Source organism: Dendrobates tinctorius, unplaced genomic scaffold, assembly GCF_039654945.1.
Source record: "Dendrobates tinctorius isolate UK_male_01 unplaced genomic scaffold, ASM3965494v1 ptg000073l, whole genome shotgun sequence".
Classification (NCBI taxonomy): domain Eukaryota; kingdom Metazoa; phylum Chordata; class Amphibia; order Anura; family Dendrobatidae; genus Dendrobates; species Dendrobates tinctorius.
In genome coordinates, this window is record NW_027361741.1 from 4,606,755 (window position 1) to 4,750,933 (window position 144,179).

The 144,179-nt window shown below is 46.9% G+C and overlaps 1 protein-coding gene across 2 annotated transcripts; it reads right to left on the reverse strand.

Moving 5' to 3' along the window:
* Nucleotides 1-4,288: 4,288 nt before the first annotated feature.
* SART3 (spliceosome associated factor 3, U4/U6 recycling protein) lies at nt 4,289-74,730 on the reverse strand. 2 transcript variants are annotated; one of them, XM_073582580.1, is made up of 19 exons: nt 74,283-74,730; nt 54,724-54,850; nt 43,466-43,570; nt 43,109-43,293; nt 42,874-42,979; nt 38,565-38,689; nt 37,674-37,829; nt 37,404-37,542; nt 31,332-31,439; nt 30,532-30,609; nt 22,133-22,191; nt 17,000-17,109; nt 15,826-15,938; nt 15,658-15,734; nt 15,383-15,551; nt 13,978-14,420; nt 13,115-13,267; nt 6,643-6,827; nt 4,289-4,934 (listed from the first exon to the last, which is right to left on the reverse strand). In XM_073582580.1, exons 1-19 carry the CDS (start codon nt 74,472-74,474, stop codon nt 4,754-4,756), a joined length of 2,811 nt encoding a protein of 936 aa, XP_073438681.1. In that variant the 5' UTR covers nt 74,475-74,730; the 3' UTR covers nt 4,289-4,753. The 2 variants fall into 2 exon arrangements, with proteins under 2 accessions (XP_073438681.1, XP_073438680.1); XM_073582579.1 differs by having other exon boundaries at nt 13,978-14,423; nt 74,283-74,726.
* Between the last annotated feature and the right edge of the window lie 69,449 nt (nt 74,731-144,179).

Here is a 144,179-nt window from a genome sequence, read left to right on the forward strand (position 1 = left end):
GGCACAGAGAGCAGTGAATATTCGCTTTCTTTTAAATGGACGTGGAGAGCAGTGAATATTCATGCTCTTTAACAGCGGGCACACGCGGCTAACATTGTGCCCGCTATTAAAGAAAATGGAGGAAAAAAATGCATCTTATAGTCTGAAAAATAAGGTAATTACCATGAAGACGCACTTTTTCCCCAAAAAAATTGTGAGGAAAATGGGGGGGGGTGCGTCTTATAGTGCAAACGCAGGCTTACCGGGGGGGTTGCAGCAGTGGTGTGCGGTGGCAGGTGTGGCGATGCTGAGGCGCAGTGGGCGGTACGGCGTGCACCTGAGCAGGGTCCCTTCCTCAGGTGTGGTAACGCCGCGGCCTGGTCTCCACGGAGAACAGAGTCGGGTGAATCATGGGTTTTTCGGTGGTGGCGGAAATCTTCCTGAGGCCGCGTGTGCGCAGATTGAGTTCTCTGTTTCCCGGGGCTTCAGGAAAATGGCCGCAGGAGGCTGCGCATGCGCAGATTGAGATCGCAGCGGCCATTTTCCTGAAGCTGAGTTCGCAGATTGAGATCTCGGCTTCAGGAAACTGGCCGCAGCGATCTCCATCTGCGCACGCCCTGCCATTTTCCACATCTCCCCAGTCCCGGGACCACCTTTTCCTGATGACCTGACCCCCGACGTTCCACTTTGGACTACTCTTTATGGTGACCATTTCTTTACTTTCTACTATATGCTGTGGCATTTATCTCCAATTTTTTTTTCTTTCCTTGCCCTCAAGTCTATTTGGGTCTAGATCTCCTAACCATCCACATATTGGATGGTTCCCTGCTCCCTCCTATATCAGAGCTATTTACAGGACTCCTCAGATCTTATGGGGTCTTCCGGAGTGAGTGTCGGTATGATATCCCCTCTATTCTTATAATGGATGGTCACCTTGGATATAGTACCTTTTGGTCTATCTATAAATATACCGTATATACTTGAGGATAAGCCAACCCCCCTAATTTTGCCACAAAAAACTGGGACAACTTATTGACTCAAGTATAAGCCTAGGGTGGAAACTGCAGCAGCTACTGGTGAATTTAAAAAATAAAAATAGATACCAATAAAAGTAAAATGAATGGAGACATCAGTAGATTAAATGTTTTTGAATATCCATATTGAATCAGGAGCCCCACAATGTTCATACAGTTCATGATAGCCCTATAAGATGCTCCATACAAAATACACCCCATATAATGCTGCACAAAGGTTAATAATGGCCCTATAAACTGGGAAAACTTATTGACTCGAGTATAAGCCTAGGGTGGGAAATGCTCCATAGATTATTCCCCCATATGGTGTCCCCAGAAGAAGCTCCATAGAATATTTCCCCATATGCTGCCCCCATAAGATGCTCCATAGATTATGGCCCCATATGCTGCCACTGCTGCATTAAAAAAAAAAAAAAAAAAGGACATACTCACCTCTCCGTCGCTGGGGGCCAGGTGCCGGAGTCACTGCTGGCACCTGAGATACTCACCTGTCCTGCGTCCATGGCTGCTTGCTGCTGTCTGGCACGTTATCTGTCAGTGACGTTCAGACTGCAGGGGGCGCGGCGCGCACTAGCCACGTCACCGCGCCCTCTGCTGTCTGAACGTCGCTATACTTACCAGTCCTGGCGCTGTCTCTTCAGCCCCCAGCGTCTCCACGATCTCCCTTCCTGTCTTCAGCGGTCACGTGGTACCGCTCATTAAAACTAATGAATATGCGCATATTCATGAGTTTAATGAGCGGTACCATGTGACCGCTGAAGGAAGGAAGGGAGATAGCGGAGAAGCTGGGGGCTGAAGAGACAGCACCAGGACGGGTAAGTATGACCTGACACCCCCGCCCCCCTGTGACCCCCTGGTGTATATGACTCGAATATAAGCCAAGAGGGGGACTTTCAGCCCAAAAAAATGGGTTGAAAATCTCGGCTTATATTCGAGTATATACAGTAAATATTTTGAGTAAATAGCTACATTTCTCTGGGGACGCCCAGATTCGAGGTTGTTGGGTCATGCTCTATGTATTATGTATTTTGGTGAATTTGGTGTAATTTTCCATAAGTGGTCTTTGCCTATCAGCATTTATTAGAGCTGTTTGGGACATTTGGGGGTGTGCCTTCCTTTTTAAATGCTTTTATTCTGTATACCTGTTTGTCTCTCAATAAAATTTATATGTATTGGTCACATACTCTATTGCCTTGGGTGTGTGCTTTATATGCTGGGCCCTTTTTTCTTCTTTTGTTGGGTTCCAAAACGTCACTCCTTCCTTTCGGAGCCCTGCCGTGTGCCCAAACAGTAGCTTTCCCCTACATATGGGGTATCTGAGTATTTTCACAACAAATTGTACTGTGCATTTTGTCCTGATAGCTTTGTGAAAATGCAAAATTTAGGGCTAAAAACATTTATTGTGAGAAAAATGTGATTTTTTTAAATAAAATTCTGTGAAGCACTCGGGGGTTCAAGGTGCTCACCACACATATAGATACATTTCTTGAGGGGTCTACTTTCCAAAATGGCATAACTTGTGGGATGTTTCCACTGTTTAGGCACTTCAAGGGCTCTCCAAATGCGACATGGTATCAGCTAATGATTCCAGCCAATTTTGCATTCACAAAGTCAAACTGTGCTCCTTCCATGCGCCCAAACAGTAGTTTTCCCCCACATATGTGGTATCGGCGTGCTCAGGAAAAATTGCACCACAAATTTTGGTGTCCATTTGCTCATGTTACCCTTGTGAAAATAAAATATTTGGAGCTAAAAAAAACATTTTTTTGTGGAAAAAATATGATTTTTTTTATTTCCACAGCTCAACATTATACATTTCTGCATGGACCTGGGGGTCCAAGGTGCTCATCAAACATCTAGATTAAGTTCCTTGAGGGATCTACTTTCCAAAATGGGGTCACCAAAGTAACAACACATTTTAGGTCTAAATTAAAATGTTTGTGAAAAAAAGTTATATGTTCATTTTTTCCTTCTATAATCCATTAATTCCTATGAAACACCTGAAGGATTAAAAAAAAATCAACGTTATAAAGTTCTGTGAAGAACATGGGGGTTCAATGTGCTCAACATACATCTAGATAAGTTCCATAAGATGTCTAGTTTATAAAATGGTGTCACTTGTGCGGGATTTTTAAACGTTTAGGCACATCAGCGGCTTTCCAAATGCGACATGGCATCCGCTAATTGCTACAGCAAATTTTGCATTCAAAATGTCAAATGGCGCGCCTTCCCTTCAGAGTTCTTTTTTCCCCACATGAGGGGTGTATCAGCATGCTCAGGAGAAATTGCACAACAAATTTTGGGGTCCATTTTTTCCCCTCTTACCCTTGTGAAAATAAAAAAAAAAAAAAAATGGCTCTAAAGTAAATTTTTTGTGAAAAAATTTGAATGTTCATTCCCCCCCCCTCACATTCCAAAAATTTGTGAAGCACCTAAAGGGTTAATAAACTTCTTCAATGTGGTTTTGAGCACCTTGAGGGGTGAAAATGTTGTCACTTTTGGGTATTTTCTATCATATAGACCCCTCTCAAAGTCACTTCAAATGTGATGTGGTCCCTAAAAAAAAAATGGTTTTGTAAATTTTGTTGCAAAAATTAGAAATCTCTGGTCAACTTTTAACCCTCATAACTTCCAAACAAAAACTAAAATGTCATAAATTGTGCTGATGTAAAGTAGACATGTGGGAAATGTGATTAACCATTTTGTTTGACATATCTCTGATTTAAGGGCACAAGAATTAAGAGTTTGAAAACTGCAAAAAAAAATTCCACAAATAAACGCAAGTCATATTGAAGAAATGTCACCAATATCATGAAGTACAATATGTCACGAAAAAAATCTCAAAATCAGTGGGATCCATTGAAGCCTTCCAGAGTTATTACCTTATAAAGTGACAGTGATCAAAATTGGCCTGGTCATTAATGTGCAAACCACCTTGAGGGGGTGGGGAAGGGCTTAAAATTTTACAATTTTTGCCAAACTTCCAATATTTTTTCAAAAAAAACAAGCCATATCAAACAAATTTTACCATCACCATGGAGTAAAATATGTCACGAAAAAACTAAATCTCAGAACCAGTGGGATCCGTTGAAGCGTTCCAGAGTTATTACCATATAAAGTGACAAGTCAGAATTTGGACTGGTCATGAAGGTGAGAACAGGTTTGCAGGGTAAAAGGGTTAAACGTATCTCATTACCCGCTGTGTACCTTGAGCAGTGTATGCAAGTGTCACAAAAGCAAAAGTGATTACAAAAATATGCTAACTGCCCATGGGGTAGATTGAGTACAGCAAATGCTTTAATCCAGTTTTAACCAACATAAAAACTGTAAATTCCACAGGGAAAAACAATGCATGAAATGAGGGAAATACATATAAAACGCCCATATCTGGGCTCAATTCTATAACTTTTGCAACGGAGTGCGATCAATAGACATTCTGCAACAAGTGTAAAAACATACACCAACAGACCATTATATGCTACCCCTTCTTTGCCTTGCCTGCCTCAATATGAGGGAAATAAGGAAGCCGAAAGTCTGCACTATTAGAACATAAAAGGTAATCAGTAAAGGACCTAGAAAAACGAACAACCTGTAAAACAAACTGTACGTATATAGCCTGACTGGGCAGAGTCTGCAGTCCGAGTGTTTAGTGGAGCCGTAAGCAGCTGCAATAATGTATAAGGTCACAAAAGGCAGTCATTTTATTCACATTTTTTCCCACTGCACAGGTCCCAGTTTCATTACTTCTGGAGCAACATCCGGGCAAAGTCGGCATTAGACATCTTCCGGGGCTCCCCTCCTGCACCTGATGAAGCCTCTGGTGTCTGCTGGGTACCATTTTCTGTTTTTGTGCTGCTTGGTATATTCTGGCGGTGCAGAGATCGGGGTAGGAGAGCCACCTGGGTTCTTCCTTTACCTCTCCTGTTAATAAAAATAATTCTGTTTATTTTTTATGTTTAACATGGATCTCCAAGATTCCCTGTATGTGAGCAGCAAAAGATAGAGATGCATCAAGATAGAGCAGAACACGGCAGAGATGTATGCTGAGCTTGCATTTTGCTGCCTCTATAGTGCAGCAAAGGCAAGTATTAACGAATAATGTAGTAGCTCGTGTATACCTTGTACTTCAGTTTATGTGCTATTTATGAGCTGTCTGCAGTGCCATTTTGAGTCAGCCTCTTGCTTGTGATAGTTTTCTCCCTGTCAGCTATTACCAGTAGCAAACGCAGAGCAGTAAACTGAAGATGCATCTCATATAATACATGAGATTCTGCTCATCATTCAAAGATTGTACAGATAGTGAGAGATCATTTACAATATTACTGCATGCTTATACAAAGCAGACATGACATTTAGCTGCATGATGGACATGCATAGGGTGAAAGAGTTGCTAGAAGGCACAGAAAGTCAGACTGACTACCGGTCTTCTCAGGAGGGCATAGATTGGAAGTCAGATTGGTAATCAACACTGCTGCCTACAATGAAGGTTTACTCCTTTAAGGTCTAGCATATGCGTTTTGAAGGTGGTCATTAATGGGCCTTATTCCAGACAGCAATGCTTTTAAGGTGCTCAAGAGGAACACTGCAGGGTATTGTGCATTCATTGGTCACTTGCCAAACACCCACAAGACAGGGCAGAAACAGTATTGTACCATTTCTGCCTTCCCTATAAGCAAACACGGAAGGGGAAAAAAAAACTACTTTCAAAAACTTTTTTGGGGGGTGGAGGGGGTTATCACCTCATAAAAAATAAAAATGGGAAAAAAAAAGATGCAATATAAAAAAAAATCATAATAAAAACACCATTTACAAAACCCTGCCCCTATAAAAAAAAAAAAAAAAAAAAGACAAAAATCACTTTATTAGGCCTGTTTCACATTAGCGCTTTTTAAGCGCACGCACGGCCGGGGGTAGCTCCGCCCCCGAGCCGGCTCTCTGCCCGGCGTGCCCGCCCCTTGCTTGTAGCGCCGCCTCCTAGCGGACAGCGGCGCCTGCGATCGGCGCACCCTATCTTTAGCATAGGGTGCGCAGATCGTGCGCAGGCCGTGCGCTAGTTGCGCTTTGACCTGCGCTGCGCACTTTTGACGGTGCGCGCCAAAATCCGAAAAGTTCGATTTTGGCGCGCACGGCGCACCGTCAAAAGTGCGCAGCGCAGGTCAAAGCGCAACTAGCGCACGGCCTGCGCACGATCTGCGCACCCTATGCTAAAGATAGGGTGCGCCGATCGCAGGCGCCGCTGTCCGCTAGTAGGCGGCGATACAAGCAAGGGGCGGGCACGCCGGGCAGAGAGCCGGCTCGGGGGCGGAGCTACCCCCGGCCGTGCGTGCGCTTAAAAAGCGCTAATGTGAAACCGGCCTAAATCTAGAAAGAAACCGAATAGTTTGACCGGAACAATTAAAAATAAAAAAAAAAAGAATCAATGGACTGGTCATCTGAGATGCAACTGAGCCGATATAAAACGGTATAAAAAAAATTACACAGCTGCATCTGGAAAATTGCTGGTGAGCATTATATGTGAAAAATGTAATTTATACAGAAACTTCCCATTGAGCATTTTTCATCATAGTAATACAGATATAAGATGGCGGGTCCTTGCTTCATTACCACAACTGTTTAGTTCTATACGTACGCTCCGTAGGCTTGTCGAGGAACCATAGATGTTGACCGAGCAGCTTCTTGACTTTCTTGCGGTTTCCTCGTAGGAGGATTACTAATCGCCACGTTAATAGTATGGTCCTTCATTTTTGTGCCATCCAATTTCACTACAGCCTGTGAAGCCTGGGTCTCATTTTCATATTCAACATATGCAAGTCCCTAAAAAGTGTAAAGGATTGTGAAGTTCTTATAAACTGTAAACATCGTTAACTTAAGAAATCAAAAATTTCGACCATTTTTCTTCCGTAGCTTGAATGTATTACAATAAAGGCCACTTTCACAATTTGGTCAGTATTTTACCTCAGTATCTGTAAGCCATAACCAGGAGAGGAACAATCAGAGGAAAAGTATGATAGAAACACAACACCACTTCTGGATTTATCACCCACTCCTGGTTTTGGCTTACAGACAGATACTGAGGTAAAAAACTGACCAAATACTGAACGTGGCCTAAAATAAAAGCTGCTTGATGCTTTTCTGTGCTCACGCCAACAGATGGCTCTCCAGTGGCTAAGGCTTAGTTCACATGTCCAGTAATCATCTGTTTGAAACAGATCTAGTAAGCAAGAAAAGCAGATCAGTTTAAATTAAGACGGATCCAGTTACAGAGGCTTGAAAAAAATATTCACCTACCACCCACCCACCCCCTTGGAGTTTTTCATGTTTACTTCACAACCTGGAGTTTTCTTGAGGGTTTGCATTATGTAAAAAATGTGAACATTTCGATTTCTTTTTATTGGGAAGCAAACAAATAGGACAAAATAACTTTAGTGTGCATAAACATTCCCTCCCCTAAAGTCAGTACTTTCTAGAGCCTCCTTTTGCAGCAATCATCTTAAACAAATTGCAGCTGTCTCTATGAGCTTTCCACTGGCATTTTTGCTCATTCCTCATGTAAAAGCTGCTCCAGTTACTTCAAGTTAGATGTTTTCCTCTGATGAACAGTAATCTTCAAGTCTTTCTACAGATTCACAATTGGATTAAGGTCTGGGCTTTGACTAGACCACTCCAAAACATTTAGACGTTTCCTCTTAAACCACTCGAATGTTGCTTTAGCAGTACTCTTTGGGTCACTGTCTTTGTGGGAAGGTGATCCTCGGTCCCAGTCTGAAATCACTGACAAACAGGTTTTGCTCAGGAATATCCCTGTATTTCACACCATCCATCTTCTTTGTCCCTGCTGCCGAAAAACATCCCCACAGCATGATGCTTCCGCCACCATGCTTAACTGTGGGGATGGTGTTCTTGGTGTGATGAACGGTGTTGGTTTGGACAGACATGCCATTTACCTTGGTGGGCAAAAAGTAAAATTTTTGTTTCATCTGACCACTGCACCTTCCTCCAGACATTTAGGGAGTCTCCCACATGTCTTTTGGCAAACTCAAAACGAGTCTCACAATTTGCTTGTGCAAGTAAAGGCTTTTTCCTGCCCTCTCTTCCATAAAGGCCACCTCTATGGAGTATGTGGCTTATTGTGGTCATATGGACAGAAACTCCAGTCTTTGCTTGGGGACTCTGCAGTTCCTTCAGGGTTACCTTTAGTCTGTGTGCTGCCTTTCTGATATATGTCCTCCTTGCTCAGGCTGAGAGTTTTGGTTGGCGGCCTTCTCTTGGCAAGTTTGCTGTGGTACCAAGTTCTTTCCATTTGATGACAATGGATTTGATAGTGCTCCGGGGATCATCAGAGATTGGTATTTTTTTGTAACCCAACCCTGACTTGTACTTTTCAACAACTTTGTCCCTGACTTGTTTCGAGATCTCCTTGGTCTTCATGGTATTTTGTTAGTGATGCCTTTTGCTTAATGGTGTTGCAGCCTCTGTGACCTATCAGAAAAGGTGTGTATATACTGACAGACCACGTGACACTTAGTGAAAGGAAGTCCACCTGTGTACAATCTAAGCATGAGACATGAAGGTAATTACTTGCATAAGAAATGTTTAGGGCCTTCATCGCAAAAGTGGCGAAAATATATTATATATACATACACACACACACACACACACACACACACACACACACACACACATATACATACACACACAATATATGCCGTATATACTCGAGTATAAGCCGACTCGAGTATAAGCCGACCCCCCTAATTTTGCCACAAAAAACTGGGAAAACTTATTGACTCGAGTATAAGCCTAGGGTGGGAAATGCTCCATAGATTATTCCCCCATATGCTGACCCCATAAGAAGCTCCTTAGATTATTCCCCCATATGCTGACCCCATAAGAAGCTCCTTAGATTATTTCCCTATGTGCTGCCGCTGCTGCTGCATGTAAAAATTGAAAAAAATGACATACTCACCTCTCCGTCGCTGGGTGTCAGATACTCACCTGTCCTGCGTCCATGGCTGCTCACCGCTATCTGCCAAATCATCGGTCAGTGACGTTCAGACTGCAGGGGGCGCGGCGCGCACTAATCACATCACCGCGCCCTCTGCTGTCTGAAGTCACTGACCGATGACAGACAGCAGCAGGCAGCCATGGACGCAGGACAGGTGAGTATCGCTATACTTACCCGTCCTGACGCTGTCTCTTGAGCCCCCAGCTTCTCCGCGCTCTCTCTCCCTGCGTTCAGCGGTCCTGTGATACCGCTCATTAAAACTCATGAATATGCGCATATTCATGAGTTTTAATGAGCGGTACCACGTGACCGCTGAAGGCAGGAAGAGAGAGCGCGGAGAAGCTGGGGTCTCAAGAGACAGCGTCAGGACGGGTAAGTATGATCTGACACCCCCGCCCCCCCCCTCCCCCTCCAACCCCCCGGTGTATATGACTCGAATATAAGCCGAGAGGGGGACTTTCAGCCCAAAAAAATGGGCTGAAAATCTCGGCATATATTATATATATATATTTATATATATACACACACATATACACACGCACACACGCCATTTTTTAGTTATTTGATCCCATAAATTTAACTTATGCCTATACTTTTCTCACTTCACCATTTTGAGACTATTTGGTGCTAATGCATCATATATGAATCTGATTGACTATTTTTGTAATCACAGGTTGTAATGTAACAAAATAGGTGAAACGATAAAGTGGTGAATACCATCGCAAGCCACTGTACAAATGATTTTTTTTTTAGCCATACACAAACATTTGAAAGGACCATGGAAAGAAAAGGAAGGCACAGCCTGAATATTTTAGCGTGCAAAACAGGAGAAACAGATACACTAATGATTTGCACACCTCAATATAACCAACAATGAATAAAAATAGAAAATTTTAAAATGTTGTTATTAAAACAACAATCACAAAACTTATAAAAAACCAAGTATATAACCTGACCCTATATAAATGGCAACAATTCTGGTTTACAGCCTAGCCTAGTGGGGCATATATAAGGTTTTCCCAGATACTAGTGAATAAAGTGCATAGTATCAATTAGTGTAGGGAAATCAGTCCTCACTATGTAGTATAGTATCTGACAACCACACAGCCAAGGAAAGGGATTACACTCCCTGGCAATAATGTGTGGGAATGACAATGATATAAGTAGTGAAAAACACCAACATAATAATTGTAGTATCACTAAATATTAGCAGTAATATTGTGCAAAGCAGTTGATATAGACTGTACAATATGGCTGTCAATAGTAGAAATATTGACAAATATGCAGTTTAGTCAGTAACCCAGCTAAGGCATAGATCTGAATGGCAATGCATTAGTAGCAAAGAGCAAAACAGGCTGGATAAACTCATAAGCATTTGGCCTATGTACAGGGCAAAGTCACCCAAGAATGGCCTTGGTACAGGTTACCCCAGACACCCTTTGTGTATCTTTTTACATATGTTGTTGGTTATATAGAGGGGTGCACTTAATTCGTGCATCTTTCTCCTCCTTCGCCAGAAAACTTGTTTCTGCATAACTTTATTTTTTTTTATCTGAGTTAACCGATTGCTGCATGTGTGAACTCAGGTCACACCCAAGCTGAATTCACATGTCTAGTAAAAGAAAAAAAAAAAAATTGGACGAGTTCCACATTGATGAAAAACTGATCCGTTCACAATGACTTCATTATAACAATTGGATACAAGCGATCAGTTTGTTAGCTGGACGAAAAAGTTGAAAAAAAAGAGGACTTAGTTGATTGTTGATTTAGCTTAGATTGGTGTATAGAAGAGGAGAGAAGGGCTGCAGAAGCACAGAAACCCACTGAACAACTTCATTTCTATTGTAAGACATCCAAGCTCCAGAAGCTACATAGTAAAAACCTTTAATCAATTGAAAATCTGTATTATTTAAAAGGGCTGTGGCTTCTTTTGCCTATAAGCTCATTTACAGGTAAATTCAAGCTGAACTTTACTTACCCTCCTTCCCCAAGTCCAGCACTGCGACTCCACCGCTGCCCAGGTCTCTGGCTGCAAAAGTAGCATCACATCAACAGCGCTGCAGTCAATCACTGAGCCCACCAACTTTATTCATCTACATCTGTTGAGCTCAGAGAGTTGCTGCAGAGCTGTCAACGTGACGTCACCTCTGGAGCCAAACATCAAAGATGGGAGCAACGGTGGAGAAACAGCGCTGCACCTGTGGAAAGCTCAGTTTGTTTTCTCTTTTTTTTCATGTGCTTGAGCCTATAGGTAGAAGCTTACTGAAAGGGGGACCACCTTATAAAGTACATGCAGTACAATATACAGTCATATGTAAAAGTTTGGGCACCCCTATTAATGTTAACCTTTTTTCTTAATAGCAATTTTGGTTTTTGCAACAGCTATTTCAGTTTTATATATCTAATAACTGATGGACTCAGTTATATTTCTGGATTCAAATGAGGTTTATTGTACTAACAGAAAATGTGCAATCTGCATTTAAACAAAATTTGACCGGTGCAAAAGTATGGGCACCCTTATCATTTTCTTGATTTGAACACTCCTAACTACTTTTTACTGACTTCCTGAAGCACTAAATTGGTTTTGTAACCTCATTGAGCTTTGAACTTCATAGCCAGGTGTATCAAATCATGAGAAAAGGTATTTAAAGTGGCCACTTGCAAGTAGTTCTCCTATTTGATTCTCCTATGAAGAGTGGCATCATGGGCTCCTCAAAACAACTCTCAAATGATCTGAAAACAAAGATTATTCAACATAGCTTTTCAGGGGAAGGATACAAAAAGTTGTCTCAGAGATTTAACCTGTCAGTTTCCACTGTGAGGAACATAGTAAGGAAATGGAAGAACACAGGTACAGTTCTTGTTAAGCCCAGAAGTGGCAGGCCAAGAAAAATATCAGAAAGGCAGAGAAGAAGAATGGTGAGAACAGTCAAGGACAATCCACAGACCACCTCCAAAGACCTGCAGCATCATCTTGCTGCAGATGGTGTCACTGTGCATCGGTCAACAATACAGCGCACTTTGCACAAGGAGAAGCTGTATGGGAGAGTGATGCGAAAGAAGCCGTTTCTGCAAGCACGCCACAAACAGAGTCGCCTGAGGTATGCAAAAGCACATTTGGACAAGCCAGTTACATTTTGGAAGAAGTTCCTGTGGACTGATGAAACAAAGATTGAGTTGTTTGGTCATACAAAAAGGCGTTATGCATGCGCTGTATTGTTGACCGATGCACAGTGACACCATCTGCAGCAAGATGATGCTGCAGGTCTTTGGAGGTGGTCTGTGGATTGTCCTTGACTGTTCTCACCATTCTTCTTCTCTGCCTTTCTGATATTTTTCTTGGCCTGCCACTTCTGGGCTTAACAAGAACTGTACCTGTGTTCTTCCATTTCCTTACTATGTTCCTCACAGTGGAAACTGACAGGTTAAATCTCTGAGACAACTTTTTGTATCCTTCCCCTGAAAAGCTATGTTGAATAATCTTTGTTTTCAGATCATTTGAGAGTTGTTTTGAGGAGCCCATGATGCCACTCTTCATAGGAGAATCAAATAGGAGAACTACTTGCAAGTGGCCACTTTAAATACCTTTTCTCATGATTTGATACACCTGGCTATGAAGTTCAAAGCTCAATGAGGTTACAAAACCAATTTAGTGCTTCAGGAAGTCAGTAAAAAGTAGTTAGGAGTGTTCAAATCAAGAAAATGATAAGGATGCCCATACTTTTGCACCGGTCAAATTTTGTTTAAATGCAGATTGCACATTTTCTGTTAGTACAAGAAACCTCATTTGAATCCAGAAATATAACGGAGTCCATCAGTTATTAGATATATGAAACTGAAATAGCTGTTGCAAAAACCAAAATTGTTATAAAGAAAAAAGGTTAACATTAATAGGGGTGCCCAAACTTTTACATATGACTGTATATAGGTGGAGCCCATAGGATTTAAAACCATGTTCCAGGCAAAAAGGAGCTGAACAGACACAATACGTCATGTCCTTTTTCTGAATGCTTGGCCATGCTGGCAAAAGTGGCCACATAGAGCTGTGTTATAACAAGATCATTTCCAGTTTTTCTAGTTTACCACTCATGCTTACCTTGGGTTTCCCAGACCGATTGGTTACCAAACGGATCTCCTTAATAGTGCCATGCTCTTTAAAGATTTCTTCCAACTCCGCTTTGGTACAAGAAAATGGTAACCCAGAAACAAAGAGCTTATGTTTCTCCAGAGCTGTTTTGTACTTGAATACCTAAAAAAGTATTAAGTATGAGTTTTTAGAAATGGCACAAACCCACTATGCTGCAGTTTTCACTTTCTTTCGGTAGTCCTTCCGATCTTAGCTATTACATCTACATGTGATGGGTCACACAGTGAAACATTATAGCCCTGATTCATTAATGTCTTTACACCAGGATTCTAAAAACATCACAAGACTTTTGCAAAGTTTGGGTTTTTACTGCCCCTCTCCAGGCGGGCTTTTCCTTGCGCCACTCTTAAGTGATTAGGGAGAGACCCATCAATCACCTGCTGCGGCGATGGGAGAAGCAGACCGAGGGTGGCGACGGACTAGTCTCGTATTTGGCTATGGTCCCTGGCCGAATCTTTAAATCAGGGTTCCCCAACTCCAGTCCTCAAGGCCCACCAACAGGTCATGTTTTCAGGCTTTCCTTTGTATTGCACAGGTGAAGCAATTATCACCTGAGCAATACTAAGGAAATCCTGAAAACAAGATCTGTTGGTAGGCCTTGAGAACTGAGTTGGGGAACCCTGCTTTAAATGAGATTCTCTCTGAAATGGTGGAACATTTCAAAGTAAAATATTCCTGGGTGCGATAGTGCAGTCAGGTTCTGATTCGTGCTGCCAGCGGTTTGGGCACCGTGAATCAGGTGATAGGTTCCTTTTAAAACATTTTTCAGCTCTCCTTATCATGTATCTTAATACATTTCAACACAAACAGACCTTAAACTCTGGGTTCTTGTTTTTGTCCACACATGGAGAAACGAACATGGGCCTCCCTTTCACTTCATGTCGGTCCATTTTCAGTGCATCCAGAGCACTTTTCTCTTTAGTAAACTCAACATAGCAGTATCCACGGAAGATCCCTTTGTTGGTGTAGACCACTCGAACTTGAGAGATCTCCCCACAGCCAGAGAAAATTTTTCTAAGATGTTGCTCTGGATCAGACAAATTGTAGGACAAGTTGCTCACAAAAACAGTTATGTTATCCTTGTGAGGATTATGAAAGATTCTAGGCTGTTCCTTGGCAGCAGGCGGTTTCTGCTTGGATTCAGAACGGCTTGTGGAGGAGCTGCTCCTACCAAAAAGCCCCATTTCAGTCTCCATCTCCTCAGCCTCATTGTCCTCAGGCTGCTCCTCTCCTTTGTGCTTCTTACTTGGTTGTTCTGCTGCGGGCACAAACAATAACACTTATCTAAAGAACCCAACGTACACAGAAATATACATACTGCTTAAAAAAAGGGATTATATAAATAGAATTCTGTTTTATATACAGTCATGAAAAAATAAAACATTATTTAATGTTACAATATTACTTTCTGCATTAGGCCTCTTTCACACTTCCGTTTTTGACCATCAGTCAAAATCCGCCAGTTTTTGAAAAAACGTATCCGCCATCCGTTTTTTTCCCCATTGAGTTGCATTACCGACGGATCTTGACGCCATCCGTTGGATCCGTTTTTTTGCGGATCCGCCAAATTTTTGGCGTCCGCCGGCATGCCTGGACGGACCCTGCAATCTCTCTCTCTTTGGCCAGCGGTTCCTTTAAAATTCTGCATTCGGTGGATCCGTCAAAAAACGGATCCTGTGGCATCCGGTCACATCAGTTAGGAACGGATCCGCTATTCCGCCTTTTTGGCGGATTTTAACTCACACAAAAAACTGAAGTGTGAAAGAGGCCTTAGTTCGCCTGTTTCCAAGCCCTCTGCATGTGGCCTATTTACAATGCCTTCTGTAAGATAAATCATATCGTGTCTTCTAGAAGAATCTGGGATTAAGGAAACTGTTCACAGCCATTTCTTCATTCAGCGTCTGCCTCATACAGGCAGGGTGGGGGCCAGTATCCCTCCATCTGTTCCCCACCTAAATGCCGCACCTAATGGCCACCTAAGAGGGTAGGACAGGTCTTGTGGCACGAGAGTTCAGATCCCACCTCCAGACATTTCTGGCACGTTCTGCCAATATGCAATATATTTTCATAACAAAAATATCCCTGGCTTTTGCAAAAAACCCTAAAAAATTACACGTGTGAATCCAGCCTCAAAGAATATAACACTGATGTAAGCTGAGGTTTTCTGTACAACACACAAGTTTTCCTTCTGGAAAATGCAAATGAGGAAAAACTCACCAGCCTCATCGCCCCATTCTTCATCATCGTCTTCCTCATCCTCTGCTTTACGTTTATCCCCAGGTTTGGCTTTCTTGGGTTTCTTAGCCTTCTTCTCAGCTCGAGATTTTTTCCTGTGTTCGGCCTTTTCCTCCTCTTGCCTGGCAATTATCGCTTGCTTCTCGGCAGCCTTTGAAAACGGGCATGGGATAGCATAAGATTTTGATCCCTTAACACCACACATGTTATAGAGCGCCAGAATTATTATTGACAAAAATGTATGTTATCCCAGTTACCTTTGCACGCTGTTGATTAACTTTTGATAGTTTTGATTCAGTTTTTAGAACAGCTACATCCCAGTCTTCCAAGCTCCCTAATAGGAAGAAGAGATTTGCAAACTTATTCAAGCTTATAAACAAAAAAAAATGACATTTCTACTGTAACATTTGACAGAAGCTACCTACCTTCTAATCTCTCCAGGGTGAGCAATACATCGCACACATGCTCAGGATAATCCACTGTGCATTGCACGGCACGGTGTAAGGCCTTCCTACAGTGCTGAGTGTCACCATGGGCTCTGTGACAACACACAAATACAATGCAGATAATACAATTTTCCATAGAGTATAACCTTTATGATACAGAACATGTACAAATTGGGAAGCAGCCAAAGACAAAAAAAATGACTTTCTATTCTGCAAAGAATTGTTTGACATTTGTTTTAAATTTAAGGAAAGATAAAAAAAAACAAACAAACATTCTAAAACAGGTTGCATTGGAGGCCATAACATATGAGGATAAATGCCAGAAAAGCATCAAAATGATACTATGCTAAACTTAAAGAACAGACGTCACCATGGAAGAGATGGTCAAAGTGCTGGAGTTAAGCTGGCCAGAGATGTCGGATGAACATTTTTATGTATGGTTTAATGTAAATTAAAGGCACTTTGTCAGCACAGAATGACTGTTCAAAACCAAGTACAGGCACTCGGTGCACCCTTGGTGTAGTCAAACCTTTAAAGGTGTTGTACCATGACACACTTTGCTCAACCCCTTGTCGATACACCTTTTAACGGCGGCAGTTAAGGGTACCTATTCCTCAGCGCCGCTTTTTAATGGCACTGAGAAATAAGGTTATAGCGCCCCCCAGGTAACCGAGACCCAAGAGAACATGATTTGGGTTGGTTTTTACCGTCCCCAGTGTTGCGATCGCCGTTACTCGGTAAAAAAAAAAAAAGTCAGATTTCCTATTTATTTCTCTCTCCTATGATATGTTCTAGCACATCAGAGGAGAAAGATATAGAGTTCCCCTGAGTTTATTCATTTGATATCGATGACCCATCTAAGGGAAACAAGACTGGTGGCAGTCCAACACACAGCACCTCATCGATCAACTGTTGTCTCCGGATGTAGGGTAGTGGGTATTGCAGATAACAATTAATCAGTAGAGTGATGGGTGTTAAACCTCATGATCTCATATTGATTGACCGATAGATGACCCAAGTCCTGGTCATCAATAGATCACCAAACAACCTATCCAAGCTAGGAGTTCCCAAGTACAATGCCAGCCAGTAATGTTAAATGCCCGTATACGCTGAAGAAAAAAAGTCACCGAATAGTTCAGACAGCCAATCTTACCTTTCTAGGTTGTAATACTCCAGCCACATATTGGCAAACTTGGAATTGCCTCTGGTCATGATGCTATCCCAGAGCTCCCTAGCTTTCTGCATGTTATTGCAGTGTCGAGCCTGAGGAGAGAGTTGGAGAGGAAAAGTATATTTTTGTAATTATGGAATTGAAATCAGATTTATCCAGAATTAGCCGACCATTCTACAATGGAATTCAATACTGTGGAGTGTGTTATCAATGGGCCAAAAACACCATCAGAAAAATTGACAAAGCTTTGTCAGAAGCACCAAATATGATGCTATTATACAAAGGGTTCTGAGAATGAACTAGGCTCGGAGAGTAAAACTTGCCCTGCACCATCTGCATCTCTCCATTGTGTTCGACTTTATGATCTCAAAGGCATCGTTTCCCGTCTGAATGGAAGGCTTTACAGAAACGACCAATAAATAATGACTATATGTTTCTCATTGGCGTGTGCTTGACAGTGTGAACAGCATAGCAGCCACAGTCTTATTATAAGGTATTAATAGAATTATAAGGTCTTATTATTAAAAGGGTTCCTTCCTACTGTCCACTCTGTGCAGCAAGGAGTGCCACTCTGGGTGACAGGATAGAAGGAATATAGGAGTAAAGAGCAGCAGATGCACTCAATTAATGTCACTTCCTTGCATAGTCATTCAGTATTATACAAAATACACATTAGATCACGTATAATTATTTGGTCTCCGTAAATCTATCAAACATGTGAAAAATATATGTACAGTGGCTTGCAAAAGTATTCGAAGAAAACAAATAGGACAAAATAGCGGAAAACTTCAGTGTGCATAACTATTCACCCCTAAAGTCAGGACCATATTTTTCCCATTATAAGATGCACTTTTTTCCCTCCAAATTTGGGAGGAAAATGGGGGTGCTTCTTATAACCCAAAGTGAGCTTACCGGCGGGCCATCGGCAGTGGAGTGGGTTCACAGGAGGCAGGGTCGCTGCTTCATGAGGCAGGGTCGCCGCTTCACGAGGCCGGAAGCAGGATCGGAGCGATGCTGCAGTGCCTAGGATCTCAGAAGGTACTGGCACCGGTGAGCGGAGTCATTTTCCATATATCCCTGATGTGGGGCCTCGGGAAAATAGCCACTGCATGCAGATTGAGATTTTGAACCAGCTATTCTGCCTCCTGTGACCCTGTTCCACGCCCCCCCCCCACACAGATTTTCCAGTCTCTGCTTGGCAAATTTTGCAGCTCCTTCAGAGTTACCTTTGATCTCTGTGCTGCCTCTTTGATTAATGTCCTCCTCGCCCGGGCTGAGAGTTTTAGTAGGCGGCTCTCTCTTGGCAGGTTTGCTGTGGTACCAAGTTCTTTCCATTTAATGATAATAAATTTGATGGTGCTTTGAAGGCTCATTGGAGACTATTTTGTTTTAATTTATTTTTTTCTATAACCCAACCCCTGACTTGTATTTCTCAACAACTTTGTCCCTGACTTTTTAGGAGATCTTGGTCTTTATGATGTTTGGTTAGAGGTGCCTCTTGCTTTAACCCCTTTACTACATTAGACGTACTATTCCGTCCATGTGACCTGGGACTTAAGTCCCAAGGACGGAATAGTACGTCCAGAGCGATCAGCGGCGCTCACGGGGGGAGCGCTGCTGATCGTGGCCGGGTGTCAGCTGATTATCACAGCTGACACCTGGCACCGAGTGCCAGGGGCAGTCACGGACCACACCCGGCACATTAACCCCTGGAACACTGCGATCAAACATGATCGCAGTGTACCGCGGGCATAGGAGAGAAGCGCGCAGGGAGGGGGCTCCCTCCATGCTTCCCTGCGACCCCTGGAGCGACGCGATGTGCTGCGTCGCTCCGAGAGTCTCCTCCCAGCAGGCCCCCGGATCCAATATGGACGCGGGGGCCTTCGGGGTCCTGTAGGGAGGCGGCTTTCTCACTGCCTGCTAAAAGCAGGCATGAGGAAGCCTGCAGCAGCACCTGTCAGATCGCTGATCTGACACAGCGCTGTTCTAAGTGTCAGATCAGCGATCTGAGACAAGACAGTGACGTCCCCCCCGGGACAATATAATAAAGAGAAAAAAAAAAAAAACTTGTAAAAATAATTTTTAAAAAATCCCCAAATGAAAAAAAAAAAAATTATTCCCTAATAAATTCTTTTATTATCTAAATAAAAAAAAAAACAAAAAACAAAAAACAATAAAAGTACACATTTAGTATCGCCGCATCCGTAACGACCCACCCTATAAAACTGTCCCACTAGTTAACCCATTTAGTGAACCCCTTAAAAAAATAAAAACACAAAAAACAATGCTTTATCATACCGCTGAACAAAAAGACGTATATAAGTAACCATGGTACAACTGAAAACGTCATCTTGTCCCGCAAAAAACGAGCCACCACACAGCGTCATCAGCCAAAAAATAAAAAGTTATAGCTCGCAGAATAAAGCGATGCAAAAATAATTAATTTTTTATATAAAATTGTTTTTATTGCATAAAAGCGCCAAAACATAAAAAAAAAAATACATAAATGAGGCATTACTGTAATCGTACTGACCCGAAGAATAAAACCGCTTTATCAATTTTACCACACACGGAACGGTGTAAACGCACCCCCCAAAAGAAATTCATGAAATGCTGGTTTTTGTTCATTCTGCGTCCCAAAAATCGGAATAAAAAGCGATCAAAAAATGTCATGTGCCCGAAAATGGTATCAATAAAAACGTCAACTCGTCCCGCAAAAAATAAGCCCTCACATGACTCTGTGGGTCAAAATACGGAAAAATTATAGCGCTCAAAATGTGGTGATGCAAAAACGATTTTTACAATAAATAGCGTCTTAACGTGCGACAGCTGCCAAGCATAAAAACTTGATATCAATTGTAAATCAAACCCCCCTTTATCACCCCCTCAGGGAAAAATAATAAAATTAAAAAAAATGTATTTATTTCCATTTTCCCATTAGGGTTAGGGCTGAGATTAGGGTTAGGTGTGTGTTGGGGTTAGGATTGGAGTTAGAATTGGGGGGTTTCCACTGTTTGGGCACATCAGGGGCTCTCCAAACGCGACATGGCGTCTGATCTCAACTCCAGCCAAAAAAGTCAAATGGCGCCGCTTCCCTTCCGAGCTCTGCCATGCGCCCAAATAGTGGTTTACCCCCACATATGGGGTAACAGCGTACTAAGGACAAATTGCACAATAACTTTTGGTGTCCTGTTTCCCTTGTGAAAATAAAAATTGGGGGTGAAAAGATCATTTTTGTGGATAAAATATGATTTTTTAATTGTACGGCTGTACGTTATAAACTTCTGTGAAGCCCTTGGGGGTTCAAAGTTCTCACCACACATCTAGATAAGTTCCTTAGGGGGTCAGTTCCTTAGGGGGTCTAGTTTCCAAAATGGGGTCACTTGTGGGGAGTTTCCACTGTTTAGGCACATCAGCGGCTCTCCAAACGTGACATGGCGTCCGATCTCAAACGGCGCTCCTTCCCTTCCGAGCTCTGCCATGCGCCGTAACAGTGGTCCACCCCCACATATCAGGTATCAGCGTACTCAGGACAAATTGCACAATAACTTTTGCAGTCCAATTTCTCCTGTTACCCTTTGTAAAATAAAAAAAATTGGACCTGAAGTAAATTTTTTTGGGGGAAAAAAAGTTAAATGTTCATTTTTTAAAACATTCCAAAAATTCCTGTGAAGCACCTGAAGGGTTAATAAACTTCTTGAATGTGGTTTTGAGCACCTTGAGGGGTGCAGTTTTTAGAATGGTGTCACTTTTGGGTATGTTCTATCATATAGACCCCTCAAAGTGACTTCAAATGTGATGTGGTAACTAAAAATAAAATGTTGTTGTAAAAATGAGAAATCGCTGGTCAACTTTTAGGCTGTGCGCACACGCTGCGGATTAGGTGCGGATTCATCCGCGCGGATTTTGTAAAATCCGCAGGTGAAACTGCAGGTCAAAAGACCTGCGGTTTTACCTGCGGATTGCTCTGCGGTTTTTCATCTCCTCAATGGAGGAGATGGCAAACCGCAGCAGAATCCGCAGAAAGAATTAAAAACCGCAGATAATCCGCACGGAAAATTCCGCACCGTCTGCATTGTGGTTTTTGATTCCCATAGGGAATCATGGTACTGTACACCGCAGCAAAATCCGCAGCGTGTGCACACAGCCTTAACCCTTATAACTTCCTAACAAAAAAAAATTTTGGTTCCAAAATTGTGCTGATGTAAAAGTAAACATGTGGGAAAAAGTTTTTTGTGTGCCATATCTCTGTGATTTAACGGCATAAAAATTCAAAGTTGTAAAATTGTGAATTTTTCAAAATTTTCACCAAATTTCCGTTTTTTTAACAAATAAACGCAAGTTATATGAATGAAATTTTACCACTAACATGAAGTACAATATGTAATGAGAAAACAATGACAGAACCACCGGGATCCATGGAAGAGTTTCAGAGTTATTACCTCATAAAGGGACAGTGGTCAGAATTGTAAAAATTGGCCCGGTCATGAACGTGCATACCACCCTTGAGGGTAAAGGGGTTAATGGTGTTGCAGCCTCTGTGGCCTTTCAGAAAAGGTAAAGTTATATACTAACAGACCATGTGACACTTAGATTGCACACAGGTGGACTTCTTTTCACTAGTAATGTGAATTATGAAGGTAATTTTTAGGGGCTTCATAGCAAAAGGGGTGAATACATATGCATATGCCAAGTTTTACTTATATGTTCCTATAAATGTAATTTATGAAATTAGAAAAATAATTAAACAAAGGTTGCAATGTAACAAAAAAAGGAAAAAGCCAAGGTGGTGAATACTTTTGCAAGCTACCTACTGTATAACAGGTCATTTCTACCCATAGCTCCTGAGCGGACATGAAATGGGCGAATGTTAGCAAAGGACAAACTGTAGCTGGCGCACTGTCTTTTACAATAATCCATATTGAACAAGAAGTACTGCATATCATTCATCCATATCTCTGGCTGAGACGGCAACTGCACAAGCACTTCCAATATCATCCTGCATCTAGCAGACACAGCTAGGGGTGGAATCACAGCCAGAGACGTTGGATAGACTGCAATTAGCTCTCTAATGTGCATTTACCATAAATGTATCACAATTATTAGAGATCTTACCTCTATTCTAGCCCAGTTCTGCATTATGCTGCAGGAGGGATCTCCACTTTCACTAAACCCTGTGAAGATTGCAGAAACATTCGATATAACAGATACTTTACAATCACGCACACTATATATAGACATGCATAAGCATAAAGTACATAAACTACCATCTAGAAAGAGGAGTATTGTTGGTTAGTGCACCATATCACACCATAGCGAACCATCAGATAATGGGCCGAAACCAAGACTGCAGCAAGGAGGAATTGAACAAAGCCGCTGGTTCCACATGTGTCTGCTGCTCCATTCAAAGACTATGGCACTGAAGAAGATAACTGAGCGCAGTACCACAGGGTCGTGTCGCCAGGGAACATCAGGAGAGAACAGGATACACAAATGAATGCTGAGGATTCCAGCATCACACCATTCTGACACTTATGAATATCTAGTGGAATGGTGATAATTTACGCAGACAAATTTCCCTTTAAAGATGTTCCCAGGTGAATAGAAAAAAAATAAAGAAAATGTCAATTAATAAATTCCTTTTATTAAGTAAATCTTTTTTGTCTAGAAAGGTAAATTGCTATATAACATTAAACCAACAGTCATCTTGTTACATTGACAGAAATCTCTCCTATAATATTAATAAACAAGCTGCCTGTGGTAAGCTTGTGCAGTAAGATGCTCAGCTGATGTAATCAAGAGGTAACTTGAATGTACATGGTACAGTTTGTCTTCAGGTAACAAAAATTATTGAGTGTTACACCAGATAAACAGGGAAAACATCAGTGTGAGAAGCCTCTTCTTACCTTAACACCCCTGGTATCTCCAATAGTAGATCAGAAAGACAGGGTGGACAGCAGTGTGAGCAGCCTCTTCTTACCTTAACACCCCTGGTATCTCCAATAGTAGATCAAATACACAGGCTGGACAGCAGTGTGAGCAGCCTCTTCTTACCTTAACACCCTGGTATCTCCAATAGTAGATCAGAAAGACAGGGTGGACAGCAGTGTGAGCAGCCTCTTCTTACCTTAACACCCCTGGTATCTCCAATAGTAGATCAAATACACAGGCTGGACAGCAGTGTGAGCAGCCTCTTCTTACCTTAACACCCCTGGTATCTCCAATAGTAGATCAGAAAGACAGGGTGGACAGCAGTGTGAGCCACCTCTTCTTACCTTAACACCCCTGGTATCTCCAATAGTAGATCAAATACACAGGCTGGACAGCAGTGTGAGCAGCTTCTGCTTTCCTCAGCACCCCTGGCATCTCCATTATTAGATCAAAAGTACATGGTGGACAGCAGTGTGAGTGCCTGCTTCTTACTTCAGCATCACTGATATCTCCAGTATTAGATTAGAAAGATAGGGTGGACAACAGTATAAGCAACATCATACCTCAGCACCCCTGGTTTATCCAGTATTAGATCAGAAAGACAGGGTGGACAGCAGTGCGAGAATCTTCTCATCTCAACACCTCTGGTATCACCAATAGTGGAGTACATCTCAATACATATGAAAGAAAGCGACAAAGCTTCAGGCAGCTGTCCTATTAACATTCTAGGATTCGTTTCTGTCAGTGTAACAGGACGGAGACATTTTAATTCTATAGTGATTTCTTCCATAGACAAAACAAGCTTGATTTGCCAATTAAACTTTTTTAGGAATGAATTTCTAATGACGTTTTCTTTATTTGTTCTATTCCTGGAGAATTTTGCAATCCAGAATAAAAGAATTACAAAATCTGTATTGTGCACGTGGCATCAAATATTTTGGAATACTTGAATGATACATAATACACATTTGCATTTTCTGGTGACTACGAATTAAGGTTTTGCCCACTAGTTTTATTGAGGAGAAAACCATGTCGCTGTTATGGACCCATGGTATGATGAATCCAAGTGTCTAATTTTCTTAATCATGTTTCTACAACGTAGCACAGTATACAAGGCTGCATCTTCTCAAACGTGCCAAAAAACACCCATAAAACAGGATTTTTGGGTTGCTTACCGTAAAATCTGTTTCTCGGAGCCTTCATTGGGGGACACAGAAACCTTGGGTGTATGCTGCTGCCACTAGGAGGCTGACACTATGCACAAAAAAAGATAGCTCCTCCTCCGCAGTGTACACCCCACCGACCGGCAGAGAATTCCTCAGTTAGTGAGAAAGCAGTAGGAGAAGTAACAGAATAGGTTGACAACATAAACAACTCAACTGTAACCATTCAACCAAAGTAAGAACAGGAGCTGTAAAACATGGGAGGGTGCTGTGTCCCCCAATGAAGGCTCCGAGAAACAGATTTTACGGTAAGCAACCCAAAAATCCTGTTTTCTCGTTCGCCTTATTGGGGGACACAGAGACCTTGGGACGTCCCAAAGCAGTCCCTGGGGTGGGAAACAAACTTCCATCAGGCCAGCGGACTCACCACCGCGGCCTGCAGAATCCGTCTACCTAGGCTGGCGTCCGCCGAAGCGTAGGTGTGGACTCTGTAGAATTTCACAAACGTGTGAACCGATGACCATGTTGCAGCTTTGCAAAGCTGCAGTGCGGAAGCTCTGTGGCGCACCGCCCAGGAGGCACCCACTGCTCGAGTAGAGTGGGCCCTGATACCCGGAGGGGCTCCGCGACGCTTAACACGGTAGGCTTCCAGGATAGCCGATCTGATCCAGCGAGCAATGGTGGCTTTTGACGCCGGGTGACCTTTCCGCGCTCCATCAGGGATAATGAAAAGAGACTCTGTCTTTCGCAAGGAAGTCGTCCTAGACAGATAGACTCTTACCGCCCTAACCAGGTCCAGCTTGTTCAAGGACCGCTCTCGGGGATGAGTTGGATTCGGACAAAAGGACGGGAGCACGATATCCTCGTTGAGGTGAAACGAGGACACCACCTTCAGAAGGAACGAGGGCGGAGGCCGCAGAACTACCTTATCCTGGTGGAGAACCAGAAAGGGAGAGCGGCATGAAAGAGCTGCCAATTCCGACACGCGCCGGACGGAGGTGATGGCCACCAGAAAGGCTACCTTCCAAGAAAGGAGAGAAAGGGAAATATCCCTGAGGGGTTCAAAGGGCGGACCTTGCAGAACCTCAAGAACCAGATTAAGATCCATGGATCCACGGGTGCCCGGTACGGCGGGACCGTGTGAGCCACGCCCTGAAGAAAGGTCTTAACCTGAGGACGGGAAGCCAACGTTTTCTGAAACAGAATGGACAGCGCCGAAACTTGACCCTTCAGTGAACTGAGGGCAAGCCCCGCATCCAATCCTGCCTGAAGAAACGCTAGGACTGAAGGGAGCGAAAAGGACATGGGCGCGACGTTATTGGTCTCACACCAAGTGAAATAGGCCTTCCAAGTACGGTAGTAAATCTTGGAAGATGATGGCTTTCTGGCTCGGATCATGGTCTGAATTACGTGGTCGGAAAATCCTGCTCGTTTCAGAACCTCGGTCTCAACAGCCACGCCGTTAAATTGAGCGGCCGAGAATTGGGGTGGCAAATCGGACCCCGAGACAGCAGATCTGTTCTGTCTGGAAGCTTCCAGGGGGCGTCCGCGAGAAGGTTGACAATGTCCGCGAACCAAGACCTTCTGGGCCAATTCGGGGCGATGAGAATGACCGGAAGTCCTTCTGCCTTGATCTTCTTCAACAGCTTGGGAAGAAGAGGCAGAGGAGGGAACAGGTAGGGAAGTTCGAACTGGGACCAAGGAACGGCCAGGGCGTCGGCGCCCACTGCCAGAGGGTCCCGAGACCTGGACACGAATTGTGGGACTTTCCTGTTGAGGCGAGACGCCATGAGGTCTACATCCGGGGTTCCCCACCGAAGGCAGAGCAGATGAAACACTTCCGGATGTAGGGACCATTCTCCCGCCGCGAGACCCTCGCGGCTGAGAAAATCGGCGGCCCTGTTGTCTACGCCGGGAATGTGAACCGCGGAAATTGTCGGGACGAAAATCTCCGCCCAACGAAGAATCTTGGACACCTCCGCCAGGGCTAAAACACTCCGTGTTCCCCCTTGGCGGTTGACATATGCCACCGCTGTGGCGTTGTCTGTCTGAATCCGTACCGGCAGTCCTTTGAGGAGCCTTTCCCAGTGGACCAGAGCAAGATGGATCGCTCGAATCTCCAGAACGTTGATCGGTAGCGCTGATTCCGGATCCGACCATCGACCCTGAACAGTGTGGTTGCGGAATACAGCACCCCAACCGAGGAGACTGGCATCTGTGGTTACTATCTGCCAGTGAATGGGAAGGAAGGATCGACCCGATAGAATGAGAGGTGACGACAACCACCAGTTGAGAGACCGCTTGATCCGGTAAGAAAGATGGACAGGGCGATCCAGGGACCGAGGCGACCTGTTCCATTTCGACAGAATGGCCTGCTGGAGAGGCCTGGCGTGAAATTGGGCAAAGGGAACTGCCTCTATCGCCGCGACCATCTTTCCCAGGACCCTCATGGCTGTACGGAGGGATGGGAATCGCGAGGTCTGCAGCGATCGTACTTCCTGCTGCAGAGAGAGAATCTTTTCTTGTGGGAGAAAGACCCTTGACCGACGAGTGTCGAACAGAAGACCTAGAAAGACCAGGCGTTGTGTAGGAACCAGACAGGACTTTTTCCTGTTGACGATCCACCCGAAATTGGAAAGAGTGTCCAGGACGATTGACAAACTTTGGTGAGCCTGTTGGAATGAGGGAGCTTTGATCAGAATATCGTCTAGGTACGGGAAAAGAACGAGGCCTCTGACTCTCAACAAAGCCATCAACGCAGCCATGATCTTCGTGAAGACTCTGGGAGCGGTGGCAAGCTTGAGATCCAAGATGGGTCGAACCGCGCCGTCTTTTTTCGGTACTACAAACAGGTTCGAGTAGAACCCCGTGAAGCGCTCCGATTCGGGAACGGGCACAATCACCCCGGAACTGAGGAGAGCGGCGATAGCTGTAGAGAACCCCGGGATCAAGGCTGGATCCTTTGGAGGCCGGGATTCGAAGAAACGATCCCGTGGGAGAGAGACGAACTCTATCTTGTATCCTGAGGATACGACCTCCCTGACCCAGGCGTCCTCCACGGCGGCCAGCCAAACGTCCCTGAAGGAAAGAAGTCGACCTCCCAATTGGAAAGACCCTTCGCGTGCCCGATGATAGTCATGTTGAAGTAGACCATCCAGATCTAGATCTGGACGGTCTGCCCTGGGAGGAGTGGGGTCGCCAGGAAGGAGTGGGTCTGAAGGAAACTTTCCTTCTCTCCTGGCGAGCCTGCGGCCTCTGTTGGCTGGAGGAGTTGTCCGCCGTATTGAAACGGCGGAAAGTCCGAAAGGGTCGAAACTGACGCCTTAGTGGGGGTCTGCGAGGCTTGGACTGAGGGAGGAGAGAACTCGTGCCTCCGGTGGCGTCCTTAATAATCTGGTCCAATTGGGACCCAAAGAGGCGCACCCCCTGAAAAGGCAGGTTAGTGAGGGACTTTTTAGAAGACAAGTCCGCTTGCCATGCCTTTAGCCAAAGTGTGCGTCGAATTGCAATAACGTTGCTTGACGCCTGAACTGCACAGGATGCAGCATCCAAGGAAGCGGAGAGAAGATAGTCCCCAGCATGGGAGATCTGATTGGCGAGATTGGCCAAATGCTCCGGTTGCGCCTTATCTAAGATGCCCTGCCGAAGGTCGTCTGCCCACGTGGCTATGGTCTTTGCTGTCCAGGATGAAGCAAAAATTGGACACACCGCCGCTGAAGCCGCTTCAAAGGCAGACTTCGCCAGGGATTCTATAATCCTGTCATTAGAATCCTTTAGGGACGCCACGCCTGAAAGCGGGAGAACCGTGTTATTGGATAGCCTGGACACGGGCGGATCGACCGAGGGAGAGGCCGACCAGTTGTCCGTGAGCTCCTTAGCAAATGGGTAGAGTACGCCGAGACGTTTTCCTCTTTGAAAGCGTCTGGTCGGATCCCCTCTTTCCTTGGTAAAAATTTTCCCAAACTGGGAATGGAAAGGAAAAACCCTGGAGGGAGTTTCTGCCCGTCTGAACGAAACCTCCTGATCTGAGGATTTCGCAGGGGAGTCAGCAATATCGAAGGTATGATGGATCGCAGCAATGAGGTCCTGCACTGTGACCTTCATGCTTGCATCCTGGTCTGAATCCAGCTCTAAAATCCCCTCAGATGACCTGTCCGAAAGCGCTTCCCCTGACTCGGGAGAGGAGGCCCGAGAGGGAGACTGGTGAGAAGGGCTATGCGGTGAGATGGGACTAGGAGAGGATTCCGGCTGGGAATCTTGCCTGGGTCTTTTGCGACTACCGCTGGCTGATTCAGATGGAACAATTTGGGACCTGCTTGGCCCTGCTGAAGAGTCCAGGGGCAACTTATCAAGAACGGCCACCAGGGACTGAGACACCCTGGTGAGGTCTGCCACTGATTGAGATAGCGAGGAGGCCCAGCCAGGCATGGGGGGCTCACTCTCACCTGGGGCCGCAGATGGCTCCTGGACGGCGTCAGGCTGAATTGGATTGCTACAATCCAGGCAGAGGGGAGTGGACTGGCCTGAGGGAAGTTTGCGATTGCACGAAGAACATGCAAAGTACTTGACTAAAGTGGAGGGGGGAGCGGTAGAGCGGGTACGATCAGACTTAGACATAGTGAAAAGCTGAGGTAATGCCGGAAGGTTGGGGGACAGAGGGCGGAGAAGGGTCAGTCTGCAGTGCAGAGCTACTCACGGTCCGGTGTCCCCAAAAGCAATGCTCTGCGACCTGTCAGTGGATGCAGGTCAGAGTGAAATCCGGCCGATAGACCTCCTGAACGAAAAAACCAGCTGGAAAAGATGCTGTCCAGTGAGGAGCTGGTGCCCGGCTAACAGGCTGGGAAAATGGCGCCGTCCTGAGAAAAAGCGCGCCTTAGGAGAGGAGGGAGGGCGGAGCACCTCGTAGGGTTAAAATTCACCGCCCTCTAGCCAATAGCAGGCTGGGCAGGTGAAGGACAGGCGGTGGGAGGGCCTGGGAAGAGCGGGAGAGAAGCCCGCTTAGAAGAAAGGGGCGGGGGGCGTGGCCGCGACGCAGCGGTAGGCCCGAACTGAAGCCGGGGCCTAAATTAGTTGCGGCGGCCGCCTGTCAGCAGGGGGTCGGCGCGGAGGTCGGAAAAAGGACGCCGCCGCCGCCGCCGCCGGAAGCCGCGTCCAAGGGAAGAAGGAAGAGGCCCTGTACTCCCTGTCCCCAGAAAGGGGGGAGGGAAGGGGGGGAACGTGGGGGCCAGCAATATGGAGCATGGTGTGCCTATGGGCGTAGGGCGACTGCGAGCGACCGCAGCGCCCGCTCAATGTGCCACTGAAGAGGCGCACCCCCTGTCCATCGGGAATGGGCAGCCAGGAAAATAAAAATAAAAAATCCATACTCACCCATCCCCGATCCGTTACCTGGGACTGAAGAACTCCTGCGTCTCATCCAACCGACAGGCTCTGGTAGGCGAGTGGGAGGGAGACTGGCGACAAGGACCCCTGGAGTCGCTGGCACGTCTTGGTGTCGGCGTCCGTCTGGCTGGTCCTGCCGCGGAGAACTGCAAGGATACGGGGTGGCAGTACACGCCGTACTTGCAGACTCCATGTGGGAGTACAGATGTGACTTTTCACTCTGTATCCCTCCGTAGAACCTGAAAAGGAACGACGCACAACGAGGTAGATATGGGTCTAATAAAAGACCCGTGTCCACCTCCTACTGACACTAAGCTAAACTGAGGAATTCTCTGCCGGTCGGTGGGGTGTACACTGCGGAGGAGGAGCTATCTTTTTTTGTGCATAGTGTCAGCCTCCTAGTGGCAGCAGCATACACCCAAGGTCTCTGTGTCCCCCAATAAGGCGAACGAGAAAAGGCTTTTATCTGCAATATAAAAAGACTAAATATACAAAGTTATCGGGGCAGTCTGCTACGCTGACAAATCTTTCTTAAATACTACATTCATCAGTGTAAAATAAAAATATTGGCTGCTCACATACACACTGGTGGCGTTCCAGTGATCTGGGACATTTGCTGCAATGCTTGCATGGCATAACAGTTAGTAGCCGCTAAAGGACTGAAATTCTCACACATCCTCCTAATATTTGCATGTAGGAAGTTTGAACAAAGCAACCCATTAGTGGCCATTGATTAGCTTCAGTGCTCATGTGGCATAACAATGTTATGGGAGACGTGGCGCAGATATTAATGGAACAGCGCCGATGTGGCAGGGCAGCACCTTAGCTTGATTTTACACTGTGGAGTATTAAAAAAAAAAAAAAAAAAAAAAAAAAAAAAAAAGAGGCTGCCAAGTAGTGGACAATCCCTTTACGCATCCCAAGAGACAGCAGTATTGCCCAGAAATTGATTATATCTATTCTTATCTTCAGTGAGTTCTTAAGCAATGTAAAAAAAGATCATGAACATAATCAGAACCAAGATCTACAAATACGTACTTTCTTCCACTTCTTGCTTAAGGTAGTCTAGGGCACGGACAAATGCAGCTCTAAGCTCCTCAAGTTCTTTACTGGAATCTGAAATGTAAAAGAATCAGATTAGGAACACTGTGTACACATATATTACACACCGTACTATTCAGTTTGTGCCATGTTGCAGAGAGTGTACAGTATCTTCCCATCTTAATGCTAATCTACAGGCAGAAAGCACATATATGGCTCTATAAAGCTGGCCATACACAAGATTACTGTATGCTGAATATCCGTTTGGCAGACCACTCTCTCGACAGACTTCCCCCATACTCTGAACTCACCACTCGATCGAGCACTCATATTTTCTAACGGGAAAGAGAAGAAAGCTGCTGCCATGAAAAAAAATAATAAAAGGATCAGGTGTTGAAATTCAAGCTGCCTGATCCTTGTCTCTTTGATCTGTCAGTGAGGAGTCAGGAGGCCCCCCAAACACATCAGAAAGTCATATGGTTCTGCCAAAATTAGCAGATTTGGCTGACTTATCTATTGTGTATGGGGACCTTTACTCAGTACCCTTTCTCCGGAAATTCAATAAGTGATTTTGTCACCTTGAACCTCCAGGCCTACTGGACAATTCTAGAATAACCATAAGGAAAACAAAAAGGGGTGATAACGGAGAGCGAAACATTTCCCGTCAAAATTTGCTGTTGGGACATCACTATGCACTTCAGTCACTAAGTCCTTTTGAAAATGGCTGATTTGGCCAACTTTGATCTGTGCGGTAATAAAGATGTAAGAATTTTCCAACAGGCTGAATATTTAGCTACCTTTTGCGAAGTCCACCCTTCGTCTGAGATAGTCCAAATATGACTGCCAAATGTCTACATAGTCTGTAGCTTGAATGAATCCGGCATTTAGAGCCTTCTCAAAAGTTTCTATATGGGTAAACACAGAAAACATTGATAAAGAAAAAGAATACATCAATATTAGAAATACAATGCCAAATATTTTATAACATAAGACCTAAATACCCATGACGTTAAATGAGAAGTTCCTACTAATTATGGTTGTAAACTGTACTCCCTGCACAGATCGGAAATTTACTATAAACTAACCAGTCTGGAAGATACGGTATGAATGACAAATGCCAAGTTCTGGTCTTAAAGGCTTATTGCCATCTTGTAACATTATAGCATGACACTGGGAAATGGGTTATTTATTTTACTCACTCATATTAATCCACAGTGCTTTACATACAGTATATTATCAGCGCTGTCCCCATTGGGGCTCACAATCCAGATTCCCTATCAGTATGTCTTTGGAGCATGGTAGGAAACCGGAGTACCAGGAGGAAACCCACACAAACTCCTTGCAGATGTTGTCCTTGGTGGGATATCAATCCAGGACCCCAGCGCTGTATTAACTTTTCTATAAGGCTACTTTCACACATCAGGTTTTCGGCGTCAGGCGCGATCCGGCGTCGTGCCGGAACGCCGGATCCGGCAAATGTTTCGTAAAACCGGATGTGACGGATCCGGTTTTCTGCCGGATCCGTCTTTTTCTTGACAGACAAAACCGGATCCGTCTCATCCGGTTCATCCGTTTTTCTATCCGTTTTTCGACGGATTACGCCGGATCCGGGTTTTAAAATTGACCCTTGTGGCCTTCCGAACGGGATTGGCTACTGGAAAACTATATATAGCATGTTCCTACAGCCCTTCTTTGACAGGTTGTAGAGGAGAAAGTGCAGGTTGGAGAGAAGAGCAAGTTACTGGCGAAGATGGATGTTGTGATTGGAAATATTTTGAAGAATTTGGCGGATTTTATAGCGGAGGCGAATCGTTTGAGGGTGATTGTTCTGGAGAAGGAGAGAGCGAGACAGCAGCGCATCAGGCATCGTAGACGACGTTTGTGGATCCACCCCATCACAGCCAAGAGAATGACGCGTGGGGTCTATTCTACACTCTGCATGGACCTTCGACGAAACCCGGATAAATTTTTTGGATATGTTAGGATGAAAATGGAGAATTTTGATTACTTGGTGGAGCGCATTGCACACCTCATAAGAAAAGCGGACACCTATTGCCGCTTCTCTGTTTCACCCGCAGAGCGTCTGATGGTGACTTTAAGGTAAGCCACATTTATTGGATATGCTCGCATCAGAGCACACTTTCACTGCAATCTTGTTGGTGGTAGTTTGCATCTCCAAGTGTTATAGGTCAGTTTTGGTATGTAATGCTGTGATTTAAAACTAATTTATTGTTTTTTAATTCCCCACAGATTTCTTGCAACTGGAGAATCCCTTTCGTCACTGCATTTCCAGTACAGACTCGGGATTTCCACCATATCTGGAATTGTGAAGTACACATGCCGTGCACTGTGGGACTCCTTAGCTGAAGAGTTTTTACCAGAGCCCACAACAGAGAGGTGGATTGAAATTGCTGACAAGTTTCAACTGATATGTCAGTTTCCCAACTGCTTGGGCGCTGTGGACGGGAAACATATCCGCATTGTAAAGCCAGCTGGATCGGGATCGGAATATTTCAATTACAAGAAATATTTTTCAATTGTCCTCATGGCCATCGCTGACGCGGAATACAAATTTATTGCGGTTGATATTGGGGCCTATGGCCGCTCCAATGACTCTCAAGTTTTCAAACTGTCTGCCATGGGGCGTAAACTGTATGGAAACACCTTCCAGTTCCCACCACCTAGACCACTGCCGCAAACATCTGGTCCACCTATGCCATTTGTCTGTGTAGGGGATGAAGCCTTCCAGCTGTCAGAACACCTTTTGAAACCGTACTCTAGCAGAGGATTGACAAGACCAAAACGCATTTTTAATTACCGCCTCACAAGAGCAAGAATGGTTGAATGTACCTTTGGTATTCTGACAACCAAATGGCGGGTCCTATTGACTGCGATCAACCTCAAGACAGAAACTGTGGACGAGGTGATCAAAGCGTGCGTGGTACTCCACAATTTTGTTATCTGCAAGGAACCCATTTCCATTGAGGACACCTCTGAAGAAACCACCTTGCAAGATTACCATGACATTACCACTAGAAGTTCTGTGACGGTTTCAGTAATGAGGGACAATTTTGCACTATACTTTATGTCACCTCAAGGCAGAGTACACTGGCAGGATGACAGAGTGTGAAAGATTTGTGCCCTAACCAAACTTGTGTACCTTCTGGACCAACAGTATATACCTTTGCCAACCAAAGTTGGCTATCTTGTCATGGTCTTACTATTTTTAGCTTTAGGCCACAGGTGTGTACCTGGTTGTGTTTTATGCTAAGTATTTCACCTTTTAACAAAAGTTGTGTACATTGTTAGGAAATCACCAACAATAAACACAACTTTTTAGGTGAAATACTTTGCTTCAAAACACAACCAGGAACACAACTGTGGCAAAAAGCTAAAATTTACCCACAGTTATATACCTGGTTTTGAATACCATTTCACCTTTTAAATACCCTGTATTTAACCTTTTTCGCCGCAGAAAGAAATGACAGACAACCAGTGTAAAATAATTTAACTTTTATTGAAAAATGTTTTTTTTAGTAAACTTTTTTAAAATTTTAATAAACTTGTTTAATAAAGCTTTGAAACCATAAAACTGGTCATTTTTATTTAAATACACACATTATAAATCTGTGTAGTGTGTGGTGGAAATACTGCTGTAGGGACTGCGGGACACTTCGACACTGGGAGTGTGGAGAGAGGACTGGGATCGTGGTGGGGAAGGAACAGTTAGAGGTGAAGGTGTGGAAAAAACTACAGAATGGGTGGACATGTGGGAAGCAGAAGAGGTGGTGGGTGGTGGAGTGGAGGGTTGGGCAGGGACTGTAGGAGCAGATGATGTTGATGGCAAGTTGTATGGGGAAGGAGTTTGGTACGGGGCAGGTTGCTGGAAGTGGGGAGATGTCTGGTACGGGGCAGGTTGCTGGAAGTGGGGAGATGTCTGGTACTGGGGAGGTTGCTGGTACTGGGGAGGTTGCTGGTGCTGGGGAGGTTGCTGGTGCTGGGGAGGTTGCTGGTGCTGGGGAGGTTGCTGGTGCTGGGGAGGTTGCTGGTGCTGGGGAGGTTGCTGGTGCTGGGGAGGTTGCTGGTGCTGGGGAGGTTGCTGGTGCTGGGGAGGTGGATGGTATGTAATAGGAGGGGGAGGATGGAAAGTGGCTGGAGGGGGTGTAGATGTAATAGGAGGGGGAGGATGGAAAGTGGCTGGAGGGGGTGCAGGTGGAGGAACTACTGTGGTGGGAGGAGGAGGTTGGGAGGTAACTTGCTGGAGAGCAGCGTGGCATGAATGCATTACATGCATCTGCTGGGCAGGAGAGAGCGTTTCCATGCGCTCCACAACAGACCTGAAAAAGGTGTGGTTTGGCGAAGATCTTGCTTCTGAATGCATGGTTTGCAGAAGTGTCTTCACCTCCAGAATGCTGGAGTTGATCTGCTGATAGCCTGCGGAGATTTGCTCTGACAAGACTTTTAGACAGTTCTGGAAAGATGCATTCAGATGCAAGAACTCTGGCGCATAAGTCTTTTCCTGACCCCTCTGCCGCTGCCGCCCAGTACCCGCAGGTGTACTAGAGGTGGCAGGGGCAGAAGGGTGGGGTAAAGGGAAAGCGATCTCCTCACCAGCAGCTTCATGTAATGTAGGCGGCCACGATGCTCCTGTGCTGGTGGATGGGACAGATGGGTCGAATGTGTGGGAAGGCTGGGAAGGTGCAGATGTACCGGGGCGGTCGAAGTGTCCCTCGGTGCCGGTCTCCTCAGGGATCGCCTCAGAAGGGTCCAATCGTGCAGGCTCCCGAGTGCTGCTCACCGTGCTGTGGAATAAAGAGAAAAAAAAACAATTAAAATAGTGACATAGTATGGCCCTGGCTGAAAAAAAAAAATTTAGATCTAACATTTTTTTTCACATGTGGTGTGTAATATTTACCTTCTAGTGACCATTGTTTCCCGGAGGAACGACAGGGCTTCTGCGTACTTGTACTTGCTCCTGCGTCCTCCAGATCCACTCGGGGCCCGCATCTCTTTATTGAACTCCTTCTTGAAACGATCCCTCACAGACCGCCACCGATTCACAATTCTGTTCCCTGAAACGAGAAAGGACAAAGTGGTTAGTATACAACATCAGTATTTCCCAAACTCCAGTCCTCATGGTCCCCAGGGGTCATGTTTTCAGGATTTCCATAGTAAATAGAAATCCTGAACACATGATCCGTGGGGACCACGAGGACTGGAGTTCGGGAAACACTGGTTTACATCAAGCAACCGGTACTGTATATACTTACGCTCTTTAATCTGGGCCCGAACATCGAGGTCCTCCTAGCGGCCCACAAGGAGCGAACAGATTTCCTCCCAGAGTCGTCGGGTAACGATAAGGTCAGCGTGGCGGCGGTCAGCCATATTCCAGAGCGGCTCCCTTTCTCTGACGAGATCGATGAGGTGGTCCACATCGAGTCCTCCATCCTCACCGTCAGAGTCGGGAGCACGCTGTGAAGGCTGTTAAAGAAAAAGACAAAAATAACATAATTAGCCTCCACAAAAGAAATGAAATAAAAAGTGCAAAAAAAACAAAGCAAAAATATTTATACTTACACGCTGGTGACCGCCGCGTTGCTGTCGCCGACGACCCTGGGAGGCACTGCGAGCACCAGATTGGGAAGACTAGAGAAGAAAACAAAAAATGTTATGTCTTTGGATGTAGGCATTTGTTTGCTGTGTGTGGTCTGCAGAACATTGTTTTCTATGTGTTGTGTGTAGTGTGATGTTGTGTTTCTGCGTTTGATGCAAAAAACTTACGAATTGTGAGCCCACTCCAGGTGTCTGTCCACCCCTTTCCTTCTTCTTCTGGGAGCTCCTCTTCATCTTGTGAATCCTGTTTTGAAATAAAAGGCAATGAATAGACATATATTACAGAGATGATGGATTTTGGAAATAAAAACTTACCGTCAAACGCTGACGATGCGAGGGAGGGCTCCCAGAAGATGATGTGCTGTCTTCCTGGTGGCCACACTCCATGCCTGTGGGTGGTGTTCCAGCTGCTGCCATTGCTGCTGCTGCTGCTGCATCTATTGGGCGGCTGTTGAATAAAGAGAAACAAAGGGCCAATGAATATCTTGATATTCAATAGCCCTAGTTTGGAGGAATGGGGGATTTGATAATTACCGTCTCTCATCTGCTGCTGGCCTCCCCTCCTCAGCATGTTCCATTTGCTGCTCCATTTGGGGTGGTGGTGGTGCTGATGGTGCTGCAGTGGTCTCCTGCCTTCTCTTGCTGCGCTTGGTTGCTTTCTTGGGTGGCATGTTGGGTGTGGCTGTGGGTCCCACTGTCTTGCTTTTATATATGTCTTGTGGGCAGAGCTACTGAGCATGCTCAGACCAAAAAAACCGGATCCGGCCACCGGATCCGGCTTTCGCCGGATCAGGCGCATTGCGGCGCTCATAGGCTTTCATTGTGTGAAAAAGCCGGACGCGCCGGATCCGGCGTGTCCGGCTTTTTCGCCGGAGACAAAAAACGTTACAGTAGCCGTTTTTTCCAGACGCCGGATCGCGACACATTGCCGGATCCGGCGAAAACCGGATGAAACGCATGGCCATCCGGCGCGATCCGGCGCAAATGCAAGTCAATGGGGGGGAAACCGGATCCGGCATTGCATTTCGCCGGATCCGGTTTCTGTCAAAAGCGCCGGATCGCGCCTGACGGCGAAAACCTGATGTGTGAAAGAGGCCTAAGTGTAGTTTTTGGGACAATATTGCTAAATGTACAGGATAATTCCTTACAAAATATAACAAATAAAAAAAGGTATTACTTATAACTGAGAACTGTAAAGGCCAGCACACCACATCAGGAAATTAAAATGTTTTAGTCTGAATAGAAAGCAGACTTACCTGCTATGGGTTTGTGATCAACACAATGTCTCTCTAAGGCAAGGATATAGCTTTTCCACAGGCCTACAGTCCATGGGCAATTTCTGACAGCTCGATCATGTGCACCAAGCACAAGTTCCTTCATTTTTAGCTGCCTGTCCTAAGACAATACAGTAAGAGAAGAGTGTTTCTGAGTTCTTTTATTCCATGTCAAAAAGCTAATAGATGGATGACCAAAATAAGCAGATCATCCATAAAGAGGTAACATTGCCTTTCCAGTTTGATACTCACAAGATACTGTGTATATCTAGCCCAAAGGTCTGGCACTAAGCAGTTGTCAGCCAAGGCACGTTCGAAAATAAGCTGGATACGAGCAGGGTCTCCTTCTTTCACTTCAAAGTCAATGTAAGCTTGGTACTCTGCCAATTTTGGCGTTTCAGCAGCCAGCTAATGGGGCACAAGATGGAGGTTACAGCCACTATGGCCATGAACACGGCTGATATTCTTAATACTGGTGTACAGTATGAGCTTTTTGAAAAGGTAGTGTCCTTTTTTTTTTTTCAACAGTCCCTTCATTCAGTTTCAATATTTTAAGAATCCACAAAATTTGGGGAAAACAGGCTTTTGTGCTACATACTTGGTAGAAAGATTACTATAAGTTCACCAGTCATTCATACTTAAAAATATGGCTGGACATCATGCACACAGCAAGGTCTGTATAGGGACAACACTGTACTATACAGCCATAAGCACGGTGTGCCTCAGCATGGAACCTCCCAACGTCGAACTATTCTATCCGGTCGTAAACCTACACATGGTGATCCCCAATACAAACCATCTTACCCTGTCGTAAACATCAGCATAGTGCCCTCCATGTCGAATCACCTTACCCTGTTGTAGACCTTAGCATGGTGCCCATCTTACCCAGCCCACTACTAGGACAGCCTGTTCTCAATCTGAAGGTTTGTCCCCATTAAAATAAAACCACCTATATGTGCCCTCCGTGGTGAAGCCGTTCCGGCAGTGTCGGCACTCGCGTTCCCGGGGATTACGTCAGGTGGTTATGATACTTGAGCCTTTCACCCAATCAGCTCTGGCGTCACTGTCCACGCCTTCAAGCAAATAGTTATTCTCATATATTGTGTCAGCATATTAAGAAATAAGGATGGTTACAGCGCTCACCAATCCGTCCTCATAAGGCTCGTACTTTTCCATTTGTTTTATCGCTTTCTTATAGTTCTGACTGACCGATTCTGCAATGGGTTCTTCAGACCATTCTTCATACTCTGTATAAGTTGATGCCATATCTATAACGGATACAATAAAGCGCAATGTAGAAGCATTTCATACATTTTACTGATCCCAGGAATTGCTTATACTGTGTCTTGCTGCATGATTATTATTGTTAAGTGTAATTACTGAATGTATACTTAACCAAAATGTGGTGAGATTCAAGCTAAAAACTGGAGACTATTTGTTATCTGCCCAGTCACAAAGTGTTTGGTTTTGCATTTTGTTCACCTATAACATTCAAAATCTTCAGGGCTCAATACTCCCCATATTCCTCCTCCATTCGAGATCTCTTGCCTTTTATTGTCTTGAAGATACCAGAGAAGTAGTGTCCATACCCCTTAAAATGGTGGCCTTTATACAGCAGATTGTGGTGCAAAACTACTGGAAAAGTTACAACATTTTTGTGCACCTCAAACCTCTGCAATAATAGTGTCTTTTGGCTTTTTTACTACAGTCCTGGCCAATTCAGCCAGCCAACTTTATGTGAAAAAAAAAATAATGTCAAAATTGCCATAATCTATGAAATGTGTAGACTGACATACATTTTTTAAGAGTGGTGCACAGCAGTAGAAAGATGTTTCAAATTATTTAAGAGATTCATATTAAGAATTGGGTACATCTCACTCCAGTGCTGCCTATATTAAAACTGGTCTATAAAAGGCCAGAGGGTGGGAAAAATTAGATTTATTTTTTTTACAGTTATAACTAGCAATGACTTAAAGGTGACCTGTAATGTTAAAAAACGCTAGTAACCTGCAGCTATGGGTTTAATATGCAGGTTAATAGCATTCTGAAGCTGCCCGGCGCACCAAACAAACCTCCACTGCTGGGAAGAAATAAACTTTATTCCTCCCAGGAGCCTCAGGCTTTCAGTCATAGAGCAGGAGCGCGGTACAGGCTTTGCTTACCATGCACTGAGTGGTGACTGAAACCTTGCCTCTACGACTGAAAGCCCGAGCCTGCCGGGAGGAACAACATTCATTTACTCCCGGCAATGAAGCTCTCAGTGAAGGCACCAGGCAGCTATAGAACGCTGTTAACCAGCAGATTAAACCCCTATCTGCATGTTAATAGCGTTTTGTTACATGCCAGGTTCTCTTTAAACAATCAACCAAATAAAATTGCCATGTCCTCTTCCTCTCCCTTACAATCCAGTGTGTGGCTCTAAGACAATTTCCATGAAAAGGAGCCTCAACTCTATGCCCTGCCTTCCATTAGGAGAAATAGGTTGTTAAAAAAAATATCCGGGACTTTAACCCCTTTACCCCCAAGGGTGGTTTGCACGTTCATGACCAGGCCAATTTTTACAATTCTGACCACTGTCCCTTTATGAGGTAATAACTCTGGAACGCTTCCATGGATCCCGGTGATTCTGACATTGTTTTCTCGTGACATATTTAATTGATATAACTTCCGTTTATTTGTGGAAAAAAAACGGAAATTTGGCGAAAATGTTGAAAATTTCGCAATTTTCCAACTTTGAATTTTTATGCCCTTAAATCACAGAGATATGGCACACAAAAAACTTACATTTCCCACATGTTTAATTTACATCAACATAATTTCGGAACCAAAATTTTTTTTTGTTAAGAAGTTATAAGGGTTAAAAGTTGACCAGCAATTTCTCATTTTTGCAACACCATTTTATTTTTACAGACCACATCACATTTGAAGCCACTTTGAGGGGTCTATATGATAGAAAATACGCAAAAGTGACGCCATTCTAAAAACTGCACCCCTCAAGGTGCTCAAAACCTCATTCAAGAAGTTTATTAACCCTTTAGGTGCTTCACAGGAATTTTTTGAATGTTTAAAAAAAAAAAAAAAAAAAATGAACATTTAACTTTTTTTTCACAAAAAAATTACTTCAGGTCCAATCTTTTTTATTTTACCAAGGGTAACAGGAGAAATTGGACTGTAAAAGATGTTGTGCAATTTGTCCTGAATACGCTGATACATGGTATGTGGGGGGGGGGGACCACTGTTTGGGTGCATGGCAGAGCTCAGAAGGGAAGGAGCGCCTTTTGACTTTTTCAATGCAAAATTGGCTGGAATTCAGATCGGACGCCATGTCACGTTTAGGTACATCAGGGGCTCTCCAAACAGTGGAAACCCCCCACAAGTGACCCCATTTTGGAAACTAGACCCCCTAAGGAACTTATCTAGATGTGTGGTGAGAACTATGAACCCCCAAGGGCTTCACAGACGTTTATAACGTACAGCCGTACAATTAAAAAATCATATTTTTTCCACAAAAATGATCTTTTCACCCCAAATTTTTAATTTTCATAAGGGTAACAGGACCCCAAAAGTTATTGTGCAATTTGTCCTGAGTACGCCGATACCCCATATGTGGGGGTAAACGACTATTTGGGCGCATGGCAGAGCTCGGAAGGGAAGCAGCGCCATTTGACTTTTTTGGCTGGAATTGAGATCGGACGCCATGTCGCGTTTGGAAAGTCCCTGATGTGCCAAAACAGTGGAAACCCCCCACAAATGACACCATTTTGGAAACTAGACCCCCCCCAAGGAACTTATCTTGATGTGTGGTGAGCACTTTGAACCCCCTCAGGGTAACCTTTGACTGATCTCTCCTTCAAACCACATATCCAAGACCTTTCAACTTCCTGATGACTCCAACTGAAAGATATTTCCCGTATCTGCACATTCTTTAACAAGAATCTGCAAAAACACTAGGGCATGCCCTAATCATCTCCCGCCTCGTCTACTGCAACCTCCTGCTATGTGGTCTCTCTTCTAACACTTTCGCACCCCTTCAATCTATCCTAAACTCTGCTGCCCGAATAATCTACCTATCCTTCCACTATTCCCAGGCCTCTCCTCTCTGCCAATCCCTTTACTGGCTCCCCATTGCCCAGAGACCCCAGTTCAAAACACTAATCATGGCATATAAAGCCACCACAACCTGACTCCTCCACCATACATCTGTGACCTAATCTACAAGTATTTACCTGCACACAACCTCCAATCCTCACAAGATCTTCTTCTCTACTCCTCTCCTATCGTATACAAGATTTCTCCAGAGCATCCCCCTTATTCTGGAACTCTCTGCCCCAACATATCAGACTCGTCTAACTGTGGAAACCTTCAAAAGCTACCGCTTCCGACAAACGTAAAACCTGCAGTAACACTTATTCCATCAAACCTTGGCATGACCAGCATTACCCTCACCTACTGTATCCTCACGGGCAGGGTCCTCTCTCCTCAAGTACCAGTCGGTGACTCGCTCTGTTCAAGATTATTGTACTTGTTTTTTTTGTTATGTAACCCCTTTTCACATGAAAAGCGCAATGGAATAAATGGCGCTATAATAAATAATAACAACAACAACATAGCATGGCTAAAGCTCTAAACTAAACTACATAAAAACTGAAAAAGAAAAGTTTTGAAAAATATTAAAAACACAAACATTCAGATCACCCCCCTTTTGCCCCATTAAAATAAAACAGAAAAAAATACACATTTGGTATCACTGAGTTCATAAATGTCCGATCAAAATCTAAAGTAAATTAATCCAATTGGTAAATGGCATAACAAGAAAAAAAAAAAAAAAAAAAAAGCCAGAATTACAGTTTTCTGGTCGCCAAAACATTGCAATGAAATGCAAAAACAGGAGATCAAAACGTAGCATCTAACCATATATGGTATCAATAAAAACATCAGCCAAAGCCGCAAAAAATAAGCCATCACCCAGCTCCAGAGAATGAAAACGTCACGGGTCTCAGAAAATGGCAAAGATTTTTTTCATATAAATTTTGGAATTTTTTTTCACCACTTAAATAAACTATGCATGTTTGGTATCTGCGTACTAGTACTGACCCAGGGAAACATGCTGGCAGGTCGGTAATACCATATAGTGCGTATGGTAAATAAAAAAAACCCAAAAACAATTGTGGAATTGCACTTCTTTTTGCAACTTCACAACACTTCGAATTTCTTTTTCTCTTTCCAGCACACTACATGATAAAATAAATATGGTCATTTAAGAATACAACGCTTCCTGAAAAAAAACACGCCCTCATACGGCCATAATGACAGAAAAATAAAAAAAGGTTATGGCTCTTGGAAAAAGTGGAGGAAAAAAACAAACGAAAAATAGAAAAAAAAAAATAAAATAAAATCGCCCAGGGGTTAAACAGTGGTTTTATTCATTTAGGTATTCCTAATGAGAACTTACCTCGAAGGGGTACACCTAGCTGGCGTTTGAAAAGCGTGTGGATCCTCTCAAGTTGGGTAGTCAGCATCTGCTGTTGTTCTGCTGAAGGAATGGTACCTGGCAAAGGCTAATACATAAGAAGTAAGGCAATTCATAAGTAACTTTTCTACATATTTCAACCAATTCATAGCAAGAAGTCTACATACATCAACATCCACAATTAACTAGATATTCCGGTATCCAGAGAATAAATTACCTGTAAGGTTCCTAATATTGCATTCTCAAACTCCCTGTAGGCATCCCATATGGCCGATCCTTTGGTCATGTGGAGTCCAACAGCTGTTAATGCTCTCTCAAAGATAGAGCGAACCTTGGCAATGCCACCCTCTTCTCCCATCCCTCCAATAGAATACTGTGCATACTCCAACCAAATTTCTGGACCTAAAGAGAACATACATATTTGTGACTATATAATCATTTCTGCTTTCTCACTATAATGTACGGTGTTCAGATAAATCACGTGTGGCATTGATATCTCATACATGATGCTACACAGTGCACGAGACAGATGATGTGGTATGGGGTGGATGGAATATAGACAATTGGAGCTTACAGATGTAATCTTTCACAGCTTTCTCAAACAGCTCATAAACAACCTCACGACTTGACGTGTCTTCTGCAATCTTCATTTCATCTTTCAACCAATCCAACCATATCTCTGCAGGTAAAGAATACACAAATAACGGTCAAAATTAATAATTAATGTATACAGTATGTCGAGATAACACATTAATGAGAGCTAATTTACCTGAAGAAATCCTAAATACAATGGGAAAAAATAGGCATTTGATACACTGACGATTTTGCAAGTTTTCCTACCTACAAAGAATGGAAAGGTGTGTAATTTTTATCGTAGGTACACTTGAACTGTGAAAGACAGAATGTTTAAAAAAAAAAAAAAAAGAATTCAGAGAAATCACATTGTATGATTTTTACAGTTCCCTGAAAAATGCCCACAGGAAAATTGCCCACATGGAAAATTGCCAATTGCACGTGGTGTAAGCCAGCTCTTTATGTGCATGTCAGCACTTGCTGACTACTGGTATATGTTTTACTGCAGGATATTTCTGCACAATTGTCATTCTGTGCTCTCTGTTTGTGTTTGAGTCAGTGGGTGGTATGAACAGTGTCCTACCGACTTGTTCATATGTGTGCATGTCACATGTGTTTTTAATCCAGTTTTTTCCGTGCCTATGCATGATTTGAGAGACCCCACCCCCCTCGTGTGACATGCACATAAAGAGCTGGCTTACACCACGTGCCCATACCAGGAAGCGCCTGTCTTCATCCTGTTCATTTAGACACTGTTCACATGTTCAGGTTTTAAATACATTAGATAGGGACTGCTTCAATAGGGGTTACCTTGACGCGGTGGAGCAGCTTGGTATACATTTTTTTTTTTTGCAAAAAAACGTATCGAATAAATACCCTGTATTTGTTATCTTTTTATCAGCACTTGCTGACTACTGGTATATGTTTTACTGCAGGATATTTCTGCACAATTGTCATTCTGTGCTCTGTTTGTGTTTGAGTCAGTGGGTGGTATGAACAGTGTCCTACCGACTTGTTCATATGTGTGCATGTCACAAGTGTTTTTAATAGATAGATGTGGTCTGCTCTCATCTCTTACTGATTCTGCCTTACTCCTCCCACCAGCCCAAAACAGCAGCACATGAGAACCAGCAATGTGATCCAGAGGAGCCATCACTGCTATCAATACTCACAAAAGTATCACATTGTTATCTGTGGAGTTACATGGGACTGCAGGTCACATCTAATACATCATCATCTCAGTGGGAGCCCATCAAAAGCAGAGAGCTGCTGGCAGAGATAGTTGTTCCTGAAAGCCTAGAAGGCACAGCAGAAAGGTGAGATTCTGCCACTTGTACCACCTTGTGTTCTTGCTGAGAATGTATGTTTTTGCAGTGGTGTAACTGGAGTCTGATGGGCCCCAGTGCGAAATTTGGACCTGCCCCCCCACACACACACGTTGTTCAGATGTATGGGCCCCCGTATTGTTATAAATTCTATAAAGAATGAATTGCCCCCTTCATTATGTAGTAAAATGTCCCCCATCCTGGTATATATGCCCATCATCCTGGTGAATATGTCCCAATGCTGGTATATATGGTCCCCATCCTGGTATATATGGGTCCACATGGTCTCCATCCTGGTATATATGCCCCCTTCCTGGTATGTGTGTCCCCAATCCTAGTGTATGTGTCCCCATTCTGCCCCTAATGCATAATTAAAAACAAAAACATTCTACTCACCTTTCCTATGTTCCCACATCGCCTTGTGTCTTTTGTAGCCAACGCACAGCCCGGCAGCTGACATCGTAGTGTGCACCAATGTCATGCGCTGCTCCCTGTGGCTTCACCTCCAACGTCAGCTCACAGCCACTGCATGTGTCGCAGTGTAGCATTATCGCAGTGCAGGGACCCGACGGGTCTCTGCAACACGATGCATGTTATCTGGATCTGCATCTTCAGTGAGGACAGAGATCCAGCAGCAGGCACCTGTACCCCTGTGCCTGGTCATAGCCTTGATCCCTGCGACCACAGTCGTTACACCTCTGTTTTTTTCTGTTGGTGAACCTATAGTCTTACCAATGTGTGTTCACCTCACCCTGTGTTGTCTGAGTGGTGTTCTACTCATGGGGATCGAGTGTGGGCATTCAGTGGGATGAGCCCTGGTTCTTGCAGGCTCTCAAAAGACAGCCAGGCCAGCAGACAAGAACACCCACTGACCCATGTGTCTCCATAGTGATGTCACTGACCAACAGAGGACCCGGAAGTGCCAGAGCAGCGCCGTTCTCCCATTGATTTCAGTGGCAGTGAATCTGGCGCTTGCACTTCCTTCCCTGTCCACTTATGACTGCCAAGAGAATAAGAGTGAACAGATCCTACGTAGTTATGTATCATACACGTATACTGCAGGTGTAGGCAGGCATAGGATGAAATAAAATGCAGAATGGATTTGAATAATGGTCTCTAGGCTCATGCACGCCACACAGAGTGGAATGACAACTCGTAAGAACAGAATCTGTACTCTGGGACTAGGCACGAGTGAACCGAACTTATAGAACCCAGAGAAGTAACCTGGGCCCAGAGACCTTTATTGAAATCCATTCTGCGTTTTCTTTGCTGCCTGTGCTGTGCTGTATTGTATTTCAGTGGAGCCCATGGAAGTCACCGGGCTTTCCTTGTAGACATTATTTCACATGTTCCTTCCAGCGCTTCCCTCCCATTGTTTCAAATTGGCAATCCTGTCATTCCTTTTGGTACAACCCCAGTGAACAATGGCGTTCCTGCTGTGCCAGCCAATTGTGTTTTGGTTAGCTAAAACATGTACAGTAATAGATCTATCCCCATATTTTTTAATTTTTTTTCAATAAAAGTGTATTTAGAGTTCATCTAAAGTATTCTATTTCTTCATGTAGTGCAAACAATGGAGTTTTCAAGAAGCCAGAGGAACAACAAAGTTATGATTTACTTGGGGTTTGAATATCTTGCATTTCATACTATCAACGCAGAGGTGACTTGAAGATGCCGACTGCATCACTCGTCAAAGTGCCATTCAATTCTCAAAACAAAAGATGATGACGTAGTTCAAGAACCAACAGAACATTATCATGACTCCTGCCCTCAAAAAGCAGAAGCAAATGTGCTTCTGTGCTGCAGAGCATCTCACCAAGAATTCTATATTATTCTCCTGCCCTGCAGCGCATCTCACCTATACCTTAATACTATCCCCCTGCCCTGCAGAGCATCTCACCTATACCTGTATACTATCCCCTGTCCTGCAGAGCATCTCACCTATACCTGTATACTATCCCCCTGTCCTGCAGAGCATTTAACCTATAATTCTATACTATTCTCTGCCCTGCAGAGCATCTCACCTATAATTCTATATTATCGTTCTGCCCTGGAGAGCATCCACGTATGCTTGCATACTATACCCCTGTCCTGCAGAGTGTTTAACCTATAGATCTATGCTATTCTCTGTCCTGCAGAGCATCTCACCTATAACTCGCTACTGTTTTCCTGTGGGTATTCATGCCTGTGGGCAATTTTCTGTGGGCATTTTTCACATATCATGTGAACATCCTCACCTTGCACCTCAAATATCATAGATCTGAAACTTTATGATGCTGCAATTGGCAATTTTCAGTGTGGGCAATTTTCCGCGTGGGCAATTTTCTGGTCACCGATTTTTACATCATTAATTTGCATTTTTTAACATGAAATAAGTATTTGATACAATAGAAAAACAGAACTTAATATTTGGTACAGAAACCTTTGACCCAGCCATGACCCATCTTCAATGTTCTTCGTGAGGGAAGAAGGTTGTTGGTCAAAATCTCGAAATCCATGAGCCCATCCATCCTCCCTTCAATATGGTGCAATCGTCCTGTCCACTTTGCAGTATTGCACCCGAAAAGTATGATGTTTCCCCACCATGCTTCACGGTTGGGACGGTGTTCTTTGGGTTGCATTCATCCTTCTTCCTCCAAACACGGCAAGTGGAGTGGATACCAAAAAGTTCTATTTTTGTCTTATATGACCACATGACTTTCTCCTATGCCTCCTCTGGATCATCAAGATGGTCATTGGCAAACTTCAAATGAGGCTGAATGTGCTGGTGTGAGCAGGGAGACCTTGTGTCCCCTGCAAGATTTTAATCCATGACGGTGTAAGTGTGTTACCAACGGTAATGTTTGAGACTGTGGTCCCAGCTCTATACAGGTCATTGACCACGTTCTCCTGTGAAGTTCTGGGCTGATTCTTGACCTTTCTCAGAATCATCCTTATCCCACAAGGAGAGATCTTGCATGTAGCCCCAGACCGAGGAAGATTGACAGTCATCTTGTGTTTCTTCCATTTTCTAATAATTGTGTTGTCTTCTCATCAAGCTGCTTGCCTATTGTTCTGTAGACCATCCCACCCTTGTGCAGGTCTAAAATTTTGTCCCCGGTGTCATTAGACAGCTCTTTGGTCTTTGCCATAGTGGAGAGGATGTAGTTTGATTTATTGTGTAGACAGGTCTTTTATACAGGTAATGAGTTCAAACAGGTGCAAAAAATACAGGTAACGAGTGCAGGTAACAAGTCCGTTTATCATTTGCGTTACACCGCGGCATAACGCGATGTAACGCAATCCGTTAACGCTGCCATTAACCCCCATTATCGGGCACATCACCAACACATGCCATAATCGGCATGTGCTAGTGATGTGCAGTCATTCTGTGACGGACCATCGGACGCAGGCTGTAGCGTCCGAGGGTCCGCCACCGCTATCGCAGATGAAGCATCTGCGCTAGCGGTATAGCATAACACGATCGCGTTATGCTATAGCGATAACGCAGTCCGTCAACGCTCTGCATTAACGCAGTATGAACCTGGCCTAAGAGGTCTTAAAGAGCCAGAATTCTTGCTGGTTGGTAGGTGATCAAATACTTCATGCAATAAAATGAAAATTAATTATGTAAAAATCCTATATTATTATTTTTAGATTCTGTCTCTCAAAAGTTGAAGTGTACCTTTGATAAAAAAACAAACAAAAAAACAAAAAACAAAACAGGATTTTTGGGTCGCTTACCGTAAATTCTGTTTCTCGGAGCCTTCATTGGGGGACACAGTATGCTGCTGCCACTAGGAGGCTGACACTATGCATAGAAAAAGGTTAGCTCCTCCTCCGCAGTTTACACCCCACCGACCGGCAGGAGATTCCTCAGTTAGTGAGAAAGCAGTAGGAGAAGTAACAGAATAGATTGAAACAGAACAGACAACTCAACTGCAAGAACAAACAACATGAAAACAGGAGTTGCCGAACATGGGAGGGTACTGTGTCCCCCAATGAAGGCTCCGAGAAACAGATTTTACGGTAAGCGACCCAAAAATCCTGTTTTCTCTATCGCTTCATTGGGGGACACAGAAACCATGGGACGTCCCAAAGCAGTCCCTGGTGAGGGAAAGCAAACTTCCATCAGGCCAGCGGACTCACCACCACTGCCTGCAGGATCCTTCTTCCTAGGCTGGCATCCGCCGAAGCGTAGGTGTGGACCCTGTAGAATTTCACAAACGTGTGAACAGATGACCAGGTTGCAGCTTTGCAAAGCTGCAGTGCGGAAGCTCTGTGGTGCACCGCCCAGGAGGCACCCACTGCCCGGGTAGAGTGAGCTCTAGTTCCAGAAGGGGGCCACTCGATGTTTGACCCGGTAGGCTTCCAAAATTGCCGATCTGATCCAGCGAGCAATAGTAGCTTTGGAGGCCGGCTGACCTTTCCGCGCCCCATCTGGAATGATGAAGAGAGAGTATGTCTTCCGCAAATGAGTCGGCCTAGCCAGGTAGACCTTCATCGCCCTGACCAGGTCTAGCTTGTTCAAGGAGGGCGAGTTGGACCCGGACAAAAGGACGGGAGAACAATATCCTCATTCAGGTGGAAAGTGGATATCACCTTAGGAAGGAAAGAGGGCGGGGGGCCGCAGGACCACCTTATCCTGGTGGAGCACCAAGAAAGGAGAGCGACAAGAAAAGGCCGCCAACTCTGACACGCGCCGGATGGAGGTGATGGCCACCAGGAAGGCAACTTTACAGGAAAGAAGGGAAAGGGAAGCTTCCCTGAGAGGTTCGAAGGGAGGACCTTATAGAACCTCGAGAACAAGAATAAGATCCCATGGATCCACAGGCGCGCGGTACGGAGGTGCCGCATGAACCAGTTCCTGAAGAAAGGTCTTGACCTGCGGACGGGAGGTCAACGTCTTCTGGAACAGAATGGAAAGCGCCGAGACTTGACCCTTTAAGGAGCTGAGGGCAAGGCCCGCATCAAGGCCTGACTGGAGGAACGCTAGGACAGAGAGAAAAGGCCATGGGCGGAATGTCATTGGCCTCGCACCAAGCGAAATAGGCCTTCCATGTACGATAATAAATCTTGGAAGACGAAGGCTTTCTAGCCCGGATCATGGTGTGAATAACCCATTCTGAAAAACCTGAATGTTTCAGAACTGCGGTCTCAACAGCCACGCCGTTAAATTGAGCGGCCGAGAATTGGGGTGGCAAATCGGACCCTGAGACAGCAAATCTGCTCTGTCTGGAAGCTTCCAGGGAGCGTCCGTGAGCAGGTTGACGATGTCCGAGAACCAAGCTCTTCTGGGCCAATCTGGAGCGATGAGGATGACCGGAACTCCTTCCACCTTGATTTTCTTCAACAGCTTGGGAAGAAGAGGAAGGGGAGGGAACAGGTAGGGGAACTTGAACTGAGACCAGGGAACGGTCAGAGCATCGGCGCCCACTGCGAGAGGATCTCGGGCTCTGGATACGAACTGTGGGACCTTCCTGTTCATGCGAGACGCCAGTAGATCTACGTTGTCCTCCAACGACAACAAATCTGATGGAAGACGTCCAGATGTAAGGACCACTCTCCCGCCGTGAGACCCTCGCGGCTGAGAAAATCGGTGGCCCAGTTGTCCATGCCGGGAATGTGCACCGCGGAAATCGCTGGGACTGATATCTCTGCCCAGTGAAGAATCTTGGACACTTCTGCTAGAGCAGAGGAACTCCGTGTTCCCCCTTGGTGGTTGACATATGCCACTGCTGTAGCATTGTCCATCTGAATCCGGATTGGCAGACCCCTGGAAGTCTTTCCCAGTGAGTGAGAGACAGATAAAACGCCCGTATCTCGAGGACGTTGCTAGGCAGACTTGTCTCTTGAGTCGCCCACCGACCCTGAACAGTGTGATTGCGAAACACTGCACCCCAGCCTAGAAGGCTGGCGTCCGTTGTCACAATCTGCCAGTGAATCGGGAGGAATGACCGGTCTAGGGAAATGAGGGGTGACGTCAGCCACCAATTGAGGGATTGTTTGACTCGGGGCAAAAGGCGAATTGGACAATCCAGGGAAAGGACAGACCTGTGCCACTGAGACAGGATGGCCCGTTGAAGCGGTCTTGAATGAAATTGGGCAAAGGGGACCGCTTCGGCCGTCGCCACCATCTTTCCCAAAACCTTCATGGCTGACCGGAGAGATGGAAGCCGAGTGCTCTGCAGTGATCGTATGTCTCGCCGCAGAGAGAACATCTTCTCTTGTGGAAGAAAAACCCTCGCTCGACGGGTGTCGAACAATAGGCCTAGAAACACAAGGCGTTGAGTCGGAACCAGGCAGGACTTCTTTTTGTTGACGAGCCACCTGAAATTGGACAGGGTGTCGAGAAGGATGGTAAGACTTTGGCGAGTCTGGAGAAAAGACGGAGCTTTGATTAGAATATCGTCGAGGTACGGAAAAAGGACGAGACCTCTGCTCCTCAACGAAGCCATCAACGCCGCCATGATCTTTGTAAATACTCTGGGCGCAGTGGATGCAAAGAAACCCGGAACCAAGGCAGGGTCCTTTGGAGGTCGGGACTCGAAGAAACGATCCCGGGGCCGAGAGGTGAACTCTATCTTGTATCCTCAGGATACAACTTCCCTGACCCAAGCGTCTTCTACTGAAGCAAGCCAGATGTCTCTGAAGAAAAGGAGTCGACCGCCCAGTTGGGAAGGCGCCTCGGGGGTCCGTTGATAGTCATGCTGAAGTGGACCGTCCAGTTCTGGACCTGGAGGATCTTCCCTGGGAAGAGTGAGATCGCCAGGAGGGAGTGGGCCTAAAGGAGACTTTCTTCCTATCCTGGCGTGCTTGCGGCCTTTGTTGTTGAAAAAGGATTCTGCCGTTGCGAAAGGGCCGAAACTGACGTCTTGGAGGAGGTCTACGAGGCTTGGACTGAGGAAGAAGAGAGCTTGTGCCTCCAGTGGCGTCTTTAATAATCTGATCCAGCTGGGATCCGAAAAGACGCGCTCCCTGAAAAGGCAGATTGGTAAGAGACTTTTTTGAAGACAAAACCGCCTGCCAAGCCTTGAGCCAAATTGTATGCCGGATTGCTACCACGTTGCTGGACGCTTGAGCTGCGCAAGATGCAGCATCCAAGGAGGCAGAGACCAGATAATCCCCTGCATGGGAGATCTGCTAGCTCTGCCAAACGTTCTGGTTGGGCTTTATCTAAAATGCCCTGGTGGAGATCCTCTGCCCAAGTAGCTATGGCCTTAGCGACCTAAGTTGAAGCGAAGGCAGGGCTCAGCGCTGTCGCAGCCGCATCGACCGCTGACTTTGCTAAGGATTCTATGATCCTATCGTTAGAATCCTTCAGAGACACCACACCTGAAATCGGGAGGACCGTGTTGTTAGATAGTCTGGACACGGGAGCGTCTACAGAGGGAGAGGCCGACCAATTGTTGGTGAGCTCTTTTGAAAATGGATACAGCACGCCGAGGCGCTTCCCTTTTTGAAAGCGCCTGGTCGGATTTTCTCTCTCCCTGGTAAGGAGCTTGTCAAACTCTGAGTGCAGGGTGAAGACTCTGGAAGGTGTTTCTGCCCGTCTGAACGAAACCTCCTGATCTGAGGGTTTCACAGGGGAGTCTGTGATTTCAAAAGTGTGGTTAATCGCAGCAATGAGGTTCTGCACCGTAACCTTCATGTCCGCGTCATGGTCTGAATCCAGCTCTAAAATCTCCTCGGATGGAGCGTCCGAGAACGCCTCGCCTGACTCGGGGGAGGAGGCACGGGAAGGAGACTGGGAAGGACTATGCGGTGAGATGGGGCGAGGGGAGGATTCCAGCCGGGAATCCTGCATGGGCCTTTTGTGGCTGATGCTGGCTGGCTCAGATGGAACCTCTTGTGCCCTGCTGGATACTGTAGTAGTGTCCAGGGGCAACTTATCAAGAACGGCCACTAGGGACTAAAATTATCAAGAACGGCCACTAGGGACTGAGACACCTTAGTAAGATCCGCCACTGATTGTGACAGAGAAGAAGCCCAGCCAGGAATGGGGGATTCACTCTCACGGGTAGCCATAGGGAGCTCCTAGGTGGCGGATTGAATGGGATTGCTGCAGTCGAGGCAGAGGGGAGTGGGCTGACCTGAGGGAAGTTTGCATTTGCAAGAAGTACATGCAAAGAACTTGACTAAAGTGCCCGTGGGAGCAGGGGGGCGAGAATGGTCAGTCTTAGAGGTAGACATAATGGGACAGTCACTGAAGGAGTGCCGGAAGGTTGGGGGGACAGGGAGGAGGGTGTCAGTCTGCAGAAGCAGAGCTACTCACGGTCCGTTGTCCTGTGGATAACCCCAGTAAGCGATGCTGCGCAGCTCGTGTACTTGCAGGGTTGCAGGAGAATGCGGAGTCCGGCTGACGGTGTCCGGCTGCCAGATCAAAGAAAATGGCGGCTGCCAGAGGAGACTGAGGGAAAAGCGCGCTCTTTCTGAGACGACGAAGGGCAGAGCTAACCGCCGCTCTGAGAAAAAGGTACCGCCCGGTGGGCTGAGCGCTGTGACAGTGCGACAGGAGCATGAGGAGAGGCGGTGGGCGGGCCTAGGACAGGCGGGAGGGAAGCCCGCCTGAGAATGACGGCGGGGGGCATGGCCACGACACTGTAGTAGGCCCAAATTAATAGCGGCGGCCGCTTGTCAGCACGGGGCGGCGCGGAGGTGACACAGCCTGAACGCTGCTGAGAGAATCCTGTCCGGGGTGAAGGGAGTGGGCTGGAGGGCAAATGCGGAGGCTGCCTGGAGGTGCGGGACGGCCGCGGAAGCCTGCAGCGCTACCGCAGCCACCCGCCCCAAAGAAGACGCTGAAGCTGCAACCGTGCTGCCTGATGAGAATGGGGGCCCAATACTCACCCTATCCTGGACCCGAGTTGATTGAAGGTACCTTGCTTGTCCTGAGTATGTCTGCGCCTCATCCAACCGACAGGCTCTGGTAGGCGAGTGGGTGGGAGATGGAAGGCAAGGACCCTCTGCATCGCTGACACGTATTCGTGTTGGCGGCCGCCCGGAGAGCTGCTGGTCCTGCTGCGGAGAGCTGTGAGGATACGGGGTGGCAGTACATGCCGTACTCACAGTCTCTTTGTGGGAGTACAGATGTGACTTTTCACTCTGTATCCCTACGGATAACCTGAAAGGAAACGACGCACATCAAGGTAGATATGGGTCTAAAGAAAGACCCATGTCCACCTCCTACTGACACTAAGCTAAACTGAGGAAATTACTGCCGGTCGGTGGGGTGTATACTGCGGAGGAGGAGCTAGCCTTTTTCTATGCATAGTGTCAGCCTCCTAGTGGCAGCAGCATACAACCCATGGTTTCAGTGTCCCCCCAAAGAAGCGATAGAGAAAATTACAAAACTTGCAAAATCGGCAGAGTATCAAATGCTTATTTTCCCCACTCTAAAATTGAAAGTAACATAATTTGCAGCTAGTTAAAGGTATTATACATTAGGTCACAAGAAAACCCATTGTCTCCATGGCTCAATAGTGAAATTTGCAGGTCAAAAGGCCCCATTTTCTGCTCTTATTCATTCCTGCTGCTCCTGAGTGCTCTCTTTTTGTTAATCCGCCTTTTGGCTCCAGAGATATGGGCCATTTTATTTTTAATTTTTATGACCTTTATTTACCAAGAGGGAAGAGGGAGTGTAATAATGAAGAGCAGACTAAAGGCACGCTTCGAATCCTGTGACCATGCTTCCTTGATAAAATCAAAAGGGGCAGATATGCAGTACATGGCCGCAGTCACTTTACAGTCGACTGTGCTGTGCAGCGCCATGCCGTAACTGAGCAATCCCGACTGCCACCGCCCCCGGGAATAGCTGATCAGTGGGGTTGTCAGGTGTCACACCCCCACTGATCAGACATTGATGACCTATCCAATGTTAAGTCCCAGACATCCTCTTTAAGTTAATATCCACAAAAAAATAACTATGCAAGTTGTCAATGTTTAGTCGTCATACCTTCAGTTAATGGGAACAGTTCACTCATCTTCTGACGGGCGCGTCTTAACCTATCCAATTCTCCTTCCTGCCGCAAGAGTTTTATGAGGTCCACGTGGCAGTTGTAGTCAAAGGCATTTATAGAAAGCTGTTAAAGAAGATCCACATTTCAGAGTAATGTCAATATGCAGTCACTAAACGGCTGATCTAGAGGTGTTCATCCAACATCACTGATGCAGAAAAATGTAAAACCTCCCAATCCAAATTTTTACTTAAAGGGACCCTGTCACTAGAAATAAAGTTGGTAGATCATGGTATTAGGATATACTTGGCTTTTGATTCATAAAGCCCTATGACTAACAACTGCTACATTTAAAGAGCTTGTCCTCTACTTTTACATTGATCACCTAAAGGTGATTGGCACAGCCACTGATGGACAAGAGCGCAAAGCCCCACAAGCACTAAAACAAGGGATGCCCTGACCCATGTACCCCTTTGAATGACGTTAGTGGGCAATAGATTGCCAGTAGTCCAGCTGGTAGTATCTGGCTCTCAGAGAAGAGCCGTAGAAAGAAGGTGCAAGCGTCATTGTTATGATCCTACTTGGGTTTTTAGCATTTGAATCCTCACAGATGAAAATTGATTTATCTTGTAACAGTACCAGCAATCACTGGCTGCAGTGGTCACGTGCACTGTCACAATCGGCAATGGATCAGGGTTTAGGTGATATATAGCTGATTTTATTAATTTTATCTACAGAACGCCAATTAAGTTAAATATCCAAATTCCTTCAATGAGACAACTGCTTTAGGCTATGTGCACACGCTGCGGATTCACCTGCGGGTTTTTCCGCGCAGATCCGCAGGTAAAACCACAGGTAAAGTGACCTGCGGTTTTCCTGCGGATTAGCCTGCGGTTTTGCCCTGCGGTTTCGCACCTCTACTATGTTAAAGGTGCGAAACCGCTGCGGAATCTGCACAAACAATTGACATGCTGTGCATGTTTGTAAACCGCAGCAAAACCGCAGCGTGAGCACAGCGGATTTGAATTGCCATAGGCTAACATAGTACTGTACCGTGTCTGCGGAACTGCTGCGTTTCCGCAGGGCCAAAAACGCTGCGGAAATGCAGCAGAATCCGCAACGTGTGCACATAGCCTTAGGCTCATGATAGGAAGAATAAAGCAAGACTTGTATACAATTGGGAGCCTTGTAGAAATACCACAGCACAATTGTTTACTTGTTCACAAGTTAAAGTGGAACTCCGCTTTGTCTGTTATTTTAGATCTAGTAGGCCTTGAAATTCCCAGTAAATTGGTGATGGTCTGCGTTTGGAGCCCCTTACTGGTCAATACAAGGACTGCTCAGAAATGTGCAGCTAAGATGGAAGAAACACTCACCATCTGCCCGATTACACATATAGAGAAGTACGGAACCACAGAATATAAAAATAAGTTAGCACTCTGCTCTGTACGCATGCTCAGGCAAATAGCAAATGGGCTTGCTGATACTTGGATATTACTCGAGTATCTGGGTGCTCGGCACTCGACCAGCCAATTGGCTGGTGCTCGGATTTGAAGCTCGAATCCCCGACTAGCATGCTTGGTACCTGTTACACAACCAATAAGCATGCCAGTCACTGTAATGCCATAGCCATCTTGGAAGGGGCATTACTGCGATTGGCTGTTCGCATTACCTCATCAGAGGTTATAAAAGGACAGTCGTCGTCAGGCACGGCTCACTGACGCCATTGCACAGCTCAGAGACAGTTCTGATTGGAGGGAGACAGCAGTTATCCAGGCCTGTGTGTGCATAGTTCAAATAATCAGAGTACTTTAGCGTTGATATTGGTGCTCATGCTGAACCATCATACCAACAGTCCTTCTAAGGGTTAATCTTGTGCTTTGCTGTTTGTATCAGATACATTCTGCTTTTATCCTAGGGACAGTTGAAGTAGCAGGGAGAGTGGCAGAACACTGCCTCTAGGCAGGGCTTAAGGGCTTTGCAGTCCGTTGCTAAATATATAGCTGCTGCTGGGGAGGTGAAAAAACTGACTATATTGTCATCAGTAGAGTATTACGTGCTTTGTGATACATTCCGTTGGTATAAAACCAATTTTTTTTAAATTACAGATAGGACTTTGCTTACAGAGACCTTGCAATTAGAAAATGCGTAAGGTGTGCTGTAAAGGATGGGGAAGTGGAAGCGCTGTTGATGGTGCATACAGACGCCGAGGACGTGGGGCAGGTGCGACTACGCCTGTTGCTGGAGCACAAGAAACATGCCCATCCACGACACATAGCTTCCTGTCCACCTTTGAAGTGAGTCACAGTACACCACTTATGAAGGCACACCACTGCGAACATGTGGTCGGTTGGATAGCAGATAATGCTTCTAGCATGATTGCCAGAAACACTCAGTCTTTCTTACGGTCCAGCCTCAACAGCCAACAGCATGGATCACTAAAACCTCAGCCTGATCCTCCTTTCTCCCATCACCTTGAGTCCCAGGAGATCAGTGATCCCACACTAGGACATTCTGAGGAGCTCTTGACAACATAATTTCTCGATTGTGGCCTCTCACCCTGCATGTTCCAAGAGGGGCAGGAAAACATGCCGGTTAATGATGCATAAAACTTAGAGCAGCCACGGTCACAAGAACATGATGGTGGGGGGGACAGCAAATTTTGTGTAAGGATCTAGATGATGACAGGACACAGTTACCGATAAGTCTAGTTGTTGTTAAATCATTAAGTCAGGAGGACTAGGGTTCAGCAGTGGAAGACGAGGTGGTGGATGAAGAAGGCAGCAACTTAACCTGGGAATCTGGCATGCAGAGCAAGGCCAGCAGCAGCAAAACAGGCAGGAGGAAGCAATGGGTTGACCAGAGGGAAAAGTTGGGCAACTGTTCTGCAGAGCATCGACATTCGGGAATTTCTCCGTCATAGTTCAGTGTTCCCCAGTCTGATGCTTTTTTTAACCCCTTTTTGACATCTGACGTTCTATCCCGTCCACGCTACCCGGGCCACTATGACCAGGTGACAGCTGACACCAGGCACAGTGTAACGGGGGTTTAGAGAAACATCGGCAGGGCGGGGGCTCGCTCCGTTCTTCCCTGAGACCCCCCAGTGCAGCGCGATGTGCTGCGCTGCTCTGGGGGCCTCCTTCTCTGCAGGTCCACGGATCCAATATGGCCGCGGGGGCCTTCAGGGAGGCGGCTTCCTCAGTGCCTGCAGAGAGCAAGTAGTAAGCCTCTGCAGCGCCTGTCAGATCGCTGATCTGACAGAGTGCTGTCTGAACTGTCAGACCAGCGACCTGACACATGACATGCTGTGATGTGCTGATGTAAAGTAAACATATGGGAAATGTTATTTATTAAGTTTTTTGTGTGCCAGGTCTCTGTGACTTAAGGGCATAAAAATTCAAAGTTGGAAAATTCTATACCTCATACATGAGTCAAATGCCTAATTCATCTAAATGTGCCAAAAATGAAAAACTGTACGCATGTATAGTGCAAAAAATGAAGCCCTGTCGGGCGAAACGCATCAGGCATCGGTGCGGCACATCTGGCTCCCACATGGGTATGATTTTTCATGTTCAAAATCTGCACTTGGTATAGAACTTTATCGGGGTGATAAACAGGTCAGGAATATGTGGGAATGTTTTGAATTCATGAAGCTTCATATATTTACTATATTGTCTAATATGCTTCCCTGACTCTTGTTTAGGTTAGTGGTGGCAAGGACTTTCTTTAGTATTACTAGTTGACATTATATATGCCACCACACCGCTGGTGTATTCTGTTTGGCCACAGAAAGGACCAGTATATTCATCCCCTCTTTACCATCATTTTTTGGTCTTTATTGTATATACGCTTTTTGTGCTCTGCGGTGCTTTTTGTACATTATATTAGCCTGGTGATCCGCTGTTCTCTCACCATAAGCAATACTCATTTTAGATGGGATGTTCTTAATAATGTATGTGTCTAATAAATGATTACTTCTTTTCTTGCACTATACATGCGTACAGTTTTTTATTTTTGGCACATTTAGACGAATTGGGCATTTGACTCATGTATGAGGTATAGGTTGTTCTATTGGGGAGTCGCCCGTGTCCCTTTGGGATAGATGATCAGTTATAGGTATGACACCTGTTAAATTAAAGTTGGAAAATTTTCACCAAATTTCTGTTTTTTTCACAAATAAATGCAAGCTATATCAATGAAATTTTACCACTAACATGAAGTACAATATGTCACAAGAAAACAGCGTCAGAATCACCAGGATCCATGGAAGAGTTCCAGAGTTATTACCTCAAAGGGACAGTGGTAAGAATTGTAAAAATTGGCCCGGTCATTAACGTGCAAACCACCGTTGGGAGGAAAGGGGTTAAAGAGAGTTCTGAGACAAAAAAAAAAAAAAAAGTCATTTGCAACCTGTGCCATGCTAAGATCAGCAGGGGCATGACCACTGAGCGAGCCTAATCACCACCAGCATGATCAGGCACATGTCATCTAAGCACCAGACTCTCTATAAGGGCAGACAAAACACCGGGTTCTGAACTGCGGACACCAGCCAGCTATTTAAAGGGAATCTGTCACCCTTTTTTTTGCCCTATGAGCTGCCAGCATTGACATCAGGGGCTTATCTACAGCATTCTGTAATGCTGTAGATAAGCCCCTGATGTAATCTGAAAGAGAAGAAGGATTTCTGGGTTCTTACCGTAAAATCTCTTTCTTGGAGCCTTCACGGGGGGGGGGGGGGGGGGGACACAGATTACCATGGGGTGTATGCTGCTGCTAGGAGGCGGACACTATGCAAAAAAGGAAAATTAGCTCCTCCCCGGTAGTATACACCCACCGACAGGCACCAAGTACCTCAGTTAGTGAGAAAGCAGAAGGAGGAACAACAAAAAACTCTCAAAATATGTACCAACCCAACAAGGGACTCGAAGACCCAACATGGTACAACTTAAACAGGGAGGGTGCTGTGTCCCCCAATGAAGGCTCCAAGAAAGAGATTTTACGGTAAGAAACCAAAAATTCCTCTATCGTTTCATTGGGGGACACAGATTACCATGGGAGGTTCCAAAGCAGTCCCGAGGGTGGGAACAGTAATAAAGGAACGAGAAGGAAGGGCTTAGGTCGGTCGATGTGCTACCGCCACCTGCAGAACCTTCCTACCAAAGAGCTGCATCAGACGAGGCCTGGGTATGAAACCTGTAGAACCTCGGAAACGTGTGCAAAGACGACCAGGTCGCGGCCCTGCAAAGTTGTGAAGCCGAAGCCAGGTGTCGAACAGTCCAAGAAGCCCCTACAGCCCGGGTGGAGTGGGCTCTCACTCGAGGAGGGGGCCATTTTTCCTGAAGGCGGTAAGCTGCCACCATGGTAGAACGAATCCAGCGAGCGATTGTGGATTTGGATGCCGGCAGCCCTTTCCTGTGATCTTCAGAGATGAGAAGCAGGGAATCGGACTGGCAAGATAGACACGCAAGGCTCTCACTACATCCAGCTTGTGGAGCGACTTTTCCAGAGGGTGAGCAGGCGCAGGGCAAAAAGAGGGAAGGACGATATCCTCATTAATGTGGAAAGGGGATACCACCTTTGGAAGGAAGGAGGGAACTGGCCTGAGAACGACCTTATCCTGATGGAGGAATAGGTACAGGGAAAGACAGGATAAAGCCGCCAGCTCAGAAACTCTCCTAATGGATGTAATGGCGATCAGGAACGTTACCTTCCATGAGAGAAGGGAAAGAGGAATGTCCTCGATAGGCTCGACCGGCGCCTTTTGGAGAGCGCCAAGAACGAGATTGAGGTCTATTGGAGAATGATGAGGAGGAGCCACGTAGGCGACTCCCTGGAGAAAGGTCTTAACTTGCGGTAAGGGGGCCAGATCCCTCTGGAAAAGAATCGACAGAGCCGATACCTGGCCTTTGAGAGTACTGAGGGACAGGCCCGCAACAAAGCCGGACTGGAGGAAGCCAAGTATGGATTGAATGGAGAACGACAATGGAAAAACATTGTTATCGTCGCACCAACAGAAAAAAGCCATCCAGTACCTATGGTAAATGCGGGAAGAGGCTGGTTTTCTAGCTCTGATCATGGTCTAAATGACCCGTTTGGAAAAACCAGATTCTCTCAAAATCGCGGCCTCAACGGCCATGCCGTTAAACTCAGAGACCTAGAATTCTGGTGGTAAAGGGGGCCTTGTGAGAAGATCTGGACGGTCTGGAAGCCTCCAGGGGACGTCCACGAGCAGATTCACCAGTTCCGCATACCAAGGTCGTCTTGGCCAGTCTGGAGCCACCAGAATTACTGGGATGCCTTCTGATTTTATTTTCTTGACCACCCTTGGGATCAGGGCAAGGGGAGGAAAAAGGTAAGGAAGTTGGAACTGGGACCACGGAATTACTAGGGCGTTGCAACCGACGGCTAGAGGGTCCCTGGACCTGGCTACGAAGCGAGGAACTTTGTGGTTCATCCGAGATGCCATGAGATCGACGTCCGGGGTGCCCCAACGCTGGCATATCTGATTGAAGACTGTGGGGTGAAGAGACCATTCGCCTGACGCTAGGCCCTGGAGACTTAGGAAGTCGGCTGCCCAATTTTCCACCCCTGGAATGTGAACGGCGGAGATCGCCGGAACGTAACGCTCTGCCCAACGCAGTATCTTTGCCACTTCTGTCATTACCTGCCTGCTGCGAGTACCGCCCTGGTGGTTTATGTATGCCATGGCCGTGGCGTTGTCCGATTGAAAGCTGACTGGTTTGCCCACGAGGAGAGGCTGCCAGCAGAGGAAGGCAAGGAAGATCGCTCTGATTTCCAGAAGGTTGATGGGAAGAAGAGTCTCCTGGGCATTCCAGCACCCTTGGGCCGTTTTCCGATGGAAAACCGCCCCCCATCCTAGAAGACTGGCATCAGTGGTGATGACTTGCCACTGAGGCAGGAGAAAGGACCTCCCCGTAGAACTGACGCCGGTATTGTCCACCAAGTCAGAGATTGCCTCACTCAGAGGAAGGAGAATGGGGCGATCCAGAGAAACCGAGGTCTTGTCCCAGGCTGAAAGGAGGGACAGCTGGAGAGGACAAGTGTGAAACTGTGCGAAAGGCACTGCTTCCATGGAAGCTATCATCTTCCCCAGGACCCTCATGCAGGACCGAAGTGGAATGGGCCTTGACCGCTTTAGGGATCGGATTCCCTTGCAAAGGGCTGAAAATTTGTCCCTCGGAAGAAACACCAGGACTAGATTCGTATCGAATTCCATGTCCAAAAAAGTCAGATGCTGAGTAGGGTGCAGAATGGACTTCTCTTTGTTGACTATCCATCCGAGCCGGCCAAGGGTATCCAGAGTTATTTGGAGACTTTGAAGACAGTCTTGGTGGGACGAGCCCTTGATCAACAGATTGTTCAGATAAGGGATGAGAATCCCCCTGGAGCGAAGAATGGCCATGACTGTTGCCATCACCTTCGTAAAGACACGGGGAGCGGAGGCTAGGCTGAAGGGAAGGGCCGTGAACTGATAGTGATTTTCCTGAATCGTAAAGTGGAGATATCTCTGATGTTGCAAACAAACAGGGATGTGAAGATAGGCATCCTGTATGTCCACAGAGCAGAGGAACTCACCGGGTTCCATCGAGGCTATCACCGAGCGCAGGGACTCCATCTTGAAGTGGAGGGTCTTCACGTGGCGATTGAGCAACTTGAGGTCCAAGATTGGGCGAAGGGAACCGTCTTTTTTCGGGACTACGAAGAGATTCGAGTAGAACCCTGAAAACCGTTCGTTTGAAGGAACGGGAACGATAACTCCGGCGGAAAGAAGGGAGGTGACGGCCTGAAGGAACCCGGAGGTCTGGGATTGCTGTCTTGGGGGTCGAGACAGGAAGAAGCGACTGTTTGGGGGTGTTACGTGTTACAGAACCACTCAGCACCCAGAATATGTTGTGCAGTTATATGTATCAGCCCACAGGCTGCGCCCCTGGGCAGAGGGGACACGATATGCTCCTTTTGTCCGCCCTCCCCCCACCTTTCTAATTCCCACAGTAAACATCGGCAGGCTCCGGCCACCTGCGGCTTTTGTAATGTATGTCTGGCCTGCCGCTATTCTATTGGCCGGCCCTCTGTATCTGTGTGATATATTCTGTGTCCTGTGAGTAAAGTGTTGTCAGACTGGAAATACATGGAGAAGCAGTGATCTTTTATATGCGCCCATGTAACCAAGGAGTTCCAGCCAGCGTCATTCATTCAGACTCCAGCCAACGCAGAGCAGACCTCTGAAAACACGGGGTGGTACTCAAAGAGGTACCTCAGCTTGGTAGACCCCGTTACGGGGGGGAATTCAATTTTGTATCCGGATCTAATGATTTCCCTGACCCAAGCGTCGTTGACCACGGACAGCCAAGCGTCCATGAAAGAAGAGAGCCTGCATTCCACCCTGGAAGAAATTCCAGGTGGGGGTGACCCGTCACTTTGAGCAAAATCTACCGGAGCGGGAGCCTAAAGACCTGGAAGGTTGGCCTCTTAGAGGATAGATGGGAGACTGGCGGGTCCACCTCGGGAGCTTTAGTCCATTTTGTGAGAAGATCCGCATCAAATGGATACAGGATGTCTAAGTACCTGCGACCTGAGAAACGCTTCTCAGGGTGTTCCCAGTGTTTGGTTAAAGTAGTGTCGAACTCTTTGTGATTAGGAAAGGTTCGGCAGGGGGGTTTTGCTCGTTTAAAGGGGACAGAGCTGTCCTGAAGGGGTGCCTTATCTTTCTTTATTTTGAGCGTCTGGAAAATAGCCGATATGAGACTATCAACCATGTCCTGTGTTTTAGACATGTTGTTCGCCTCTGAGTCAGATCCCGATTGGGAATCATTGTCTGACTTAAGGTCGTCTTCTGAAGAGGGAGACGATGAAAGTAGGCTGGGTGGAACGGACGGACCTTGCGAGCTGGAAGAAGAGCTAGAAAGAACCCGCTTCCGCGAAATCCTACTCGGTTTGTCCCTATGGAGGTCGCGGTCAGGTGCAAACGACTCACCGTGAGAGGCGGTCAGAGCACAGGTGGTTGTCGATAGCTGAGGTAATCATTCTAAGACCTGGACCAGGGACTGAGAAACTTTCGGCAGGTCAGAGACTGACTGAGACATTGCAACGGCCCACTCTGGGGCAGACATAAGGACTGCAGGACAGGCAGAAGGGACACGACTGACCTAACGCCCACTTGTTTTTACAGCGCGCACAGGCGTAGTGGGTAGCGGTGGGTCTAGAATAAGGAGCCCTTGCAGGATTAGGCATATGTGAAAACTGCAGTATTACTGCGGAAAGTATTTGCAGGAAGTGAGGGAGTACTGCCAAGGGAGCTAGAAATAGGGGCTCAGAAATATAAGAGCCTACCGTGACCAGCTCCGTTAATCTGATGTGCAGCAGCAAGCAGATGTGTCCCCCAAGCTGAGATCTGTGGTGCACACGAGGTCCCAGAGAGGTACAGGACCTTAGTGATGGGCGGTGCAGGGCGGCAGCGCTGTGCGATTGGCTGTAGCCTACGGAGGGGGGGGTGGGTCAGGGAGAGGACTGAGGAGCTACGAACAGAAAGTAGCTCAGCGATGGGCTGATAAAAGGCGCCAACAAAGCGCGCGCACTGTAGGGGGCGTGAACCGGTGAAGAAGGCATAAGTGAAAGTAAGAAGCGCCCGGTTTGTGCCCCGGAGTCCTGCCCGTGACGCCGCAGAGATGAGGGAAGCAAGAGGATGGGGACCCGCTGTCTGCTGCTTCAATGACGAGCACCCGTGCGGAGAGAAGCTGTGAGGCGCGTGCCTGCTAAAAAAATGGGCAGGAAATTTAAATGGAGAGTGACATTGTATCAGCGGCGCCGACCCCACTGACTTCCATGTGGGGCGAGCATGGGACTGGTGGTAGCCTTTAGGCGGCTTACTCGAGGTCCACATGCTCCCTGAAGAGGATGACGGCAGGGGCCCACGATGAGGGGGACCGCTGGGAATGAAGGTCCTCTGCCCAAGCACTATGTCCGAATAGTGCAGAAGACGGCGCTAACCCTTTGCCAGCAGGGAAGAGTCACCGCCGGTGACCGCCATCTTCCTCTCAGCCCTGTCCCGGGAGAGGGGTGAGGAGGGGAATCGGCTAGGACCAGCCACCTGTCGTCAGCCCGTAGCACCCGAGGGTGATAGGGAAAAAGTCTTGCCTGCGGTCCTGAGAGTTGCGATGTGGGTCACACAACATTGCTCGCTCAGCCGCGTGATATGGAAAAGCAGGGTGAACATTTACCCTGTTTCCCAAAGATGAACCTGAAAAATAAATGGGAAAAAATTAATACACTCACACAAAACCTAAAGGGAAAAAGGAATCGTTAAATGCGGATCTGGGGAGATCCCGGTCAGCCTCCTACAGAAACTAAGCACAAACTGAGGTACTTGGTGCCTGTCGGTGGGTGTATACTGCCGGGGAGGAGCCAATTTTCCTTTTTTGCATAGTGTCAACCTCCTAGCAGCAGCAGCATACACCCCATGGTAATCTGTGTCCCCCAATGAAGCGATAAAGAAAACACGTTAGATTATACTAACCGGAGGGGGCGGTCCGGTCCGACGCCTCCCATCTTCATACGATGCCGTCCTCTTCTTCCCTTCCTGTAGTGGCTCCGGCGCAGGCGCACTGCTCTGCCCAGTGCGCAGGTGTCAGGAGAGGTCTGGCGCCTGCGCACTGCAGTATTCTGCTCTGCCCTGCCTGCGCCGGAGCCACTACAGGAAGGGAAGAAGAGGACGTCACCGTTAGAAGCCGGTAGGCGCCGGACCGGACCGCAACACCCATCAGACCGGACAGGACCCCAGGGTGAATATAATCTAACTTGTTTTTCTTATCTTTCAGGTTACATCGGGGGGCTTATCTACAGCATTACAGAATGCTGTAGATAAGCCCCTGATGTCAATGCCAGCAGCTGATAGTCCAAAAAAAGGGTGACAGATTCCCTTTAAATGTAATATCCAGCTCAAGGAAGAGAGGCCATGCCCTAGCTTGCAGAAAATGCAAAAATACAAAGAAAAAAAAAAAACACACACATAAATTGAGCTAGGGTTTAAGTTGGTATACATGCGACATATAAATGAATATTCACATTGGCCAATAAACAGAAAAAACCTACAAGAAACAAAATCATCATATCTCCTGCTGTAAATAAGTAAAAAAGTGCATTTAGTTAACACAGGATTCCTAGTAAACACTGTTTTTGATCAAAAAAGAATAAAAGCAATCCTGCCATCGACAAGGTGACCCTGTTTAAGATGGTCCTACACTGTCTAATATTAAAAAACATACCATGTGTCAGAGTTTACCTCAATATGTACAAGGACAGACAAAGGAGAGGGTGCTGCTGGCCAATGTAAACATGTGTTTATGTGCTGCACATATACCAACTTAAACCGAAGCTTAATTTTATATTTTTAATTTGTATAAGAGAGAAACTGCACACTGCGGCAGAGTTATGGAAAGGAATAACAGACCAGACATATCTGTGTATCTAGCCACCGTACCTCCAACCAGGCATGGTCATGTCTGATGATGGTCGATGGTCTGGTGGCAGCTGTGAAGCTTGGCCAGCTCACACACGTACTATGCTTGGCCCACTTGCTCAATTTAGTGGTTCAGCGGTTTCTGAAAACCTACCAGATCTGCCAGAACTTCTGGTCAAAGCGTCAATTTCTGCAAATCGGCTGCAGTTGGAGCCGCTCTGGCAATGCTGCAGCAGCGCATGCAAGTGCCAGCTCGCCGACTGATGTGCAATGTTACTATGTGCTGGAACTCCACACCTCACATCTAGCTTTGTGAGCAGAAGAGACCAGTTGTGGAGTTGGCTCCAACATGCCCATAGGTATTCTGGTCAGTCTCAGAACATAAATAAAGAGTGGGCATGGATGTCTGATATTTGTGTGGTTCTCCAAGACTTTGAGGACTCCCCAAAGATGGTGAGCGGCGATGAAATCATAATCAGCGCAGCGATCCCGCTTCTGTGCCTACTTAAACAGTTGCTGATCACAATTAAACCTGAAGCTTTGCCAGGTGGAGATGTCGGAAGACATGAGACAGGGAGATACTATTCAGCCCAGCCTCATCTCATCAGGTGGAGAGTAGTCATCATGATGGAGACAGCGCAAAGTGTTTGCTAGACCCATGCTACAAGGAGAACCTCAAATCTCTCCTTTCTGCTGGAGAGAGGTCTACTAAAATGATGCTATACCAGAAGACCATTGTGGAAAATATGTTAAAAAAATTCCCATCAGACAACACTAATGGCAGGTGGCAAGATACCTTGCCCAACCAAGGAGAAGAGGCGAGTAAGACACACATCAAATATAGCTGAGGCAGGGGCACACTGTCAAAGGACTAGGTCAATTTCATGACACCCTCCCAGCGTCCAGGCACTGATGATTGGGTATTTTTGACAAGGAAAGCAAAGTTTTTAAAGATGGTCAAGCAATACATGCCCGAACAAACCAGTGTACTCACCAATTCCTCTGCAACCTTCAACTATTGGGTCTCAAAGCTGGACACCTGGCATGAACTGTCCCCTCTAAGTCTAGGAGGTGTTGTGCTGCCCTGCCGCTAACGTCTTGTCCAAGTGGGTTTTTAGTGCTGCCCAAGAAGGGGGGGGGGGGGGGGGAGAAGTCATAACAGACAGGCACTTTTGATTGTCAACCGAAAATGCTGACATGCTCACTGATAAAAATGAATAAAGCCTGGATTAGCTCTGACTTTTCCACACCAGATGACAGCAGCACAGTGTTTTTAGACTTTAATATCTGAATAAGGCTTGCCAGTTGTTGCCTTCAAAGGTTTATGGATGACCCTGTCTATAATTTTTTTACTGGCATTACTCTTTGCAAAGCCTTTATGAGTGTAGGGGTACATCAACTACACTTTGGAAATTTTATTATGAGGTGTATTGATGACCCTGCTTGTAATTTTTGGCAGGCTTTGCACTTGGTACTCCTGCACTCAAAGGCTATGCACTACTACATGACAATTTGAACAGAATGTGTATGAAGCCCTCTTTTATGTCTAATACAGGGTGTATCTGAGTGCATCTAATTTGAGGCATATCTTGCTTCCTTCATAAATTACACTTACGGTACATTTCCATTTTTTTTAACCCATTTCTGCCATTAGACGTACTATCCCATCCATGTGCCCTGGGACTTAATTCCCAAGGACGGGATAGTACGTCTAATGCGATCAGCGGCGCCCACGTGGTGAGTGCCGCTGATTAGCACAACTGACACCCGGCACAATGTGTCAGGGGCGGTCACGGACCGCCCTCGACACATTAACCCCTTGTACACCACGATCAAACACGATCGCGGTGTACCGGGGGTTAAAGGGAAGCATCGGCAGGGAGGGGGCTCCATCTGTGCTTCCCTGAGCCCCCTACGGCAGCGCATTGTGCTGTCCAAGATGGCGACGGGGGCCTGTAGGGAGCTGACTTCCTTACTGCCTGCAAAGCGCGGGCATGAGGAAGTCTGCAGAACTGCCTGTGACAGATTGCTGATCTGTCCCAGTGATCTGTGATGTGACAGATCAGCGATCTGTCACAAGACAGTGATGTCCCACCTGGAACTATGAAGGAGGAAAAAAAAAAAAAAAAAAAATCGCTAAATAACTTAAAAAAATCCCCAATAAATTCATTTTTTGAAAAAAAAAAAAAAATAAATAAAAGTATACACATTTGGTATCGCCGCGTCCGTAGCGACCCGCCCTATAAAACTGTCCCATTAGTTAACCCCTTTAAAAATAAAAAACGAAGCAAAAAATAATGATTTATTATCATAACACCGAACAAAAAGTGCAATAACTCGCGATCAAAAAGATGCATATAAATATCCATGGTACCGCTGAAAACGTAATCTTGTTCCGCAAAAAACGAGCTGCCATACAGCGTCATCCGCAAAAACATAAAAAAGTTATAGCTCGCAGAATAAAGCGATGCAAAAATAACTATTTTTTATATAAAATTGTTTTCATTGCAAAAAACCGACAAAACATAAAAAAACGACCTAAATGAGGTATCGCTGTAACCGTACCGACCCGAAGAATAAAACCGCTTTATCAATTTTACCGCACGCGGAACGGTGTAAACGCACCCCCCAAAAGAAATTCATGAAACGCTGGTTTTTGCTCATTCTACGTCCCAAAAATCGGAATAAAAAGCGATCAAAAAATGTCACGTGCCCGAAAATGGTACCAATAAAAGCGTCAACTCGTCCCGCAAAGAATAAGACCTCACATGACTCGGTGGGTCAAAATACGGAAAAATTATAGCTCTCAATATGTGGTGATGCAAAAACTATTTTTTACAATAAAAAGCGTCTTTTAGCGTGCGACAGCTGCCAAACATAAAACCGCCATACATAATAAATCAAACCCCCCGTTACCACCCTCTTAGTTAGGGAAAAATAATAAAATTAAAAAAATCTATTTATTTCCATTTTACCGTTAGGGTTAGGGCTAGGGGTGTGTTGGGGTTAGGGTTGAAGTTATAATTGGGGGGTTTCCACTGTTTGGGCACATCAGGTTCTCTCCAAGCGCAACATGGCGTCTGATCTCAATTCCAGCCAATTCTGCGTTGAAAAAGTCAAATGGTGCTCCTTCCCTTCCAAGCTCTGCCATGCGCACAAACAGTGTTTTACCCCCACATATAGGGTATCAGCATACTCAGGACAAATTGCAAAACAACTTTTGGGGTCCAATTTCTCCTGTTACACTTAGGAAAATAAAAAATTGGGGGCAAAAATATCATTTTTGTGGAAAAAAATGTTTTATTTTCATGCCCGGGCGTTATAAACTTCTGTGAAGCACTTGGGGGTTCAAAGTGCTCACCACACATCTAGATAAGTTCCGTGGGGGGGTCTAGTTTCCAAAATGGGGTCACTTGTGGGGAGTTTCAATAGTTTAGGTACATCACGGGCTCTCCAAACGCACATGACACCCGCAGACCAATCCATCAAAGTCTGCATTCCAAAACGTCACTACTTCCCTTCCGAGCCCCGACGTGTGCCTATACAGTAGTTTTCTCCCACATATGAGGTATCAGCGTACTCAGGACAAATTGGACAACAACTTTTGGGGTCCAATTTCTCCTTGTACCCTTGGGAAAATGAAAAAATTGGTGACTAAAAGATCATGTTTGTGGAAAAAATACGATTTTTTTTATTTTCACGCCCGGGCGTTATAAACTTCTGTGAAGCACTGGGGGGTTCAAAGTGCTCACCACACATCTAGATAAGTTCCTTGGGGGGTCTAGTTTCCAAAATGGTGTCATTTGTGGGGGGTTTCTACTGTTTTGGTACATCAGGGGCTTTCCAAACGCGACATGGCGTCTGATCTGAATTCCAGCCAATTTTGCATTGAAAAAGTCAAACGGCGCTCCTTCCCTGCTGAGGTCTGCCATGCGCCGAAACAGTGGTCCCCCCCACATATCAGGTATCAGCGTACTCAGGACAAATTGCACAATAACTTTTGCAGTCCAATTTCTCCTGTTACCCTTGGTAAAATAAAAAAAAATTGAGCCTGAAGTATTTTTTTAGTGAAAAAAAGTTAAATGTTCATTTTTTTTTAAAAATATTCAAAAAATTCCTGTGATGCACCTAAAGGGTTAATAAACTTCTTGAATGTGGTTTTGAGCACCTTAAGGGGTGCAGTTTTTAGAATGGTGTCACTTTTGGGTATTTTCTATCATATAGACCCCTCAAAGTGGCTTCAAATGTGATGTGGTCCGTAAAAATAAAATGGTGTTGCAAAAATGAGAAATCGCTGGTCAATTTTTAACCCTCATAACTTCCTAACAAAAAAAAAAAAATTTTGGTTCCAAAATTGTGCTGATGTAAACTAAACATGTGGGAAATGTTACTTATCAAGTTTTGTGTGTGCCGTATCTGTGATTTAAGGGCAAAAAAATTAAAAGTAGGAAAATTGCGAAATTTTCAAAATTTTCGCCAAATTTCCGTTTTTTTCACAAATAAACGCAAGTTATTTGAATGAAATTTTACCACTAATATGAAGTACAATATGTCACGAGAAAACAATGTCAGAATCACCGGGATCCATGGAAGCGTTCCAGAGTTATTACCTCATAAAGGTACAGTGGTCAGAATTGTAAAAATTGGCCCGGTCATTAACGTGCAAACCACCTTTGGGGCTTAAGGGGTTAAAATAAAAAATAAAACATGATTTAAAATATATATATTTTGGTTTACTTAATTATTTTTTATATCTTTTTAAATGTTGCCTTATATACAATTCATTATACAGGAAAAAAATGTTTCTTTACATTTTATTCCCCTTAAACTCCAATGTCTCGTTGATTTTGAATGTTTTATCGTCAGTGGAGTAAAAGCGTGACACTATTGTTCTCACAGCAATCTGGGCGTTGGAGATGCTTCCAGGAGTCATGCTGTTCTCCTTCCTTTCAGCACTTTTTTTTCCATCTATTTCAATATTTTCACTGTCCCCCAAGCCTCCTTGTAGGGTTTTCCGGAAAAATGCTCGGTGTTCCCATTGACTCCTATTATACTTGTTACTCAAAACAAGCATTAGGAATTGTTTGGCTCGAATGACGAGCATCCGAGCATTTTCGTGCTCGCTCATCCCTACTGGGCACTTCTGGACAGCCTTTTGAACTATCTATGTGGATCTACATTAGGGATCTCCATCATTCAGTAAAAATTTCTTCGATATGACTTGCGATTATTTGTGAAAAAAAAAGGAAATTCAGCAAAAATTTACAACATTTTGCAATTTTCAAACTTTTAATTTTTATGCCCTTAAATCAGAGATATGTTACACAAAATAGTTAATAAATAACTCACATGTCTACTTTACATCAGCACAATTTTTTAAACATTTTGTTTTTTGTTAGAAGTTAGGAAGTTATAAAGGTTAAAAGTTGACCAGCGATTTCTCGTTTTTCCTACAAAATCTTTTTTTAGGGACCACATTACATTTTAAGTGAGAAAATGCCCAAAAGTGACACCATTCCATTCACTTGTTTTTTGCAGGACAAGATGGCGTTTTCAGCTATACCATTTTTATCTACATTTGTCTTTTTGATCACGTTTTATTCCACTTTTTTACAGCAGTAAGATGAAAAAGCATAGTTTTTTGCCACTTTTTTTTTTTACAGCACTCACTGTGGGGGTTAGGCCTCTTTCACACTTCCGTTTTTTACAATCAGTCACAATCCGCCAGGTTTTGAAAAAAAACGGATCCTCAAATTTTTTTTGAGGATCCGTTTTTTTCCCATTGACTTGCATTAATGGCGGATTGTGACGGATTGCTGTCCGTTGCATCTGTTTTTTGTGAGGATCCGCCAAAAGTTGCTGTTCGTCACCATCCGCAAAAATTTCAAAACGGAGCTTGTAACGTTTTTTTCTGTGGCGGATCCTGCAAACACTGATTTAACCCGAATTTCTTTCTGGGTTTTCTCTCTCTCTCTCTCTCTCCTTCCCGGCCAGCGATTTCTTCATTTTCAGGATCCGTCTGAAAACGGATCCTGTGCCATCCGTTCACATCAGTTGAGAACGGATCCGCTTGTCCGCCTTTTTGGCGGATTATAACTGATGCAAAAAACTGAAGTGTGAAAGAGGCCTTAGCTAGATTGACAGTTTTATAGATTGGGTTGGTCTGGACACAGCAATACAAAATATGTATTTTTTTCTGTTTATTTTTACATGTGTTTTTTTTTTTTTTTTTACTTTTTCAATTTGTCCCTCTATGAGACTTGAGACCTGTCAGATTACATAAACAGATCACGTGTTAGGGTACCGTTACACCTAGCGACTCACCAGCGATCCCGACTAGCGATATGACACGGTCAGGATCGCTGGTGCATCGCTAGGTGGTCGCTAGTGAGCTGCCACACAGGCAGATCTCACCAGCGACATCGCTGGGGACGGGGGTCGTTACTTACCTGTCAGACGCGGCAATACTGCGTCCTCCCGCCCGCGTCCACGCTTCGCTCGTCGTCACAGCAGGAAGCGCCGCAGGAAGTGACCGACGAGAAATGATCCAGCAGCTTCTCGCGCGATCAGCGATAACCAGCGGGGGAGCGGGTCGGAGGTAAGTATCACATGCAGCGATATCGCTAGCCATATCGCCATAACGTCACAAAATCGGTGACTTTACAGCGATATTGCTAGCGATATCGCAGTGTGTAACGGGGGCTTGAGACCCTGCCTGGCAAGGTCTCACAGGCCACCAAACCTGGCACACCAAGAGTTCATTGTTCATTGGATCCCATCCTCCATATATACAGGGCCCCTATATATATACTGGATCCCATCCTCCATATACACGGGGCACATCTCTATATACTGAATCCCATTCTCCATATATAAGGGGCACCTCTCTATATACTGAATACCATCCTCCATATACACGGGGCACATCTCTATATACTGGATCCCATCCTCCATATATACGGGGCACCTCTCTATATTCTGGATTCCATACTCCATGTATACGAGACACCTCTCTATATTCTGGATCCCATCCTATATATACACACACACACACACACACACACACACACACACCGGATCCCATCCGCCATATATACGGGGTCTAATATATATATATATATATACATACATACATATATACACATACATACTGGATCCCATCCTCCATATATACGGGCCCCTCTTGATATACTGGATTACAACTCCAATATATACAAAACACCCCGATATACTGGATTCCATCCTCCATATATAGGGGCACCTCTCTATATACTGGATCCCATCCTCTATATATACGGGCCCCTATATATACTGGATCCCATCCTCTATATATACGGGCCCCTATATATACTGGATCCCATCCTCTATATATACAGGGCCCCTATATATACTGGATCCCATCCTCTATATATACAGGGCCCCTATATATACTGGATCCCATCCTCTATATATACAGGGCCCCTATATATACTGGATCCCATCCTCTATATATACAGGGCCCCTATATATACTGGATCCCATCCTCTATATATACAGGGCCCCTATATATACTGGATCCCATCCTCTATATATACAGGGCCCCTATATATACTGGATCCCATCCTCTATATATACAGGGCCCCTATATATACTGGATCCCATCCTCTATATATACAGGGCCCCTATATATACTGGATCCCATCCTCTATATATACAGGGCCCCTATATATACTGGATCCCATCCTCTATATATACAGGGCCCCTATATATACTGGATCCCATCCTCTATATATACAGGGCCCCTATATATACTGGATCCCATCCTCTATATATACAGGGCCCCTATATATACTGGATCCCATCCTCTATATATACAGGGCCCCTATATATACTGGATCCCATCCTCTATATATACAGGGCCCCTATATATACTGGATCCCATCCTCTATATATACGGGCCCCTCTCTATATACTGGATCCCATCCTCTATATATACGGAATTACAACCCCAATAGATACAGGACACACTGATACACTGGATCCCATCCTTCATTTACACAGAACACCCCGATATCCTGGATTCCACTTGCTCCCCACAATCACCTGCTCTTCCAGTCTCTGAATTTCTGCTTCATTTTCTCTCTCGTCTTCCTCCTCTGAGGAGGACTGCCCGGTACCCTCCGGTGAGCCACCTTCGTGCTCTTCTTCGTCTGATTCCATTTCCTCTTCTCCTTCCTCCTCACTCCCGATCTCCAGGGTTAATATTTTCTCCTTTCCGTCTCCAGCAGCCGCCATCGTGCGCTTTAATGCGAATTCTCAACGTTGTTGGGCGGGCAGGTGTCCGCGGTTACTCCTGTCTAGCGGATCACTATTAATAAACAGCAATGAACGTGAATTCACTGACACGACATCTACTGTACACGAGAGAACTTTGCCACAGGCTCTATACGCGTGCTGTCATGACATATTGCCTACAGAAAATGTTATTTGTCATGCAGGCAGTGAGGACAGTCTTGTCTCCAGGGAGACGAAGGACCAGGCGTTCTTTGGGGCCTAATTAGTACTGCCCCCTGGATGGCGTCTAGAATGGAGTGGCTCTGGTGAGGTGATGATGTCCCGGAAGGGGCGGGGCTTCCTGCATTCATGCCCACCCGACAGAAGGCGCGCCGCAGCGCAGCGCTGTGCTGGGGCTGCTGGAGGGCAGTGTCTAGCGTCACGTGGAGTCTCCACTGTAGAGAGCGCTGTGCTGAGGTGAGGTCCTCAAAAAATCCCCTCCACTGTAGACAGCCCACCACTGACAGGACCCTCACAGACTCCACTCTGTGGCCTCATCTGGCTTATTATTGCTTTAATGATTTTTTAGGGAATTGCTCAAGTTGTCAATGGAGCAAACACCCAAAGTCAGAGATAAATATTTTTTACACTGTTATATATTTTATGTTTTTCTATAGGGCAAAATTCTTTGTTTTTTCCTGATTAATAAAACTTACATATTTATTATCCCTTTTTGTAATATAAAACATTGCACTCAGCGCTGATTGCTCAGTTTGGCCAGAATGTGACTTTTGCTGTGAGTCCGCCAGTCCTGTCCGCAGCAGCGACATTTTTGAGGAGTGGGCGGAGTTTCACGGGGAGAGGCATAAGAGCACCAGGGACAGTCCTCATAAAAGAGTGCAACTGACATCCTCATAAAAGAACACAGCCGACAGTCATCATAAAAGAGTGCAACTGACAGTCCTCATAAAAGAGTGCAACTGACAGTCCTCATAAAAGAGCGCAACTGACAGTCCTCATAAAAGAACACAGCCGACAGTCCTCATAAAAGAGTGCAACTGACATCCTCATAAAAGAACACAGCCGACAGTCATCATAAAAGAGTGCAACTGACAGTCCTCATAAAAGAACGCAACTGACAGTCCTCATAAAAGAACGCAACTGACAGTCCTCATAAAAGAACACAGCCGACAGTCATCATAAAAGAGTGCAACTGACAGTCCTCATAAAAGAGTGCAACTGACAGTCCTCATAAAAGAGCGCAACTGACAGTCCTCATAAAAGAACACAGCCGACAGTCCTCATAAAAGAGTGCAACTGACATCCTCATAAAAGAACACAGCCGACAGTCATCATAAAAGAGTGCAACTGACAGTCCTCATAAAAGAACGCAACTGACAGTCCTCATAAAAGAACGCAACTGACAGTCCTCATAAAAGAACACAGCCGACAGTCATCATAAAAGAGTGCAACTGACAGTCCTCATAAAAGAACGCAACTGACAGTCCTCATAAAAGAACGCAACTGACAGTCCTCATAAAAGAACGCAACTGACAGTCCTCATAAAAGAGCGCAACTGACAGTCCTCATAAAAGAACGCAACTGACAGTCCTCATAAAAGAACACAGCCGACAGTCATCATAAAAGAGTGCAACTGACAGTCATCATAAAAGAGCGCAACTGACAGTCCTCATAAAAGAGCGCAACGACAGTCATCATAAAAGAGCGCAACCGACAGTCATCATAAAAGAGCGCAACCTACAGTCCTCATAAAAGAGCGCAACCGACAGTCCTCATAAAAGAACGCAACCGACAGTCCTCATAAAAGAGCGCAACCGACAGTCATCATAAAAGAACGCAACTGACAGTCCTCATAAAAGAACACAGCCGACAGTCCTCATAAAAGAGTGCAACTGACATCCTCATGAAAGAACGCAGCCGACAGTCATCATAAAAGAGCGTAACCGACAGTCATAAAGGAGTGCAACCAACTGACAGTTCTCATAAAAGAGCACAAGCAACAGTCATCATGAAAGAGCACAACCAACATTCCTCATAAAAGAGCGAAACCGACAGTCATCATAAAAGAGCACAACTGAAATTCGTCATAAAAGAGTGCAACCAACAGTCATCATAAAAGAGTGCAACTGACAGTCACCATAAAATAGCGCCACCGACAGTCATCAATAAAAGAGTGAATCTGTCAGTCATCATAAAAGAACGTCACTGATAGTGATCATAAATGAGCGCAACCGACAATCATCATAAAAGAGCGAAACCGACAATCATCATAAAAGAGCGCAACCGACAGTCATCATAAAAGAGCGCAACCGACAGTCATCATAAAAGAGAGCAACCAACAGTCATAAAAGAACGCAACTGAGAGTTATCATAAAAGAGCGAAACCGACAGTCATAAGAGTACAGATAACAGTCATAAAAGAATGCCACCGACAGTCATCATAAAAGAGCGCAACCAACAGTCATCATAAAATAACGCCACCGACAGTCACAAAAGAGCGCAACCGCCAGTCATCGTAAAAGAATGCTACCGACAGTCATCAATAAAAGAGTGAAACCGTCAGTCATCATAAGAGTGCAACCGACAGTCATCATAAAAGAACGCAACTGACAGTCACCATAAAATAGCGCAACCGACAGTCCTCATAAAAGAACGCCACCGACAGTCATCAATAAAAGAGTGAAACCGTCAGTCATCATAAAAGTACGCAACCGACAGTCATCATAAAAGAGCGCAACTGACAATCATCATAAAGGAGCGCAACCGACAATCATAAAAGAGCGCAACTGGCAGTCATCATAAGGGCAGCACGGTGACTCAGTGGTTAGCACTGCAGCCTTGCAGCGCTGGGGTCCTGGGTTCGAATCCCACCAAGGACAACATCTGCAAGGAGTTTGTATGTTCTCCCCGTGTTTGCGTGGGTTTCCTCCCACACTCCAAAGACATACTGATAGGGAATTCAGATTGTGAGCCCCATCGGGGACAGTGATGAAAATGTGTGCAAACTGTAAAGCGCTGCGGAATATGTTAGTGCTATATAAAGATTATTATTATCATAAAAACGTCACCGACAGTCCTCATAAAAGAGCGCAACCGACAGTCATCAATAAAAGAGTGAAACCGTCAGTCGTCATAAAAGAGCGCAACTGGCAGTCATCATAAAAATGTCACCGACAGTCATCATAAATGAGCGCAACTGAGAATCATCATAAAGGAGCGCAACCGACAATCATCATAAAAGAGAGCAACCGACAGTCATAAAAGAGCGAAACCGACAGTCATTATAAAAGAGCGCAACCGACAGTCATCATAAAAGAGAGCAACCGACAGTCATAAAAGAGCGAAACCGACAGTCATTATAAAAGAGCGCAACCGACAGTCATCATAAAAGAGTGCAACTGACAGTCATCATAAAAGAGCGCAACCGACAGTCATTATAAAAGAGCGAAACCGACATCATAAAAGTGTGCAACTGACAGTCATCATAAAAGAATGCCACCGACAGTCATCATAAAAGAATGCCACCGACAGTCATCATAAAAGAGCGCAGCCGACAGTCATCATAAAAGAATGTCACCGACAGTCATCATAAAAGAGCGCTACCGACAGTCATCATAAAAGAGCGCTACCGACAGTCATCATAAAAGAGCGAAACCCAGAGCCATTATAAAAGCAAAACCGACAGTCATCAAAAAAGAGCGAAACCGACAGTCATCATAAAAGAGCCCAAGCAACAGAGGGTTATCATAATGTACAACACAGAAGTGATATAAATTATCACAGGGATGTCTGGGGTCACTGGAGAACATTTGTGTTGTAATTTATGCCACTTTTGTGATGCAAACTATGATGATTCTCTCAGCTGCGCTCCATTACTCAGAGCTATGTGTAATTTTTTATATTAGGCTGGTTTCACACGTCCTGATATTTCCCGTACCAGAAAAACCGGTACCGGAGATAACCATATCCATGTGTGTAATACGTACGGCACACATTTGGCAACCGTGTGCCGCATCAGTACCACGGACGGCTGCCAAGGAAGAAGTGCTATAAAGTAAGCGCTGTTCCCAGGCCGCAGGTGCTGAAGACGCACTCATCATTCTCCCCAGCTCTGCCAGCGATCGGCACAAGCAGGGAAGAATGATGAGAGTTATATTAAAGTCAGAATGATGACAGCAGGTGGAAACTTTTGGGACAATTACTCCCATCATACGATACTTGCTGCTGCTAATAACAGTGACAGCAGGAGCGGATGATCGGGGTTTTCCTCAGCCTCGTGCCATCTAATGAAATAAAGGAATGAAAAACCTGATGTGGGTTCCCCCTATTTCTTCAACCAACCAGGCAAAACTCACAGCTGGGGGCTGCATCCCTCAGCTGTCAGCTTCAGCAAGGTTGGTTATCAAGAATAGTGGGGTCCCCACGCTGTTTTCTTTAATTATTTACATAAATAATTTTAAAAAACGGTGTGGGGTCCCCCCCATTTTTGCCAACCAGCCTTTCTAAAGCAGAATACTGGGGGCTCTTATTCTCAGGCTCGTAAGGGGCCATTGATATACGCACCCCCCCAGCCTAAAAACAGCAGCCCGCAGCTGCCCAGAAAAGGCACATCTATTAGATGCGTCTTTTCTGGCGCTTTGCCCGGCTCTTCCCACTTGCCCTGTAGCTGTGGCAAGTGGGGTAATATTTATGGGGTTGATGTCACCTTTGTATTTTTAGAGGACATCAAGTCCACGGCTTAGTAATGGAGAGGTGTCTATAAGACACCCATCCATAACATCCTATAGTGGTATGGCAAATAAACAGCCAGAATAAAGTCCCTTAAAGGGCCTCTGTCAGCACAGAATGACTGTTCAAGCACGTGAGCTCAATGCACCCTTCATGCAGCCAAACATTTTAGTGTAATTTCTCACCTACTTGTTTTCCATCTATCTCCTCCCTTCTCTGGTTCTATAAAGGCAGAGTTGTCAATCAAAATAGAGGGAGGGTGGAGATAGAGGAAAAAATAAGTAGATGGGAAGGATCACTTAAATGTTTGGCCACACCAAGGGTGCACCGATCACTTGTGCTTGGTTTGAATAGTCATTCTGTGTGATTCCTTTTAAAGGGTTTGTGCAGTGAAAACAAGTTATACTTATTATCTAACTATGGGATAGGTGATAACTTTCTGCTCAGTGAGTGTGCGACTGCTGGAACCTGCACCGATTGGCATAACAGGTACTTTCTATCCCCGCTACAAAATGGAGTGGCTGGTTGGACGCCCGACCACTATTTCTTCATTCTCAGTGGAGCTGCTGGAAAAAGCAGAGCGCTCTGCAACGCCATAGAGCAAGAATGGAGCTCAGACGGAGCATGTGCAGTGCTGCTCAATTCTAAGGGCTCACTCACACTAGTGTATAATAAATGATCTGTCTCGTTCTCATCCAGGAGAGTGGGATGATTTTTTCTTTCTTGTCATCCATGTTATTTTACTCAGCAGCTATTAATCATTTACAGGACTGTTTACAGTTTCCCATCTTACAGAACTGTAATGTATTCGTAAGACATCTGATTTTTTCTCACACCCATCAGATCAGATTTCAGAGTGAAAAGAGCAGAGAAAAAAATACACAGATCTCTCACTGCCTCATTGAATAACATTGGTCCCAGTGCCATCTGATTATTTATCAAATTGCACTCATCCGAGTTATATGCCAGGGTGAGCGTGGCCTTAACCCCTTTCTGACATCAGACGTACTATTCCGTCGATGTGCCCTGGGCCAATTTGACCATGGATGGAATAGTACATCTCAGGGATCGGCTACGCACAAGGGTGGTGTGAAACCGATCGCGGCCAGGTGTCAGCTGATTCTCACAGTTGACACCCGGCAATAAGTGCCAGGAGCTCCCAGTACTTTAACCCCCGGAATACTGCGATCGAACAGCATTCCGGGAGTAGGCACAGGGCTGGATCGGAGACTCCGCAGCGTGATCCCGGGTCCCAATCCCTATGAAAAGGAGGATGAATGAACTCATGGAGATCAACATCCGACACTGCGGAGACACCATCACGTGTTTCTCAACGCAGTGATTCTAGAGCACTGCCCCCATCCCTTATGGGAAATATGTAAAACATGCAAAACAGAAGCCGCGGAGACACCATCACATGTTTCTCAACGCAAGCAATGACCAGCCAGGTCTTTGCCCGGGAAGGAACAACCACGGGAAGGGCAGTCTCCAATGAAGGAAACCACCTATGCCAAAACATGGTATCCAGCCACATACAGCTGTTTCGGGGTATTGCTCCTCATCAGTGTGGAGTAGGAAACTGGCTGGTAGGAGCAATGCCTAGTAAAAAGACTATGAAAAGGAGGATGAATGAACTCATGGAGATCAACATCTGACACTGCGGAGACACCATCACGTGTTTCTCAACGCAGTGATTCTAGAGCACTGCCCCCATCCCTTATGGGAAATATGTAAAACATGCAAAACAGAAGCCGCGTAGACACCGGAGACACCGCGGAGCAATGCCTAGTAAAAGGACTATTTCCCATAAGGAATGGGGGCAGTGCTCTAGAATCATTGCATTGAGAAACACGTGATGGTGTCTCCGCAGTGTCGGATGTTGATCTCCATGAGTTCATTCATCCTCCTTTTCATAGTCTTTTTACTAGGCATTGCTCCTACCAGCCAGTTTCCTACTCCACACTGATGAGGGGCAATACCCCGAAACAGCTGTATGTGGATGGATACCATGTTTGGGCATAGGTGGTTTCCTTCATTGGAGACTGCCCTTCCCGTGGTTGTTCCTTCCCGGGCAAAGACCTGGCTGGTCATTGCTTGCGTTGAGAAACATGTGATGGTGTCTCCGCGGCTTCTGTTTTGCATGTTTTACATATTTCCCATAAGGGATGGGGGCAGTGCTCTAGAATCACTGCGTTGAGAAACACGTGATGGTGTCTCCGCAGTGTCGGATGTTGATCTCCATGAGTTCATTCATCCTCCTTTTCATAGTCTTTTTACTAGGCATTGCTCCTACCAGCCAGTTTCCTACTCCACACTGATGAGGGGCAATACCCCGACACAGCTGTATGTGGATGGATACCATGTTTTGGCATAGGTGGTTTCCTTCATTGGAGACTGCCCTTCCGTGGTTGTTCCTTCCCGGGCAAAGACCTGGCTGGTCATTGCTTGCGTTGAGAAACATGTGATGGTGTGTCCGCGGCTTCTGTTTTGCATGTTTTACATATTTCCCATAAGGGATGGGGGCAGTGCTCTAGAATCACTGCGTTGAGAAACACGTGATGGTGTCTCCGCAGTGTCGGATGTTGATCTCCATGAGTTCATTCATCCTCCTTTTCATAGTCTTTTTACTAGGCATTGCTCCTACCAGCCAGTTTCCTACTCCACACTGATGAGGGGCAATACCCCGAAACAGCTGTATGTGGATGGATACCATGTTTTGGCATAGGTGGTTTCCTTCAATGGAGACTGCCCTTCCCGTGGTTGTTCCTTCCCGGGCAAAGACCTGGCTGGTCATTGCTTGCGGTGAGAAACATGTGATGGTGTCTCTGCGGCTTCTGTTTTGCATGTTTTACATATTTCCCATAAGGGATGGGGGCAGTGCTCTAGAATCACTGCGTTGAGAAACACGTGATGGTGTCTCCGCAGTGTCGGATGTTGATCTCCATGAGTTCATTCATCCTCCTTTTCATAGTCTTTTTACTAGGAATTGCTCCTACCAGCCAGTTTCCTACTCCACACTGATGAGGGGCAATACCCCGAAACAGCTGTATGTGGATGGATACCATGTTTTGGCATAGGTGGTTTACTTCATTGGAGACTGCCCTTCCCGTGGTTGTTCCTTCCCGGGCAAAGACCTGGCTGGTCATTGCTTGCGTTGAGAAACATGTGATGGTGTCTCCGCGGCTTCTGTTTTGCATGTTTTACATATTTCCCATAAGGGATGGGGGCAGTGCTCTAGAATCACTGCGTTGAGAAACACGTGATGGTGTCTCCGCAGTGTCGGATGTTGATCTCCATGAGTTCATTCATCCTCCTTTTCATAGTCTTTTTACTAGGCATTGCTCCTACCAGCCAGTTTCCTACTCCACACTGATGAGGGGCAATACCCCGAAACAGCTGTATGTGGATGGATACCATGTTTTGGCATAGGTGGTTTCCTTCAATGGAGACTGCCCTTCCCGTGGTTGTTCCTTCCCGGGCAAAGACTTGGCTGGTCATTGCTTGCGTTGAGAAACATGTGATGGTGTCTCTGCGGCTTCTGTTTTGCATGTTTTACATATTTCCCATAAGGGATGGGGGCAGTGCTCTAGAATCACTGCGTTGAGAAACACGTGATGGTGTCTCCGCAGTGTCGGATGTTGATCTCCATGAGTTCATTCATCCTCCTTTTCATAGTCTTTTTACTAGGAATTGCTCCTACCAGCCAGTTTTCTACTCCACACTGATGAGGGGCAATACCCCGAAACAGCTGTCTGTGGATGGATACCATGTTTTGGCATAGGTGGTTTCCTTCATTGGAGACTGCCCTTCCCGTGGTTGTTCCTTCCCGGGCAAAGACCTGGCTGGTCATTGCTTGCGTTGAGAAACATGTGATGGTGTCTCCGCGGCTTCTGTTTTGCGGGTCCCAATCCCTGACATGGTAACCCAATGTTGTCATGACAACATCCGGGTCGCCAGAGCTAAGAAACATCCTGGTCATGCGCAGTGGATGATTAGGAAGTCTCTTAGTGTCAGTGCACTGAGTGCAGCGCTGACAGCTTCTATAGCATGCAGATGCTGTTTCATCTGCATACTATATAAGCGATCAGCCTGCAAAAAATGAGTGTCCCATAGTGGGACAAAGTGAAAATGTTATAATAAAGTAAAAATAAATTTTTTAAATAATTGTAAAATTATTTAAAAAATAATAATAAAAAAATCAATATTTATTCTATTACTAAATAAATATTTGAATGAAAAAAATCTAAACAATAAAAGTACACATATTTGATATTGCTGCGTCTGTAATGAACCGACCTATAAAACTGTCCCACTAGTTAACTCCTTTAGTGAACACCATAAAAAAAAACTAGGCAAAAAATAATTCTTATCATCATACCACCGAACAAAAAGTGGAATAACACGGGATCAAAAAGACATATAAATAAAAATGGTACCGCTGAAAGCGACATTTTGTCCTGCAAAAAACAAACCCCCATACAGCTCCATCACTAGAAAAATAAAAAAAGATATAACTCTCAGAATAAAGCAATGCAAAAATAATTATTTTTTAATATAAAATAGTTTTTATTGTATAAAAGCGCCAAAACATACAAAAATTGATAGAAATGAGGTATTGCTGTAATCATACTGACCCAAGGAATAAAACTGTTTTATCAATTTTACCACATGTGGAACAGTGTAAACACACCCCCCACAAAAGAAATTCATGAATTGCTGGCTTTTGTTCGTTCTGCCTCCTAAACATTGGAATAAAAAGCGATAAAAAAAGTCATGTGCCCAAAAATGGTGCCAATAAAAACGTCAACTCGTCCCGCAAAAAAAAAGACCTCACATGACTCTGTGGGCTAAAATATGGAAAAATTATAGCTCTCAAAAAAAAAGTGGTGATGCAAAAACTATATCTTGCAATAAAAAGCGTCTTTTAGTGTGTGACAGCTGCCAAACAGAAAAACCCGCTATAACGACTCACACATCCTGATATTTCCGGTACCAGAGATGTCAGTGTTCATGTGTGTAATACTTGCGGCACACGTGTGGCATGCATGTGCCGCATTAGTAACACAAGGACGGGCGCCAGGGAAGAAGCATCACAGTAGACGCTGTTCCCTGGCGTCGGGTTTTGAACACGGCTCTTCATCATTCCCCTGCTCTGCCGGCGATCTGCACAAGCAGGAGAGGATGATGAGAGCCGTTTTCAGCACCCGGCGCCGGGAACAGCGCTTACTGTAACACTTCTTCCCCAGCGCTGATGCGTGTCACATGGATGACATCAATGTGTGTTATCCGTATGCAAGTGTGCTGGATGATTTGGGGCCCGTGCAGACATTAAAAATGGACATGCCAACGTGTTTTGCCCACAGACACACGGTCCGTGGAAACACACTGACATGTGCACAGACCCATTCACTTGAATAGGCAAATAGCACTCCGCTCCTCCCGAGTCTCTCAGCATGGCTGCCCAATGGTATAAAATTCTGTGACACTCCCATGATGTTACTATGATCACTGCACCCCTAGATGAATTCAATGAGAGAAGTAGTTCATAAAATGGGATCACTTATGAGGGGTTCTGCTGTTTTGGCACCTCATGGGCTCTCCCAGTGGGACATGGCACCTGCAACCCATAACAGTAAAATCTGGAGCTCCTTCCCTTCTGAGCTCTGCCATGTGTCCAAACAGTAGTTTACCCCCACATATGGGGTATCAGCATACTCAGGGCAAATTGCACAACAACTTTTGTGGTCCAATTTCTTCTGTTACCCTTGGGAAAAAAAATTGGGGGCGAAAAGATCATTTTTGTGAAAAAATATGATTTTGTTATTTTTACGGCTCTATGTTATAAACTTCTGTCAAGCACTTGGGGGTTCAAAATGCTCACCACACATCTAGATAAGTTCATTGGGTGGGGTCTAGTTTCCAAAATGGTGTCAATTGTCGGGGGTTTCCACTGTTTAGGCACATCAGTGGCTCGCCAAACGCAATATGGCGTCCAATCTCAATTCCTGCCAATTTTGCATTGAAAAGTCAAACAACGCTCCTTTCCTTCCAAGCTCTGCTGTGCGCAGAAACAGTGGTTTACCTGCATATATGGGGTATCATCGTACTCAGGAGAAATTGCACAACAACTTTTGTGGTCCAATTTCTCCTGTTACCTTTGGTAAAAAATAAAAAAATTGCATCTGAAGTAATTTTTTTTGAAAAAAAGTTAACATTCCAAAAATTCCAGTGAAGCACCTGAAGGGTTAATAAACTTCTTAAATGTGGTTTTGAGCATGTCAAAGAAATGTTACCACTATCATGAGAAAACAATGTCAGAATAAAGGGACAGTGGTCAGAATTATAAAAACTGGCCAGGTCATTAACATGCAAACCACCCTTGGGTGTAAAGAGGTTAAAGGGAACCTGTCACTTCATTGGTAGCATCTAAAGTGTCCTGCGATGCAATGTACAACACTAATATGTTTTTTTCAGGGTTTTTTTTAAATCGCCATTGCGATCCTTATCAAAAAGCACTTTATATAGTTAAATCTTACCTGCTCATTTAGTCATAGGGGTGTGCTTCATTACATTCATTCAGGGTTGTCCCCACCCACACAATTTGAATTATATCTCTAGGTTTTTGCCGACGTTACTGTATTCCGCAATTTATTGTGCTGCCGTGCTTGCGCAGTGTGTATTTGTAAGGGGGTGAGATAGAATTACCTCCTTGCTTCCCTTCTTCTCATTGTCTTTTATCTGTTGATGTTTACATATCTTAATGTCTATGATAGATGCTTGTGGTACTGCTACATAGAAATATGTATTACCGCTTACATTTTTGGTACTGACACATTTATATATGTGTTACCATTCTTTGGAGAACTCTATTATGTTGTGTTTCCTAGTGTCATACTGTATATAATTAATGTGATGTGTACTGATGTTCATGTACAGTTAAGGGTAAGTAAAGTGCATCCTTTTGGGGACATTAGAGGAGGGCACTTTAGTATTATAGTTCTTATACATAGGGTAGGTGTAATTCTGTTGTGGGCCACTAGATGGGGGCATACTAGTGGGCAATGTAGGTGTAGCTTATAGAATGTTTATAGAGGGTTAAGTGTAGGAGGGACTGCCAGGTAGTAAGACAGAAGTTTCTAGAAATTTAGGTCAGATGGGGCCAGGGTGCCCAAGTGTCCAGATGGGCTATAGGCCTGGTCAGCTCGGCAGCCACGTAACGTTAAATAGCTGCAGCCCACATTATCCACGGCCACTGTGCATCATAGCAGGGGGCCGGAACAGGGAAGGAAAGATGTGGCGACTCATCGTCTGGGCAGATGCCTTTAGGACAGGAGTCAGTTGGAGAGAGGAGTTGGAGGAAGTTGGAGCTTCGACGAGATCGGTACAGACGGGCCAGATGCTTTACCAGAGGCAACAAACCTGGTGACTCATGATTTTGAGTCTGGGGTGAATCAGGCAGAAGGAATTGTCATCATGGCGAGGTCAGGCCAGGAAGGAACTGGGGAGCAGTCTAGGACAGACCAGTCCGGGAGGGTATTGCACAGAAGCGACAGCCAAGCAGGGAAAGTTGAGGAAACAAGTGAATATCATGATGTGCCAACTGTGGATGTAACGTGTGAAGTAATAAGTAAAGAGACTGTTCAAGTTACCTTGGACTGTGTCTTCATTACTGGGAGTCGCCTGAAGGAGGGACGAGCCCAGGGAAGTCTGGATTTGGAGATGCAGGTATGCTGAAGAGAAGAATACAGTTTTCTGTAGGGGAAGGACTGGACATAGATGTTACAGTAGCTCAGGTCACAACTACAGTCCTGTCCTCCCCTTACATTTTGGGGGAGCCGCACTTGAGCAATATGTAATTGGGGAGCCGTGCTTGGAAATTGTTTATCGGCGAGCTGCGCATGTGGCTCCCCGTACATGTGCACTGAAGCTGTTTGTAGTTCCCAGCTTCACTGACTGTGTGCTGTGTACTGGGATTTCTGGACAGTTGACAACTTTGAATGCTGAGAGGGGGGAGGACGGTCTCACGGAGCAACCTGTTGGCCACTTTTTTCAGCCCTTTGGCTGCCTCATTCCATGAGCCAGACATCAACAGCCAGAGAGCTGAATGTGGCCTGCATGCTGCACTTTGCCCAGGTCTGATGTGTACCCATCTGTGTACTATAGATTTGAGTTACTGCAAGTTATGTCCACCTTCTTGGCTAAAAATACTCCTGAAAATTACTTAGAGGATGATCTTTATCCCTCTGTAAAATACATAGTGTGTCCTCTGCCACAGCCTGTCCTATGGAGCAGAGGGAGCACCAGCAGTCAGAACCTCAGCAACTGATGGCCTTTTAATGGGAACCTGTCACCAGTTTTTTAGTGTGTGACCCAATGCCATCACCTTTCTGAGTGCCTGTACTGCATTACTTAAATGTGTCCATCTTCCCTAACTCTCCCTGTATACCACCAAAAATACTTTTTAATTTCACTGTGCTACGTATGTAATTGCTTTTGGACTGATCCGATGGGCATAATTTTCTCATCCAGCATCATCCACATAACCGAAAGAGATCTCGCGCCTGCGCTTTAGCATCATCGGCTCGCGCAGGCGCACTCTGCTCTGCCCTAGTGCTGGCAGAGCAGTGCGCAAAACATAACTGCGCCCAGGAAATGTCATTCCAGTGAATTTGCTCCAGTAAAAAGGAGCCGGAATGACGTTTCACAGCTGTATGTGCAATTATGTTTTGTGCTCTGCCCACAGTAGGAAAGAGCAAAGTGCGCTTGCACGAGCCGACGATGCTAAAGCGCAGGCATGAGATCTCTTTTGGCTATGTGGATAATGCTGGATGCATCAGCCACATCAATCAAAGTTGGAAACTGATTTGGGGGGCAAAAAGGTGACACAGACAAATAGAGAATGACGCCCATCGGACTGGTCTAAAAGCATTTACATACAGCGCAGGTGAAAATAAAAAGGTATTTTTGGTGGTATACAGGGAGAGTTAGGGGATAATGGACACATTTAAGTAATGCAGTACAGGCACTCTGAAAGGTGGTGGCATTGGTTCACACACTAAAAAAAACGGGTTATAGATTCTCTTTAATAAATATCAGTAAAAAAATGTTTCGACCCATATAACTTCTACAACTGATCAGGCTGTATGGGCCACAGAGAATAATAAGTCACTACAGCAGGCCGGGATACACCGAGAAACACTGCTGGGACATCATAATACATTGGTTACATAAGCGATTATCAAATATTTATTTACTTTTTTTTTTATTTACTGTATTTTTCGGATTATAAGACGCACCGGGCCATAAGACACACCTCAAATTTTGAGGAGGAAAATAGGGAAATAGAATTAGACTTACTGGTAATTCGGTTTCTAAGAACCCTCCACAACAGCACCACAGGAGGTTTTCACCCCACGCTAACAGGAACAGAAAACACCAAGAGATCAAATAGCCCCTCCCACCTACTCTCTCTAATGTTCTTCTAAAGGAACACAAAGGTATGAATGCTTAAAAAAATTTAACCCCTTAGTTACTGAGCCAATTTTTACCCTAATTACCAAGCCAAATTTTACAGTACTGGCCATTATCATTTTATGTAGTTATAACTCTGGAACGCTTCAAGGAATCCCACTGCTTATGAGAATGTTTTTTTCGTGACATGTTGTACTTTATGTTAGTGATAAAATGTCTTCGATACGACTTGCGTTTACTTGTGAGACAAAACAGAAGCTTGGCAAAAATTAAAAAAATGTTGCAATTCTCCAGCTTTGAATTCTTATGCCCTTAAATCAGAGAGATATGTCACACAAAATAGCTAATAAGTAACATTTCCCACATGTGTAATTTACGTCAATAGAGTTTTTGAAATAAAAAAAATGTTGCTAGGAAGTTATAAGGGTTAAAAGTTGGCCAGCGATTTCTCATTTTTCAAACAAAATTTACAAAAACATTTTTTTAGGGACCACCTCACATTTGAAGTGGTTTAGAGGGGCCTACACAGGGCCGGTTTTAGACAAAGTGGGGCCCTGGGCAAAAGTTTAAAGTGGGGCCCCAAATGCTCACATATTACAACCAAAATGTTACTGTGTGATGGTGCATTTACTTGCGCTGAGTTCAGGCTGCTAAACAAGCGCAATCAAAAATACTTAAGTTGTTGAACGCTTGTTTCCCAGACTCTTTAAGGTAGGTGCATTTGTTCAGTAATTGCCAGCGCTTTAGACGCAGCACATGTCCGCTGCATCCAAAGCGCTGCTGGCTATTGAACACAGGTGAATCCACATGTGTTCATTGAACCATGCGGATTCACCGCATCCCAATACATTGGACGTGTGAAATTTATCTTTCGGACGCTCTCGTCTTCGCAAGATAAATTAGACATGCTGCAGTCTGGGAGAGACAAGCTGTATGTCCATCTCCGCAGGTGAGCCACAGGCATCTGTGGACTCATAGTGGACATGGGAATTCTTGAAATCCCATCCACTATGCTGTAACATCTGGATGCTGCACAGGTACATAATGTCCAACCCGGGTCATTTACTGACCGTGTGCACCTACCCTTACTCCAGCTGAGAAAGAATGATTGGTAGAGATAGTTCTTGATACAATATTTTGCAAGTCCCATATAGTACATATAGTAGAATGCACTCCCCATTGTCCTTGACAGAGTATACTGCAGCCCCCCTCAGAATATACTGCAGCCCCCTTCGTAGAGTATAATGCAGCCCCACTCATAAAGTATAATGCAGCCCATTCAGATTATAATTAACGGCATGCCACTGGCTGGTGGGGGCTCCTGGAGGAGCAGGGGCCCTAGACAGCTGCCTTGTCTGCCTACTCCTAATGCCAGCCCTGGGCCTAAGTGACAGAAAATACCCAAAAGTGACACCATTATAAAAACTGAATCCCTCAATGTGCTCAAAAGTACATTCAAGAAGTTCATTAACCCTTCATGTGTTTCACAGGAACTGAAGCAACGTAGAAGGAAAAAATGAACCCTTTTTTCCAGACCCAATTTTTTTTATTTTCACAAAGGTAACTAGAGAAAGCATGCCGATACCCCATAGGTGGGGGAAAACCACTTTTGGTCATACAGCAGAGGTCGGAAGGGAAGGGAAACCGTTTTACTTTTTGAACACAAAACTGTCTGGAATTGAGAGCAGATGCCATGTCGGGTTTCGAGAGCCCCTGATGTGCCTAAAAAGTGGAAACCCCCAACAAAACCACACTTTCTTATGATTGCAGCGATACGCCACATGCAGTCAAAAAGTTCTGTTTCGACAAGCAACAGATCTTGGAGTAGAAGGAGCAATATTTGAATTTGGGAACACAAATTTGGCTGAAAGAGACAGCATATTTGCAGGGACCTTAAGGTGACTTGACAGCAGAAACCCTCCCATAACTGTCCCCATTTTGGAAACTACATCCCTCAAGGATTTTATCCAGGGATATATTGAGCATTTTGAACCCACATGTATGAAAATTTGATAACATTAGGTCGTCATATTGAAAAAGTTTTTTTTTTCACAAAAATCCTGTTTAGCCCCAAATTTATCACTTTTGCCTGAGATAACACCAAAAAGTGGACCCCACAATTTGTTACACATATGTAGTCAAAAAGTTTTGTTTGTGGACATACGCCAATTCCTTAATGTTAGGCTGGGGTCACACTGCGTTATGGCACTACGGTATAACGCGATGTAACGCAGTCCGTTAACGCTGCCATAGACCCCATTATGTGGCGCATTGCGACGCATGCCGTAAAGCGGCACGAGTTCGCGACGTGCCGTCATTCACTGACCGAGCCTCGGACGCGGGCTGCAGTGTCTGAGGCTCCGTCACCGCTAGCGCTGATGAAGCATCAGCGCTAGCGGTATAGCATAACGCATATAGCGTTATGCTGTAGCGTTAACGTAGCCCGTCAATGCTATGCGTTGAAAGGACTGTGTTAACGCTATGTGAACCTGGCCTTACACATGTGAGAGTTGCACACAGAGAAGGGCAGGATGGGAATGGGTGGGGCGGGGGATAGCGTATTTGGAAACTATGATTTCTTACAATGGCAGTGCTGATGCTATCAGAGCTGAACTGTTAATGTTTATTGTTATGAAAAATTTCAATAATAAGATGTTTAAAAAAAAGTTTTGTTTGGACAAATGGCATGACTCGGACCGGAAGGGGGGCAATGTGAATTTTGGAACACAAATTTGGCTCTATTTGGAATAGATTGTCATATTTGCAGAACATGTGATTCAAGAGCAACAGAAATCTCCCATACATGTATTTTTTTGTAAATTATACCCTGCAATTTATTTATCTAGTAAAGTAGTGCGTAGTTTGATACCACTATTTCTGATGCAGTTAATGCAATACAAGTTTGAAAATGTACAAATTGCATTGTCTCTTTCATGTTTCTTTTTGTACTGAGGAAGACACTTCAAATGTGATTGTATTAGTTTTTCAATGTTCATTATTACATCCAATATGGCACCAATGTGAGTACTGGATGCACGGCTGTGCCTATAATAAATGGCATATTGGCACACGATTAGGTCTTTAGGATAAAATTGAAAAAATTCCAGGACCCATTCAAAGATTACCGAGACATTGAGCAAACAAGAAAATCCTTCTGGAATTATTACTCACAGATGGAGGAATGCTCCTAAAACACATTTGCTGATAATAAAATTTGGTCTTGCTAACAAAAAAGTTGTCGCGCAATTGCGTATATTGTAGCAGGAAGAATAAACTGTACTGGAATGAAGGGCAAAATGTTGTGGCAAATGCAGCCAACTATGTGGCAAAGTTGAGTTTGTTACAAAAATGAAAGAACACCAGCAGGGCTAGAATGATAGAGACATTCAGAAACTGGTCATACAACGTCCATTTAGCTCCATCAATCCATATATGAGAGACAAATGTGTCAATAGACGTGGTACATCATTGCAGGCTCCCGCCCGCCAACATAGGAACCAATATATCCACAAAACAACCAATCCCCTGCAGAATCCTGAAAGCGTTGTCTGGTACAGGAGATTCAGCAAGAACCATACAGTAAAGCCCATAGTGTATAAGTACGGAACAGCCTCATTATTAGAGATCATCCAATAAAATGATCATGCCCGTATCATCAATATAAATATATAAGTAATATAAATGGAAACAAAATTTTTGTGTAGCAAAACATAGTCGTAAAAACAGTCAAGCTATGGTGAATGGTCAAAAACGTTTATGTGAGTAATCAAGTCCTAGTATTGTCAGATGACTTGATTTTGCAAGAACAATTGTGGGGTCCACATTCTGGAGTATACAGACCTGGGTATGTGGGCGACAATTTGTCTAATCTAATTTGTCTAAATAGTTTGGTATGTGATTTCCAAGTTCTCTTTATTACTTGTCCAATACAAATTTCTCTCTACTCGGACCCACTAAACAGAAAATATAAATTACCGTATATAGTCGCGTATATGCCGAGATTTTCAGCCCATTTTTTGGGGCTGAAAGTCCCCTTCTCGGCTTATACGCGAGTCATATACATCAGGGGGTAGGCGGGGGAGGGGGAGCGAGGGTGTCAGATCATACTTACCCCCCTGGCACGTCTCTGCAGCTTCTCCCACTCCACGGTCTCCCTTCCTTCAGCAGTCATGTGGTACCGCTCATTAAAGTCATGAATATGCGCATATTCATGACTTTAATGAGCGGTACCACATGACCGCTGAAGGGAGACAGTGGGAGAATCGGGGGGCTGCAGAGACTGTGCCAGGAGGGGGTAAGTATATGCAATATTCACTTGTGCCCGTTCCATCGCTGCTCGCCGCTGGCTGCCGCGTTCTGTCAGTGACATTCAGCCAGCAGAGGGCGCGGTAATGTGGTTAGTGCACGCTGCACCCTCTGCTGCCTGAACAGTCACTGACAGAGGATGTGGCAGACAGTGGCAAGCAGCGATGGACCGGGGACAGGTGAATATCTGAGGTGTCGGGGCCCTGAGCGAGCCGTGACACCGGCACCTGGCCCCCAGTGACGGAGAGGTGAGTAGGTCATTTTTTTTACTTGCAGCAGCATATGGGGCATAATCTATGGAGCATTTTATGGAGGCATAATCTATGGAGCATCTTATGGGGGCATAATTTATGGAGCATCTTATTGGGGGCATAATCTATGGAACCTTGAATCCAAGCAGAGGAATAGTCGCACTCATCGAGATAATTCAATCACCAATTTAATGACATATAAATAACATGTCAGGTCGGGGGAGTGACAAAAGGAGTGCACAGAGGCTGACAATCAGCCTCTGAGCACTCCTTTTGTCACTCCCCCGACCTGACATGTTATTTATATGTCAATAAATTGGTGATTGAATTATCTCGATGAGTGCGACTATTCCTCTGCTTGGATTCAAGGATTGATTACTACGAAGTCTGGCACCCGGGATCCCCAGCTGTTGGTCTTCTGTTTGCCGCACATCACCAGCGATTTCAATGTAACAGCGGTGCCGACCGCACTTTCTCTTGGAATAATCTATGGAGCATCTTTTGGGGCAGCATATGGAGGCATAATCTATGGAGCATTTTATGGGGCAGCATATGGGGGCATAATCTGTGGAGCATCTTATGGGGGCATAATCTATGGAGCATTTAATGGGGGCATAATCTATGGAGCATTTTATGGGGCATCATATGGAGGCATAATCTATGGAGCATTTTATGGGGCAGTATATGGGGGCATAATCTATGGAGCATCTTATGGGGCATAATCTGAGCAGCATATGGGGCATAATCAATGGAGCATCTTATAGGGGCATAATCTATGGAGCAGCATATGGGAGCATAATCTATGGAACATCTTATGGGGCCATAACCTTTATGGAGCAGCATATGGGGAATATTCTATGGAGCATCTTATGGGGCCATTATTAACCTTTGTGCAGCATTATATGGGGTGTATTTTGTATGGAGCATCTTATGGGGCCATCATGAACTGTATGAACCATTATATGGGGCTCCTGATTCAATATGGATATTCAAAAACATTTAACCTACTGATGTATCAAATAATTTTACTTTTATAGGTATCTTTTTATTTTTGAATTTTACCAGTAGCTGCTGTATTTTCCACCCTAGGCTTATGCACGAGTCAATAAGTTTTCCCAGTTTTTATCGCAAAATTAGGGGGGTCGGCTTATACTCGGGTCGGCTTATACATGATTATATATGGTGCATATATTTATTATAGTTATTCAGACAGGTTTTTCCTTGTCCCTGTGGCGCCCGTCTCTGACCGTCACACTATTGTCTGCATGCAGTGTGGTCAGCATGTAAACGTCCTTGTCATTTCACTTCACTGCAAGAAGTTGGTCGCTTGCAAGTGAGAATAACTCCTCCAAACATCTGGACACCAACTGAGATGGAAACCCCACTTACCATATTTTCCGGCATATAAGACAACCACCAACTTTTCCAGTTAAAATATAGCGTTTTGGATATACTCACCGTATAAGCCTCTTTCACACATCAGTTTTTTGCCGTCAGGCTTGATCCGGCTTTTTTTTGTAAAACCGGATCCGGCCAAATGCAATGCCGGATCCAGTTTTTCCCCATTGACTTGCATTAGCGCCGGATCGCGCCGGATGGCCATGCGTTTCATCCGTTTTTTGCCGGATCCAGCTACTTGTCTCATTCCGGCGTCTGGAAAAAACGGCTACTGTAACGTTTTTGTCTCCAGCGAAAAAGCCGGAAGCGCCGGATCCGACGCTTCCGGCTTTTTGCCACAATGAAAGTCTATGGGTGCCGGAATGCGCCGGATCCAGAAAAAGACGGATCCAGCCACCGGATCCGTTTTTTTAAGTCTGCGCATGCTCAGATCCAATTGGCCAGCCCCCAGGAAACAGATATAACCTGCTAGACGGATCCGGCAGAAAAACGGATCCGTTTCTACAGTTCTCCAAAATTTATGCCGGATCCGTTTTTTCTAAAAATAGCCGGATCCTGCCTGACGGCAAAAAACTGATGTGTGAAAGTAGCCTAAGACTACACCTCTTCCAATGGAAAAAAATAAAAAAAATCAGATTTGATTTCAATATGGTAATTTTAATTCAAATGCTTATGACATGCAGGTACTCAGGTATGGTACTTAGCAGGAAAAACGTCACTTATAAACATGTATAATATAACAGTGCAAGTGGATTAAACTTTTCCTAATTCACTCTAAAGCTGAAAGGAAGGATAAGACAATAAACCCATGTGAGCTGCCATGCTGTTTGTTTTTTAAGCTGTCAACCAAACTGGAACTGATATTGATAGGAGGAAGATAACAAACAATAGAGACCAGGCAAGTCGAGTTAGCAACGGCCATCCTAAGTACAAGCTACGATACCGTACTTTTACAGGTTTTGCTGGCGTGACAGTTTCCATTTAAAAGCCTTCAAAATCCTCCTGTTCGTCATCTGATATCTAAGTACATCAATGACATCTTGTGATACATCTGTAAGGCAGTCATCGTATGGATTGAATTCTGTATCAGATGGTGTGGGCTCAGCTTCGGCTTCCTCTTCATCTTGCCACAAGTAGTCGTCCTCCATACCATCTAATGAATTTGATATGCCACACTTCTTGAAAGACTTGATTACTGTTTCTGCATCAATATCATTCCAGGCTTTTATGACAAACTTGCACAAAACATCCAACTGTGGAGCACGCATGTTTCTTCCTTTTGTGAATGACTTTTCGCCGCTAACCATCCATTTATTCCACTGTTCTGCGATCTTTAAATGGCTTCTTTAGGCACACATCCAGTGGCTGTACCAATGATGTCAATCCTGCAGGAATCACTGCCGCATGTGTATTTAGTTTTGCAAGCCTTTGTTTGGTGCTGGGAGTTATATGAGCCCTGAACATATCTCACACCAGTAGACTACAGTTTTGAATACGTCCACCTGGTCGCCTGCTCCATACATTATCAAGTCATAGCTTTACCCCTTCTTCATCCATCCAGCCTTTTTCATTCACATGTACAAAACAACCAACAGGGAACTTGAGTTTCGGCATTGTTTTTCTTTTAAAAATAATCATTGGTCTCAGTTTGGCGCCTTCAGCTGTGCATCCTAACACCACTGTAAAACTGGACTTCTCATGCCCCGGTGTTTTAATTAAAATTGTTCTTTCACCTTTTTGATGGACAGTTCTATTTCCAATCATATCTAAATTCATTGGAGTCTCATCCATATTTCCAATATTACTTAACGGATAGCCATGTTTAGTGTGCTGTTTTATTACGTATCGATGGAAACTATTTAGCTTGCTATCAAGATCTGCAGGTAATTTTGGGGCAATTTTCGTCTTTTGCCTCAGTACCATATTATGCCTTGCCATGAACCTAGTACACCAGGATACAGTGGCCTTAAAGCTGTTGCTGTGATCTGGGTTAGATTTGGCCCACTGAAGTGCAAACAAGCAGATTTGATTTTGTGTCACTACATAACCGTTTTGGCGATGCTCATTCACCTCTTCTTAACCCCTTTCTGCCATTAGACGTACTATCCCGTCCATGTGCCCTGGGACTTAATTCCCAAGGACGGGATAGTACTTCTAATGCGATCAGCGGCGCCCACGTGGTGAGCGCCGCTGATCGCGGCCGGGTGTCAGCTGATTATCACAGCTGACACCCAGGACAATGTGTTAGGGGCGGTCACGGACCGCCCCCGACACGTTAACCCCTTGTACACCGCGATCAAACACGATCGCGGTGTACCGGGGGTTAAAGGGAAGCATCGGCAGGGAGGGGGCTCCCTCCGTGCTCCCCTGAGCCCCCCACAGCAGCGCAATGTGCAGCGCTGCTGCGGGGGACTCCTTCCCTACAGGCCCCCGGATCCAAGATGGCGACGGGGGCCTGTAGGGAGCTGACTTCCTCACTGCCTGCAAAGCGCAGGCATGAGGAAGTCTGCAGAACTGTGACAGATTGCTGATCTGTCACAGTGATCTGTGATGTGACAGATCAGCGATCTGTCACTGGACAGTGATGTCCCCCCTGGGACTATGTAATAAAGTAAAAAAAAAAAAGTGTAAAAATAATTTAAAAAAAAATCGCTAAATAAATTAGTAAAAAAAAAATATTCCCCAATAAATTCATTTTTTGAAAATAAAAAAAACCCCAATAAAAGTACACATATTTGGTATCGCCGCGTCCGTAGCGACCCACCCTATAAAACTGTCCCATTAGTTAACCCCTTTAGCGAACCCCTTAAAAAATAAAAAAAAAACGAAGCAAAAAATAATGATTTATTATCATAACACCGAACAAAAAGTGCAATAACGCGCGATCAAAAAGACGGATATAAATATCCATGGTACCGCTGAAAACGTCATCTTGTCCCGCAAAAAACGAGCCGCCATACAGCGTCATCCGCAGAAAAATAAAAAAAGTTATAGCTCGCAGAATAAAGCGATGAAAAAATAATTATTTTTTATATAAAATTGTTTTCATTGCAAAAAAACGACAAAACATAAAAAAAGACGTATATGAGGTATCGCTGTAACTGTACCGACCCGAAGAATAAAACCGCTTTATCAATTTTACCGCACGCAGAACGGTGTAAACGCACCCCCCCAAAAGAAATTCATGAAACGCTGGTTTTTGTTCATTCTGCATCCCAAAAATCGGAATAAAAAGCGATCAAAAAATGTCACGTGCCCGAAAATGGTATAAATAAAAACGTCAACTCGTCCCGCAAAAAAGACCTCACATGACTCGGTGGGTCAAAATATGGAAAAATTATAGCTCTCAGTATGTGGTGATGCAAAAACAATTTTTACAATAAAAAGCGTCTTTTAGCGTGCGACAGCTGCCAAACATAAAAACCGCCATAAATAGTAAATCAAACCCCCCGTTATCACCCCCTTAGTTAGGGAAAAATAATAAAATTAAAAAAGTATTTATTTCCATTTTCCCATTAGGGTTAGGGCTAGGGTTAGGGCTAGGGTAAGGGCTAGGGTTAGGGCTCAGATTAGGGTTAGGGGTGTGTTGGGGTTAGGGTTGGAGTTAGAATTGGGGGGTTTCCACTGTTTGGGCACATCAGGTGCTCTCCAAATGCAACATGGCATCTGATCTTAATTCCAGCCAATTCTGCGTTGAAAAAGTCAAATGGTGCTCCTTCCCTTCCAAGCTCTGCCATGCGCCCAAACAGTGTTTTACCCCCACATATAGGGTATCAGCATACTCAGGACAAATTGCAAAACAACTTTTGGGGTCCAATTTCTCCTGTTACCCTTAGGAAAATAAAAAATTGGTGGCGAAAAATTTTATTTTCACACCCAGGCGTTATAAACTTCTGTGAAGCACTTGGGGGTTCAAAGTGCTCACCACACATCTAGATAAGTTCCGTGGGGGGTCTAGTTTCCAAAATGGGGTCACTTGTGGGGAGTTTCAATAGTTTAGGCACATCAGGGGCTCTCCAAACGCACATGACACCCGCAGACCAATCCATCAAAGTCTGCATTCCAAAACGTCACTACTTCCCTTCCGAGCCCCGACGTGTGCCCATACTGTAGTTTTCTCCCACATATGAGGTATCAGCGTACTCAGGACAAATTGGACAACAATTTTTGGGGTCCAATTTCTCCTGTTACCCTTGGGAAAATAAAAAAAATTGGAGACTAATTGATCATGTTTGTAGAAAAAATACGATTTTTTTATTTTCATGCCTGGGCATTATAAACCTCTGTGAAGCCCTTGGGGGTTCAAAGTGCTCACCACACATCTAGATAAGTTCCTTAGGGGGTCTAGTTTCCAAAATGAGGTCATTTGTGGGGGGTTTCCACTGTTTAGGTACATCAGGGGCTCTCCAAAGGCAACATGACACCCGCAGACCATTCCATCAAAGTCTGCATTCCAAAACGTCACTACTTCCCTTCCGAGCCCCGACGTGTGCCCATACAGTAGTTTTCTCCCACATATGAGGTATCAGCGTACTCAGGACAAATTGGACAACAACTTTTGGGGTCCAATTTCTCCTTGTACCCTTGGGAAAATGAAAAAATTGGTGACTAAAAGATCATGTTTGTGGAAAAAATACGATTTTTTTATTTTCACGCCCGGGCGCTATAAACTTCTGTGAAGCACTGGGGGGTTCAAAGTGCTCATCACACATCTAGATAAGTTCCTTGGGGGGTCTAGTTTACAAAATGGTGTCATTTGTGGGTGTTTCTACTGTTTTGGTACATCAGGGGTTTTCCAATCGAGACATGGTGTCCGATCTCAATTCCAGCCAAAAACGTCAAATGGCGCTGCTTCCCTTCCGAGCTCTGCCATGCGCCCAAATAGTCATTTACACCCACATATGGGGTATCAGCGTACTCAGGACAACTTGCACAATAACTTTTAGGGTCCTGTTACCTTTGGAAAGATAAAAATTGGGGGTGAAAAGATCATTTTTGTGGAAAAAATATGATTTTTTAATTGTACCGCTGTACGTTATAAACTTCTGTGAAGCCCTTGTGGGTTCAAAGTTCTCACCACATATCTAGATAAGTTCCTTGGGGGGTCTAGTTTCCAAAATGGGGTCACTTGGGGGGGTTTCCACTGTTTAGGTACATCAGGGGCTCTCCAAACCCGACATGGCATCCGATCTGAATTCCAGCCAATTTTGCACTGAAAAAGTCAAACGGCACTCCTTCCCTTCTGAGCTCTGCCATGCGCCGAAACAGTGGATCCCCCCACATATCAGGTATCAGCATGCTCAGGACAAATTGCACAATAACTTTTGCAGTCCAATTTCTCCTGTTACCCTTGGTAAAATAAAAAAAATTGAACCTGAAGTATTTTTTTTGTGAAAAAAAGTTAAATGTTCATTTTTTTTTAAATATTCAAAAAATTCCTGTGACGCACCTAAAGGGTTAATAAACTTCTTGAATGTGGTTTTGAGCACCTTAAGGGGTGCAGTTTTTAGAATGGTGTCACTTTTGGGTATTTTCTATCAAATAGACCCCTCAAAGTGGCTTCAAATGTGATGTGGTCCGTAAAAATAAAATGGTGTTGCAAAAATGAGAAATCGCTGGTCAATTTTTAACCCTTATAACTTCCTAACAAAAAAAAATTTTGGTTCCAAAATTGTGCTGATGTAAAGTAATCATGTGGGAAATGTTACTTATCAAGTTTTTTGTGTGCCGTATCTCTGTGATTTAAGGGCATAAAAATTCAAAGCTGGAAAATTGTGAAATTTTCAAAATTTTTGCCAAATTTCCATTTTTTTCACAAATAAACGCAAGTTATTTGAATGAAATTTTACCACTGACATGAAGTACAATATGTCATGAGAAAACAATGTCAGAATCACCGGGATCCATGGAAGCGTTTCAGAGTTATTACCTCATAAAGGGACAGTGGTCAGAATTGTAAAAATTGGCCCGGTCATTAACGTGCAAACCACCCTTGGGGCTTAAGGGGTTAATGCACACTTACCCCTCGACATACTCTTTAATGCCTTTTTATTTGCTTTCCAGTCCCGAACCATCTTTTCTGTTACTCCATATTGTCTTGCAGCAGCGCAGTTATTATGTTCCATGGCAAAGTTTACAACTTTAAGTTTAAATCTGGCTTCATATTTCTTTCTTCTTGCTAGTGGAGCCATGATGGGGTTTAGATTGCTGGACATTTGTAATGTACTGTATGTACTGGTGAACAGGTACAGGTACTGGTGAACAGGTACAGATACTGGTGATGTACTGGTATCCAGAATACAAAAACCAGCCAATGTACCTTACCAGTGATTGGCCGGATGTTGTATAAATCCTGCTTGGATTGGTCAGCTCTCCCTGCCTGCCCAGCCCCTCAGTGCCCAAGACAGCGCATCCCCTGTACCTATTACTGGTACCTCCAGAGAGCGCTGTGTCCAGAAAAACACCCATCTGTGCTCCATCCTGCCCAGCCCCCTCCCCGTCCCCAAGACAGAGTGCATCCCAGGGCTGTGGAGTCGGATTCGTGGAGTCGGAGCTCATTTTGGTGGAGTCGGAGTCGGTATAAAATGGTCCGACTCCGACTCCTAAAATATATAATAAATTGGGTACAGTAGTTCAATGCAGAATGTGCTGAATATTTTTTCATAGGAATTTGGGAAAGTTATGAAATGTCCTATAAATGGCTGTTCTATTCCTGATCTAAGGCTACATTCACACACAGCGTTTTTGCTGCGTTTTTTGAGGATACGTTTTTCAGCTGCAAAAGCAGGTCAGCTTTTTAAAAATCCGCATCACCTGAAAGGTTTTTGAGCTCATAGATAATGTTTTCAATAGCAAAAGCAGATTAGAAATCTGCTCTATCCATTTATCCATATCTGTCTATCCATATCTTATCTGTACCAAAAAGAATGAAAGCCGGGTAGCACACAGGCTAACACGCCTTTTTTTTTTAGCACCAGTCAGGTACACCTCATAGCTGCCCAAAAAGACGCCCAGGACAGGCATTGCTCGTCTTCAGTAACACATCAACATCAATTGATAGTTGGAATAAATAGACTGCATTCACCACATCTTAAGGTGCAGGCTTTATTTTCAAGTGTAGGGGTGTGCAGTATAAGGTTCTGCAGCAGCTGAGGTGTGCAGTATGAGATTCTGCAGAACAGTATGAGGTTCTGCCCCCCCCTAGTTTTGATCCTGGCTAAAACCGTTTCTTATAGATATGGTGAACCCTCAGGTAACCCTAAATGAAGGTCAATGGACACAGGTGGCTGAATTGAAGGAATTGCTTAATCACCTATTTACCGTGACTAAAAAATTACAAGCTGAGGATTTAACTCCTGGCATTTTCATAAGGGAGTGGAAGAACTTGCTATTTTACCTGTCCCAAAGAGGAGATTTAATCGCAGATGGCATTTCTGCTTCAATGAAACGGAGAGAGACACAGCTATTGGAAAATAAAATTTTTCTGGCAGCTGTTTATGTGGACCCAAGTCATCGTATATTGCTTGATGATTAACAGCTTACTAAAGGAAAAGAAGCTCTGACTGAGGTAGCAGTTAGGATGAGTGGCCTACAGGAGGACTGCCAGGCGCAAGAGGACTTGGGTCCTGACAGTGCTACTGCTGCCATATCTTCATCCTCATCAGATGAGGAGTTTGACTTTGACAAGTATTTGGATGATATGGAGCAGGCAAAGCGTTGCTGCAAGGAAAAAGATTTCACTCCGTCTCCTATAGCAAGCAGATTGACCATATTTCAGCAAAATGTTTCACTTGCTCTCAAAGAAAAAGAAAAATTCAACCGTTCATCAAAACTGACTGTGCACGAGGCAATTCCTTTATACTTGGAAATCGTTAGAGATGTTGCCCATGTGGTTACGGCTTTGCCTCCAACCCAAGTTAGTGTAGAGAGGTTGTTCTCTGGCCTTAAAATTATTAGCTCAGATTTGAGGTCATCTATCAAGGAGGATCTGATGGAGGCAATTCTATTTCTTAGAACAAATTCATAGACTGCACAAATGTTATTTAGTATGTTTTTGTTGAAAACTGTTTTTTGCCACTTACATAGTTTATTACATAGTGTTATATATATATATATACTGTATATTTATATATATATATGTAATCGATATTACATAGTGTATTACATATTTACAATTTATTACAGTTTTTTGTGTTCTAAAGTTGTATTCCAATAAATATATACACTCACTGGCCACTTTATTAGGTACACCATGCTAGTAACGGGTTGGACCCCCTTTTGCCTTCAGAACTGCCTCAATTCTTCGTGGCAGAGATTCAACAAGGTGCTGGAAGCATTCCTCAGAGATTTTGGACCATATTGACATGATGGCATCACACAGTTGGCGCAGATTTGTCGGCTGCACATCCCTGATGCGAATCTCCCGTTCCACCACATCCCAAAGATGCTCTATTGGATTGAGATCTGGTGACTGAGGAGGCCATTTGAGTACAGTGAACTCATTGTCATGTTCAAGAAACCAATCTGAGATGATTCGAGCTTTATGACATGGCGCATTATCCTGCTGAAAGTAGCCATCAGATGCCTGTTCTTAGCTGAGAGGAGTGGTACCCAGTGTGGTCTTCTGCTGCTGTAGCCCATCTGCCTCAAAGTTCGACGCACTGTGCGTTCAGAGATGCTCTTCTGCCTACCTTGGTTGTAACGGGTGGCAATTTGAGTCACTGTTGCCTTTCTATCAGCTCGAACCAGTATGCCCATTCTCCTCTGACCTCTGGCATCAACAAGGCATTTCCGGCCACAGAACTGCCGCTCACTGGATTTTTTTTCTTTTTCGGACCATTCTCTGTAAACCCTAGAGATGGTTGTGCGTGAAAATCCCAGTAGATCAGCAGTTTCTGAAATACTCAGACCAGCCCTTCTGGCACCAACAATCATGCCACGTTCAAAGGCACTCAAATCACCTTTCTTCCCCATACTGATGCTCGGTTTGAACTGCAGGAGATTGTCTTGACCATGTCTACATGCCTAAATGCACTGAGTTGCCGCCATGTGATTGGCTGATTAGAAATTAAGTCTTAACACACAGTTGGACAGGTGTACCTAATAAAGTGGCCAGTGAGTGTATTATGTTCTATCTAAATGTCTTGATTATTGTATCATAAAAATGATTTAATGTCTGATGTTCACAGTGTACTACAATAAATTTTTCACTTAAATATAAGCAATATATGTTGGAGTCGGAGTCGGTGGAAGGGAAATTGAGGAGTCGGAGTCGCAGGTTTGGCTTACTGACTCCACAGCCCTTGTACTTCCAGCGCTGTGCCCAGAAAACCACGCCTCTTTCATCCGTCTGGCCCGCCCTTGTTTCTCTGCCTCATGCTCCTGAGGACTGAAGCGCATGTGCACGATCCAAGTGAGAGAAGATACAAGGGAGGGACAGACAGATGAAAGAGGCGTGTCTTCGGGGCACAGCTCCACTCTCTCCATATCCGGGATGCCAGAAGCTTGTTTCCCCGGGAAAGGTTCCCCCTCGCCGCTCCCCCCACCATATGCGCCAACCGCCAACCCGTCCACAACCGCCATATAAGATGACCGCCAACCCCCCCACCAACCGCCGTATAAGGCGACCGCCGACCGCAGCTGCTCCACAACTGCTGTATAAGGCAATACCGGCGTATAAAACAACCCCCGACTTTTTGACGGATTTGCCACGGGCCCCTGTATTTGCAGAGTGGAGGGATTGGTATAGGGGGATACCCTTGATGAAGAAACGGCGTCATTAGCTCCCAAATAATTTTACCTGAGATGCCAATTGTCTTGGGGCAGTTTGGGGGGTTAATTTGGTGGTCTCTACCTTTGTAAATTAAAAAGATGGCTGTGTAGCCTGTTGTGCTCTCACACGTTTTGTAGTGGTTGACACCGTATCTTGTTCTCTCGGAGGGGAGGAATTGTCAGAGTGACAGACAGCCTTTGAAACGCATCAAGGACTCGTCGACTGCCACATTTTGCTCCAGGGTATATGAATTTAGAAATAAATAGAAACACAGCCCTAGCGGAGTGGGCTGTAACTTTTTCCCAGGGCAAGAGATTCTCATTCCAATATGCTTCGTAAATTGCTCACTTGATCTAATTGGCAACAGTGCTTATTGATGTCTTCTTCCCCTTATTTCGACCGTCGAGCTCAACAAAGAGATTCTGATCCATCCTCCAAAATTGTGTTTGTTGAACGTAGTGAAGGACCACTCTTCGCACATCTAAGGAATAAAATTCTTCCTCTTTATCATATGCTGGATTTTGGCAAAAGGAGGAAAGAATAATTTAATTTCCTGTGATCTGTGGAATTCTGAGACCACCTTGGGCAAAAAGGATGGGTCCATCCGGAGAATAAGTCTATCATCCAGAATTCTCAAATAGGGTTCTTTGACTTAGAGGGCCTGAAGTTCACCCACTTTCCTGTCCGTGGTAATTACTACCAGGAAGGTTATTTTTCAGGATAGTTTGTCTAGGTCTATCGAATGTACGGGTTTAAATGGACCCTTGAGGATAATATTCAGATCACAGGATGGAATTAGGTTGGTCAGTCTCGGATGTACATGGGAAGCAGTAGTCGTAAATCTTTTTACACAACCATGATCTGCTAAACTCTGATCAAAAAATGAACTTAGGGCTGCAACCTGAACCTTGAGGGTGCTATGTTTGAGGTCATTTTTCAGACCTTCTTGTAGGAAGTCTAGTGTAAGGATTCCGGACTTTCCTTTTTGCCTGTTTGCCCTGATCCAAGATGGAGTCTTGTATCTTGCCATACCATGGAACTTCTTGTCTGTTCTGATTATTTAAGTCCAGGTCTCCTGAGCCCCTCTGTTCTGCTGGTGGACTCCCTGCTGCTGCTCGTAAATCGGTGCTCTGCCTCTCCTCGTTCCGCTGCCTGCTGTCCTCTGGGCGTCCCCCTGATACTGTCTGTGCTTAACTACTGTCTGGACTTCTAGTTGGAGCTATTCGCCCCTGGAACTGCTGTGGCGTGTAAGGAATCCTGACATCATCTTCTCCTTTATGTCTGTGTTTGTGTGGGCTGCTGTGCGGGACTTACAGCCTAAAATGTACACATAGTGACCTTCTCTTGTTAAAGCCAATCCAGTATAAAGCTGGACTTCTGCGTTTAAGTGCCAAATGCATTCCCACCTTTATGATTGCTGGACTTCTACACTTTAGTGCTGTGTGCGTGCTCATTCTTAATATCGCTGGACTGCCACATTAAATGCGGAGTGCTTACATACTTTCAGCTGGATTCCTACGTTTAGTGCTTTGTACACTCCTGCGTTACATTACTGTTGGACTGGTTATATTGGCGGTCGCGCCCTGCTCCACAGTTACTCTGGACATTTCTATATTGAGCTGTGTTTTCGTTACAATTGCAGGAAGTGCTGTTAGTTTTGCTTTACTTGCATCATTCTTTATTGTGCTGTGTTTTCATTACTATTGCAGGAAGTGCCCTGTTAGTTTTGTTACACTTGTTAAATATACTTATTTGCATCAACTTTGGTCTCAGTGTCATATTATCCGACGCAATCAGATTCCTTAGTACTCATATAATTGTTACATCTAGGATTTTAGTGACATCTGGATGAAAAGTTTTCCATATATTATGGAAAATTACATTTGTTACTGGTTTCAACACATAGCCCCTTACATACAGTATGAGATCCCACAACACCCCCATAGACTCCTCCTGTGCAGCATGACACCCCCATAGACTCCCAATGTGCAGCATGACACCTCCATGTGCAACATGACACCCCCATAGCCTCCCCATGTGCATCATGTCACCCCCATAGCCTTCCGCATGTGCAGCATGTCATCCCCATAGCCTCCTCATGTGCAGTATGACACCCCCATAGCCTTCATATTGTTAGGGCTGGCGGAACACACCAAATTATAAAGTAGTAGTAGGTGCGTTCGCAGTCCGGTGTCCACCGTGCAGAGGTGGTACACTACTGCTAGACAATGGTGGAAGAATAGAGCGGCGTGAAAACAGTCACACGTGGGTTACGTCACCCAGTGTGAGCAGGAGCGAACTCTGTTACTTCACAGAGCCGCACAGCCACTGAACGTGGATGCCAGAGTCTGTTTAGCTCACAGAGCCCGGCCAAAGAGCGCACAGCAAACGGCCACAGAAATCTACCCCAAGGACACGGGGTTAGAGTCCCTCTAGGCCCGCTGAGCGCGTGGCGTCGTTACCACGAATGCCGCTATAGAAGCTGGCTATGGAGTGTGGAGCACTTGCACTGAGGCATGCCGAGTCACTGATGATGACTACTGCCTGACTCAATCTCTGACCTCCCTACGCCTAAGAATGGGCGCTAGCAGGCTAGGCTGCACAACACATGCGTACCAAGGGTAGGGGTTTCATAATGAGTCAGTCACCAGAGACATTCATACGTGCATACATCACTCACTCCATATAGTCTGAAAATACAGTCTATCCTAGCGCATGGCTGAGCGGCTATGCGAACCTTTTATAGCCGCGAGCGTCCGGGACCTTCCTGGCTTCTCGGATGGGCCAATCCGAACAGGAGCAGGACCTGAGCACGTGACCTTCGATCTCCAGTGGGAGATCACTCCACGGGCATGCTCAGTGGCCCGACATGGGGACTTAGTCCCTGGAGAATCTCGCTGCTGAGCAGCATGTACTGCCATAGCTGTGCCAGAGGTGGCAGCAGCAAGCAAACCCACGTAGCTGGTCTGGGCAGAGCGCCGGGACCGACGAGTTTGCTGAGCAACCTCCTCTGCGGCCGGAGACGAATGGGAGACTGCCGGAAGCAAGGCGATGCAGCGAAAGGAACCCGACACCTAACATTGGCCCCCTCCTCTCTGAGCCTCGCTCCGCTCAAATTCCGCAATGAGAAGAGGAGTGTGGATGTTCTCGACCGGCTCCCAGGTCCGAGCCTCTGGACCATGACCCTTCCAATCCACCAAATAAAAATTTTTGCCCCTGCATCATCTTGCATCCCACAATAGCATTGACCTCAAACTCATCTGACGACAGGTCTGATGTCCCGGCAGATGGCTCAGAAAACCGGGACATGTGAACCGGCTTAAGGAGAGACACATGAAATGTGTCCGAGATGGCCAAGTGTGGTGGAAGAGCCAGGCGATAGACCACAGGGTTGATCTGTTTCGAGGACCTTGAAAGGACCAATATAGCGCGGTGCAAACTTAGCGGATTCCACCCGCAACCTGATGTTTCAAGTGGAGAGCCACACCAAGTCACCAGGGGCGAAGGTCAGAGCCGGGCGCCGGCGAGTGTCAGCGGAGGACCTCATTCTCTCCTTGGAGGCCCGGATAGCATCCTGCGTGCGATCCCAAATGTCACGTGCCTCCACCGCCCAGTCTGCCACCCTAGAGTCGGTGGGCGACACAGGCATGGACACGGGGACGCACAGATGCTGGCCGTAGTTTAAGAGAAAAGGGGTCTGACTGGTGGAGTCGGTCACAGCGTTGTTCAAGGCTAACTCCGCCCACGGCAGCAAGGATGCCCAATCATCCTGCCTACCCGAGACAAAATGCCGCAGATATGTCACCAGGGTCTGGTTGGCTCTCTCCACCAACCCGTTCGTCTCGGGATGATAGGCCGAGGAGAGATTTAGCTCAATGCTGAGCAGAGAACAGAGCTCTCTCCAGAACCGAGATGCAAAATGAGGACCCCGGTCGCTGACAATCTTATCCGGCATGCAGTGCAGGCTGAAAACATGTTTAATAAACAACGCTGCCAGACCCCGTGCCGATGCTAGCCGAGAGAGTGGTACCAGATGCACCATCTTGGAGAAATGATCGGTGACCACCCAAATGACAGTGGACTTGGGCAGACCCACAACAAAGTCCACAAAGTCCATACCAACCATCTTTCAGGGCCTGTCCGCAAGCGGCAGAGGATAGAGTAACCCAGCGGGCCACTGCCGAGAGGACCGATTCTGGGCGCAAGAGACGCACGCCCGAATATAGTCCCTGACGTCACGGGCCATATGCGGCCACCAGTACGTCCTCACCAGGAGTTCAGAGGTCCGTTTGATCCCGAAATGGCCACCCACCCTGGATGAATGGGCCCAAGAGAGGACCTCCGGTCGCAGATGGGCAGGGACCAAAGTCTTGCCCGGAGGTACAGACTCGAGAGCAACCGGAGCCACGGTCCTCAGGCTCTCTGATGGGACTATCAACCGAGGCTCCTCCTCCTCTGATGACACCACGGAGCGGGAAAGAGCATCGGCCCGGACGTTCTCCCCGGAAAGAAAATGCAGTGTGAAATGGAATCGGGAGAAGAACAAGGACCATCTGGCCTGGCGAGAATTCAGCTGCTGGCCTGTCTGTAAATAGACCAAATTTTTGTGGTCGGTGAACACCTGGAATGGGTGGCGAGCACCCTCCAGGAGGTGTCTCCACTCTGAGAAGGCCAGCTTCATTGCTAGCAACTCCCTATCCCCGATGTAATAATTCCTCTCCGCCGGTGTGAAGGTCTTAGAAAAGAAGAAGCATGGGTTCTTCCGACCTTGCGAATCCTTCTGAAAAAGGACCGCTCCAGCACCGACGGAAGAGGCATCCAACTCCAGGATGAAGGGCTTATCTACATCAGGGCGATATAGAATGGGAGCGCTAGCGAAGTGGGACTTAATGGAGGTGAAGGCGTTGGAGACAGTCTCCGACCACAGTTTGGGATTTGCACCCTTCTTGGTGAGGGCTACCAAGGGCGCGACCAAAGTTGAGAAATGGGGAATGAATTGGCGATAGTAATTTATGAACCCCATAAAGCGCTGCACTGCTTTGAGAGAATGGGGTTCCTGCCAATCCATCACTGCCTGTAGCTTGGCAGGATCCATGGCCAAACCCTGGGCTGAGATGATGTAGCCCAGGAAAGGCAAGGACTCCTGCTCAAACACACATTTCTCCAATTTGGCATAGAGAGAGTTGGCCCACAGGAGATCGAAAACTTTGCGAACATCTCTCAGGTGGGAGTCAATATCTGGAGAATAAATGAGAATATCGTCCAGATAGACTACTACCGAGGTGGTAAGCATATCCCGGAAGATGTCGTTCACAAAGTCTTGGAAGACGGCTGGAGCGTTACATAGCCCGAAGGGCATCACCAGGTACTCATAGTGCCTGTCTCTGGTGTTAAAAGCCGTCTTCCATTCGTCCCCCTCACGGATGGGAATCAGGTTATAGGCTCCCCGCAGATCGAGCTTAGTAAACACTCTCGCTCCTCGTAGCCTATCAAACAGTTCTGATATCAGGGGCAGAGGATACTTGTTCCTAACGGTTATGGCTTTAAGGCCCCTGTAATCGATGCATGGACGTAATTCTCCATTCTTCTTTTGGACAAAGAAGAATCCCGCTCCCGCTGGTGACACCGACTTCCTAATGAATCCTCTTGCCAGATTCTCCCTGATATACTGAGACATGGCCTCTGTCTCTGGGAGAGATAGGGGATATACTCGAGCCCGGGGAGGCTCAGCACCGGGCAAGAGGTCAATAGGACAGTCGTAAGGGCGGTGCGGCGAAAGGGTCTCTGTCGCTTTCTTGGAGAACACGTCTGCATACTGCTGATATGGCTTGTGAAGCGAAGAGAGATCTGCAGGAACCTCAGAAGTAGCGACCTGTACGCAGTCCCTCAGACACCTACCCTCGCAGGACTTGCTCCAACCGAGGATTTTCCCCGAAGACCACTCTATGTGGGGAGAATGAGATTGTAACCAGGGAACCCCTAGGAGGACCTGGTCGATCCCTTCGGGCATAACCAGGAGAGACAACATCTCCTGATGAGAAGGGGACAAAGAGAGTCTCAATGGAACCATCTGGTGGGTGATTTGGGACGGGAGTGTCTCCCCATTCATCACTCTGATGGTGACTGGTTGAGGTAGTAAGACCAGGGGGACTGCGTGTTGTTGAGCGAAGGCAGATGACATGAAATTGCCCTCCGCTCCAGAGTCCACGCAAACCTCCACCATCAGAGTGGGAGAATTAAACTCTAACGCCCCTTTAAACAGGAGCTTGGAGGAGAAAGTAGCCGTGTCTAGTAGGCCCCCTCTGATAACCACTAGACGGGAGCGTTTCCCGAGCGCTGTGGGCACTGGTTAGCAAGGTGCCCAGTCTGCCGACAGTGGAAGCAGACTAGAGATACCCGCGCGGTCCGGGCCCTAGACCCCATGCGGCACACTTCCATGGCCTCTGGATGCTCGGGGGGGCTGAGCGGGTGGCTCCAGTGGTCTAACAAAATTTGGAGCCAACTTATATTGTTGGCGGGACTTGGAGCGCTCGAGCCCTCACTCAGTGAAGCGAATGTTAATTCGGGTAGAGACCGTAATGAGCTCCTCTAAAGTGGTGGGCACCTCCCTGGTGGCCAGGGCGTCTTTGACATGATCAGCCAGGCCTCACCAGAATATAGGTATGAGAACCTTATCTGGCCACTCCAGCTCCGAGGCCAGAGTTCTGAAGAGGATAGCATACTGGCTGACCAGAGACGCACCCTGGGTTAGAGCAAGCAACTGAAGTGCGGTATCGTGCGTGACCCGAGGACCCAGGAACACCTGTTTCAGAGTGACCAGGAAATGGGTGGCATTCTGTATCAGGAGATCCCTGCGCTCCCACAGCGGGGTGGCCCACTCCAGGGCCCTGCCCGACAGGAGGGAGATAATAAACCCCACCTTGGCCCGCTCTGAGGGAAATCGTGTGGCCACCAACTCCAGATGAATGGAGCACTGACTCACGAAACCCCTTCATGAAACACTATCACCCGAGAACTTCTCGGGCAACGGGAGGCGGGACAAGGTCGGGGCAGGACTGGCCGTGGAGACACGGGCGACAGCCTCTGTAGCTGCTTGGACGGCGACAGAGGTAACATCCGCAGTTGAGGTGGAACGCTCTAGCGCTGCCAACCTACTGTCATGTCCGCCATGTCTGTCATGTCTGCCCTGTCTGTTTTCTCTCAAGAATTCCTGGAGCGATGTGCATGCGCATATCTTGTCTGCTGTCCTGCATGTTCCCTAGAGCAGTGTGCACACTCACCTCATGTCTGAGCTGCAGGATGCCTGCGTTTCTGCTCTGCCTTCTGTGATCTTCTCGTCATGTCTAGAATCCCTGGTCATGTGTCCCTGCCTGGATCCTGCACTGTCTGGTTCGGCAATCATCTCGTCATGTCTGAAACGCTGATCATGTGACGTTTCTTAAAGATCCTGCACTGTCTGGTTCGGCAATCATCTCGTCATGTCTAGAACTATGATCATGTGACCTGTCTAGGTTTCAGCACTGATTCTGCAGTCGTCTCGTCATGTCTGGATCTCCGCTCATGTGACTACGCTCTGTTATCCTGTGGATCTGAACCCGGAAGTGCTCCCCTGATCCTGACCTGGAAGAGGAGGTGCTATGCCCTATATCAGGCCGCCCCTTCCTATGCTCTGGGCCTAAGTATTGTGTGGTGTCCCTGCATGGCTGTTTGGTCTGTGGGGCGCTCCCTCTATTCTGTGCCCTTGCACTCTGCTCTGTCGTGCGTCTTTGCACACGCTCTGTGCTCGTACTCCATCTCTTGTAGTCCTTCAGTTTCTCTGCCTTGCCTGTTTTCGCTATGCCTTGTTTCGTACCTTGCCTTGCTCTGCCTTGTTCCTCCCTATGGTCTCAGTTTTTGCTTGCTCTGCCTCGCTCTCTCCTATGGTGCTCTGTAGTGCTCCCTGGCACATGCACCATCTCTCCTTTCTTTCCTTTCATGCTCTTTTCCATGTCTAGTCCCAAGGCTCTGCCTTGGCCCGGCTCTGGGCTTCGGCCTACGCTCCGCTGCTAGACTCTTTCCTATTATGCTCTCTTGCACGTTTCTAGGCTAGTCCCAAGGTTCTCCCTTGGCCCGGCTCTGGGCTTCGGCCTACGCTCCGCTGCTAGCTCTGTTCTTGCTCTGACCTGATTCCGTGTTTCTGCCTATGCTTCCGTTCCTGGTTCTGTACTCTGCTTAAGCTCTGCCTTGTTTCTCGTCTTGTCTTCCCTTGCTCTTTCTTCGTATGCTCTTTGCATACGCCTGGCCTTCCTAGCCTCCTGTTTGTGCCTCAGCCGTGCCCGCCCTAGCTGTGCCCGCCTGCTTGTGCCTCAGCCGTGCTCGTCGGTCAGTGACAGCTGTGTCGCCTGCCATGCCTCAGCCGGGATCGCTGGAGTCTTGCCCATCTGTCAGTGCCACAGCCCGATCAGCTAGCCAGTGCTCTCTGTGCTCCCTTGCACCTCACGCTGTTTCTGCACTGTGCTCTACGTGCTCTCTATAGCACGCGCAGGCCTCGCCTGCCCATGGCATACCTCCCCGTGCTTCTTTGAAAGTACGCGCAGGCCTTGCCATGTCGCCTGTAGTGCCCTCTTGCACACACAGGCCCTAACCCTGTCCTGGTACCCTGACCCTGGCGTGCCTCTCTGCACGCGCAGGACTCTGCCTCGCCTGATCCTGGCATGCCTCTCTGCACGTGCAGGACTCTGCCTTGTGACCTCGTGCCTTGGCGTGTCTCTACACACGCACTCTGTCTCGTACCTTGTGCCTTGGCGTGTCTCTACACACGCACTCTGTCTCGTACCTTGTGCCTTGGCGTGTCTCTACACACGCACTCTGTCTCGTACCTTGTGCCTGGGCGTGTCTCCACACACACACCCTGTCTTGTTTTGTGAACTCTGGGGTGTCCCCTACACACGCACCTAGTCATGAACCCTGGGGTGTCCCCTACACACGCACCTTGCCTTGCACCTAGCCTTGAACCCTGGCGTGTCCCCTACACACGCACCTAGCCTCGGACCTCGGCGTGTTCCCTAACATGCACCATGCCTGGATATCTATCGTGCCTCCTTGCCTGAAACCTGGTTTGCCTGCCGGATGCCCGGACCCTGCCGATCGCTGCCAGAGATCATGAGCTGGATGACTGCGGCCTGATGTCCGCAGCCTGATGCCTTGATGATGTCGATCGTTGCCAGCAGTCCGGAATCCGATGCCATCGTGCCGTTACCTGTACCTAGGCGTGCCACCTGGCATATACCATGCTATGGACCTTGGCGTGTCCACGCACGCACCTTTCCGTGTTTGCTTTCTCACGTTTTTGCACTGTATGTGATCCTGAGTTATCCTAATGAAGATACCTTGCACCTACGTCTTGTCTTGCTTCCTGCCCGTCTTGTAGTCAGACACTTGCACTTAGTGTCCCCCTGAGCCGGCCGTCTGGTTCCAGCAGTCGTGGTGGCTCACCCCCTTGGTCTTGTCCCTGACACTCCCTGTATAGGGGGTGGATTCTCACAAGGTAAGCTCGTCCTCGGTGGGTGGGTGCCATGACCCAGAGGGTCCACTCAAAAAATGGGCTCAGCAGGAGCTGAGTCCGTCACAGAATACTCAGGCCATGGACTCCGCTGGTTCCTCGACTACCCGTCTGATGAAGAATCTGATCTGCTCTATGTCTCCTGAACTCGCTTGAAAATGGCGGTACCCCGGCCACTCTTCTGATGTAAATCAGACCTCTGAACTTGTTTAGATGTGATGGCAGCCAGAGTGAGAAGACTTGCTTGTCTACCCGCAGTCCTCCCCAATGGATCCCCGTGTCTCGTCCGCGGCTCCTGTGTCTTGACCGGTGCAGGTGTCCGTTTCAGATGTCGGATCAACGTCGTTGGAGTGGTTTGTACTAAACTCTGGTTTCTGCCGAAGAATTTTTTTTTTCTTCTTTCCAGCCCCGGTAAGAGGGGGCTTAAGGAGGGGGGTACTGTCATGTCCGCCATGTCTGTCATGTCTGCCCTGTCTGTTTTCTCTCAAGAACTCCTGGAGCGATGTGCGTGCGCATATCTTGTCTGCTGTCCTGCATGTTCCCTAGAGCAGTGTGCAGTGCACACTCACCTCATGTCTGAGCTGCAGGATGCCTGCATTTCTGCTCTGCCTTCTGTGATCTTCTCGTCATGTCTAGAATCCCTGGTCATGTGTCCCTGCCTGGATCCTGCACTGTCTGGTTCGGCAATCATCTCGTCATGTCTGAAATGCTGATCATGTGACGTTTCTTAAAGATCCTGCACTGTTGTGAGTTCATTTTCCCCTTCATTACTGAGGCCCGAGGAACTCCCTCTTCTGGTAAAGAAAGGTAGTGAGCCTGATTATCAAACACCTGAGGCTGATGATGATGACTGGCTGAGTGGAGTTACTGACTGGATATAAGGCTGCCGACGCCCTTCTGCCCTGCGGGTGATTTCTCTGTGGGATCCTTGGAGACCAGTCTGAATTCCTGCTCCTCTAAAGCTAAGTTTGCTGCTCGGCCTTTTGCTTTGGTGCTTGACTTTGTTTTGCTTTGTTTTTCTGGATTTCTGCCATTCCCTGCTGGGGTGTGCTGAATTCATTTAGCTCTGTCTTCTGAAAATACCTGAGTGCTGATTTAGTTTTTGAAGCCAAGCTGCTTCAGGGCCTTTTTCATATCAGCTTGTTGGCTTATGTCTTTGATAGGGTTTTGGCAGATTGCAGACAGCAGCCTTCCTGTCCTTTCCTATCTAGGTAGTTTTTGGGCCCTGTCTTTGCTCAGTCTATCTTTCTGTCTGTGTTAGTATTTTCATCTTGCTTCACCGTCATTATATGTTGGGGGCTGCCTATTGCTTTGGGGTCTGCTCTGGGGCAGTTTAGATTTCCCCTTTCTTTCTTTAGGCCTATGTAATTCTCCGGCTGTGATCGAGGGGTCTAGGGCATCGTAGGAACCCCCCACAGCTACTGCTAGTTGTGTTGATAGGTTCAGGGGTCTGCAATCTGATAGTTGCCAACTTCTCTGGTTTTCTGGACTTAGCTTGTATTTCTGCTTTTGCCTCCTACGGTGACTCATTCATAACAGAATCACCCACCATACCGCAGATCCTAGGGTACTCAATAGCAGGAAAGAATTGTAAAAAAAAAAAAAAAGTGTGTATATTTTTTCCTCTATATCTCTGAGGCCGTAGGGGGATTTTTTTTTTTTTCTCTCAATGGAGATAAAGCAATTGTCTGATCGTGTGGAGCAGCTCGCTGCGGAAGTGCGGGGAATTTCCGCCTACCTTGCTCATTCACATGCTGCTGAACCAAAGATTCCTACACCTGATGTATTTTTTGGGGATCGGTCTAAATTTTTTAATTTAAAAAATAATTGTAAATTATTTTTTGCCTTGAAGCCTAACTCGTCAGGGAGCTCCGCGCAGCAGGTTAAAATTGTCATCTCTTTGCTGCGTGGCGATCCCCAGGATTGGGCGTTTTCTTTGAAACCAGATGATCCTATTCTGACTAATGTGAATGCATTCTTTCAAGCTTTGGGGTTGTTGTATGACAAACCTAATGCCATTGATCAGGCTGAAAAGACCCTGCTGGCATTGAGCCAGGGTCGTGATTCTGCAGAATTGTACTGTCAAAAATTCCGAAAGTGGGCAGTACTTACTACCTGGAATGATAATGCCTTGGCTGCTCTCTTTCGGAAGGGGTTGTCAGAAGCCGTAAAAGATACTATGGTGGGATTTCCTGTTCCCTCTGGTCTTGACGATTCTATGTCATTAGCCATTCAGGTTGATCGGCGTTTGCGCAAACGCAAAGCTGCACGAGAGGTGTTGCCACCTGTTGAACAAATGTCTGAACCTATGCAATGTGATAGAGTTTTTTCCAGAGAGCAGCGTCAGGAGTTCAGAAGGCGTAATAAGTTGTGTTTTTTCTGTGGAGATGCCTCGCATATTATTTCTGTCTGTCCTAAACGAGAGAAACGCTTTGCACACACGTTTTCTGTTGGGGGTGTTCAACCTAAGTTTCTTCTGGCTATTACTCTGATCTGCTCCCTGTCCACATTTTCCGCCAAGGCTTTTGTGGATTCGGGAGCAGCCCTAAACCTAATGGACTTGGATTTTGCTAAACGTTGTGGATTTCCGATGACACCTCTGCAGACGCCTATCCCTTTGAGGGGTATTGATGCTACTCCTTTGGCTAAAAATAAACCCCAGTTTTGGACCCAGGTGGTAATGCGGGTCGCCCCAGACCATCAAGAAAATTGCAGATTTTTGGTGTTGCATAATCTGCATGATACTATTGTTCTGGGGTTTCCCTGGTTACAGATTCATAATCCAGTTTTGGATTGGAAATCTGTGTCTGTGGTGAGTTGGGGTTGTTGGTGTGCCTTTAGTGAGGCTCCGGTGTTTTCCACCTCTCCTCAATCGCATGATGTTCCTGATTATTTGGCGGACTTTTATGATGTATTTAGTGAGAATGAGTCTGCGTCTCTGCCTCCTCATAGGAGTTATGACTGTGCAATTGAACTGAGCCCGGGGTGTAAATTTCCCAAGGGTCGGCTCTTCAATTTATCTGTACCCGAGCACGAGGCTATGCGATCCTATATTAAGGAGGCATTAGAGAAGGGTCATATTAGACCATCCTCGTCACCCTTAGGTGCCGGTTTTTTTTTTTGTAGCCAAAAAGGATGGATCATTAAGACCTTGTATTGATTATCGTGCCCTCAACAAAATTACTGTTAAATATCAGTATCCGTTACCCCTGATTTCTGATCTATTCTCCAGAGTTAAAGGTGCTTGCTGGTTTACCAAGCTTGACCTCAGGGGGGCGTATAATCTTATTCGCATTAAGCATGGGGATGAATGGAAGATGGCGTTTAATACTCCGGAGGGACATTTTGAGTACCTGGTGATGCCTTTTGGGCTCACTAATGCCCCTTCTGTCTTCCAGTGCTTCATGAACGATATTTTCCGAGATTTTGTCGATACATTTTTGATTATCTATCTGGATGTTATTTTGATCTTTTCCAAGGATTGGGATTCTCATGTGGAACATATTCGGACTGTGTTCCGGATCTTGAGGGAGAATTCCCTGTATGTCAAAGGATCTAAATGCCTTTTTGGAGTACAGAGGATTTCTTTTTTGGGATTTATTTTGTCCCCGTCAACTATTGAAATGGACCCGGCCAAGGTACAGGCCAGTCACGATTGGGTTCAGCCCACTTCTTTGAAGGCCCTCCAGAAGTTTTTGGGTTTTGCTAATTTTTATCGGAAATTTATAGCAAAATTTTCTAGTATTGCCAAGCCATTGACTGATTTGACTAAAAAGGGTGCTGATGTGTTAAATTGGTCTCCAGAGGCTGTTTCTTCCTTTCAGGAGCTGAAGCGAATATTCACCTCCGCCCCGGTTTTGCAGCAACCTGATGTCTCACTTCCATTCCAGGTAGAGGTGGATGCTTCTGAGATTGGTGCAGGAGCTGTTTTGTCCCAAAAGGATCCTGTAACATCTAAAATGAATCCCTGTGCTTTCTTTTCCCGAAAGTTCTCTCCATCTGAACGTAACTATGATGTGGGGAATAGGGAACTGTTGGCCATGAAATGGGCATTTGAGGAGTGGAGACATTGGTTGGAGGGAGCTAAGCATCAAGTCGTGGTCCTCACTGACCACAAGAATTTGATTTACCTAGAGTCGGCTAAGCGCTTGAACCCTAGACAGGTTAGGTGGGCCTTGTTTTTTTACACGTTTTGATTTTCTGGTTTCTTTTCTTCCTGGAACAAAGAATGTCAAGGCAGACGCCCTCTCTAGGAGCTTCTTTGCTGATTCTCCTGTGGTGACCAAGCCTGCTACCATCTTAGGCGAAGGGGTAGTTCTTTCTGCCATTTCGCCCGATTTGAGACGTGCTCTGGAAGAGTTCCAGGAGGACAAACCTGAGCGTTGTCCCAGTGGAAAGTTGTATGTTCCTGACCAGTGGAAGAAGAGAGTGATGTCTGAAGTTCATTGCTCTGCTTTGGCTGGTCATCCAGGTATTTTTGGTACTAGAGATCTGGTGAGTCGGTTTTTTTGGTGGCCCTCCTTGTCTCGTGATGTCAGGAATTTTGTGCAGTCCTGTGGGACGTGCTCCCGGTCTAAATCGTGTTCTCGCTCTAGTGGGTTGTTGATGCCTTTGCCTGTCCCCAAGAGGCCATGGACCCATATTTCAATGGATTTCATCTCTGATATGCCTGTCTCTCAGAGGATGACTGTTATTTGGGTGATTTGTGATAGGTTCTCTAAGATGGTCCATCTTGTACCACTCCCTAAGTTGCCGTCTTCCTCTGAGTTGGTGCCCCTGTTTTTACAACAGGTGGTTCGTTTGCATGGGATTCCTGAGAACATTGTATCTGACAGAGGAGTCCAGTTTGTGTCTAGATTTTGGAGAACTTTCTGTTCCAGGCTGGGAATTCAGTTGTCCTTCTCCTCTGCTTTTCACCCTCAGACCAATGGGCAGACAGAGAGAACAAACCAGACCTTGGAGTCATATTTGAGATGTTTTATTTCTGCTGATCAGGATGATTGGGTTTCATTTTTGCCCTTGGCCGAATTTGCTTTAAATAATAGAGCTAGTGTCAGAGACACCGCACTGAACTTGCTCACTGAGCCAGTGCGCGTGTCCTGAGTAAAGCGAACTGTGCTCAAAGCTACCTGTGGAGCGGGCAGCAACCGAATAGATGCGTACTTCAGAGCTGCAGGTCCTGAAGCATGTGACTGCTAGAGGCGTGGCCTAAACTCCACAGAGCTAGGAGCTGCAAGACAATTCCTAGCAGAGTAACTGCGAGACAAAGTTACCAAGGGGCATAGACAGTGAGAATAGTCAGGACGTAGCCAATGAGTCACACACAGAGATAGCTGTAGGGTACCAAAGGGGGCGAGCAGAGAGTAGTCAGGTCACATGCAATGAGTCATACACAGATAGTTGCAAGGTACAAGAGGGGCGAGCAGAGAGTAGTCAGGTCACATGCAATGAGTCATACACAGATAATAACGCAGTACAAAATCAACAGGCAAACTCACAACGGGAAACAGAATCGGGTCAGAACCATATAAACAAGCTATAGCAACAAACAGGCACACGGGGGTCAGCACACTAGGCCAATGGCAAAAGTATAACTGGCAGGGATTGAAGCTACCCCGGGGTTTATGAAGCTCTCCCAGAACCAGAAAGAGGCCACAATCATTAACCCCAAGTGTGCAGGTCAAAACCTGCACAGAGCTCCAGACATTAACCCCCGGTGTGCAGCTCAAAAACCCGCACTGGGATCATGACAGTACCCCCCTCTCAACGGGGGGCCTCCGGACCCCCAGGCTTCCCCGGGTACTTGGCATGGTACGCCTGAACCAGGCGATCTGCATGTACCAAGCGAGCAGGGACCCATGAGCGCTCTTCTCGTCCATATCCCTTCCAGTGGACCAGGTACTGCAAAGAGCGGCGCACCCGCCGAGAGTCCACAATATGTCCGACCTCATACTCCAATTGACCCTCCACCAGCACTGGAGGAACAACAGTCTCAGAGTTCTCTTTGACAGATCCTGCTGGTTTCAACAGAGACTTATGGAACACATTAGATATTTTTAAGGAGGCGGGGAGACGCAACCTATATGCCACAGGGTTGACTATCTCCATAATCTCGTACGGACCAATGAACTTTGGTCCCAACTTAACTGATGGTACCTTTAAGTTGATGTTACGCGTGGAGAGCCAAACCTTCTCTCCCACCTGAAACATGTCTCCCGAGGCTCTCTTTTTGTCCGCAAAATATTTGTATCTCCCCTGGGCTCGAGAGATATTACGCTGGACCTCAGCCCAGAGGTCTTTTAACCGTTAAACGGACCCCTCTGCTCCTGGACAACCGGAATCCACCCGAGAAAAGTCCCCAAAATGCGGATTAAAGCCATAGTTAATCAGGAATGGGGACATGTTGGTGGACTGACTCACCCGGTTGTTAAAAGCGAATTCAGCCAATGGTAAAGCATCACACCAATCCTCCTGTCTGGCGGAGGTCAGACACCTGAGAATTTGCTCCAGGGATTGATTGGTGCGTTCTGTCTGACCATTACTCTCCGGGTGATATGCCGACGAGAAGGAGAGTGAGATGCCCAATTTCATACAGAACGCCCTCCAAAATTTGGCCACAAACTGCACACCTCTGTCAGACACAACATTCAGGGGTACCCCATGCAATCGGACCACATGCTGCACAAACAATCTTGACAACGTTTCTGCTGAAGGTAATGCTGCCAAGGGAATGAAATGGGCCTGTTTAGAAAACCTATCCACCACCACCCAGATCACGGTATTGCCCCTGGAAGGTGGAAGGCCGGTAATAAAATCCATGGAAAGATGAGTCCATGGCCTATAAGGAACCGGTAAAGGTATGAGTTCCCCAGCCGGTCGGTTATGCGAGCTTTTGGAACGGGCACATATGCCACAAGCAGAAACAAATTCCTTGACATCGGACCTTAACGAAGGCCACCAAAAACCCCTGGCTACTGCCTCTCTAGTGGCCGTGATACCTGGATGAGCACTCAGCCTAGAATCATGAAACTCCTGCAGAAGTCTAGGCCGCAATGAATCTGGAACAAACAGTTTATCGCTTGGCCTGGTTGCCGGAGCTAGGGCCTGAGCCCTTAGGATTTCTTGTTCCAACTCAGTTGAGACCCCCGCCACTACCACCCCTGGGGGAAGAATGGAGGACGGCGGCTCAGGGGGAGACACTGGATCAAAACTTCTGGACAGGGCATCCGCTTTAACATTTTTGGACCCCGGTCGAAAAGTAATTGAGAACTGAAATCGTGAAAAAAAAAGTGACCAACGGGCCTGTCTAGGAGTAAGCCTCTTAGCAGATTCAAGGTATGCCAAATTTTTGTGATCCATGACAACCGTGATAGGGTGAGCCACCCCTTCCAAAAAGTGCCTCCATTCCTCGAACGCCAGCTTGACCGCAAGAAGTTCTCTATTGCCTACATCATAGTTTTTCTCAGCTGAAGAGAACTTCTTGGAGAAGAAGGCACAGGGTTTGAGATTGGTAAGGGTGGCCGGACCCTGGGACAGCACAGCCCCCACCCCCACTTCAGAAGCATCCACCTCCACAATGAATGGTTTGGACGGGTCAGATTGCACCAACACCGGGGCAGACATGAAACATTTCTTAATCGCTGAGAAGGATTCCTTAGCGAGTACAGACCAATTTTTTACATCAGCTCCCTTCTGGGTAAGATCCGTGAGTGGTTTCACCACTTGTGAGAAACCTTTAATGAATCTCCGGTAATAGTTCGCAAATCCTAAGAAGCGCTGGAGCCCCTTGAGATCTCGAGGCTGAACCCAGTCAGTGATCGCCAGCACCTTCTTAGGATCCATACGAAACCCCTCACAGGACACAATCAACCCCAAAAAAGACAGCTCCTGTACAAAAAATGAACATTTTTCCAATTTGGCGAACAATTAGTTCTCCCTGAGTCTCTGGAGAACTGTCTTTAGATGTTGCAAGTGAGATTGACTGTCCAGGGAATACACCAAAATATCATCCAAATAAATAATAACAAAACGGCCTATCAGATCAGAAAACACAACATTGATGAAATTTTGGAAAATAGCGGGTGCATTAGTTAACCCAAATGGCATTACCAGGTTCTCAAAGAGTCCTTCTGATGTGAGGAATGCCGTTTTCCACTCGTCCCCTTCCCGAACCCTTATCAGATTGTAGGCCCCCCCGCAGATCTAACTTGGAGAACCATTGGGCCCCAGCTAACTGGTTACATAAGTCTGGGATGAGGGGAAGCGGGTAAGAGTTCTTAACCGTTATCTTGTTCAGTTCCCGAAAGTCGAGGCACAGCCGCAAACCACCATCTTTTTTCTTCACAAAGAAGAACCCTGCTGCCACAGGTGACACAGAAGGCCTGATATGCCCTTTGCGGAGACTCTCAGCTATGTACTCCTTCATGGCTTGGCGCTCAGGCCCAGACAAATTGAACAATCGAGCCTTAGGTAACTTGGCTCCGGGTACTAAATCAATGGCACAATCATAGGGTCTATGTGGTGGCAGCGCCTCAGCCTCACTTTCGGAAAAAACGTCTTTGAAATCTTTCAGGTACTCCGGAATACCTTCCAGATCGACAGATGACACAGACACGGATTTAACAGCGTTAACAAGATGTCCCCGGTTACCACATTTATTATTGCATCCCCATTGAGTGATTTCCCCTGTAACCCAATCAATGGTAGGATTATGGCGTTGAAGCCAAGGCATCCCCAGTACCAGTCCTGCAGGCAACTTATCTAGCACCAGACAACTTAGTTTCACCCACTTTTAGAGAAAAATGTTCAGACCTGCAACAGATACCGTCTTGGTTAAGAGGAGATGAGTCAATTGCCACAAGTTTAACAGGATCATGAAGCCTGACTGTCCCTATCTTATTAAGAGTCATAACCTTGGTATCAATCAGGTTCACAGCCGAACCGCAGTCAATAAAAGCAGTAGTCTGAACAGGACCATAACCAAGTTCCAGTTCCACCTGCAGCACCATTTTTGCACATGAGGAAAATTGTACCTGAAGGTCTGGGTAGCCTCCTCGATTACTACCCAGACCTAGTCGTTTCCTGCCATCTTGGAGGATGACGGACAGGAGGGGCAGTCCTTCTTCCAATGTCCAGATTTCCCACAATAGAAGCACAACTGCTTTTCCCGGCGGCGTCTTCTTTCTTTTCCCTCACAGGTGACAGCGCTCACCTCCATAGCCATAGGAAGAGTCTGGGTCTCATCTCCACTGAAGAATAAGGGCGATTCCCGTTGCATAATGCCTCTAGCCCGCAGCCTGCGATCCATGCGAACCGCTTGGACCATGGCATCCTCCAGGGAGTCAGGCGGAGGATGGAGTGCCAAAGCATCCTTCAGACGTTCACACTGGCCTCTGTGGAACAGCCCCCGCAGGGTGGCGTCACTCCAGGAAATCTCCGCTGCCCAACGTCTGAATTCAGTACAGAACCATTCAGCCGAGTGCTCCCCCTGACAGACACTCATTACTTTGTCCTCAGCCAACCGCACTCTATCAGGCTCATCATAAATAAGCCCTAAGGCTTCAAAAAATGCATCCACAGACATTCTCTCAGGGGCAGAAGAGGAAAGCGAGAACGCCCAGGCTTGTGCGGACCCCCTAAGCAGGGACATCACCACCCCCACCCTCTGTTTCTCATCCCCAGAGGAGCGGGGTCTCAAAGAAAAAAAAAGCTTACAGCCCTCCTTAAATGCCCTGAAGTCATCCTTGTTACCAGAAAATATATCTGGCAATTTAACTGGGAATTCAGGTGGGATTAAAATGACATCTCTATTCCCCACCTGCTGGAAGCCTGCGGAAAGTACCCCCTGAACTGAGTCCTCAACCCGCCGTTGGGACTGGGCCAGAGCTTGGTGTTCCAAACTAAGCTTCTGCAGTGACTGAGTCAAGCATTTCACCTGCTCAGATAAAGCACACATTGGGTCCATGCTGCAGCAGTGAGGAGAAAAAAAAAAAAAAAATTGTAGGCCAGTTATAATGTCAGAGACACCGCACTGAACTTGCTCACTGAGCCAGTGCGCGTGTCCTGAGTAAAGCGAACTGTGCTCAAAGCTACCTGTGGAGCGGGCAGCAACCGAATAGATGTGTACTTCACACCCGCAGGACCTGAAGCACGTGACTGCTAGAGGCGTGGCCTAAACTCCACAGAGCTAGGAGCTGCAAGACAATTCCTAGCAGAGTAACTGCGAGACAAAGTTACCAAGGGGCATAGACAGTGAGAATAGTCAGGACATAGCCAATGAGTCACACACAGAGATAGCTGCAAGGTACCAAAGGGGCGAGCAGAGAGTAGTCAGGTCACATGCAATGAGTCATACAAAGATAGTTGCAAGGTCCAAGAGGGGCGAGCAGAGAGTAGTCAGGTCACATGCAATGAGTCATACACAGATAATAACGCAGTACAAAATCAACAGGCAAACTCACAACGGGAAACAGAATCGGGTCAGAACCATATAAACAAGCTATAGCAACAAACAGGCACACGGGGGTCAGCACACTAGGCCAATGGCAAAAGTATAACTGGCAGGGATTGAAGCTACCCAGGGGTTTATGAAGCTCTCCCAGAACCAGAAAGAGGCCACAATCATTAACCCCAAGTGTCCAGGTCAAAACCTGCACAGAGCTCCAGACATTAACCCCCGGTGTGCAGCTCAAAAACCCGCACTGGGATCATGACAGCTAGTTCTGCCACTTTGATGTCACCTTTTTTTTGTAACTTTGGGTTTCATCCTCGATTTTCTTCAGGGCAGGTGGAGCCCTCCGCCTGCCCAGGGGTGGACACTGTGGTGGAGAGAATGCACCAGATCTGGGACCAAGTGGTGGATAAGTTATCTCTCTCCCAGGAAAAGACCCAGCGGTTTTCCAACTGACATAGGACCATTGGTCCCCAGTTTAAGGTTGGTGATATGGTGTGGTTATCATCAAAAAATATTGCTATGAAGGTGGCTTCTCCTAAGTTTAAGCCTAGATTTATTGGACCTTACAAGATTTTGGAGATTATTAATCCGGTCTCTTTTCGTTTGGCTCTTCCTGTCACATTTAAAATCCATAATGTGTTCCATAAATCTTTGTTGAAGAGGTTTGTTGAAACTGTTGTTCCGGGGATGGCACCTCCAGACCCTGTATTGGTTGAAGGTAACATGGAATATGAGGTAGAGAAAGTACTGGATTCCCGTCTGGCTAGACGGAGACTCCAGTATTTGGTTAAGTGGAAGGGTTATGGTCAGGAGGATAATTCCTGGGTCTCTGCCTCTGATATTCATGCCAAAAGATTGGTGCGTGCCTTTCATCGGGCTCACCCTGATCGCCCTGGTGGCGTAGTTGAGGGTTCGGTGACCCCTCCTCAAGGGGGAGGTACTGTTGTGAGTTCATTTTCCCCTTCATTACTGAGGCCCGAGGAACTCCCTCTTCTGGTAAAGAAAGAAAAAGGTAGTGAGCCTGATTATCAAACACCTGAGGCTGATGATGATGACTGGCTGAGTGGAGTTACGGACTGGATATAAGGCTGCCGACGCCCTTCTGCCCTGCGGGTGATTTCTCTGTGGGATCCTTGGAGACCAGTCTGAATTCCTGCTCCTCTAAAGCTAAGTTTGCTGCTCGGCCTTTTGCTTTGGTGCTTGACTTTGTTTTGCTTTGTTTTTCTGGATTTCTGCCATTCCCTGCTGGGGTGTGCTGAATTCATTTAGCTCTGTCTTCTGAAAATACCTGAGTGCTGATTTAGTTTTTGAAGCCTAGCTGCTTCAGGGCCTTTTTCATATCAGCTTGTTGGCTTATGTCTTTGATAGGGTTTTGGCAGATTGCAGACAGCAGCCTTCCTGTCCTTTCCTATCTAGGTAGTTTTTGGGCCCCGTCTTTGCTCAGTCTATCTTTCTGTCTGTGTTAGTATTTTCATCTTGCTTCACCGTCATTATATGTTGGGGGCTGCCTATTGCTTTGGGGTCTGCTCTGGGGCAGTTTAGATTTCCCCTTTCTTTCTTTAGGCCTATGTAATTCTCCGGCTGTGATCGAGGGGTCTAGGGCATCGTAGGAACCCCCCACGGCTACTGCTAGTTGTGTTGATAGGTTCAGGGGTCTGCAATCTGATAGTTGCCAACTTCTCTGGTTTTCTGGACTTAGCTTGTATTTCTGCTTTTGCCTCCTACGGTGACTCATTCATAACACTGCACTGTCTGGTTCGGCAATCATCTCGTCATGTCTAGAACTATGATCATGTGACCTGTCTAGGTTTCAGCACTGATTCTGCAGTCGTCTCGTCATGTCTGGATCTCCGATCATGTGACTACGCTCTGTTATCCTTTGGATCTGAACCCGGAAGTGCTCCCCTGGTCCTGACCTGGAAGAGGAGGTGCTATGCCCTATATCAGGCCGCCCCTTCCTATGCTCTGTGCCTGAGTATTGTGTGGTGTCCCTGCATGGCTGTTTGGTCTGTGGGGCGCTCCCTCTATTCTGTGCCCTTGCACTGAGCTCTGTCGTGCGTCTTTGCACACGCTCCGTGCTCGTACTCCATCTCTTGTCCCGTGCCTTGTCTTATGTTTGTCTGTTGTGCCATGTTCGTCTTTGTCCTGCTTGGACTTGTAGTCCTTCTGTTTCTCTGCCTTGCCTGTTTTCGCTATGCCTTGTTTCGTACCTTGCCTTGCTCTGCCTTGTTCCTCCCTATGGTCTCAGTCTTTGCTTGCTCTGCCTCGCTCTCTCCTATGGTGCTCTGTAGTGCTCCCTGGCACACACACCATCCCTCCTTTCTTTCCTTTCATGCTCTTTTCCATGTCTAGTCCCAAGGCTCTGCCTTGGCCCGGCTCTGGGCTTCGGCCTATGCTCCGCTGCTAGACTCTTTCCTATTATGCTCTTTTGCACGTTTCTAGGCTAGTCCCAAGGTTCTCCCTTGGCCCGGCTCTGGGCTTCGGCCTACGCTCCACTGCTAGCTCTGTTCTTGCTCTGACCTGATTCCGTGTTTCTGCCTATGCTTCCGTTCCTGGTTCTGTACTCTGCTTAAGCTCTGCCTTGTTTCTCGTCTTGTCTTCCCTTGCTCTTTCTTCGTATGCTCTTTGAATACGCCTGGCCTTCCTAGCCTCCTGTTTGTGGCTCAGCCGTGCCCGCCCTAGCCGTGCCCGCCTGCTTGTGCCTCAGCCGTGCTCGTCGGTCAGTGACAGCTGTGTCGCCTGCCATGCCTCAGGCGGGTTCGCTGGAGTCTTGCCCGTCTGTCAGTGCCGCAGGCCGATCAGCTAGCCAGTCGTGATCTCTGTGCTACCTTGCACCTCATGCTGTTTCTGCACTGTGCTCTATGTGCTCTCTATAGCACGCGCAGGCCTCGCCTGCCCATGGCATACCTCCCTGTGCTTCTTTGAAAGTACGTGCAGGCCTTGCCATGTCCCCTGTCGTGCCCTCTTGCACGCACAGGCCCTAACCCTGTCCTGGAACCCTGACCCTGGCGTGCCTCTCTGCACGCGCAGGACTCTGCCTCGCCTGCTCCTGGCGTGCCTCTCTGCACGCGCAGGACTCTGCCTTGTGACCTCGTGCCTTGGCGTGTCTCTACACACGCACTCTGTCTCGTACCTTGTGCCTTGGCGTGTCTCCACACACGCACCCTGTCTTGTTTTGTGAACCCTGGCGTGTCCCCTACACACGCGCCTAGCCTTGAACCCTGGCGTGTCCCCTACACACACGCCTAGCCTTGAACCCTGGCGTGTCCCCTACACACGCGCCTAGCCTTGAACCCTGGCGTGTCCCCTACACACGCGCCTAGCCTTGAACCCTGGCGTGTCCCCTACACACGCGCCTAGCCTTGAACCCTGGCGTGTCCCCTACACACGCACCTAGCCTCGGACCTCGTCGTGTTCCCTAACACGCACCAAGCCTGGATATCTGTCGTGCCTCCTTGCCTGAAACCTGGTTTGCCTGCCGGATGCCCGGAACCTGCCGATCGCTGCCAGAGATCATGAGCTGGATGACTGCGGCCTGATGTCCGCAGCCTGATGCCTTGATGATGTCGATCATTGCCAGCAGTCCGGAGTCCGATGCCATCGTGCCGTTACCTGTACCTAGGCATGCTACCTGGCACGTACCATGCTATGGACCTTGGCGTGCCCACGCACGCACCTTTCCGTGTTTGCTTTCTCACGTTTTTGCACTGTATGTGATCCTGAGTTATCCTAATGAAGATACCTTGCACCTACGTCTTGTCTTGCTTCCTGCCCGTCTTGTAGTCAGACACTTGCACTTAGTGTCCCCCTGAGCCGGCCGTCTGGTTCCAGCAGTCGTGGTGGGTCACCCCCTTGGTCTTGCCCCTGACACTCCCTGTATAGGGGGTGGATTCTCACAAGGTAAGCTCGTGCTCGGTGGGTGGGTGCCATGACCCAGAGGGTCCACTCAAAAAATGGGCTCAGCAGGAGCTGAGTCCGTCACACCTACCCTCAAGCTGCTGGATGTACCTATGCAGTCGCTGTTCCTCCGCCATTACTACCCAGACCCTGGCGCTAGGATAATGTTAGGGCTGGCGGAACGCACCAAATTATAAAGTAGTAGTAGGTGCATTCGCAGCCCGGGGTCCACCGTGCAGAGGTGGTACACTGCTGCTAGACAATGGCGGAAGAATAGAGCGGCGTGAAAACAGTCACACGTGGGTTGCATCACCCAGTGTGAGCAGGAGCGGACTCTGTTACTTCACAGAGCCGCACAGCCGCTGAACGTGGATGCCGGAGCCTGTTTAGCTCACAGAACCCGGCCAAAGAGCGCACAGCAAACGGCCACAGAACTCTACCCCAAGGACACGGGGTTAGAGTCCCTCTAGGCCTGCTGAGCGCGCGGCGTCGTTACCACGAACGCCGCTATAGACGCTGGCTATGGAGTGTGGAGCACTTGCACTGAGGCGTGCCGAGTCACTGATGATGACTACTGCCTGACTCAAACTCTGATCTACCTATGCCTAAGCCTGGGCGCTAGCAGGCTAGGCTGCACAACACATGCGTACCAAGGGTAGGGGTTTCATAATGAGTCAGTCACCAGAGACATTCATACGTGCATACATCACTCACTCCATATAGTCTGAAAATACAGTCTATCCTAGCGCATGGCCGAGCGGCCATGCGAACCTTTTATAGCCGCGAGCATCCGGGACCTTCTTGGCTTCTCGGATGGGCCAATCTGAACAGGAGCAGGACCTGAGCACATGACCTTCGATCTCCAATGGGAGATCACTCCACGGGCATGCTCAGTGCCCCGACATGGGGACTTAGTCCCTGGAGAATCTCGCTGCTGAGCAGCATGTACTGCCATAGCTGTGCCAGAAGTGGCAGCAGCAAGCAAACCCACGGAGCTGGTCTGGGCAGAGCACCGGGACCGACGGGTTTGCTGAGCAACCTCCTCTGCGGCCAGAGAGGAATGGGAGACCGCTGGAAGCAAGGCTCGGGATTCCTGCTGTGCAGCGACAGGAACCTGACGTCTAACACATATGTGCAGCATGTCACCCCCAAAGACTCCCCATGGGCAGCATGTCACACCTATACCCTCGCCATGTGCAGCATGACAGCCCCATAGCCTCCCCATGCCCACTCAAACATCCCATAGACATGAAAAAATACCACATACTCACCTTGGCCCCGTTCCCCGGAGCTCTTCTTCTGTTCATGTCTTTGGTGCCCTGACTCTCCGCTGACACGATGAAATTATGTCATCTTGTCAGCTGTTTCACATGCTAATTGGTGGAGGAAGTGACCGGAGGCCCCTCCTCCACGAATGAAGTCAGCACATATGGAGACAGTGAGCGGGTGGGAACGGTGCGGTCTATGGGCCTCTGTTTTCCAGTCCCTCAAATGCCTCGGTCCGTGGGCCGGACTGAGATAGCCAGAGGGACGGATGTGGCACATGGGCCGCACTTTGCCCACGTCTGCTCTACAGGATAGCTGCCAGATCATGGCTCCATCACGAGCATCACAGATTTGACTCTACAAGATGTCAGCTTAGGGGACCACAGCCCCTGCTGGAAAAACACAGATCTGCTGCATTGACCATTGGTGAACCCTCAGAGACATCTTGGAAAATCCAGGTTGGGACAATCAGGTCACCTGCACACATACTTCACTGCTCTCTGTTAGCTTCCTAAGCTTGTAGTTACCACCTCTCTGTGGGTGCCTGCCAAAAGCGAGTCAGCGGAAGGGTGAGACAGTAATTTGCACCATCTTGGGTATTTGTTGGGACTGTTCTATATCTTGGTAGTTCAATAAATAATTGCCATTTTTTTAGCCTTACCATGTGTTGTTTGAGTAGTATTATGCCCACAGTAAAAGGAGAGCGGGTGTTCAGTGGGATGGTCCCTGGTCCATGTAGTCTTGAGCCAGCAGACTAGAGCACCCACTGACCCTAGTGTCTCCACAGGAGGCCCATGGGGAGTGCATTATACTATATAGAGGCCCATGGGGAGTGCATTATACTATATGGAGGCCTATGGGGAGTTCATTATACTATATGGAGGCCTATGGGGAGTGCATTATACAATATAGAGGCCTATGTGGAATGCATTATACTATATGGAGACCTATGGGGAGTGCATTATACTGTTTGAAGACCTATGGGGATTGCATTTTACTATATGAAGGCCTATGGGGAGTGCATCATATGGTATGGAGTCTAATGGGGAGTGCATTATACTATATGGAGGCCTATGAGGAGTGCATTATACTATATGGAGGCCTATGGGGAGTGCATTATACTATATGGAGGCCTATGGGGAGTGCATTATACTATATGGAGGCCTATGGGGAGTGCATTATACTATTGGGCCCTTCCCAGCCTAATAATAGCAGCCCACAGCCATCCCAAATTGGTGAATCACATTAGATGCGCCAATTCTGGCGCTTTGCCTTAGCTCTTCCCGACTGCCCTGGTGTGGTGGCTGTGACGGACTCTGCTTCTGCTGAGCCAATTTTTTGAGTGGACCCTCTGGGTCATGGCACCCACCGAGGGCGAGCTTACCTTGTGAGAAACCACCCCCTATACAGGGAGTGTCAGGGGCAAGACCAAGGGGGTGAGCCACCACAACTGCTGGGACCAGATGGCCGGCTCAGGGGAACACTATGTGCACGTGTCTGATGACAAGGACGAGCAGGAAGCAAGACAAGACAAGAGGTAAGTTCAAGGTATCTTCATTAAGAACTTCAGGATAACATTCAGTGCGAACGTGAAAACAAGCAACACGGCAGGGTGCGTGCGTGGGCACACCAAGGTCCATAGCATGGTACGTGCCATGAGGCACGCCTGGGTACAGGAAAAGGCACAATGGCATCGGACTCCGGACCGCTGGCAACGATCGATATGATCAGGGCATCAGGCTGCGGACATCAGCTCCGGACAACAGGCCGCAGTCATCAGGCTTACGATCTCTGGCAGCGATTGTCAGGTTCCGGGCATCTGGCAGGCAAACCAGGGTTCAGGCAAGGAGGCATGACAGATCTCCAGGCATGGTGCGTGTTAGGGAACACGCCGAGGTCCAAGGCAGGATTCCAGGCAGGATGCATGCTAGGGGCACACCAGGGTAAGGTGCAAGGCTAGGTGCGTGTGTAGGGGACATGCCAGGGTACAAAACAAGGTGCGTGTGTAGGGGACACGCCAGGGTTCAAGGCTTAACAAACAAGACAGGGTGCATGTGTAGAGACATGCCAAGGCACAAGGTACAAGACAAAAGGGTTCAAAGTACAAAAAACAAGACAGGGTGCGTGTGTAGAGACACACCAAAGCACAAGAAACAAAGCAGAGTCCTGCGCGTGCAAAGAGACACGCCAGGGTTCAAGTCAGAGTTCTGCGCGTGCAGAGGGCACGCCAGGGATAGGGTTCAAGGCAGGGTGTGTGCTAGGAGCCACGCTAAGGGTTCAAGGCAGGGTGCGTGCTAGGAGCCACGCCAGGGTTCAAGGCAGGGTGCGTGCTAGGAGCCACGCCAGGGTTCAAGGCAGGGTGCGTGCTAGGAGCCACGCCAGGGTTCAAGGCAGGGTGCGTGCTAGGAGCCACGCCAGGGTTCAAGGCAGGGTGCGTGCTAGGAGCCACGCCAGGGTTCAAGGCAGGGTGCGTGCTAGGAGCCACGCCAGGGTTCAAGAAGGGTGCGCGCTAGGAGCCACGCCAGGGTTCAAGGCAGGGTGCGCGCTAGGAGCCACGCCAGGGTTCAAGGCAGGGTGCGCGCTAGGAGCCACGCCAGGGTTCAAGGCAGGGTGCGCGCTAGGAGCCACGCCAGGGTTCAAGGCAGGGTGCGCGCTAGGAGCCACGCCAGGGTTCAAGGCAGGGTGCGCGCTAGGACCCACGCCAGGGTTCAAGGCAGGGTGCGCGCTAGGACCCACGCCAGGGTTCAAGGCAGGGTGCGTGCTAGGAGCCACGCCAGGGTTCAAGGCAGGGGGCGTGCTAGGAGCCACGCAGGAGGCACGCCTCACTGGCCAGTGCACATGGCTGTACACAAACACAAGGCACGACCAAGGCACAGGAGGCGGCGAGGGAACCCACGCCGGGGTTCAGGGAAGGCAAGACAGGGAGCAAGGCAAGGCAGGGAGCGGAACACGGAGAGGAACATGGAAAGAAAAACAGAGTCAGATCAGAGAGAGAACAGAGCTAGCTGCGGAGCGTAGGCTGAAGCCCAGAGCCGGGCCAAGGGAGAACCTTGGGACTAGCCAGGAAACGAGACATAGAACTAGCAGCGGAAGCCCAGAGCCGGGCCAAGGGAGAACCTTGGGACTAGCCAGGAAACGAGACATAGAACTAGCAGAGGAGCGTAGGCCGAAGCCCGGAGCCGGGCCAAGGGAGAACCTTGAGACTAGTCAGGGAGTGTGCTAGAGAGCACCAGAGGACAGGGCCTAGCAGCGGAGCATAGGCCGAAGCCCAGAGCCGGGCCAAGGCAGAGCCTTGAGACTAGACATAGAAATGTGCAATAGAGCACCATAGGACAGAGTACAGAAAACCAGGCAGAGACAAGAAACATGAGAAGCACTACAAGGCTCAGAAAAGCAAAGACCAGACATAGCGAAACAGGCAAAGGCAAAGAACAGCGGAAGTACTACAAGGCAAAGCAAGACAAAGATAAACATGGCACGAGAGACAACACAAGACATGACACGGGACAAGAGACGGAGTACAAGCACGGAGCGTGTGCAGAGACGCATGACAGGGCAGAGTGCAGGGGCACAGAATACAGGAAGCGACCCAGCAGACCAAGCAGCCATGCAGGGAAGCAACACAATACTCAGGCCCTGACCATAGGGAAGGGTGGTCTGATATAGCACCAGTACTTCCGGGTCAAGACCAGGGAGGGACTTTGGGTTCAGATCCTCCAGGATCATAGAAAGCATCGCTAGAACAGCCTGGGTAGAACCATAGAGCAGGTCACATGATCAGGAGTTCCAGGAATACAGCGGATTGCAGAACCAGAGCAGGGCTGGAACATAGGAAAGGTCACATGATCAGGGGTTTCCAGGAATACAACGGATTGCAGAACCAGAGCAGGGCTGGAACATAGGAAAGGTCACATGATCAGGGGTTTCCAGGAATACAGTGGATTGGAGAGTCAGACAGAGACAGATGGTTACTCAGCAACAGCGTGCAGCCATGAGGTAAGGCGCGCGTGCACACTGCTCCAGGCAACTTGCGGCATCACAGACATGGTGGACGTGCCAGTGGCAATCAGTGTAATGGTAGTTGGGGTTGATGACAGCTGTGATTAATGGAGAGGTGTCTATCAGACATCCCCTTTACTAACCCAATAATGAAAGAAAAACACACAGGCGAAAAATAACGGTATTCACTCACTCCATTCTGGCATAACCATGATGAATAAGACGTAGCTGATACGCGTTGGTTAGACACCACTGGAGGGACCGCAAGCATTTTTAAAGATGTCTAAAAAACACTTTAATTTACCTGATTCTTCTTCTGGAGGGTTTTCATTTTCCAGTTGTCTGCACAGTGCAGCAGGTCCAGGGCAGCTCCGTGCGAGTATACATACAGCTTCTCTGCCACACAGATCCAGTGAGCCGACTCTCCCGTTCCCCCTTCCCTTTCACTTATACGAGAAAAAATGGACGTCTGTATGAAGACTAATACAGAAGTTTTTATATGCATTTTAAACAATAAAAATATTGGCCCTGATTCATTTGTATTTGTGATATTTTAAGTCACTTTTGTATTGTGGTGTTTGCTGACAATTTGTGCATCAAACTGGCGCACATCATGCAAAATGGCACATGAATTTTTAACAAATTCAAAAAATACTATTTTTGTCCAATTTTTTCGTGCAAATAGTTGCATGTTCTGCTAAAATGGTGCAAATGTTTTACACAAATGTACTCCAATCACTTCTGCCCTTCCTTGAGTGATTTTACATGCACCTAAAACTATGGTGCAAAGTTTGAGATATTTTAGCAGAGGTGTGACTAATTGCGCAAAAGTCAAACAATGTATCAAAGAGAAGAATAAAGATGATGCGCCCAATTTAATATCGCATTTGAGCCTTTTGTCCAGCTTTTGGTGTTTTTAATTTGCACCTTTTTTAAGTTTATTTTACTCATTCACCTTTTTTACGTTCGCCACTGTTAGTAGGACTTTGGGGTTTACAGATGTTTTCGGCTAATTCATCATTTGTGCCATTTTTAAAAGTCGCAAAATTCTGCATCACTTGCACAGCAATGAAGAAACGTCACCCCAGAACCCTGTTCCTATTTTGTGTAATCTGCTGTGATAACAGATCCTCCTTTCTTCCTCCATTAGGCCCCTTTCACACGTCAGTGTCTCCGGTACGTGTGGGTTTCTCGCGTACCGGAGACACTGACACACGTAGACCCATTCTAATGAATGGGCCTATGCACATATCAGTATGTTTTCACGGACCGTGTGCAAACACGCTGACATGTCCGTTTTCACCCGGACACACGTGCTGCAAACAGAGAACAGTGCACACTGTCCTTCATGTGCACAGACGGCCGTCGGGGAAATAGAAATAGCACTACTGTAAGCCGCTGTTCCCCACCGGCAGGTGCTGAACGCAGCTGTCATTATCCTCCCCTGTTCTGCCGCGATCAGAGGAGAATGAATGACAGCCGCGTTCAGCACCTGCCACCGGGGAACAGCGGTTTACAGTAGCGCTTCTTCCCCAGCGGCCGTCCGTGTGGTACTGATGCGGCACACGGGTGGAACACGGTTGCCACACGTAGTACACACAAGGACACTGATATTTCCAGTACCGGTAATATCAGGACGTGTGAAACCGGCCTTACATAGCCTTCTGTGCAGGCAGATCCCCCTTCATTATATAGCCTACTGTGCTGTCAGATCCCCCTCCCCCATTGTATAGCCTGCTGTCAGATCCTCCTCTATTGTATAGCCTGCTGTGCTGTCAGATCCTCCTCCCCTCCATTGTATAGCCTGCTGTGCTGTCAGATCCTCCCCTCCATTGTATAGCCTGCTGTGCTGTCAGATCCTCGTCCCCTCCATTGTATAGCCTGCTGTGCTGTCAGATCCTCCCCATGGTATAGCCTGCTGTGCTGTCAGATCCTCCCCATGGTATAGCCTGCTGTGCTGTCAGATCCTCCCCCATTGTAAAGCCTGCTGTGCTGTCAGATCCTCCTCCCCTCCATTGTATAGCCTGTTGTGCTGTCAGATCCTCCCCATTGTATAACCTGCTGTCAGATCCCCCTCCCCCATTGTATAGCCTGCTGTCAGATCCTCCCCCATTGTATAGCCTGCTGTGCTGCCAGATCCTCCCCCATTGTATAGCCTGACGTGCTGTCAGATCCCCCTCCCCCATTGTATAGCCTGCCGTGCTGTCAGATCCTCCTCCCCTCCATTGTATAGCCTGCTGAGCTGTCAGATCCTCCCCAATGTATAGCCTGCTGTGCTGTCAGATCCCCCTCCCCCATTGTATAGCCTGCTGTGCTGTCAGATCCTCCTCCCCTCCATTGTATAGTCTGCTATACTGTAAGATCCCCCTCCCCATTGTATAGCCTGCTGTGCTGTCAGATTCTCCTCCCCACTGCATAGCCTATGGTGTGCTGACAGCCCAGAGCGCACTGACTACAGACATCCGTAGCCTACTGTGCTGTCAGATCCCCCTCCCCCATTGTATAGCCTGCTGTCAGATCCTCCCCCATTGTATAGCCTGCTTTGCTGTCAGAACCTCCTCCCCTCCATTGTATAGCCTGCTGTGCTGTCAGATTCTCCCCCATTGTATAGCTTGCTGTGCTGTCAGATCCTCCCCCATTGTATAGCCTGCTGTGCTGTCAGATCCTCCTCCCCTCCATTGTATAGCCTGCTGTGCTGTCAGATCCCCCTCCCCCATTGTATAGCCTGCTGTGCTGTCAGATCCTCCCCTATTGTATAGCCAGCTGTGCTGTCAGATCCTCCTCCCCTCCATTGTACAGCCTGCTGTGCTGTCAGATCCTCCCCCATTGTATAGCCTGCTGTGCTGTCAGATCCCCCTCCCCCATTGTAAAGCCTGCTGTCAGATCCCCCTCCCCCATTGTATAGCCTGCTGTGCTGTCAGATCCTCCCCCATTGTATAGACTGCTGTGCTGTCAGATCCTCCTCCCCTCCATTGTATAGCCTGCTGTGCTGTCAGATCCCCCTCCCCCATTGTATAGCCTGCTGTGCTGTCAGATCCTCCTCTATTGTATAGCCTGCTGTGCTGTCAGATCCTCCTCCCCTCCATTGTATAGCCTACTGTACTGTCAGATCCTCCCCCATTGTATAGCCTGCTGTTCTGTCAGATCCCCCTCCCCTATTGTATAGCCTGCTGTGCTGTCAGATCCTCCCCCATTGTATAGCCTGCTGTGCTGTCAGATCCTCCTCCTCTCCATTGTATAGCCTGCTGTGTTGTCAGATCCTCCCCCATTGTATATCCTGCTGTGCTGTCAGATCCTCCCCCATTGTATAGCCTGCTGTGCTGTCAGATCCTCCTCCCCTCCATTGTATAGCCTGCTGTGCTGTCAGATCCCCCTCCCCCATTGTATAGCCTGCTGTGCTGTCAGATCCTCCCCTATTGTATAGCCTGCTGTGCTGTCAGATCCTCCTCCCCTCCATTGTATAGCCTGCTGTGCTGTCAGATCCTCCCCCATTGTATAGCCTGCTGTGCTGTCAGATCCCCCTCCCCCATTGTATAGCCTGCTGTCAGATCCCCCTCCCCCATTGAATAGCCTGCTGTGCTGTCAGATCCTCCCCCATTGTATAGACTGCTGTGCTGTCAGATCCTCCTCCCCTCCATTGTATAGCCTGCTATGCTGTCAGATCCTCCTCCCCTCCATTGTATAGCCTGCTGTGCTGTCAGATCCCCCTCCCCCATTGTATAGCCTGCTGTGCTGTCAGATCCTCCTCTATTGTATAGCCTGCTGTGCTGTCAGATCCTCCTCCCCTCCATTGTATAGCCTACTGTGCTGTCAGATCCTCCCCCATTGTATAGCTTGCTGTGCTGTCAGATCCCCCTCCCCCATTGTATAGCCTGCTGTACTGTCAGATCCCCCTCCCCCATTGTATAGCCTGCTGTGCTGTCAGATCCTCCCCCATTGTATAGCCTGCTGTGCTGTCAGATCCTCCTCCCCTCCATTGTATAGCCTGCTGTGCTGTCAGATCCTCCCCCATTGTATAGCCTGCTGTGCTGTCAGATCCCCCTCCCCCATTGTATAGCCTGCTGTCATATCCCCCTCCCCATTGTATAGCCTGCTGTGCTGTCAGATCCTCCCCCATTGTATAGACTGCTGTGCTGTCAGATCCTCCTCCCCTCCATTGTATAGCCTGCTGTGCTGTCAGATCCTCCTCCCCTCCATTGTATAGCCTGCTGTGCTGTCAGATCCCCCTCCCACATTGTATAGCCTGCTGTGCTGTCAGATCCTCCTCCCCTCCATTGTATAGCCTACTGTGCTGTCAGATCCTCCCCCATTGTATAGCCTGCTGTGCTATCAGATCCCCCTCCCCCATTGTATAGCCTGCTTTGCTGTCAGATCCTCCCCTCCATTGTACAGCCTGCTGTGCTGTCAGATCCTCCTCCCCTCCATTGTATAGCCTGCTGTGCTGTCAGATCCTCCCCCATTGTATAGCCTGCTGTGCTGTCAGATCCCCCTCCCCCATTGTATAGCCTGCTGTCAGATCCCCTCCCCCATTGTATAGCCTGCTGTGCTGTCAGATCCTCCCCCATTGTATAGACTGCTGTGCTGTCAGATCCTCCTCCCCTCCACTGTATAGCCTGCTGTGCTGTCAGATCCCCCTCCCCCATTGTATAGCCTGCTGTGCTGTCAGATCCTCCTCTATTGTATAGCCTGCTGTGCTGTCAGATCCTCCTCCCCTCCATTGTATAGCCTACTGTGCTGTCAGATCCTCCCCCATTGTATAGCCTGCTGTGCTGTCAGATCCCGCTCCCCCATTGTATAGCCAGCTGTGCTGTCAGATCCTCCCCCATTGTATAGCCTGCTGTGCTGTCAGATCCTCCTCCCCTCCATTGTATAGCCTGCTGTGCTGTCAGATCCTCCCCCATTGTATAGCCTGCTGTGCTGTCAGATCCTCCTCCCCTCCATTGTATAGCCTGCTGTGCTGTCAGATCCCACTCCCCCATTGTATAGCCTGCTGTGCTGTCAGATCCTCCCCTATTGTATAGCCTGCTGTGCTCTCAGATCCTCCTCCCCTCCATTGTATAGCCTGCTGTGCTGTCAGATCCTCCCCCATTGTATAGCCTGCTGTGCTGTCAGATCCCCCTCCCCCATTGTATAGCCTGCTGTCAGATCCCCCTCCCCCATTGTATAGCCTGCTGTGCTGTCAGATCCTCCCCCATTGTATAGACTGCTGTGCTGTCAGATCCTCCTCCCCTCCATTGTATAGCCTGCTGTGCTGTCAGATCCCCCTCCCCCATTGTATAGCCTGCTGTGCTGTCAGATCCTCCTCTATTCTATAGCCTGCTGTGCTGTCAGATCCTCCTCCCCTCCATTGTATAGCCTACTGTACTGTCAGATCCTCCCCCATTGTATAGCCTGCTGTGCTGTCAGATCCCCCTCCCCCATTGTATAGCCTGCTGTGCTGTCAGATCCTCCCCCATTGTATAGCCTGCTGTGCTGTCAGATCCTCCTCCCCTCCATTGTATAGCCTGCTGTGCTGTCAGATCCTCCCCCATTGTATAGCCTGCTGTGCTGTCAGATCCCCCTCCCCCATTGTATAGCCTGCTGTCATATCCCCCTCCCCATTGTATAGCCTGCTGTGCTGTCAGATCCTCCCCCATTGTATAGACTGCTGTGCTGTCAGATCCTCCTCCCCTCCATTGTATAGCCTGCTGTGCTGTCAGATCCTCCTACCCACCATTGTATAGCCTGCTGTGCTGTCAGATCCCCCTCCCACATTGTATAGCCTGCTGTGCTGTCAGATACTCCTCTATTGTATAGCCTGCTGTGCTGTCAGATCCTCCTCCCCTCCATTGTAAAGCCTACTGTGCTGTCAGATCCTCCCCCATTGTATAGCCTGCTGTGCTATCAGATCCCCCTCCCCCATTGTATAGCCTGCTTTGCTGTCAGATCCTCCCATCCATTGTATAGCCTGCTGTGCTGTCAGATCCTCCTCCCCTCCATTGTATAGCCTGCAGTGCTGTCAGATCCTCCCCCATTGTATAGCCTGCTGTGCTGTCAGATCCCCCTCCCCTCCATTGTATAGCCTGCTGTGCTGTCAGATCCTCCCCCATTGTATAGCCTGCTGTGCTGTCAGATCCTCCTCCCCTCAATTGTATAGCCTGCTGTGCTGTCAGATCCTCCCCCATTGTATAGCCTGCTGTGCTGTCAGATCCCCCTCCCCCATTGTATAGCCTGCTGTGCTGTCAGATCCTCCTCCCCTCCATTGTATAGCCTGCTGTGCTGTCAGATCCCCCTCCCCCATTGTATAGCCTGCTGTGCTGTCAGATCCCCCTCCCCCATTGTATAGCCTGCTGTGCTGTCATATCCTCCCCCACTGTATAGCCTGCTGTGCTGTCAGATCCTCCTCCCCTCCATTGTATAGCCTGCTGTGCTGTCAGATCCTCCCCCATTGTATAGCCTGCTGTGCTGTCAGATTCTCCTCCCCTTCTGCATAGCCTACGGTGTGTTGACATCCCAGAGCGCGCTGACTACAGACATCCGTAACCTACTTTGCTGTCAGATCCCCCTCCCCCATTGTATAGCCTGCTGTCAGATCCTCCCCATAGTATAGCCTGCTTTGCTGTCAGATCCTCCTCCCCTCCATTGTATAGCCTGCTGTGCTGTCAGATTCTCCCCCATTGTATAGCCTGCTGTGCTGTCAGATCCCCCCCATTGTATAGCCTGCTGTGCTGTCAGATCCTCCTCCCCTCCATTGTATAGCCTGCTGTGCTGTCAGATCCCCCTCCCCCATTGTATAGCCTGCTGTGCTGTCAGATCCTCCCCCATTGTATAGCCTGCTGTGCTGTCAGATCCTCCCCTATTGTATAGCCTGCTGTGCTGTCAGATCCTCCTCCCCTCCATTGTATAGCCTGCTGTGCTGTCAGATCCTCCCCCATTGTATAGCCTGCTGTGCTGTCAGATCCCCCTCCCCCATTGTATAGCCTGCTGTCAGATCCCCCTCCCCCATTGTATAGCCTGCTGTGCTGTCAGATCCTCCCCCATTGTATAGACTGCTGTGCTGTCAGATCCTCCTCCCCTCCATTGTATAGCCTGCTGTGCTGTCAGATCCCCCTCCCCCATTGTATAGCCTGCTGTGCTGTCAGATCCTCCTCTATTGTATAGCCTGCTGTGCTGTCAGATCCTTCTCCCCTCCATTGTATAGCCTACTGTGCTGTCAGATCCTCCCCCATTGTATAGCCTGCTGTGCTGTCAGATCCCCCTCCCCCATTGTATAGCCTGCTGTGCTGTCAGATCCTCCCCCATTGTATAGCCTGCTGTGCTGTCAGATCCTCCTCCCCTCCATTGTATAGCCTGCTGTGCTGTCAGATCTTCCCCCATTATATAGCCTGCTGTGCTGTCTGATCCTCCCCCATTGTATAGCCTGCTGTGCTGTCAGATCCTCCTTCCCTCCATTGTATAGCCTGCTGTGCTGTCAGATCCCCCTCCCCCATTGTATAGCCTGCTGTGCTGTCAGATCCTCCCCTATTGTATAGCCTGCTGTGCTGTCAGATCCCCCTCCCCTCCATTGTATAGCCTGCTGTGCTGTCAGATCCTCCCCCATTGTATAACCTGCTGTGCTGTCAGATCCCCCTCCCCCATTGTATAGCCTGCTGTGCTGTCAGATCCCCCTCCCCCATTGTATAGCCTGCTGTGCTGACAGATCCTCCTCCCCTCCATTGTATAGCCTGCTGTGCTGTCAGATCCTCCTCCCCTCCATTGTATAGCCTGTTGTGCTGTCAGATTCCCCTCCCCCATTGTATAGCCTGCTGTGCTGTCAGATCCTCCTCTATTGTATAGCCTGCTGTGCTGTCAGATCCTCCTCCCCTCCATTGTATAGCCTACTGTGCTGTCAGATCCTCCCCCATTGTATAGCCTGCTGTGCTGTCAGATCCCCCTCCCCATTGTATAGCCTGCTGTGCTGTCAGATCCTCCCCCATTGTATAGCCTGCTGTGCTGTCAGATCCTCCTCCCCTCCATTGTATAGCCTGCTGTGCTGTCAGATCCTCCCCCATTGTATAGCCTGCTGTGCTGTCAGATCCCCCTCCCCCATTGTATAGCCTGCTGTGCTGTCAGATCCTCCCCCATTGTATAGACTGCTGTGCTGTCAGATCCTCCTCCCCTCCATTGTATAGCCTGCTGTGCTGTCAGATCCCCCTCCCCCATTGTATAGCCTGCTGTGCTGTCAGATCCTCCTCTATTGTATAGCCTGCTGTGCTGTCAGATCCTCCTCCCTTCCATTGTATAGCCTACTGTGCTGTCAGATCCCCCTCCCCCATTGTATAGCCTGCTGTGCTGTCAGATCCTCCTCTATTGTATAGACTGCTGTGCTGTCAGATCCTCCTCCCCTCCATTGTATAGCCTGCTGTGCTGTCAGATCCCCCTCCCCCATTGTATAGCCTGCTGTGCTGTCAGATCCTCCTCTATTGTATAGCCTGCTGTGCTCAGATCCTCCTCCCCTCCATTGTATAGCCTACTGTACTGTCAGATCCTCCCCCATTGTATAGCCTGCTGTGCTGTCAGATCCCCCTCCCCCATTGTATAGCCTGCTGTGCTGTCAGATCCTCCCCCATTGTATAGCCTGCTGTGCTGTCAGATCCTCCTCCCTTCCATTGTATAGCCTGCTGTGCTGTCAGATCCTCCCCCATTGTATAGCCTGCTGTGCTGTCAGATCCCCCTCCCCTTTGTATAGCCTGCTGTCATATGCCCCTCCCCCATTGTATAGCCTGCTGTGCTGTCAGATCCTCCCCCATTGTATAGCCTGCTGTGCTGTCAGATCCTCCTCCCCTCCATTGTATAGCCTGCTGTGCTGTCAGATCCCCCTCCCCCATTGTATAGCCTGCTGTGCTGTCAGATACTCCTCTATTGTATAGCCTGCTGTGCTGTCAGATCCTCCTCCCCTCCATTGTATAGCCTACTGTGCTGTCAGATCCTCCCCCATTGTATAGCCTGCTGTGCTGTCAGATCCCCCTCCCCCATTGTATAGCCTGCTTTGCTGTCAGATCCTCCCCTCCATTGTATATCCTGCTGTGCTGTCAGATCCTCCTCCCCTCCATTGTATAGCCTGCTGTGCTGTCAGATCCTCCTCCCCTCCATTGTATAGCCTGCTGTGCTGTCAGATCCTCCCCCATTGTATAGCCTGCTGTGCTGTCAGATCCTCCTCCCCTCCATTGTATAGCCTGCTGTGCTGTCAGATCCTACCCCATTGTATAGCCTGCTGTGCTGTCAGATCCTCCTCCCCTCCATTGTATAGCCTGCTGTGCAGTCAGATCCTCCCCCATTGTATAGCCTGCTGTGCTGTCAGATCCCCCTCCCCCATTGTATAGCCTGCTGTGCTGTCAGATCCTCCTCCCCTCCATTGTATAGCCTGCTGTGCTGTCAGAGTCCCCTCCCCCATTGTATAGCCTGCTGTGCTGTCAGATCCTCCCCCATTGTATAGCCTGCTGTGCTGTCAGATCCCCCTCCCCCATTGTATAGCCTGCTGTGCTGTCATATCCTCCCCCATTGTATAGCCTGCTGTGCTGTCAGATCCTCCTCCCCTCCATTGTATAGCCTGCTGTGCTGTCAGATCCTCCCCCATTGTATAGCCTGCTGTGCTGTCAGATTCTCCTCCCCTTCTGCATAGCCTACGGTGTGCTGACAGCCCAGAGCGCGCTGACTACAGACATCCGTAGCCTACTGTGCTGTCAGATCCCCCTCCCCCATTGTATAGCCTGCTGTCAGATCCTCCCCCATTGTATAGCCTGCTTTGCTGTCAGATCCTCCTCCCCTCCATTGTATAGCCTGCTGTGCTGTCAGATTCTCCCCCATTGTATAGCCTGCTGTGCTGTCAGATCCTCCCCCATTGTATAGCCTGCTGTGCTGTCAGATCCCCCTCCCCCATTGTATAGCCTGCTGTGCTGTCAGATCCTCCTCTATTGTATAGCCTGCTGTGCGGTCAGATCCTCCTCCCCTCCATTGTATAGCCTACTGTGCTGTCAGATCCTCCCCCATTGTATAGCCTGCTGTGCTGTCAGATCCCCCTCCCCCATTGTATAGCCTGCTGTGCTGTCAGATCCTCCCCATTGTATAGCCTGCTGTGCTGTCAGATCCTCCTCCCCTCCATTGTATAGCCTACTGTGCTGTCAGATCCTCCCCCATTGTATAGCCCGCTGTGATGTCAGATCCCCCTCCCCCATTGTATAGCCTGCTGTGCTGTCAGATCCTCCCCCATTGTATAGCCTGCTGTGCTGTCAGATCCTCCTCCCCTCCATTGTATAGCCTGCTGTGCTGTCAGATCCTCCCCCATTGTATAGCCTGCTGTGCTGTCAGATTCTCCTCCCCTTCTGCATAGCCTACGGTGTGCTGACAGCCCAGAGCGCGCTGACTACAGACATCCGTAGCCTACTGTGCTGTCAGATCCCCCTCCCCCATTGTATAGCCTGCTGTCAGATCCTCCCCCATTGTATAGCCTGCTTTGCTGTCAGATCCTCCTCCCCTCCATTGTATAGCCTGCTGTGCTGTCAGATTCTCCCCCATTGTATAGCCTGCTGTGCTGTCAGATCCTCCCCCATTGTATAGCCTGCTGTGCTGTCAGATCCCCCTCCCCCATTGTATAGCCTGCTGTGCT

Coding starts and splice junctions, on each gene's coding strand:
- SART3 (XM_073582579.1), bottom strand. CDS start 74,474: ATGGCGGCTGCTGGAGACGGAAAGGAGAAAATATTAACCCTGGAGATC. Junction 15,939..16,999: donor GAGTATTACAACCTAGAAAG/GTAAGATTGGCT, acceptor GTGTTGTCACAG/AGCCCATGGTGACACTCAGC. Junction 13,268..13,977: donor ACAAGAACCCAGAGTTTAAG/GTCTGTTTGTGT, acceptor ATACTTTTTTAG/GTATTCAAGTACAAAACAGC.